The sequence below is a fragment of the Myotis yumanensis genome, unplaced genomic scaffold (assembly GCF_028538775.1).
Source record: "Myotis yumanensis isolate MYYU_CA2020_CCGP unplaced genomic scaffold, mMyoYum1.0.hap1 SCAF_4, whole genome shotgun sequence".
Taxonomy (NCBI): Eukaryota; Metazoa; Chordata; class Mammalia; order Chiroptera; family Vespertilionidae; genus Myotis; species Myotis yumanensis.
The window spans coordinates 57,228,712-57,372,890 of record NW_027223755.1 but is presented as its reverse complement, the minus strand read 5'-3'; the positions used below and the strand labels follow the sequence as shown (position 1 = coordinate 57,372,890).

The window sequence follows — 144,179 nt, the reverse complement described above, 5'->3', positions numbered from 1 at the left end:
CCAAAGCAATCTATACATTCAACGCACTTCCCATTAAAATACCAATGGCCTTCTTCACAGATCTAGAACGAACTCTCCAAAAATTCATCTGGAATAAAAAAAGACCCAGAATAGCTGCAACGATCCTGAGAAAGAACAAAGTAGGTGGGATCTCAATGCCAGATATCAAGCTGTATTACAAAGCCACTGTTCTCAAAACTGCCTGGTACTGGCACAAGAACAGGCATATAGATCAGTGGAATAGAATAGAGAGTCCAGAAATTAGCCCGAACCAATATGCTCAATTAATTTTTGACAAAGGAGGCATGAACATACAATGGAGCCAAGATAGTCTCTTCAATAAATGGTGTTGGGAAAATTGGACAGACATATGCAAGAAAATGAAACTAGACCACCAACTTACACCATACACAAGAATAAACTCAAAATGGATAAAGGACTTAAATGTACGACAGGAAACCATAAAAATTCTAGAAGAATACAAAGGCAGCAAAATCTCAGACATATGCCAAAACAATTTCTTCACTGATACAGCTCCTAGGGCAGTTGAAACTAAAGAGAAACTGAACAAATGGGACTACATCAAAATAAAAAGCTTCTGCACAGCAAAAGAAACCATCAACAAAACAACAAGAAAACCCACCTCGTGGGAAAACATATTTGCCAACGTCATATCTGATAAGGGCTTAATCTCCAAAATTTATAGGGAACTCATACAACTTAACAAAAAGAAGATAAACAATCCAATCAAAAAATGGGCAAAGGATCTAAATAGACACCTTTCAAAAGAGGACATTCAGAAAGCCAAGAGACATATGAAAACATGCTCAAAGTCACTAATCATCCGAGAGATGCAAATCAAAACAACAATGAGGTACCATCTCACACCTGTCAGAATGGCCATCATCAACAAATCAACAAACGACAAGTGCTGGAGAGGATGTGGAGAAAAAGGAACACTTGTGCACTGCTGGTGGGAATGCAGACTGGTGCAGCCACTATGGAAGGCAGTATGGAGGTTCCTCAAAAAATTGGAAATGGAACTCCCATTTGAACCTGTGATCCCACTCCTAGGAATATATCCCAAGAAACCAGAAACACCAATCAGAAAGGATATATGCACCCAGATGTTCATAGCAGCACAATTCACCATAGCTAAGATCTGGAAACAGCCTAAGTGCCCATCAGTAGATGAATGGATTAGAAAGCTGTGGTACATCTACACGATGGAATACTATGCTGCTGTTAAAAAGAAGGAACTCCTACCATTTGCAACATCATGGATGGAACTGGAGAGCATTATGCTAAGTGAAACAAGCCAGTCAATGAAGGAAAAATACCACATGATCTCACTCATTCATGGATAATAAAGACCATTACAAACTTTTGAACAATAATAGATACAGAGGCAGAGCTGCCTCAAACTGATTGTCAAACTGCAGTGGGAAGGCCAGAGAGAGTTGGGGGACAGGAGGGAGGGGAGTAAGAGATCAACCGAAGGACTTGTATGCATGCATATAAGCATAACTAATGGACATAAGACACTGGGGGGTAAGGGAGGGTAGGGGTTTGTCAAGGGGGCGGGGGGAAAGGATACTTATGTAATACCCTTTGTAATACTTTAAGAGAAAAATTAAAAAAAAAAAAAAAAAAAAAAAAAATAACACTTCTTAGATAACAGCTGAGTATGGTTGTACATTTTTTCATTTTGTTCTTTTGCTACAGAACTCTTTTTCAATGGAGAAGGGAATTACAATGACCTGAAACTCTTCTGGAATCTGTCCTGTGGCTTTGGAACCTATGATTTTTTTAATGTGGCTACAATGGTCAACCAGCCCTAGCTATTATTACTTGCATCTATATTTATGCTCAGCTGTTAAATGTCTCTTTGAATTAATAATCTGTTAAACCCAAATAATCTTATGTTAAGTTACCCAATAAATTAACAATATTTTATTATAAATTTAAAATAATTTTTACCTTTTATTCAATGAAAAATAATTCTATCTCCTTAGATATAAAATAAGTAGTGCCACAGGTTTTCCTTTAATATCTATACTAATTTCTTTTATATATATATATTATTGATTTTTCACAGAGAGTTAGAAACATTGATGAGAGAGAAACATCGATCAGCCGCCTCCTGCACATCCCCTACCGGGGATGTGCCCGCAACTCAGGTACATGCCCTTGACTGGGATCGAACCTGGGACCTTTCAGTCCGCAGGCCGACGCTCTATCCACTGAGCCAAACCGGTTTCGGCAATACTAATTTCTTTATATTAAACTAGAGACCAGGTGCACAAATTCATGCACAGGTGGGGTCCAGCTGGCCCACTTCAGTGGGTCCCATCAGGCCAGGCCAGCAGGGGGGGAGGGGCCACAGGTGATTGGTGGCCGGCCCCACCCCTAATTGGAGTGTTGGGGGCCGATCGGGGGCTTGGCCAGCCGAGCGGGGGGTGATCGGGGCCTGGGTCAGGCTGGTTGGCTGCCACAGTGCACCTCATAGCCACCGGTTGTTCTGTTTGTTCCAGTCATTCCGCCATTTTGGCTTTTATATATATAGATTTTTTTTTTAATCCTTTGGAAAAAATCCTATATCCAAAAGACCAACATTTTCTTTGCAAGTTTAGTGGAGTGAATGAGTGCTTACCAAAATAAAAAATACTTGTACAGGACATTGTAATGAATGACAAGGAACAGTCCAGTGCAACTAAATAAATGTCACTGGCCTAGGCACAAGATCTGAAAGTGGATATTTTTTTTTTTTGGAAAGTGGATATTTTCATATCAAGGATGATTTTATTTGTTGGATAAGGTCTTTTGTACTGTTATTTTTTATTTAACAACTTAATATTTACTGTTATCTCTAGATCAACCAATGATAGCACATCCGTGGTGGACATTTTTTTAAATTTTCATTTTCAACACCCTAGTATTTATTTTTTTCACTGTAGACAGATAAGTTACAAATTTAATGAAATGGATAATAATCACAGAAAAAGCAGAGATGACACAGCCAAAGCATGGGCCCCAAAGTCTCTTGGAGCACATTTCACATTCAATTAGATATATATTTGTATTTGAGACTTGACTAATAAACTCTTCATAGTAAGCTCACAGTATTCTTTAAATCGTTATTATTCTTTTCCAAAGTCAGGCCTACATGAAAAATACTGACACTATATTATATCTCTTAGTTTGAATAATAATTAATTGTGGTTTCTTTATAAAATCACATAATATTCTTCAATGCCAGTGCCTTCATCATAAAGGGACTGTGCTAAATGATACACCCTGCAAGCAGGGCATTGGTGCAATGGCTTTCTACCCTTATCAGAAAGTAATTTAAAATCTCTAGGCTGAAATGATTTCTGGGCAGAATGCTCTTGGTGGTGATATTTGGGAGTGGAGTTCAGGAATGTAACACTAACCTACTTTCTTAGAAAAGGGTATTGAAGAATAATGAAGCAATGCAAAATGTATTTTTCTTAACAAAGTTATAAGGTGAAACTTTGGAATGGAAGTCAGCCTATGAAATAAAATTTTGAATAAAAGTTTAAATTGTAAAAGCTATTTATAAATTCAAATAATGAAAATTATATTAATATTCACATAACTTTTGAATTAACATATAAAATTCAATAATATATATACAATTATTTACCCATAATTAAAATGTTTTATAATAATATATTTAGATATGAAATGATATTGAAATATGAAATTATGTTAGCTATTAATATAATAAGGATAGATCTTTGAATATTCCTTCCATTTGACAGTTTGTAAAAGTTTGCAATATGTATGTATCATTAAGGCTGTTTCTTTACACTTTAATGTGAATAGAAGATTTAGAAAGTTATGGAATTTATTTTATTACTTATCCTAATAATTTAAAACACCATTTTGCAGCAAAGACATCTTAAAGTTTTGATTAGTTGAGAATTTAGACTAACCAAATGTAGTTGTCAGATTAGCACTGTTTATTAGAAACTTGGAGAATGCCTATAAAGATCTTTTAAGTAAAAACAGAATGGTAAAACTAATTGCAATTTCATAAGATTATGTAATATCTTCTTGCATATGCATTTATCAATATTACCTTTATACAGAATGTTTATAAAATGGCTTAATTACATATAAAGCAGGAAAAGTTCTAAATTATTTTAATACCAAAATAATTTAAGCACTTTTATTTTCTTCTCTTTATCATTTAAGTACATCCAACCTCACTTGGAAATTGTAAAAATTACTCCCCAGGCCCAACTATACTAAACTACTTTTTTACCATGAATGTTTGTTTTTTTAACCTTTATTATTATTGCCGTGTAGTATTCCATTGTGTAAATGTACCATATTTTTTATCCACTCATCTGCTGATGGGCACTTAGGCTGCTTCCACATCTTAGCTATTGTTCTTCTTTCTCAAGATTGCTCGGCTACTTGGGGTCTTTTTTGGTTCCATATAAATTTTTGGAGTGTTTGTTCTAGGTCTGTGAAATATGCCATTGGCATTTAATAGGGATTGCATTGAATCTGTAAATTGTTTTGTGTAATATGGACATTTTAATGATGTTGATTTTACCAATCCATGAACATGGTATATTCCTTCACTTGTTTATATTTTCCTCTATCTCTTTTTTCAACATCCTATAGTTTTTGGCATATAGGTCTTTTACCTCCTTGGTTAAGTTTATTCCTAAGTATCTTAATTTTTTTGTTGCAGTGGACCAGCAGATCATTTTTTTAAAAAATAATAGGATTTTTTAAAAATTTTCTCTTTCTGAGAGTTCACTATTGGTGTATAAAAATGCTATAGATTTGTAGGTGTTAATTTTGTATCCTGCTACATTTCTGAATTCATTTATTAAATCTAGTAATTTTTTATGGAGTCTTTAGGGTTTTCCATGTACAGTATCATGTTATCTGTGAATTATGAGAGTTTTACTTCCTCCTTCCCAATTTGGATGCCTTTTATTTCTTCTTTTTGTCTCATCACTATGGCCAGGACTTCCAGTACTATGTTGAACAAGAATAGTGAAAGAGGGCATGCCTATCTTCTTTTTCTTAGGGGAAACGGTTTTAGTATTTTCCTATTTATTGAGTATGTTGTTGGCTATATGGTTTGTCATATATGACCTTTATTATTTTGAGGTATGATCCCTCTATCCCACTTTGCTGAGAGCTTTCATCAAAAAAGGGTGCTGGATTTTGTTGAATGCTTTTCCTAATCTCTTTGATAACCCATTCATTAATATGATTTTTGTATTGCAATCTGTTTTTGTGCTATATCACATTTATTGATTTGCGAATATTGTGCCAGCCTTGCATTTCCATGAATAAATGCCACTTGGTCATGATGTATGATCTTTTTAATACATTGCTGGATCCAATTTGCTAATATTTTGTTGAGGATTTTAACATCTATATTCATCAGGGATATTGGCCTGTAGTTCTCTTTCTTTGCCATGTCTTTTTTGGTTTTGGAATTAGAGTAATGCTGACTTCATGGAAAGAGTTTGGAAGTCTTCCTTCCACTTGAACTTTTTGGGATAGTTCAAGAAGAATGGGTGTTAGTTCTTTGAATATTTGATAAAACTCTTCTGGGAATCTGGACCAGGGCTTTGGTTTGCTGGGAAGTTTTTTTTTTTTTTAATTTTTTTTATTACTACTTCAATTTCATCAGTAGTTATTAGCCTACTCAGGTTTTCTGATTCTTTCTGATTGAGTTTTGGAAGGTTGTAGTTTTCTAAGAATATGTCCATTTGTCCAGGTTGCCCCATTTGTTGGACTAAAGTCATTCATAGTATTTTTTTAATGATTCTTTGTATTTCTGTGGGGTCAGTTGTTACTTCTTTAATTCTGATTTTATTTGGGTCCTCTCTCTTTGTTTCCTAGAAAGTCTAGCTAGAGGTTCATCAATCTTGGTTATCCTTTTGAAGAACCAGATCTTGTTTTTATTGATCTTTTGTACTGTTTTTTGTTTGTTTTTTGGTCTCTAGTCATTTATTTATTTACACTCTGATCTTTATTATTTTCTTCCTCCTACTTATTCTGGGCTTTTATTGCTGTTCTGTTTCTAATTCTTTAAGTCGTAGTGTTAGATAACTTTCTACCAGTTTTTCTTCTTTTCTGAGGTAGGCCTGTAGTGCTATGAACTTCCCTCTCAGGACTGCTCTCACTGTGTCCCATAGATTTTGGATTGTTGTGTGTTCATTTTCTTTGTTTTCCAGGATGTTTTTAATTTCTTCTTTGATCTCTTTGGTAACCCATTCATTGTTTAAAAGCACACTAGTCAGCCTCCATATATTTGGTTGTTTTTGAGCATTTTTTATTGTAGCTGATTTCTAATTTCATGCCATTGTGGACTGAGAAGATGCTTGATATGATTTCAATCTCCTTGGATTTGTAGAGACTTAGCTTGTGTCCTAACATATGATCTATCTTTGAAAATGGCCCATGTGCACTTGAGAAGAATGTATATTCTGTAGCTTTGGGTGGAATGTTCTGAAGATGTCAGTTAGTTCCATCTGTCCTAGAGTGTCATTTAGGATTGCTGTTTCCTTGTTGATTTTTTGTCTATAATATTTATCCAGTAATGTCAGTGGTGTATTACATTCCCCTACTATGATTGTATTGCAGTCAATCTCTCCCTTGATATCCTCCAGAGGTTTGTATTGGGTGCTCCTATATTGCACATATATATGCACCCAATACCAAAATCAAAAGTCAAAAAATGAAGTGTCGTTCGCTTCAGCTGAGTTTTAGTGCCCCGTGGGGGCTGGCTTAGGACCCCACTCTTCTGTCTGCCAATTCTGGGCTTTCTGTTAGGTATTTAGTTGCTAACCACTGCCAGGCACTGTCTTTTGGTTTCTAGCAACCTCCTTGAAGCTCCAAATGATCTGCTGGTCCACTGCTTTTGTCTGTCTCCATAGGCCTTGGATTCAAGCAGGAGGGGCCAATCTGCCCTCTTTACCTGTCTGCCACTGTCAGTCTTAAACACTCAAGAGTCTGTTTCTGACAGGACTTTAGATGCGGTTGGTATTGTTTCATTTTCAGGGACTATGATGGGTGTTTTTTCCTATCCCAGAACTACTCCTCTGCCAGTGGCCCAAAATGTTATTCTGCCCTTTGCTGGATGGAGGTCCTTGTATGGTCCAATGGAGTCAGATGGGACTCTGGAGTTTTTATCAGTCTGGTTCGTGGAATAGTGGGGGGTGGGGGGAGTGGTGGGGGGTGGCGAATGGCCCCCCCCTCCACACCATCACGAAGGGCTCCTTGAGACTATTCAGACCTGTAAGCTTGGCCTCCGCCTTTGTTTCCAAATTAAAGCTCAAAATGCAGGGTGTAGCAGGCTGTCTCACAGTGGGCAGGTGTTGTTTTTTATTTTCCTTTACCTGCCCTTTCGGTGTTTGGAGGAGGTAGCTTCTCTCAGGGGAAATGGCCATTTAAACCGTATGAATGACCCAACCTGGACTCCTGGCTAATACTGCTTTTTCAGGTTTCCCTGCCCTGCTTCCCTCCCCCACCTGTCCTCAGGCACCTCAAGTCCATGCCTCTCTCCCTGCAACATTGCCTGGGGTGTGTAGTTGCAAGTGGAAATTCCTGTGCTCTAGGTTTAGAGATTTTAAAAAGTGGGGAGGAGGGGTGTCAAAACTGCAGCTTTTTCCCCGACTGGCTCTGTTCTGCTGAGCCTAGACTCCGCTGCTGCCAGCAGTCTTGCTACCTTTCATAGCTGCTTGTATATATGATACTGGCGATGCGGGTAGCGCCACTGCAGGCGGGTGTGTGTGCTCCTGGCAACACCCCTCTCGTGATCTCGTCCTTCCTACTGGTCTCCAGGCGCCTTCTGTTCTTCCTAGTTATAAGTCACCTCCTCAGCTGGACCACAGTTGGAAATTCCAGATGAATGTTCTCCAATTTAGTTGTATTTCCAGTCTGCCTTTGGATTAGGTATCCAACAGCTCTGCATATTCAGCCATCATTTTCTCCTCTGCCCAACTATACTAAACTATTAACATGGTCTGAAGCTATATGTTTTTACTTAGAGGATACTATTTGTTTTTATTAAAACTCTAACAGTGATTTCAAAATTGTGTTGATTACACTAACATCTTAGAATTTCAGGGGTGTGTGAAATGCTTTTATGTGATTTGCCCTCTACTCAGAAAAAAAAAAAGGAATTGATTTTACAGTGAAATTAATGTGAACTATTTTTCAGAGAATGTATATTGAGTCTTGCAGACCCCTGGTGACCATTTGGTCACGTAATGGTGCTATTTACTAAGAGTCATTCAGGGACCTTAAAAAGTCTGCTGAATTATATATAAGTCAATAACTCTGCAATTGACTAACACATATTTGTGTTTAATTTTTTGGTAAATATAAAAACCAAAAAGAGTGCATATTTGGATGTTTTACAAGTTATAACTAATTGTCAAACAACAAAAATTTTAAAAGCTGTTCTTGAACAGCTGATTATTATTTATTTGTATACATTTTCCCTAAGAGACTATTTGCTTCTCGGTCAGTTGCTTTTCTACACCTAGAATCTCTGAACTATCTTTCTCCAATGTTCTTCATATATATATTAAATGTTACAGCAAAAGCAAGCATTTTGAACTAAATGGTACAAAATAGCAAATCCAAACTGGGCAGGGCAAAGTAGCTGCATTCAATGTTTACAACAATGCTGAAGACTAACTTTCCTCCTCCCTATTTATCTCTGTCATCGGAATCAAACACTGTCCTGTTGGTTAGAAGGGCCAGAAGAATTATCTACTGATTTATATCATCTGTACTAGTAATAAGCTGAGAAATTACACCACAAAAAGCTTAGATAAGTAAGAGAAGGCTGAATATCTCTTCTCAGTAATGAATAATCTATAAGTTCCCATCCTTCTGAATCATGAAATGCTTATCCAGCAATTCTGCTACAGACACCGTCGGGTTCAGCATTCACCAGGCTCACATAGACAGGGTCTAATTGGAGAGCCTTTAGCTAACTTCTTCCTTTGCTTCTCCACATTTCATAGACAGTGCTTGAAAACAAGCACATACCACAGAAAAACAATCATGTATGTAATCTGATCATTTTAATGTTATTCAAGCTAGAATAACCATATATTGCAGTTTACCAGTTTTTACTTTTTCTTTTCAAAATCCCATCTTGTCTATTAATTTTCATCCTAGACAAATGTAGCATGGTTTAGATATCTACCTGAAAGACAAAACAATTTTTGGAAATATTTTTATTTTCTTTGAATATATTGAATATGTGTGTAGAAAAACATACAAATATATTGAACCAAACCAAGTAGCTATTACATATCCAAATGAGGGAACCTTCAAAATTATCCTGTCCTAAAATTGCATTCATAGTGGATTTTAGGTCAAATGATGGACTAAATATATACTGAACTGTCTGTTGCTCAAAATTTGTTATGATTTTTATGTTTACAGTTTCATAAAAATTCCTAAAAAGCACTAACCATAATAATAAAAATAAGTATTATTATATGAAAATTGAAGCATTTCTCATTAACCATAGGCAACATAAGTGAGGCTGACAAGTAAACAAGTATATGAATAGCTTATCAAATGACAAGTATACTTTTTTGAAATTTTAAAATAAGATAACAAGTGTTAATAGAATATTAAGAAAGGCAAACATTTATTCACTACTAGTAATAAATAGCATAAATCAGTGTTTTAGAGATATTTCTGGATTTTCTTTTTATGAAATTAGTGTATGTTTTGAAGCTTGCCTCTAAGACACAGTCCCCAATGGGTTCATGAGGATGTTCTCAGCTTGTTTGTAGGGCAAAAGTTGGAAAAAACAGAGCCACCGTCATAAAGAAAAATATTAATAAAATGTTTTATGTCCATATACAGCAATACTATTTATTATGCTTAAACCATAAAACCGAGTTTTAAAAAATCAGAAAACTATTTAGCATTATTTGGTTCAGATAAGCAAAATTATAAATCAAACTAATATATTTTTCAAGTATATTCTTATTTAAAGGTATACATTAATATATTAATAAGATTTCTTATTTGAGGTATGGGAGAGAATAGTATTGGGGTAGAGGCAAGAAGAGGAAAATAATTAAATGTAATAATAACATTTTACGTATTTATAATAATGATATGCCATGAGCTAAAGAATTTTATGAACTCAATACTCAATATAAGGACCATAATAAACAAATTAAATATCAATAAATTAAACATTGGTGTTTAGTCTATAAGAAGATTTCCAGTATAGGGTATCCACTAAAATATGCACTCACATTCAGGGTAGAGAGAGTGAAAGAGACAAAAATAGAGAGATGTAGTATATTTTACATAGCATATGTTTAACATAGCATCTATGATATCCATATCATTTATGTTAAATAAGTGCATTTAAAGCTCAAAGATAAAAGGACATTTAAAAAGTTTTTTATAAAATAAAAACAGTTTTTTCTAAAAAACAAAATAAAAAAAACTTGTTTCTGGGAATGGGTTTAATTTCTAAAATGGCAGTGTTTGCTTTGAAATTATTAGATTAAATGTCCTCTTTCTGGGGAAAATAAAGACTTAGTAGTGATACAACTATTGTTTCAGTTATATAGAAATAAAGACTAATGTGCTACTGGAATTCAATCTGAGATATAAACTAACTTAAATAAAGGGAACTCATCTAGGTCTCAAAAGGATTATTATGCAACACATAATTTCACCACACGAAAACAACAAAAAAAGGAAACAAAACAAGAAACCCTACACATAGAGATAAGTTATCTTAAATATTGGTGATATGTAATCTATCTGATAGTTTGAATAGCTAACAGAATAGAATGTCTTAGTAAAGAAGAAATACTAACTCTAAACGAACCATTTAAGGTTATAAGTTTGGTGACTTTGGGCAAATTGGAAGAGACAGTACTTCGAGGAAACAAGACTGTGAGATCCTCTCCCAGTCATAGAGCAGACAGGATGGCTGTTATGCCCAGATTTCAGGATCCCCAAGAAACCACACCAGGGAGCCAGCCGTGTCCGATGCAAAAGCATAAGAGTCTTTATTCGAGCTAGCTCGGCTCCCCCACCTCACCGACGCAGCGGCAGGAAGCAGAGAGAGAGAACTCTGTGTGGAGAGAGGTTTTATAGGGAGGTTGGAGTAAGGGGAGGAGAAAGGTCTGTGGGCCCTGCCAATTGGCCAGGCGCAAGTCGGTGTCTTGTTACACAGGAAGTGGTCATATCTATGGCAACTTCCCTTGATTGTCATTGGTTAGTTTAAAGAAGTCCTGGGTGTGGCTAGCAGAGGCTTGGGCTTCCGGGAAGAAGCCTTGCCAGCACATGGCCAAGGTAAGATGGAGGGTGTAGCCCTTACCCTGGGGCAAGATGGAGGGCCTAGCCCTCGCCCTTTCAGGCTTGCAGAACTCAGGACCAAGAGACTGCTGAGCCATGAGATGCCCACAAAAGTAGAGCCAGTTCTGTTCCTTTCAGATCCCAGTGACACAGCACAATCAGTGTTTTTACAGTAACTATAAAGTGAAGAAGTATTCATGGCAATGTAAGTTCATTTTTCCAACCCCAAAAGAGAAAATATCTGACCACGTGGCGAAAAACTGAGAATCATAGTGGGTGTTTATACAAAAAAGCAAACCTGCATCTCCCTCTATCTTGTGGGGCTCTTGGGCAAGTAGGTGTCATGAGATATCCACCTATACTAATAAAAGCCCAGGTGGCTCAGGACCTCCTGCATGACCTCATCACAAGATGGCTGCCACCAGATGGCCACCACAAAAATGGCCGTACACACAGTGGAGGCGGGGCCTGGCGGCCACTCCATGCAGTGAGGCCTGGGGGTCCCGCAGCTCTGCGTGGCATGGAGGTGGCTGATCCTGGCATCTATGCTGCCTCATGCGGAGGAGGCGGGTCCCAGCAGAGGAGGCAGGTCGTGGCAGAGGAGGGCAGTTGGGGGCCATCAGGCTGGCAAGGGAGCGGTTAGGGGGTGATCAGGCTGGCAGGCAGAAGAGGTTAGGGGCAATCAGGCAGGCAGGCAGGCAAGCGGTTAGGAGCCAGCAGTCCCTGATTGTGAGAGGGATGTCCGACTGCTGGTTTAAGCCCTATCCCACAACTGGCAGTCGGACATCCCCCGAGGGGTCCTAGATTGGAGAGGGTGCAGGCCAAGCTGAGGGACACCCCTCCCATGCACTAATTTCATGCACCAGGCCTCTAGTATCCATATAATTTAGAAGGAGTCTGGAATAAAGAAAAGCAGTGTCTTGTATACCATGTGAAACTTGAGTAAACAAATTAAACAAAAGCAAAATGAAGAAATAAAATATTTTCTTTCTGTACACCATTAACACCACCATTTTCTTTTGACTATGAAATAGCATGAAAAAGTATCCCCAGGTATTCTGTCTCTCCAAAACTTGTGGCTAGGTGTAGGAAAGTAGGCCTGAAGAGACCTCTCCATTGGCTAAGTGTAACAGCACTGAGAGTGACTAGAGGACAAATGTGAGGACAATTCAATTGTTGGTGTGTAAGTCCCTTCCAAGCCTAGAAAAGAGAGAAAAAAATAATGAAGGGAAAATATGGAATTGACTGATTAACCACTAGAAAAGAAGAAAAAGTAGAGAAAAAGAGGGAGGCAGGAAGAGAAAGGAGAGACAGACAGAGAGAACTGGTTTGACCTCACGTTGACAATAATTTTCTAATAAAAGCAGAAATTGGGACCCAATACCTAAGTATATTTTGAAAATAAAGTTTTCCTTTGGCAGTCTGTGTTTGCAGACTATGACCTCTATACCTGCTCTTCAGGTGAAGACGCCTCAGTACATTAGTGACCATCTTACAAAGTCAGTGTCACTGTATAAAAGCAGTACTAGCACATTGCACCTAATGCTTTCAGAATATTTGAACAAGAAAAAATACTAAGAGAAATGCCTAAAAAAAGAAGAATGGGAAGAAGATAGCTCTCCATATTTTAATTTTGGAATAGGGTGACTTGCAAGGTGGTAGAGATGCCATGCATGTCTGCATGAGTAAAAGGAAAAGGGAAAAATTGTATATGATAGCCACTACCTAGACTGCAGTTATTAACCTTTTAGAAGGAGAGGGAATAAAGTAGATGATTTCTCAAAGTACAATCTAGGGCTGTCATTCTATCATACTATGGCTCTTTGATGTCAGAATGCAATCCGGAACTTTTGAAGTATATTAGAAAACCCGGTATAACTTGCTGTCTCCTGGGCCACAAGCCAACATGAGGCTTATGAAAGAAAGTGTCAGGATGGCATTCACTAAGGATGCAAAACTCACCCAAAGAAACAGATGAAGGATACATTAAGAAGGGAAGTAAATAGTGGAGATGTAAGAAACTCAGGCTGAAACAACCTGAATTAAGATGGCGTATAAGGAGTTTGCTTATCTGGTTTTATCCACTTCAGATTACCTGAATTTTGAATGTTAATAGACAAGTACTTTTCAGATACAGTATGGGAAACTATAGAATTGTGTCTAGAGGAATGTTTTAAAATAGAGTGCTATGGAGAAAAACACTTTATTAAGAATATAAATCCTGGAAATAAAGTGTGTAAGTGTGTGTGTGTGGGGGGGGGAGAATGGAAGAGAGAATGCAGACATATATGTGGGGACACTGGCATCACAAATCCTTCAAATCAATGTTTATGGGTACCTACAGTAAACTAGGCATAAGGTAAATATTCTGCAAATAAATTAGTAAACAGGAAAAATTCTTTCTTCTCCAAAAGCTTGTATACAATAGTCAATGCTGATCATATGTATCCCCTACTTTCCCCACACTCTGTATTGCAGTGGGGCTGATGCTCACGGAGAGCATTTCCCTGGCTCCCACATCACCAGGCTCCAGTCTAGGTCCTGTCTAGAGAGAAATGGGGAGAGAGAAGCTAGGATATTCCTTGCCCTCTTTCTCTACTTCTGGCCATATTTCTAATGCTGGCTGCAACTCTTCAGTGGTTCTCACTTCTTCCAGATGGTCCCTCTGCACATGATCCCATATGAGACCAAGGACTCACTACACAAACCTATGCATGTGTTTAGCTCTCATCTTGTCATCCTGGATTTGGGGCTCTCCTACACCACGTTTTCCTTTGGTTCCTCAAGAGTCCAATTGCTACTAATATCTTGGCAGCCTTACTATACTGTGTGGCTTCTCAGCATTTCAAAAACCTCTATTAAACTATGTCCTGTAGACTCCATTTTCCTGCCTTCACCCCAAATGATCCACTGCTTAATACAGTGGGATTATAGAGGATCTAGGATGATATAGACACATTTATTACTGGGGCCTATCTTATTCTTGGGTCAAAGAAATGTCTTTTAAGTCAACTGGCATTTATGTTGGCACTGATGAGTGGGCATCAGCCAGTTACAAGGAAAGGAAGATTTTAGACCTGGCAATAGCATTCTCAGAGTTACTGCACACGTGTGTGTGTGTGTGTATGTGTGTGTGTGTGTGTGTAGTGAGAGCATTTAAGTTCTACTCTCTTAACACATTTTATGTATACAATAGATAATTAAGTATAGTTGACCTATTGTACATTAGATGTCTAGAACTTATTCATCTTATAAGTTTGTACCAACATTGCCCATTTCCCCCAGCTCCTGGCAACCAACATTCTATTCTACTTTTTGTCTAAGTTCAACCTTTTCACATTCCACATATAAGTGACATGATGCAATATTTGTCTTTCTGTGTCTGGTATATTTCATTTAGAATGATATCCTACAAGTTATTTTGCATTGTCAGAAATGACAGATTTTCCTTTTTTTTTTAAAAGGCTGAATAATATTTAAATTTAGCTGTCAGGTTCCAAGAGCTGTGGAGATGTTTTGCAAGACTGGAAGAGGAATAGATACAATGCAAGGTAGGCAAGTGAGGAATTTAAATAATGAGAAGGGGGTGAGGAATGGACAGGTAAGGATCTTTGAATTTTTCCTCACTAAGAAAGTGAAGAAATGTTAATGCCTATTAATCACTATAAAATCTGTTATAATCTTTTCTAATATTCATCTTTCATTTTCTTCCTCCAGATAACTAGATGGCTCACTACATCAACTCATTCGGATATTCAAATATCACCTATTCATTTCTTCATCCTGTTTAAATCTCAAACTCCACCCAGCATGACCTATTTCTCTTCCTGGCTATTTTTCATCTTTGTTTAATTCCTATAATCAATAATAAAGCAGATTATTTTTTACTCTATGCGCTTTGCTGCTGTTTCCAAGATCATATCAGTGACATAAAAATATAGTAAAAATGTAATACATTTTTAATTCAGTTTAATTAAATTATCTTCTAATTCTTTTCTTTCTGACAGTAATTGTAATGAGCTATTACCACTAAATACTTAACCTTTGAAACAAACAAAAAACAAAACAAAGCCACAGTTAACTTTAAGTAGAATCTACAATAATTAATTCCATAGAGATATTGCTTCCCTATGAGGTGATCTATGATATGCCAACAGCTTTCCTTGTCAGCTACAGGAATAGTGTCTGTCTGTCTGTCTGTCTGTCTGCAGAGGCTACAGCTGTCTCTAACCTGAAATTCCCTACCTCTGGGCTCTTTGCCATGTTACATGAGGGCCAGAGAAAGAATTTCCCTTGTGTGAGGTTTGTACTAAAAATGGGCTCCCTTTTTATATAGGGCCTTAATATTTCCTGTGTCATCCCAATAAATATTCCTTGGAAACAATTTTGTGTAATCAGTTTGGCTTGTTCCCAAAATAGACCCAACAACAGAGATGTGTATGCAGAGATGTTCTATAACAAACTGAATTTTATTTAATATATTATGAACATTTTAATAACTTCAAATATTCTTGCGAAATACTATTTTACTGTTAGACATTATTCTATAACCCAGAGGTATCGGGCTATGTTGTTAGGGATGGTGTCTGTGAGGAACACCTGAAGCAGGATTGGGAGAGAGGAGGAAGGAATTGGGTGCAGTAGGAACAGAATCTTCAGACCTCCCCAGAGAGGATCTGAGATTAGGAGGGCCCTTCAGAGAAGTCCTGAATCGAGGCATAGGGCTGGCCACCTGTAGTCCCATATTAGTAATCTTGAGCCATGGCCACTCCCCAGGGAGGGATTCTCATATATTGGGTGACTCAACTCCTTTAGTCAAAGGCATTTCTACCAGTTGTCATCACCCAACACTCCTGGTTTCTAATGGTGCGAGTGTGACTTGGGTGCACACCCAACATCCACCACAAACTTCATACTTATTTATGGGATTAACAAAAGAAGGAAAAAAATAGAAAGAAATTAGAGGTACAAGAACAGGATTCCTTTCTCAGAGGTAAATAAAAGAATAGGTATAAAATGGAACAGATAGATCGAGAAGTTACAAATATAAGATACCATAATATCTTATTATTTTATCTAGGACATATAAATAATTAGTTAATATTTGTGTGTGATCTTAGAAAAAAGCAAAGTCCTTTTCTGTTGAAATAAGGGATTATTAGTATGATATGTTTGAAACAATTAAATATATTTTTCTTCACAGTCATTAGTGAATACTTCACTTGAACTTATTATTGCTTTATAATCATTACTAGAGGCCCGGTGCACAAAAATTTGTGCACTCGGGGGGTGGGGGGGGGGGGGGGGGGCCCAGCCCGTCCTGTGCCCTCTCGCAGTCTGGGACCCCTCAGGAGATAATGACCTGCTGGCTTAGGCCTGCTCCTGGGTGGCAGAGGGCAGGCCCAATCCTTAGGTGCAGCCCCTGGTCAGGCTCAGAGCAGGGCCGATTGGGGAGTTGGGGCGCTGCCCCCTGTCATGCACAGAGCAGGGCGGATAGGGAGGTTGCAATGCCACCCCTAGTCATGCTCAGGGTACAGCCGGTTGGGGGGTTGGGGCACCGCCCCCTGTCACACTCAAGTCAGGGTCGATAGGGAAGTTGCGGCGCCACCCCCTGTCACACACAGAGCAGGGCCGATCAGGGGGTTGAGGAGCTCCCCCCTGTCACTCACAGAGTAGGGCTGATAGGGGAGTTGGGGCACCGCCCCCTGTCACACACAGAGCAGGGTGGATCAGGGGGTTGGGGTGCTGCACCCTGTCACACTCAGGGCAGGGCCAATGGGGAGGTTATGGCTCTACCCTGTCACACACAGAGCAAGGCCCGTGGAGGGGGGAGTTGGGGCGCTGCACCCTGTCACACACAGAGCAAGGCCAATCAGGGGGTTGGTGTGCTGCACCCTGTCACACATAGAGCCGCAGGGCAATCGGGGGATTGGGGAGCTCCCCCCCTATCAGGCACAGAGCAGGGCTGATCAGGGGGTTTGGGCGCTGCCCCCTGTCACACTGATCCCGGTGCCAGGAGCCTTGCTGCTCCGCTGATCCCAGTGCCGGGAGGCATATTACCCTTTTACTATATAGAATAGAGGCCTGGTGCACGGGTAGGGGCCGGCTGGTTTGCCCTGAAGGGTGTCCTGGATCAGGGTGGGGATCCCCACTGGGGTGCCTGGCCAGGCTGGCTGAGGGGCTGAGGGCTGTTTTCCCGCTGGCAGTTGACTAAAAGCTTCCAACAGCTCCTTGTTTTCTTTTTTTTTTTTTTTTTTATTCTGGGCCAGCTTTAGCTCTGAGGCCTCGCTGCTGAAAACATGGATACAATGTTGCGGTCCGGGGCTGACTGAAAGCCGGTTTTGTTTAGCTTCTTATTTGCAACATAGTAATAGTTGCTTAGAGTTGCAGTTGAGAGGCCGGCAAGTGAGGTGGGGAACGTTGGAGTCCGCAGTCCCTGGAGGAAGCAAACCTCCCTGCTCGCTTCAGTGCATGGCTGCCGGCCGCCAACTTGGCTGACAGTTAATTTGCATAAGGATACGCTGATTAGCCAATGGGAAGGGTAGCGGTCGTACGCCAATTACCATGTTTCTCTTTTATTAGTGTAGATATTCAAAATGACAACATTTAAAAAAAAACAATAAGAAAAATAAGAACACATAACCCCACTACCCAGATGATGCTTGCTACCACTGGTTATAATTCTTTCAGAATGCTAACTAGCAGTGTCTGTCTGTCTGTTTCTCTCTCTTTTTTACAAGCACTATATATACATATATATACACATAGGACATTTACCCACACTATTTTTATCATGTCATATATTTTTTGTCATTTTATTTACTACATCATGAACATTTTAAGTACTTCAAATATTCTGATAAAATATGATTCTATTGGTTACACATCATTGTATTACATAGATGCATCTTAATTTCTATGTTCCACAAGATTATCATAATTCATTTAACTGATAAACTACTGCTTTTGATATGGACAGATAACACTATAAACCCTTTTATTTTTTTCTTAAGCCTTGGGCAGGTTTTCCTGAAACTACTGCTTTTGATATAGACAGATAACACTATAAAACCTTTTGTTTTTTTCTTAAGCCTTGGGCAACTTTTCCTGAAATCCAGTTACTGCGGAATATATGACAACATATTTTACATGACATGTTTATAATTTCTCAATATGTTTCTCAGCATGTTAGGAGGCTTTGAGGCAGTATATATCTTTGAAGGTAATTAACACATTAAAATGTTGAACCACTTAAACATGATTATTTGTATTTCATATTTGGTTGAATCCAATTTTTCATTATTAAAGAAACTCAGCAATTATTACCAAGTTCCCTAAGAGAAAATAGTACTTAAATCTTCCTTCACATAACTGAGAATTATTGGGTATAATATTCCTTTTGCTTAATTTAAATCATTCATTTAATACATGCACAATCTTTAAATATTTAATTCTGGGTAACTTGTCAGCACATGTATTGCTATTGAAGTCACCATAACAGGGGGTAATTAAATAAATTGGTGATGCATTAGATAGATTCTTAACATTCTTTTACAGTAAACTCATTTTGTGTAGTAATAAGCTTTGTCATTACAAATGAAATGCACCACCTGGCACAATTAGAGTTATGCCTCTTATTTTTTTAGTAAGTCTCAGAGCTGTAGTGCAGTGTTATAATTTGCATTGTTTAGCTCAAGCAAAATGCTAGCACATGATTCAAAAATGTCTTTCATACTGGGGTCTAGGCTCATTTAATATATCATATTCTAGTTAGGTACTATGAACATTTTAAAGATAACACAGGTTGATAAAATTATGGCCAAAGTATCATCTATCTATCTATATATCTATATCTATATCTATATCTATATCTATATCTATATCTATATCTATACTATGGCTAATTTTCAGGTTAAAGTACCTGAACCATGTAATCCTGTGAAAATTAGAATGCTATATACTATATTAAAATATAAGCTAATACAATTAATCATGTAATTTATTAAACTATCTAAAGGTAAAATTTTAATAATATTCAACCACAGCATATAAATTATCCTTCCAACATACCATGGACAGATGGGAGGAAATCTTAAAGGAATGGTCTACTCAATGGGCTTTATTAATGAACTTGAGAACAGCTCTTTGCAGGATGAGTATAGCACTGTAGCCATTAAACTTAAAACAATGATTATTCCAGTACAATTGTCAAAACTACATATAGTAAATCTCTCAACTATAAAACAGGTTACTAAGCGTATATCAATATCTATCTCCCAAATTTCATTAAAACTACTGAAAGGAATTTTAAAGATAGGACAGGCAGTTCGAGGGAATAAGGAGGGTCCATGGGGAAGGAATGCATATGAGAAGGGCACAAATAGCTCCAAGCCACCAAAATGCTTATCATACTCTCACAGAGGATTGGGAAAAGTCACAAGATACCAGGAAGAGGGAAATATTTTCACAGAGGATAGAGGAATGTTGCAAGATAAGGGAGATCGAAATAGGGGGGGGGGGCACCACAAGGGCTTTGACCTTTGAAACTGATACTATGTAGCAGAATGACCAATGAGGAAAGCACTGAGGTCCTAAATTAAGGAAGGGTCCAATTAGAAAGGGTCATGTTCAGACAAGGAGCTACAGCCTTTACTATAAACCGAAGACAAAGGGACACAAGACAGATTTTTAGATTTTTTTTTCCCATTAGAGAGAGAGAGAGAGCGTGAGCGAGCAGGTTTTTCCTATTTTGGGACCGATTCCCAGAGGGTTCCCCTTTGGGGCCTCCTCCCAGAGAGAGTTTGTATATGCTTACAATAAACTTCCACATTTTTAAAAAAATATATTTTATTGATTCTTTACAGAGAGGAAAGGAGAGGGATAAAGAGTCAGAAACATCGATGAGAGAGGAACATCGATCAGCTGCATCCTGCACACTCCCCACTGGGGATGTGCCCGCAACCAAGGCACATGCCCCTGACCGGAATCGAACCCGGGACCCTTGAGTCCGCAGGCCGACGCTCTATCCGCTGAGCCAAACCGGTCAGGGCCACATTTTTTATTTAGTATCTTTTAGTCTGAAAGTTTATTCTTCAAACTTCATAGTGATAACCAAACGGTGAGCCGAAGTGTTTTCCCGGGTTGTGTCTCACGACACTGAAGAATGAGCTCTGCAGACCAGACGATTTAAGCAAAGTGTGGAATATTTATTACAAGCAAATTCAGACTCCCAGCAAAGGGGAAGGGGGCCCAATAATGGACTGCCTGTTAAAGCCTTATAGTCCAGGGGTATATATTTGCTGCAAGCCTGCTCTATGTCTACCGGTGTCGTCACCTGATTGATTCCCTCAGTTGTTCTTGCCCAGCAATGAACCTGAACTTTCCCTGTTTCTGTGTGTTCTTTCTCTGTTCCTATGCTGAACTTTCTCTGTTTCTATGTGTTCACACAGCTCGTTGCTACAGGCCCTCCCTTCGTTTCCCATGCCTCCTGCTTTGAGTCTAGAAACATTTTATTATTTCTGCTTGGTTGGTTCCTGTGGTTACGCTGCTCAAACTGCCACGTCTGCCCCTGCCTGTGTTTCACCTGCCATTGTTTTCCACTAGACCCCTGCCCTATCTGCCTGTGTTTCAAGTTAACCTTCTCAATTTTGTCCACTCCCTCTACTCTGAGCCCTGAGGGGTTTAGCCGTGGTCAAGGGGAGAGCCAGTATGCTTATTAACAACTGCTCTTTTGTTTGCTGTAGTCTGTTAGGTCTTATGTTGCAAATCTCATGAGGCTGGAAGTTGGGAGTTTCTTCCTAAGTGGATGGCACTCAGCCTGGGGCAGGGTTAATGGCGAGAGTGTGGCTCAAATCCATTTTGATCTGAGTATTTTTTCATTCACCTGTGTGCCCCTAGGAGGAAGGAATTCAGGAGCTTAACTATATTGCTATCTTGGTTGAAACCTAAACTTTTTTTTTTAATTTGATGACAGGCATTGTGAATTTTAAATTGTTCGTTACTGAATTTTGTTGTCTGACCTTCAACAATTTTGGACTTTGTTCTAACAGACTGGTGACTTGCATAAATATCCTTTTGAGGAGAAATCAGCAAACGTTCTGTAAAAGGCCAGCCCTTATCTCTCTTAAGCTTTGCAAGCTATGTGACCTCTATGTCAACTCATCAACTTTGAGGTTGTAGCACAAAAACCCTCATGGGTAAGTAAGTGAACAAGAAGAGATGTGTTCCAACAAAACTTTATTTACTGAATCAGGCAGTAGATGAGATTCTGAACCCTGGTCTAGAGTCATCGGTTTTATAAGAGTAGTTCAGCCCAATTACTACAGCATGACTTTTCTTGTATCTCTACTAAATTCCCCATATATTTAATGATATTTCTTCAGTTTGGTTGCTGAATTTGGAAGGATTCATGACCCTGCTTGAGGTACAACAATTGTTTGGTTTACAAATACCTGGCAATTATTCCTTCCTCTGCACATTTTTTGTTTGCTCGCAGTTTCACCCTATCCACACAGATTGGTATTCCACCATAGACTCCAGAGGATCCATATGCAGATGTCCAGAGCTCATTCTCACTGCTTATCAGCTTCGATCATTCTAGTCACCTCAACACGTAATGTGGAGTGATACTCCAAACTCAACTCCTCAAACAAAGAGTGCACCACGGGTCTTTTGAGTTGGGTTTCCCTGCTCCAGGATTTAGAAATCACCAGTAAGCAAAAAGCCAGAGTGACTGAGAACATTGACCTTTTTTTGTTTCTCTTATCTAATAGTTTTGTGTTGACTGTTGTCCGGTATCCAAAAACATTTGTTTTGTCTAATTTTCTAGTTGTTTCTAGAGAGAAAGAAGACCTTATTGAGAAGCACAACCTTACTGATATGCACAAGTTTTCTACGTATTTTTTCATGAAGCTCTTTTAATAAAAAACTCTCTACCAAGACTTTTTTTTTTTCCCTGAGGAACACTTTTGGCCACTTCTGATGCAGGTGTCTTACTATGCATTTTTGGCTTTGCACATGAAAGAATTCAAATTGGAGCCAACGTAGAGTTTAAAGAGAAAGATAGTTTATTGGTGAAGCAGTGGGACTGAGAGAAGGCTGCTCCACAGACAGAGCAGCTCTTCCATAATGAGACTTACTTTTTTTTTTTTTTTTTTTGAGGCTCATTTAATCAAGGGATAGGACGTTCAATAAAGGAAAGAAATGTTCAGGGTTTTTCTCAGAAAGGGTGAATACTTCTAGGAGAGCACTTTGTGCCATTTTGTGTCCTTATATGGGCTTTTCATTTCATATCTTAGCAGTTCAGGGTGTGTTAGTTAGTCTTACAATTTGCATTTAATAAGGCTAGAGGTTACTGCAAGGTGAAATTAGTCACCATGTTGGATCAAGCTAGTCTTCTGCCATTTCTAAGCCATAAATCCATTGGGGGTTCATCTTATCTCTGTGACAGTCCTTGTAACCTTTATTGGTTATAGCCATTTTGCCAACTACTCTATTTCACTTCTATAAATAAATAAATAAATAAATAAATAAATAAATAAATTTACAGAACAGACAAATTACAATTCTTCCCTACAATCTACAGGAAGTTAAGGGGCTGGAGAGGTTTCTCAGTATTTTAAGATGGTAGAGTCCTACTTTTGAAGTTACCTTAAGAATAGTTTCTATAGTCCCAAATGTTCTTATATATTAAGTTTGTATTTTGCTTCTTTGGAGAATTAAAGACACAATTAATTAAAAAATTATTTTATGTTTAAAATTTCATTGTATATTTTGACTGATTCTCCTAGGTAGAAAGGTGCTAAGCAGGAAAACTTAAAAGAAAAGTCACATTTTAACAGTGACTTTAGGAGGTTTTTTTGTTTGTTTGTTTGTTTTTACTTATCTGTCTATTCTATACATATATGTTGTCATTTCCCACCTAAAACAGATGGTATTAATATTTTTAGTTATTTTAAATTCCTTCTTTCCTTTTCCATTTCATATTGTTGTATGTAGGGATCTCAAATATTAAATAAAGAATGGCTTTCATTGCCACTTTCTAGAAAGTGATAGCTTGTATGTAATCATAAATGTGCACTGGCAGTGCCATTATTGATATAACCTCTCCACTAAGCAAGCTCTGCTGTCCAAGCAAAAGAGTGTAAGACCCTAGATATGACCATGGAGAGATACTAACAATGTAATCATGGTTAAATTTCTAAAATATACTTTTACTTAATTTGAGTATCCAAATTTTATATGAAAGCTGTTTTTAGTCAAGGTTCTCCAGAGAAACAGATCCAATAAGATATATACTGGTATGTGTGTGTGTATATATATATATATATATATATATATATATATATATATTAGAGTCCCAGTGCATGACATTCGTGCACTGGGGGGTGTGGGGGTCCCTCAGCCCAACCTGCACCCTCTCCAATCTGGGAGCCCTCAGGGGAACTCTCTCCAATCCGGGAGTTTCTGTCTGTCTTTGTAATCATATGAGCGAATTCTCTGAGACCCCCAACCCAGTTTGGTTTGTTGCTTACAGAATAATAGAGGCATTTTTTTTTCTTTGCTTCATTGGTGGAGATTTCCTGGAAGTTTTGGGATATCTTCCTTTTAATTTTTCCTAGACACTCTGATTTTACTTATGTCTCTCATCTTTGCTTTCCCTCCATCCCCCACTGCAACAATAAGTTGCTCCAGGCTCACTTTGCTCTAGTGTCTAGGAGATCCGTCTGCCACCAGAACTACGATTCCCAGCATTCCTGGTGCTCCCCACGCTCTAGATTTTCTCTTCCCGCTCTGTCTCCATCCCACGGCCTCCCACTCTGCCATGTTCCCCCAAGCCACTGGCTCTAATGCTCTGCTCTCTGTCCAGTGGCTAGGGGGAGCAACCGAGGGAGCCATGTCCCCCCAAGCTGCCAGTTCTCCCACTTCTGCTATCCGCCCGGTCCCTGTGTATGCAAATTAACCCGCCATCTTTGTTGAGTTAATTTGCATATTCACTCCTGATTGGCTGGTGAGTGTAGCAAAAGGATGGTCAATTTACATGTTTCTCTTTTATTATATAGGAAGATAGATGAATAGATAGATAGACAGATAGATAGATAGATAGATAGATAGATAGGTACTAGAGGAGGCCTGATGCACAAAAGTCATGCAAGAGTAGACCTTCCTTCCCCTGGCTGCTGGCACCGGCTTCCCTCTAGCACCCAGGACCCAGGCTTCCTTCATAGCCCTGGCTTCATCCAGAAAGTTGTCCGGAAGGACATCTGGTCTAATTAGCATATGACACTTTTATTATTATAGATACTAATAAAAGTGTCATATGCTAAATAGGGCAGACGTCTTCCGGATGTCCATCCAGACAAAGTTATAGCAGCTACGAGGCCTGGGGCTCAGGCAGCTGTGAGGCCTGGGACTGAGGCCTTGCAGCCACCAAGGCTGGCAGTGGCAGCAGCAGCAGGGTGATGGGGGCGGCATCTTCCCTGATCAGCCAGGTCGCCTCCCTAAGCCATCAGTAGGACATCCCCTGAGGGCTCCCAGACTGTGAGAGGGGACATGCCGGGCTGAGGGACCCCCCCAATGGATGAATTTTTGTGCATCAAGCCTCTAGTATGTGTGTGTGTATACACACACACACACACACACACACACACACATCCTATCTAATAAAGAGGGAATATGCTAATTGACCCTCACGCTGTTGCAAAGATGGTGGCGCCCACAGCCAATAAGGAAGGAATATACTAATTGACCTCCCCGCCCTCAAAAATTGAGGCACCCACAGGCAATAAGGAGGGAAGATGATAATTGACTGTCCCACCCTCAAAGATAGTGGTGCTCACAGCCACAAGATGGCGGCGCCCAGACCCCTAAGCCCTGCTCGGGTGGCAGGTGCCTGCCTCCAGAGTCCCCCAGTCCCCTCAGCCCCCCAGCCACCCAGGGCCACCCAAGGCGCAGGTAACCAGAGTCTGCTGAGGCTTGCGCTGCCAGCAGTGGCAGCAGTAGAGGTGTGATGGGGCATCACCTTCCCCTGATTGCCAGGTCGCCTCCCACCTCTGAGGGCTCCTGGACTGTGAGAGGGGGCAGGCCGGGCTGAGGGACCCCCCCTCCAGTGCATGAATTTTCATGTACTGGGTCTCTAGTGTATATATACATACACACACACACACACACACACACACACACACAGTGGGGCCTTGACTTATGAGTGTCCCGACTAACGAGTTTTTCGAGATATGAGCAGTCTCTTGGCCGATTTTTTGCTTTGAGTTGTGAGCTAAAATTCGGGTTACGAGCCAGCTTCAGATACCCCACCGCTAGTTGGCGCAGCAAACATCACAGTGAACACCACAACATCAGCCCAGCATCACGTGTCTCACTCGTTCAATCTTTGATTTGACATACGAGTAATTTGAGTTACGAGCTCCATCATGGAACGAATTAAACTCGTTAAGTCAAGGCCCCACTGTATATATATGTTATAGAGAAAGCGGGAGATTATAAGGAATTGGTTCACAATTATGGAGGCTGGAAAGTTAAAAATCTGCAGTGTGGACCAGCAGGTCAAGACACAATAGCGTTCATGGTGCAGATGAAGTCCAAAGGCAGTCTTCAAAAGAATTCACTACCCACTCTGGGGAGCTGATCTTTTTGTTCTAGTTAGGCCTTCAACTGATTTGATGAAACCCACCTACATTATAGAGGGCAATCTGATTCACCCAGAACTCATCAACTTAAATGTTAATCTCATTCCCAAACACCCTATGTATTGACACCTAAAAATTAAGCATCATAATAGCATTTATATTAATCCTGTAGACCTTATTAAAATACTGACAAGAAGATAAACAACTTATAATGAATACGCTTAATAAAATAAAAAGACATGCTGATTTTATACAATGTAATGGAGTAGAGGTGTTATGAGGAGAAAGAGGTAGAGGTTGTAGAAAATGCATTTAGAATATGAAACACTTAAGAAGTTGAGATAAAGAAAAACATGGTATATATTTTTTTGCATTCTATTACTAAATGTCTAGAGTATCTATTATTGTCCCAAAGGCTTTACATACCAATGGCACATAAGGATATCTATGATGATTCATGGGTACTAATGATTTCAGATACTTAAAGGATCATATGTGAAAAACCCACAATTAGTGTGATAATTAATTAGCAGTTTTAATCACACAAGGGATAGGAGATTTTTAAACCTTAGCTTTGGTGTAAACATTACTAAAGAGAAAACAATATTATTCACAGCAATAACTAAATAACTAAACTTTGTTAAAGGAGTCCTGATTCTGCCTCCCAATCCGCAAGAATCAAATTGATTTTTGCGGGGGAAAGGGGAGCCTTTTTTTGAGCTTCTCTTACTGGTCCTAAAGCAAGAACCAAATAACTTAGTGTTTCTGACTTTTTTTGTGAAGAATTCTTGCCAGCTAACTTATTTTCTTTCTTTTTCTTCTCGCAAAATACTTAGAATATGTAAAATTACTATTCTCCCTTAATTCTTATCCCCTTCCTCAAAACTAAATGCTTTCTCCAGTGACTAGAAATATTTGGTCCAGTTATATAGTTATACTGGGTGAAATAGAGAGTAAAGAAACAGAATCTTGTGCCTTTTAGGTAAAAAACATCACTTCTCCAAGTACTCAAAGGTAATTGAGCCACCTCCATTTTCACAAGGTCTGACACTTTATTTTCAAAGTTTATCTTTAATCTATGAAAAAATAATAAAATGTTTTTTATTCTGAAAAATATTTTTTTTTAAATTAAATCTTTATTGTTCAGATTATTACATTTGTTCCTCTTTTTTCCCCCCATAACTCCCCTCCTTCCAGCTCCCACCCCACCCTCCACCCTCACTCCCCACCCACTGTCCTCATCCATAGGTGCATGATTTTTGTCCAGTCACTTCCCGCATCTCCCACACCCCTTTTTCCCCCAAGAATAGTCAGTCTATTCCCTTTCTATGTCCCTGATTCTATTATAATCACCAGTTCATTCTGTACATCAGGTTATTTATTCACTTGATTCTTAGATTCATTTGTTGATAGATGCATGTTTGTTGTTCATAATTTGTATCTTTACCTTTTTCTTCTTCTTCCTCTTCTTAAAGGATACCTTTCAGCATTTCATATAATACTGGTTTGGCGGTGATGAACTCCTTTAGCTTTTCCTTATCTGTGAAGCTCTTTATCTGACCTTCAATTCTGAATGATAGCTTTGCTGGATAAAGTAATCTTGGTTGTAGGTTCTTGGTATTCAGCACTTTGAATATTTCTTGCCATTCCCTTCTGGCCTGCAAAGTTTCTGTTGAGAAATCAGCTGACAGTCGTATGGGTATTCCCTTGTAGGTAATTGAGCCTCTTTCTCTTGCTGCTTTTAAGATTTTCTCTTTGTCTTTTGCTCTTGGCATTTTAATGATGATGTGTCTTGGTGTGGTCCTCTTTGGATTCCTTTTGTTTGGGGTTCTCTGCGCTTCTTGGACCTGTAAGTCCATTTCTTTCACCAGGTGGGGGAAGTTTTCTGCCATTATTTCTTGAAATAGGTTTTCAATATCTTGCTGTCTCTCATCTTCTGGCACTCCAATGACTCTGATATTAGACCGCTTAAAGCTGTCCCAGAGGCTCCTTACACTATCTTCACACTTTCGGATTCTTTTTTCATTTTGCTTTTCCAATTGGGTGTTTTTTGTCGAATCTTTGGTTTGATTATTGTACTCCTCTGGTCTGCTATTGGGTATAATATTCTTTATTTCAGTCCCTGTATGCTTACTTTCTAATTTCTTTATCGTAGCATCGAGGGTCTCATTAGTTTTCGTGAGGCTCTGCACAAATTATTGCAAGCCCTCAAAATTGCGATTCTTAGCTCCATATCCTCCATTTCTGTCATGTTTTTTTGTCTCCGCATCTTTTATGCTTTCTTGGTGCACCCCCTTGTGGTCTCTGTGCGCAGTCTTGTTCTAGCGAAGCCTTAATTGTTGTAGTTAACACTAGAGGGATTTGACCCCCAGGCCGACTGGCTATAGGAATCAGCTGTATGGAAAGCGTCTGCCTTCTGGGGAGGCGCTAATCCAGCCTTTGCCTGAGGCGATCGGCAAATGGCTGTGCGCAGGGCCTGGGCGGGGCGGGATCAACAGGGCGGGCGGAGGGAGCAGTTATGGCCACGCTCAGTCCCGTTCCCAGAGGCTCTGCTTCTCAGAACCCCGGCAGCCGCTGCAAACCTCGGAGAGAAAGCTGCCCTCAGGTTCCAACTGATGCCGGATAATCCCGCTTCTCCCGTTTGAGTCTGGGTCCCTAGAGACTCGCCCGGATCTGGAGCCCAGAGTCTGAGACTCACTCCCGACAGAAAACGACAACCTCGCCCTCAGCCACCAGCCCGCTTTGCGCGCGCACCTCGGTACCTTTGTATTTTCCACACTGCGCCACCTCTGAGCCTCGATTTGCTGTTCTCTTTCCTTCTAGTTGTAGAGTCTCTCTTCAGCCAGCCTTCCTGTGGTTCTGGGTGATGTCCGTTCAGTCTTTTAGTTGTATTTTTGAAATGGTTGTTTGCGGCAGCGGTCTCCGGTGTTTACCTACGCCGCCATCTTGGTCTCCTCTCCTGAAAAATATTTTTAATTCTTTCAGAATAAACTATAAAATATGTGTATAGCTCTCATAGTTTTATATTTGGGGGAAAAAACAAAGACCTATATAAACATTAGTGAGTTGATGATGCTAGTATAATATCAACTAGGTCTGTTTTCAGTAATCATCCATTCAGCTGTGCACTTTCAGGCTTTGTATAAGAATCTATCCCATGGCAATATGAAACATTTAGGTAAGTGCTGCTGAACATTATGTGCAACCGGGTGATTATTCATGGATGTTTATATGAATCTTTCATTGCCCATCCAAATAAATGCTACATTGAGCATTCAATATCTTTGGATGTAAAACCTCTCACAAAAATATTCTTTCTTCAAACCATAATGTTATACAGTGTCTTACTATGTGGCTTTTAATATATTAGAGTATCATTCTGCACATATCATCTTTGGGATTTTGTGCTGTGAGCCATGAGATGCTCCTATACAGTGGTGCCTGGATCAATGGACCTGATCTTTATTATCTCACTGCAAAGAGAAAGTCGAAGTGAGGTCCTTGCCACTTATATGACTGTCTCTTATTTTGATTGTTACAATTAGACAATAAATCTCGGTGGCATTAAAGGTGATCTGAAGGTTAAACACTGAAGGATTTCCAAAATTAACAATGAGCTGCTTTAAACCACAAGATTAACAAACAAAACAAAACTATAGAGCTTATTTATTTTTTATTTTTTATTTTCTTTTAAGTAGGAGGCAGAAGAATTAATTAAATAGCCCATTTTTTTCTAAAGCCTACAGAGATATCAAACTTACTGAAGTCAGCCTTTGTAAGAGGTGTCAGAAATATGTGTTATTTTTGCTATAAAACCCTGAGTTTCTTTAAAAAAAATAATGTAATTCTCATCAAAATGTTAAATAAAACTTTCCAACATGTTTTGCTTGACATAGCCATCATATGCATCAACATTGATGACAATACAGAATAAACTTAATAAAACTGAAGCTAACTTACTTATACTCCCAGAAACTATGGTAGAGACAGGAAGAGAGTAAGCCCCTAAAATCTGTATGCATGCAAAATCAAGGTGTGACCAACCAACACAATGTCATTCTCAATCACTTTCTATTGTGGATAATATGAGGTGCCACCCAGATTCACCGTATAGGACTAAGACGCTCATTCCCTTTTCCCCTTTTGGGAATTTCAGCAGCTGAGTTCCTCTCTAGAAATTTACTTTACCTGAGAGAACTTCTATACCCAGGTCATGTCCCAACCCAAGTGGGAACCTACCCATCATAAACACAGGAGTGTAAAGTCATGGCTCCCTTATCTCAAGGCAAGACAACTCTAAAGGGCCATCCCAACTCCAGTGCTTTCCATGAAACTATAAAAGTTTATCCCTGTGCATGCCTCAGTGGTTGAGCAACGACCTATGAACTAGGAGGTCATGGTTTGATCCCCAGTCAGGACACATGCCTGGGTTGCAGGCTAGATCCCCAGTGTGGGGCATGCAGAAGGCAGCCAATCAATGATTCTCTCTCATCGTTGATGTTTCTATCTATACCTCTCCCTTCTTCTCTGAAATCAATAAAAAATATATTTTTAAGAAGAAAAAGAGTATAATATGCAAATTACCAATAAACATAACATTGAAAACTCTCAAAGACCAGGTCACTAAAGAGGATGTATACATAAGTTCATTCCTATGGAGCTCAAGAGCAAGAGAAACTAAGCTATGGTGAGATAAATAAAGAATCGTTGAAAATTATAGATGGAGAATGACTGGAGAAAAGGAAAAAGGGTATTTCTAGGATGATGGAAATGTTCCATGCTCTGATCTGAGAACTGGTTATTGCTTATAGAGTTTACCAAACTCATCAAAGAACAGTACATTTTGTTATTGGGGAAGTTGAGGTATCCCTTTCCCCACTTAGTGTGGGGGGTGGAGTTCTCACAATATCTTGAGAAACAGAATTTTCTGATACTTGCACGGAAGAATGAATGATTTTTATTTGCGTGGAATTACATCTCTGCATTACCAAACTCCCATTTCCCTTAACCAAGTCCTGGAAGAAGAGTAGCTGGGGATTCAGTAGAGCTGAAAACAAAGCCAGTGTCCACAGTTTCCGTTCCATGTTGCAGCCAGGTCCAGTTCAGCATCAGGCTATTTACAGGTCATTAGTCCATTGTGTGTGGGAGCACACATGGCTGTGGGCCACGCCGAAGAATGCCAGGAAGCAGGAACAAGAGCCCCACAACACAGGAGTTAATGAAGAAAGCCAACTCCTTTGTTTAGGGGAGTAAACATTTCAAATTTACAACACAGGAGTTAATGAAGAAAGCCAACTCCTTTGTTTAGGGGAGTAAACATTTCAAATTTCATGCCCTTGCAGTGGCAATGACAACTCTGGCCATGATCTGTTCCAGATGTGACTGACAGACAAGTACCTTGCCTGCATCACCTCAGCTTTACTGGGCATGTGTCTATCTTCCCTGTCTAGCCCCTTCCCCCAGCGACCTGCAGGGAATAGACCGGTGGCTCCCTGGGGAGTGTAAAGCTATAACTTCCTGGTGAAGCTGTCTAAATGACATACCTATAATATTTGGACTTCCCTTTGCTCCTTTCAACTGTTATCAATAGCTAGGTTAATTACAACAGTATCATTTTCATTGAATGTAAATTATCATATTAATAAAATAAAAAGTAGTCTTATTAAAGTCTGTAGTGGATAAAGAATAAAATAGCTAAAACCACTGTTATACCTATGTGAACATCTCTAGTCTCATAACTAATTGATCCTTTGTTTAATTAAGCCATTCTGTCTTGATCAAATAAATGTTTGGTTTGATATCCCAGAGTTTTGAAGCCTATCTTTCAAATACACATTCATTTATTGAGGTGAATAATTAAGGGAAAACTTCCTCTAAGATTGATTCAGGAATATGTGTATCATGTTGGTTTTCTGGGATTACAATGAGGTAAACCCTCTACATCTTTAGAGTGGCATAGGGTAAAGGTTGCATCCTGAGAGGGAAATTTTAAAAGGGAAGAGGGGAGATACAGTGCTATATGAAGGAAACGCCATCGCTACATAGCCATGAATACAGAAATGTAACCTGACTGCATGGGTAAAAATGCTAAAGAATAAATGTGTCAATCAGGAAGGGTACAGATTAAACCAGGTACTGAAAGGAGTTAAAGCAGAATTAGGTAAACAGGCAAAGGGATGGAAGAAGGAGGAATCATGGAGCTAGCTGAAACAACAACAGCAACAAAAAATGTTTTGTAGAAAAACAGGATGGGTAGCAGAAAAACGGGGTGTTTTGAAACAAGGATTTTTTCAAGGATGTATAAAACAAAATGTTGCAAAAAGGCCAGGAGTAGCACAGATAGACAAAGAGAGGGCCTTCACCAGATAGAAGGGGAATAGCAGAATGCTTCAGGGGGACAACCTTTTTGAATTCCCTCCCAAGCAGAGATCCTGAGTTTGTTTGCAATAAACTCCTGCCTTGTTGAACTCCTCTGGTCCTTGGCTTCCTTCTTCAAGTCCGGCTTCATTCTTCAATTCCGTGAGACATGACCCCGGGAAGAATTCCTGCTTACTGGTTCCAGTATCAGTACTACAGGAAATAAATGTGAAGATACAAGTTTTGTCAGCTTCTAGTCAAGCACAGTCCTATGGAAAGAGAGCTTTGGCAATCAGCCCTTAAATACATTTAGCCCACTGGCTAAACCTTTCTTATGCTGAGATGAATAAAACAAGCTATTAGCTTCCAGCGCTGAATAACGCGTCTGCCCTCTGACACATGGAGCACTTGTAGAGTAATGATAAAATCATATATCTGAGTCAGTAAATTTGGTAGCCAGACATTGGATCATGAAAAATTTATTGTACAAGAATTGCCACTTTATACACTGGCCCGTGTGGCTCAGTGGATAGAGTGTTGGCCTGTGGACTCAAGAGTCCCGGGTTTGATTCTAGTCAAGGGCACATGCCCAGGTTGCTGGCTCGATCCCCAGTAAGGGGTGTGCAGGAGGCAGCCAATCAATGATTCTCTCTCATCATTGATGTTTCTATCTCTCTCTTCCTCTCTAAAATCAATAAAAAAATATATAAAAGAATTGCCACTTTGTGACGGTTTCAGGGATGTGGACTAGCTAACTTTTATTTTCTAACAGTACTGTTCTCATTTTTTTTTGCCTGTTTTAGTTTTCTATGATTTTTACAAAAAATATTCTTGACATTTATTCTGTCTTTAAATCTATCCTTTTGGACCCTGCAGACTTTGTTAGCATTTGGATTTCTATCCATGGCAGATACATGTCTATCAGCCCAGTGTGTATTTATCTCCTGAATATTAGTCTCTTACTCATTTATCCATTAGACCTTTTATCTTGTGTGAGGTATCAGTGCTACTTTCCAGTGGTAGACCTTATTTTTGCCGCTATTTTTTTCCCCCTAAATCTTTGCTTTCTTCTCTTCCTACTAAAAGCTTTACCCAGCCTCACTCATGGACACTTCACATGCAGAGCCCTCCTGAAGGAGGTGCTACATTCCAGTCTCATTGATTTGGGGCTTGGTCACAATACACAAATTAGCCAAAGAAATGTGAGGAATAATAATTACAGAACTATCTGAGAAGAAACTTTAGAAGGCATCAATAGTTTCTGCCAGCTCTCTTTCTGGAGGTCCCAAGTAAGGCCAGCTCTTTGAGGTTAGAATCTGGAATGAGAACACATGTGGAACAGACATAAGGAAGTTATCCCACAGCCACTGACAAGTATCAGGAATGAGAAATGCATATGTGTGTTATAAGCCACTGTGATTTTAGGGGCCTTATTTTAGTTAATAAAGCTAATGAAATTAATGTACTAGGTTAGGAAATAAAAAAAAGAAATAGCTTAATAGCAAATTTGAATTGCAAATTTACATCCACTTTAGATGATCTGTCAAATGAGTGAAACATATAATGTTTAAACAAGAGTAAAAACAAGATGAAAGTTATTTAAAGTTAATACAAAATTAAAATTTTTAAATCCAGAATTACTAAAAAACATAATTTGTCTGTCTTTTGGTTATAATGATCTAAGATTAAGTTAACTAATCTCATCACTTGATGATCACTCCTGACCATTTGAGGAGAGATCTCTCCTTCTTCAGCAAGGCTTTGCATGTGAAAGTTGATTTTTCTTGACAAGACATGTAAGTCATGGCCAGGAACAGGAACACTGTTCTTCTTGGTTCCCATTGGAGTTTATGCCATCAGTGGTTCTCCATCTGCCACCCCTCATGCTGTCATCTACAGACCACTTAATTACCTGCCAGGAATTAAAGGCCTACTCAATTCATATAATCATTACTTATTTCTCTGCATGATGTTTAGTGACTTCAAATAATCATAATCATGTAGATGATCCAAAATCCTAGTCTCTCTTCAATTGTCTTTTTTATACCTAGCAAAATTTGGTTTCACCTCAATTTAATCTTCCATTGGTTTCTAATTCCCATAGTAATTCTGTATCTTGCACCAGCATTAGGGTTTTTTCCCCCCTCTGAAATCCAAGTTGCAAGTTTCTCCCTCTCTGTGTACCTATCACCTTTCCAACTTACTTCTCTAGTAGCCACTTAAATTACTTCATTATATTGAGATTTCACCCTATTGGGTTGTAGACTTTATGCATCTGTCCTCTTCTGTTTTCACTCCCCTTTTTACTTTTTACCATCTTAGGTTAGGTGGCTCATCATTATTTGCATGATTTTTTAAGCAGTTTAAACTCTTGATTTCTCTCCCTCTCCCATACTTGTCTGGTAAAACCTCAACTCTGGTTGAATGCAAGTATACACATTCTGTGTATACAACCTGAATAACTCAACTTAACTAGAAGTACTCATGTAACCATACTGACAAATCTCTGTTTTAATTCATGAGCTCTAGCCTTAAATAGACAAGTAGCACTTCTCCGAAATAATACTACATGTCCTAAATGATTTTGATTTCCAGGCTTTGGTAAAAATAATTCAGATACTCCCTTTCAACAAATATCTTCTTATATGGCCTCATAGTTTGCTTAATTGGTTATATACAATATAATGGCTTCCATTGTGTTCTTTATTTTCTGCCATTTTTGCCTGGCCAATCATTTACTTCCTTGCATTTGCATTTGCTATCCTCTCAGTATATAATGCTCTTGTTCAGTACTGTGCATTGCTAGCTCCCTTTTATTCTGCAAGTCTCTCTTCAAATGTCACCTCCTCCAAGAGCCCTTCCCCGACCATCTTATTCAAAGAATTTCACTACCCTTAGTTACACTACCCTGTTGAGGCCTTCACAGCACTTATCACAACATGCAATTACCTCTAGGTTTTCCTTCTATTATATCTATCTACATCTAGAAATTAAACTCCTCAAGATGACATTTGCCTACTTTGTACTCTGCTGTATCTTCGATGCCAAATATAATCTCTGACAAAGAGTATGTAGTCAAGAAATATTTTTTACGAATTAATAAATTAATTAATACCATATGTAAGTCACTAGATAACACTTTTATTCATTTTTTTTTAATCTGTAGAGTGAAAAGGTGATAGTACAAGGTTTCCAAAGTGTCTTGTGGGATTCTAGTCCCATCTTTAACTTCTTGACTAAGTTGTGAATAACTGTACCATAAGATTAATTGGGTACTTCAATCAACTTGAACTTTGAAGTGTCTTTTGCACTTGTTCTACCATTGATCACCAGAGAGCTGATGATATAAGCCCAGTGTTGATGCTTTCTACAGGTGACTTCATCTTTAAAGGGATATCAGTATCCATGTGCAAGAATCATCAACTGCCCAGACACCTTTGTTCACCTTAACAGACATGACAGGTGCCTGTGATACCATGGACACACATTTAGATCATCATGGTTCTAAGTTAGTCTCCATAGGAATTCTCCTCATCTTAAAAATTATAATAATTCATTCACTTTCGAGAATTCTATGTAAATTTATTCCTCTGTCAAAAAGATTATAAGTGGCTAAATACAATCTACTTTCTTCTTCATATCTTCTTCATTTAACACATATGGTCAAAAGGTAGCTAGTTTTACATTTAGGTTCCACAAGAGAGGTTAAAATGGCCAAATTTGGATCTTCCCCAAAGGATTTTAAAATGTATTTCTTTATTTTCTAATAATAGAAACACAATTGTAACTAACATAAACTTTATAATTTGCATGAGCTGTGAATATCTGAGCATATGTTTAATCATAATACCTATCTTAACTTTAGGTATTTGCATAGTGAAGTTTTCTGGTGAACTGTAGGTAAATATGATTGTGTTTATGCAGAATACAGATCGATTATTCATATGATGAGGCACAGGTCAGATGTGAATTAGACTCATTATTTTTCCTTTATTTCCACAGGCTCCCTCCAATAAGTAACTATTTATTCATTCTCCCACAGCAGCTTTCTCCTGCTGACAGATTAGGCATCTCTGCACTTAACTTTCAAAAGTTTAGTTCATAAGGACTTAAGTTATTTGCTCAACTATTTATTTAACAAGAGCCCAGGTTATCAAATTTTCAATCCATTAAACATAAATCATGAAATCATTGTGTATAGTTTAATAGAATTATTTAATTGAAGGATTGTAATTTCATGTACATGCAGGGACCAAGTAGATAAATGAATTGGAATAAACACACATTGTGAAGCGAGATGAAACAATTGTTACTTAATGCCTCCTAATCATTACTATCAGAGTAGGTGAGTTTGGTATTAACAGATCTTATGATATTGAAAATAAAGTTGTATTACTGGCACTTAATTGTGTGTGTGTGTGTGTGTGTGTATTTAATTTGATCCATTTTGCTGGAAAACAAAAGTCTTCTAGAAGTTATATTCATCACTAGTGTACCAGCTAATAATGACCTGAATATTATTTTTCTTTAAATATTTAAGTGATAAACAATAAACCATTTAAAATGTCTGCTTCACAAAGTTCACTTTACACACAACTGTTCAATATTATAATATATACATCAAAGCAATATTTTCCGGAGATACTTATTATATACTATTATAATTATAAAAGTGATTGCATAGATATTTATTTATCTAAAAAGAGATAGACCTACACAAATAATTGTTTTAGCCTTGAAAAATGTGTAATACCATTTCCCTTTGATTCTTTTATGATGAATTGCAAATAATACAAAAAGACGGTTGGTTAAGTTAAAAAAGAAATTAAGTGGATGGTTGGATTGGGCAACATGAAAAAAGAAAGTTAATAAGAGAGCAGAAAGAAATTGGCTAACACAGATATGAGAGACTTAGAAAGTACCCTAAGATTAAAAAATTATGACCCAAAACAATATACTCTCTAGATAGTGACAGAGAGAATTGCTTTGGAAGTGACCACCATTCAATAGGAGAACAGTTTGGGGTAGGTAATATTTGGGGTAGGTAATAGTTATTCTATTTCTACCAGACAGTTCCTCCCAGTGCCACTGAGCATGGAAACACAGGGAAAGTAGAACACAGAAAATATATCACTAGGTAATAAGGTGGGACTTTGAGGACTTCCCAAAACATGTGAGGAATAGTGTATCTGTTTCTTTTCAGGGGTCTTTGCAGAGGGAATAAAACAGCAAGAGTTAGGACTATAAACCAAATGAGATAAGGTTTAAAAACAATTAAAACGTGGACTATGAGCAATTGAAGTCCCATTCCAAATTGGAGTATATTGGACTAGCAGTTGTTAAAAGATATCTCAGAGAACATTTCAAATGGATATTATAATTGAAGAATATTTGACTAACAGTGTGTAAGAACTGTCTTTTCAAAGACATTTATATTTAAATAGAGCTCAAATACTAAATGCAAACAAAACTGTAAGTGGTGGGGTTAGATAGTGGGGAAGAACTGAGAATGGCAATGATGGGATTTTCCTGTTGTTCCAGAAATTATATTTATAATTGTATATGGTACCTATAGTCAAGATCACCCCTCTGTTAATATTACATTTGCTTATTATGGATGAAAAACAAAACACAAAGTAACAGAAGGACAATGAATATACATACTGAACAAAAATCAGTGAAGCTTTATGCATATTTATATGAGCAAAATGAATTAATTTAGAATAAATTTTTTAAAACTAGATATTTTGTCCAGAAAAAAAATAAAAAAGACTGAGTTGCCTAGTGATGAACAACTAAATTTTCATGAACATGTCTCTTGTTTTTCCTGATCATTGACTCATAGGTAAAAGGCTTTCATGAATAATTCTCAGTATATTGTAAGGTCATTAACAAGAATTTCAACCAGCCCATCTGCATCTGTGATGATTTTATGTGCCAACTTGATTAGTCCATAGTACCCAAATATTTAGTTAAATGCCAGTCTAGATGTTGGTGTGAAGGTGTTTTTTTAGTACAGAGTAACTTTTAAATGCAAAATTTTTGAGTAAAGCAGTTTATCCTCCATAATCTGATGGGCCTCACCCAGTAAACTGAAGGCTTTAAGAAAATAATAGATTGAGGTTCCTAAAGAAGAGGGATGTCTGCCTCCAGATGTCCTCAGAGTTGAGCTACAATATTAACTCTTTCTTCTTCCAGCCTACCACCTTATCCTACAATTGGGAAGTGCCAACCTCCACAATTACATGATCAGTTCCTTAAAATAAATCTCTCTTCTCTGTATTTACACACATCTTATGGTTCTGTTTCTCTGGAGGTTCTGGACTAATACACCAACAATTCCATTGTTAAAATGCCATGGGTACTAACAAGAAACAACTGGAACTTGAAATTAAAATAAAACACATTTATGTTAGCACTCAAAAAATAAAATACTTAGGTGTAAATCTAACTAAACATATGCAAGAGCTGTATGATGAATACTGACAAAGTCTGATGAAATGAATCAAAGAATAACTAAATAAATGAAGAGATTATCCATGTTCATGATAGGAAGGCAATATTGTTAAGATGTCACTTTTTTTCAACTTGATCTACAGATTCAACTATTCCAAGTTATTTTGAAGATATTGACAAACTGATTTTAAAGCTTATATTGAGACAAAAGATACAAAGTAGCCTACATAATAGGGAAGGAGAACAGTTGGAGCACTGAAACTACCAGATTTTAACTCTTATTATAAAGTTAAAATAATGAAGACAATGTGATTATTTGTGAAAGAATACACAAATAAATCAGTGGAACAGATAAAGTCCCAGAAATAAACCCATCCAAGTGTATTCAACTGATCTTTGGGAAAGAACAAAGGTAGCACAATGCAGATAACATTGTCTTTTCAACAAATGGTCCATAAACAACTAGATAGCCACGCAAAAAAAAACAACAAAAAAACAAAAAAAAACAAAACACAAAAAACAAAACCTAGACATATAACTTACACTCTTCACAAAAATTAAATCAAAATACATGGTAGACATAAAATAAAATGGGAAATTATAAAACTCCCAGAAGATAACAGGTGAAAAAATCTAGATGACCTTGGGTTGACTATGACTTTTTAGATTCATCAAAGGCAAGATGAATGTAAGGATAATCAATAAACTAGAAGAGTTAATCAAATTTGAAATGTCTGCTCTGTGAAAGATGCTGTCAAAATAATGAGAAGATAAACCATGGGCTGAAAGAAAATATTTGCAAAACATATGTGATAAAGGACTTTATCCAAATATATACAAAGAACTCTTCAATTCAGCAGTAACAAAATGAAAAACCCAATTTAAATTGGGCGAAAGATCTCAATAGGCTTCTCACCAAAGAAGATACACAGATGGCAAATAAGCATATGAAAAGATGTTTCAAACCATATGTCCTCAGGAAAATGCAAATTAAAACAACAATGAGATACCACTAAACACCTATTTAATGGTCAACATTCAAAATACTGAAAATACCAAATGCTGGTGAGGATGTAGCACAACAAGAACTCTCATTCATTGCTGGTGAGATGGAAAATAGTACAGTTACTTGGAAGGCAATTCAGGTTTCTTCAAAGCTAACCATAGTCTTACCATCAATCTGACCAGCGACTATACTCATTTGGTATTTACCCAAATGAGTTGATAACTTAAGTCAACACAAAACAACTTCACATGGATGTTTATAGCAGCTTTGTGATTGCCAAAACTCAGAAGTAACCAAGAGTTCCTTCAGGCATTTGGATAAATACTGCAGTATATCCATAATATGGAATATTATTCAGCATTGAAAAAAAGTGAGCGCTTATGCCATGAAAAAAATACGGAGGGATTTTAAAAGCATATTATTAAGTAAAAGAAGCCAATATAAAAGGGTTACATACTGTATAATTACAACTATATGACTTCTGGAAAAGGCAAAACTGTGGAGTCAGTAAAAAGATCAGTGTTTGCTAAGAGTCAGTGGGGAAGGAGAGCAGAGCACAGAGGATATTTAGAACAGTGAAACTACTCTGTATAATGCTTTTAAGTTATTACACATCTAGCAAAGTCCATAGGATGAATGTAAAATACCAAGAGTGAACCCTAAAATAAGCTATGGACTGTGGGTGACAATGATGTGTCAATGTAGCTTCATTGATTTAACAAATGTACTGCTCTGATATGGGATGTTGATAGTGGGGGAAGCTGTGTATGTTGGAGGTGAGGGTAGATGGTAAGTCTCTGTACTTTCTGCTCAATATGCTGTAAATCAAAAACTGTTCTAAAAGTAGTTTATTAAGAAAAACCGTCATGGGCCATTAAAAACCCCACTATGAAACTCCAAATGTCTACCCACTTATTTCTAGCTAAAGTTGAGGGCACAGGCCGAAATTAAAACATGATTTACATTAAGTTGAAAGATAAAGCAGCATTTTAAAAGCAGCTGCCATTATTTTCATTATTTATTCATAGGGTACTGTGTAATTGCAGAATTGTGCTGAATAAAGACAAATGTGTGCTCTTTATTGAAGAACTTACAGTACAAAGATAGAATGGAAATTTAGGAACAACTTGAATTTTTCAGGATCATCAAAATAGGCATTCTAATGGAAAGACGTGAACCCAAAAGATGCTTGTGTGGATGGATATGTTTTCTTACACAACGTTTATATTTATGGTTCTTATGCCTAATTGCCTATTGAGAAGAACCAGACTGTCCTCGATTTGGACCAAGTGTTGGCCTGTATGCTTTTTATTAACTTGGCAAATACAGATGCATATTTCATGAATCTAATAATATTAGACAAATGACACTAAAATACACTCTAAACACTAAAGTGTTCAAATATGGGAAGTGGAAGCTCTTGAGTCTTACCGATCCATTATCAATCATTCAGAAGTGTTTACCTCAATCTAAAAGGTGCCATGCTTATGGAATTTAGAAATAGCAGCATTATAGAATTCAGGCATTCATTCCGGCCCCCCCCCCCCCCCCTTCTAGAAGTTTAAATAAGTTTTCTGTGTTCCTATAACTAGTACTTGGTGTGCTTTTCTTCTGCTGTTGGTGTGTTTGTTTTGTTCTGTTAGGGCCAGAGGAACAGTTTCCCCTAATTTAACTTAAAGCTTCATACAGGAATCAAACCCACTTTCCTCTGGCAGATTTTCTTGTTGCAACTCTCCCATTAGAGGAGACAGCTTGGCATTGTGGAGCTGTAGAATATTCATTCTGAAACCTTTGTCCCACTCCTCTTCCTTTCGACTTTCTATTCCCACAGGACTGAACTACTCCACAGTTCCCCAAAGCACCGGCTCTTTCCTCTGCTTGTGATGTCCTAACCTCCCTCTGTCTGGCTTACTCCTTAGCCTTGCAAACCCCAATTTATCTGTGCCCTCCCTCGGGAAGCTCACCTTCCTTGCTGCCCAAAACTGAAACACTACCTCTGCTTCTACTCAGTAGCTTTCCTAGATGCCATGTACAAGCTTCAAATGCTGCTGTTACTCATGGTGCCAGATTGCAACTTATTTGTTTTACAATCTGCCCCCACTCTGAGTGAGTGAACTTCATGTCTGGCTGGATGCTATATTTTAATCATCTGTATGTTCAGATGTCTTCCATATTGCCTGGCTTTTAGTACTTGCTCAAGATATGTTGGATAAATTTAAGTGATGCACATTACACTATCACCATCAGTGAGTGGCGTTTTATTTAAAATCCAAAATTTATTTGTTCCCTGTTTCAAAATCAAAAGTTCACCTAAGAGAATTTAGCATCCTAACCAGGCATTGCCCATGTCCTCCCCTTCTAAGTTTCCTTTTTAACTTAAATAAGCGTTTTCTTTACTGCAGTTTCTCCAAGTTAAGAAGTCAGTGTGATAGAGATGCATTAATGCAAGGGAGATTTGCCTCAACATCAATAAACTCGAAAGGCTCCCAGCAGACCACTTGTAGTGTCAATAAAGGCTCATAATTACTTGCTCCTTTGAGCATTTTAGACCCAACCCCCTAGTTCCCTAGTTTGTTCTGCTGTGAATAGAGGCTGGTTCTTAACTTCCCAAACCTTAGGCAAAGAATGTCAGACATTGGTGAGGACCTGGTTTCCTATTACGAAAAGCAGCTAGATGTTATTATTATTTTAAGCTGTCCAGGGACTGATAACTCATAACTCCTTTTCCTGCTCTCCTCCAGCATAGGATGGGTGGTGGGCCTCACCACTTCTGGTTTGCAGAGGTGTAAACCCCAGGGGCAAGGGTGGATGACTGCTACAGCTGCTGTAGGCCAGGTACAAAAGGTCACCAGGGTGGAAAGCCCCAGGTGGCTAGCAAAGGACAAAATGTAGGGTGGGACCTCACCCTGGGTGACCTTTCCTCCTCTAGCTTATTGCTGCTGGTCTTGCGGTTTGGAGCCCCTGACCTTTCCCCCTTAGAGATAACATCTAAGCCTCAGTTGTATTTCAGCTCAAGACCCAGAGAAGCAACAAAACCAGTGACTGCTGATGTGAGGACTAGCTGCATGGAATAATGACCCCCTGCCCTGGTGCCAGCCAATCAATCAGTGGAGACCACAGCCCTGAATAGACACACCTGGGAGGGTGCTGAATATTCTATTAAGATCTTTCCCTGGGACCTCCCCTAAAATCTCTACCTTTAAAACCCTTAGGATGGAGGACCCAGTGCGCTCTCCCTCCAGGGAGCTGGCCCATGCCCTCCTCTCCCCCTCTCTGCCCCAGGCACATTACCATTAGCTTCCTCACTCCCAACTTCCAAGGGCCCGTCCTTTACCTTCATAATCTGTATCCTAAGAATCACTTCTTCTACCTCTGTAATTTACTAAACAAATGTCCTCTTACAGTTTGGGTCTTGCTCTGAATTCTTTCCCAACCAGAACCCAAGTACCCAGGTTGTGAAACCTAGGTTTGGTCTGACCCCACAGGTCAGACACCTGGTACCCTTCCTGCCACCTACAAAAGAGCCATTGCTCAACCTGAAGGAACAAAAATTTCAATTGACAAGTTAGGGCTGGGGGGAGGGGGGAAGAACTTGGGATCCTTGCCTGTACATTGGTGAAAATCCTGGGCTCCAGGCACTGTCTCCTGCCAGGGGTGTGGCCCAAAGGACAGTGGAGAAACACTCAGACTGCGGACTGGAACCGAGGACTGGAAAAATGCCCCTGCATTAGAAGTAAGGAAACAGTTGGAGGGAGGAGAGGGTGAAAATCAGAGGATAAATACTTATTGAAACTTTTGAAGAAGAGCCCCTTCCTTCCTTCCTTCCTTCCTTCCTTCCTTCCTTCCTTCCTTCCTTCCTTCCTTCCTTCCTTTCTTCCTTCCTCCCTTCCCTTCCTAACTTCTTTCCTGTTTTCCTTCAAGTGTATTTTTTTTTAAGTTCTTTGGTGATTGCTTTTTCTCAGAATCCTGTTTCTCCTCAATGAAATTTAAGAGGGGTTGACGTTTCCTTGACTTAGGTGAGGAGTTTCCGAATGACAATGAAAGGGAGTCACGTAAATATCCATAACGTGCCTAATGTCATCATTTGTTTCCTACAGGATCCTGAGTGGGGGTCATCCGCCACCCCCCTGAGGGGTAATAGGCTGTTCGGTGCGTGTGTGTATTTATACTTTCCAGATTGAGCTATGCACGGTTTATAAAACGTCCTCTTTCTACTCTTTCATCCCCGACCTCCCCCCGCCCCCCCCCCCCCAAGTCACTCTATTTGAGGGGCATGCGGATGCCTAAGTGCGCGCATGTGTGTGTTTTCAAAAGCTTGGAACATGCGAACCCTTCTTGCAACACACCCCTTCTTTATCTGTACAATTTCGCCACCAGGAAGCCTCTCTAATCTGTCCGTAGCAGAAGCGCCCTCTCCACGCTCTACGGACGGGCGCCCTCAGCGCCTCCCAGTCCTGCGAGCTTCGGGGTTCTGGGGCTGCCTGCCTCGCTCTCCCCGCAGTGCAGGAGGGCTGGCTCCCGTGAGTGTGAGTGTGAGTGTGTGTGCGTGTGCATGCACGGCCAGGAGCTTGTAGGCTTCCTCTCCCCGCACAGCGCAGGCAGCGCCTGCAACGCTACTCTCCGAGCAGCCGTGGGCAACGCGAGGCGGCAGCAGCCTCCGCCTCCTCCGCTGGTGATTGGTTGGTTTTGCTCATCATTTCCCTGCTAGGAAAAGGGAAGGGCCAGTGACGCCCCCGAGCCCAGCTGCAGAAGCGGCCGTCTCCTTCAAAGCACAAGGTGTCTAGTCTTTAAAGAAATCTGAGCCCCAGGGAAGCAGCGCGGAGCGACCCGGCGGGGCTGGCGCGAACCGCGAGGGAGAGCGCAGGGCTGCGCTCCGGCACGGGGGTGAGCGTGGCCACGGTGGACCCCCGCGACCTGCGCCGGAGACCCCGGCTCCACGCTCTCCTCGCATTTTACAGATAACGCCCCCCACCTCCGGCGACTAAATCTCCCAACACGGAGCTTTTCTATCCAGAGAAGGTGCCGGAACCGGGGCAACCACTACTGTCCCAGGCACCCAAGATGCGGTCCGTTAGGAAGAGGTGGACGATCTGCACGATAAGTCTGCTCCTGATCTTTTATAAGACAAAAGAAATAGCAAGAACTGAGGAGCACCAGGAGACGCAACTCATCGGGTAAATGCAAAGCTTCATTTCAGGATATGATTATTATTATTATTATTTTTAAAAAAAGTCAAGCCAGGAATGAGATGTGGCTGTAGACAATAGAGTGAAGGCTGGGGTCCTCTGTGTGTTCCTAGGAGCGTGCGTGTGTTTAGTCTCGGGAATTAAATAACAAAGGCAGTTGCCGAGGTGTGCGTGCTTCGCTAGGCGTGTTCCCGGGAAGAGTTCAACTTGCTGTGGGGTGGCCGTGACAGTTGTGTTGGCGGCGGGGCTCGCACGCCAAAGGGGAAGTCACTGCAGAAGTGTCAACAAAGAACGTGTGCCCTTGTCCCTTTAATCCGCGGGCAGAACTCAAGGGAGACGTCTTTATTCGCCATCTGGTTGCCCTCCCTTCTGTATCTTATCACTGTGGCGATGCTAGGGAAAGCTGGCTTTCCGAAGGGCTGAAGTTACAGCCCGGAAAGCAGGAAATGTGCCTGCACTCGTTACTCTTCTTTGGCGTGGGGTAGATCTGCTTATCTCAGTTTGAATGAGAAACTCCAGTACAACCAAGGATACTTTCTTACTTGCTCTTCTGTTGATAAAACACAGGGGCGTCATGGGTACTGTAGCTTCAAACAGACTATATTTCTGCCCTTTTTTTCTTTCTTTCTTTAAGTTTGTCTAGTTGAGTTCAAAATCTTCCTCCACCCCAGTAAGTTCTCTAAATATCACACTTCCTTCCTCCTTACCCCTGGCCTCTGTCTCTTTGAAGTTTACCCAGCGGGGTAGCTGCAACTTTGTGTTGCTTTACAAGGCTTGGAAGCGTTTGCTGAGGATATGAACCTGGTTGTCAAAGGACTGTGTTCAAAGTCCTGTTTTCGGAAATCCTCCCTCCTCCGGAGGCGTCCGCTGTGGGAAACTACACACTGGCCCCTGGCAGAGATGCCCGCTTTGCCCGCTCGGTTTTTATTTCCCTCGGCATTTATTAAAACGAAGATAGAATCCTTGCCCCGCTCCCCCTGTGTGTGTGTGTGTGTGTGTGTGTGTGTGTGGCATAGGACTGCTAAAACGTGCACAGGCACGCGAACTTCATGCACTCCATTTGTTCATATTCCTTCTCCCTAAGTAAGGAGCATTTAAGTGAACAAGACTCAGGCTTACCCTGAGGGAAGTAATTACTATTTTATAGGAAACTAAGATAGCCAGAAGCACAGCCGAATGGAACTGGAAGATGATGAAAAAGCTAATAAGGAATGGCCTGGATGGTCGCAATGCATCAACAAACCTATAAGTGGGTCTGTTCTTGGGGGGAGCGGGGCCACGCTGAACTGTGTGATGAGGTCGTTTGCACATGGAGTGGGTGGGTTGCATATGAGACCGAGCTCAGTTGTCAGGAAAGGAGGACCTCGGGCGGGGGTGGTGGGCTTCCCTGGCCGACCTGCGCTTCCCAGGCAGACAAAGGGGTCTTTCGGAAGGTGGTGAACCAGCGCGTGGGGGCGAGGCGGATGCTGGGGTGTGGGGGAGGCTCTTTGTTCCCTCTGGGCCGGGCCGGTGGGCTCCGAAGACAAGCCTGAGCCCAGACAAAGCGGCCAAGCCTCGCCGGGACTCAGAGTGCGGGCCCACCGCTGGGCGACCCCGGGGAGCAGGAGTGGGCGGGGCGGGCGAGGCGCGGGGAGGCGCCACAAGCTGCCCAAACGCCCGCCCCGGGCCTCGGGCGGGAAGGAGGCGCGCACCGGGGTCGGGTCCCAATGGGGGAATAACGGACCTAGCACGGTCCTCACGTCAGGGGCGATGTCGCTCCCGGGGCCCTCCCCGGACCCCGCGGACCGGTGGGCGCTGCCCAGGACGCTGGGCGGAGGGGGCGGGCCGGCCGGGCGCGGCGGTTAGGTGCTGGGCTGGGCTCACATCGCACCCTTGGCGGGGTGCGCGGCGGTCTCTTCCCGGCTCCCCTGAGTAAGCTGGGACTGGCGCTGGAGTGGATCACTGGGAAGCGAGGTGTACACGAGGTGTCACCCCTCCTCCCCAGAGCTGGCCGCGAGGGTGGGAGAATGATGAGAAGACGGGGAAGCCTCTTGCAGGAATCCGGTCCCTTTAAAAGAGCATCACTTTTCTTGCTCCCCCGCCACCCTGCTCCTCCTCCTTAATTAAAACCCGCAATTACCGGTGTGCGGGGCGCGGTGCAGTGCCTCGCAGCCACGGGCTTCCCGGAGACCTTGGAGGTGGCGCTGCCAGCGGCAGTGCCAGGACAGCCAGGACCTGTAAGCGCTCCCCCCTTTCTCTTGAGGATAAAGTGTTCAACAGAAACGCCTGTGGTGTTAGTTCATGACTGCGTTTTCAACTCCCAGACAGTGCTTCAGGTGGAGGGCTGGACGCATCAAAAGATCACTTCCTTGATTCTCTACCCAAGCCACGTGGAGGGGCTAGTTTCCAGAGGAGTAAACTAGAGTGGTGGTTTGGCCCTCGCGCCAGGACCTGTATGCTAAAGTGGGGTAAGGGAGGCAGTGTCTGACCTTTGGGGGGCACTGCGTGCCTTCTGAGTAGGCTGAGTAGATTCAATGAAGGCCATTCCATATTCCTCATATCTTAGGGCAGCCCCCTAGATTCATAATTAGCTTACTTGCTACCATTTTTCAATAGGCAGGCAGTTTCGTTGTCTATTGGACTTCTGCGTTTCTTAACTGCAAGGCCCCTCTAGAATCAGTGCAGCGCTGCTCTCATGCACCAGGCTGAGGAGGCATTCCGCGTAGAAGGAGGGAGAACACCAGCACAACTTTCCTACCAACCATCCACATTTTCATCTGTCGACAGGAGTACTAGCAGCATGTTTTTTCTAAGGGACTGTTTGAGAATAGATCAAGTAATTATTGGGCATTTAAAACGGAAATCCCCTTCTAGGCAAACCTATTAATAAAGTGGAACTCAAAGGGCATGAAGTGGTCTGTGCTTGATGAACATTTTTTTCTTAATGGGAAAATGACACTTGCCTTGCAATTGGCCCAGGATTTCACTGACCCTGTGAGTGCTCTTTGGGTGTCATTGGAAACGTGTTACCTTACGTGTCCTACAGATAACAATGTATGTGTGTACGCTTATTGAGTGCGATAATGTATTTGAGAGTATGTCAGAAACTTTAATATCATTCAAATATTTGTTTTGATTGTTATTCTTTAAAATGTGCCACATGCCATTTTCCTGGTTGACCACAAGTGAACTTTAACTTACATTTCTTATCATCTAGAGCAGTGGTTCCCAAACTTATTTGGCCTACCGCCCCCTTTCCAGAAAAAAATATTATTCAGCGCCCCCTGGAAATTAATTTTTTAAAAATTTTAATAGCAATTAAACAGAAAGATATATGTATTAATGTTTCTACCTTTTTCGTAAAATATAGTAAAGAAAGGTGTAAATTAGAAACGTTGAAGTTTGAAATTATGAAACTATTTATTGAACTCAGAATAGAAAGGTAATACAAAAAAAGTTAAAACAAATGCACCTGTGGCCATCACCGCCCCCCCTGGATCGCTGCAGCGCCCACCAGGGGGCGGTAGCGCCCACTTTGGGAATCACTGATCTAGAGATCTTTTTAATTTGACTGTGTACCTTGTGTTGTCTTACCAGTATTAGTTCTGAAACTTTTAACTGAATTGATTGTGCAGATAAGCATTCCTACTTAGACTACGATCATTGTCAGCAAAGTTCCTTCCAGGGTGTCCTAGGGTAGGACACACTCTTGTAAATCAGGAAACTCAAGGTCTGCACGTCCCTTCACATGTCCCCTTTGGAGCTCTGCTAACAACCATCAAGCAGGGAGTTGAGGTAGGAAGTACATTTCTCATCTTTATTTTTAGTTGTTTGGCACTAAGGTAATGAAAACAGAAAACTGACTGCTGTTTGTGTTCAGGCGTACTTGGATGCAAATTCTTTTCTTTTAAATGATTTTCAAAATTTTATATTAATGAGGAGATTTAACCTAGTCCAAAGGAAACACATTCATTTCAATAAACAAATCATGAAGAATTTTTCAGTAGAGGTGAATTCAGGGTTAGTGGGATCTAATTTCATGAAACTAAATTAATATGTCTTATATTCTACAGAATTAATAAATTGTAGTGATGCCTGACAACTCATATTTCAAATGGAAAAATATTTTTAAGTATTAGTAACCTAACTATTGATTAGTTTCTGTCACTAGCATTGCATAGATGAACATCTAGGAGGGCTTCTCTTAGCTTCATACAAGCAGGAAAACTTACATATATTGCTTTATGCTACATTATTTCCTTGATGTGTCTTGTAGTTTTCCTTGTGGAGGTACATGTTGAATCTTACTGTATATAGCCCTATGCCAGTGATGGCGAACCTATGACACGCGTGTCAGAGGTGACACGCGAACTCATTTTTTTGGTTGATTTTTCTTTGTTAAATGGCATTTAAATATATAAAATAAATTTCAAAAATATAAGTCTTTGTTTTACTATGGTTGCATATATCAAAAAATTTCTATATGTGACACGGCACCAGAGTTAAATTAGGGTTTTTCAAAATGCTGACACGCGGAGCTCAAAAGGTTCGCCATCACTGCCCTATGCAAATGTTTTCAGCACAGCTGTTCAGCAATCATGTCTGATATGGAATGAGAAACTAGTAGAGGGGGTGGTAATATCCTTGCATGCACGGGAAGGAAAAGCCTTTTCTAAGATAGAATGCTACCAAGTCACAAGTAAAAAATCCCTTGGGGCCCATTTAACATTATACAAAGAAATTTGCTTCAGAGCCTCAGATTGCACTAAGTCAGGCCCTCTCACACAGGAATTTCATTGACTTCAAAAAGTTAACTAGTTGCAGCTGTTTGCATTCAATGATTAAAAACCTGAAATGTGGCTTATCACCAATTTAAATGAAAATAATTCAAATGGAATAGTAACATAGTAGCATTTCATTAATATAAATCTGATTTAAACTTTAACCACCCCCTTTTTAAAATCTGAGAGGTCCTGAAAAGGCTCCACACAGCTAGGTACATCATAACAATCATTCTGCCATGTAAAAATGTATCAATAGCAATCTTCCATAGATATTTTAAAATGTCAGCCTGTGCATATTTTTACTTCTCCCACAAAAGTTTATTGGTGAAAATAATTATCATAATCATAGCAATCTATGGTTAGAAAAAGATGATATTGACAGGCCAGTTATTAACAAGATGAAGATTGGAAAGATTCCTACCCCTGGAAATGGTAAAAGTTTGTGTCATACCCTTAAAGGCATACCTACAAAAGTGTGAAGATTAACTTCTGTGTATATCCACATTTTCATTCATATGTAGTTATTATCAGTATATATATAATGTAAAAACTGACTTCTGGGCCACTGAGTAATAAATTGTTCCCTCTGTTTTCTTGCATCCTAAATGACCTCTATGAAACCGTCACTATTAGCCATATATAGGCATGCCAATGTATCATTTTCATCAGTAAGATAGTTTAAATATTATTTTTTACAGAGTTCTAAATTTTACAGTGAGTAGTTACATGTGATGCCTTGAGTTGCTTCAAATTGGAAGTACATGTTTAAAAAAGAATGCAGACCAAAATACCAAACTATAAACCTCCAATTACAGAATTCATCCAACAGCTGTCACACAAGCAGTGTTTCCATTGATAGTAGGAGAGGATTGCCTACGTAACAAACAGATTTAGGCTTTCTGATTGAGCAAATAGTTATGCTATTTTTTAAATTATACTTTGAGAGTCTAAAAACTTAAAAGGTAATATATAAAGAAATAAATGCAGATGTTGAAAAGGTTATGCAATAACAGGTGGCTTTCAGATTCTCTAAGTCTGGCTTTACATCTATAAAGTACCAAGAAAATAGTTTAAACAATGATCTAGTCTGCTATTAATGTTCCAATGGCATAAATGTAATCAGAGATACCTGTCACCATCATCATTATTTCCAGCCCCCCTGCCACTACCATGACACATGGGATACTTGATTGACACTACTGATTGAAGGGAGTAGCAGTGTTAATTTCTTTAATGTACAAGAAAATACCAGTAATAATGACTACTCAATGAGTTTTCTCTCCACTACAGTCTCTGTCTCCCTACCACCATCAACTATCAGGAAAGTGTCTCTTGTTGAGATGACTCAAAGTAATCTTAGCAAGTAGCACGTTAATAGTGCTTTATAAATTACTTTCACATTCAGAGTCCCACATAATTCTCACAAAGTCATTGCACATTAGATAATTTTATTGCAGTTTCACAAGTTAAGATAAGGATTTAGTGGCCTAGAAAGAAAATATTGTCCAAGGTCATACAGGCTAGCAAGTGATAGAATCACCAACATATCCAGATCACCTGATATCCCAAGGTCTTCTTACTACAAAACAAAAGCTCTTTCCATTATGTGTATATGCCTTCTGTGAAAATAAAATTACAGTCTTGAGAGTCACAAGTATACAGATGCAGAGGAACTGGAAAAACATCCTGTCTCTATTGTCTAAAACAGTGGGGAAGAATGGGCTAAACTGGAACAGGGCTTTGATGAGAATTTATTTTTTTCTTTAAATATCACAAAGACCTTTACATTTAATTTTTCAGGATTCTTTTTTTTTTAATCTAGATAACATTGGCTTTTATTGGTTAACAAGGGTTCATGTTGGTATATAATATCATGTAAGTTTCAGGTGTTTAACATTATAGTTTAACATATGTGTACACTACAGCGTGCTCACTACCAAAGGTCTAATTTCCATTTGTCACCATATAATTGACCACTTTTACCCATTTCATTTTCCTACTACCCATCCATTCTGCTAACCACCAATGAGTTTGTTTTTACTTTGTTTTGTTTAAATTTTCTTCTTTCCACATATGAGTAAAATCACATGGTATTTTTCTTCCTCCATCTGACTTATTTCACTTAGCATAATACCTTCAGGATCCATTCATGTTGTCTTGAATGTCAAGATTTCATATTTTTCATGGCTAAGTAGTATTCTAGTGTGTGTGTGTGTGTGTGTGCGTGTGTGAGAGAGAGAGACAGAGAGAGAGAGAGAGAGAGAGGAGAGAGAGAAAGAGAGAGAGAGAGAGAGAGAGAGATAATATCACATCTTTATTCATCTGTGCATAGACACTTAGGCTATTTTCAAAACTTCTGTATTTTATTTTATATTATTTTATTTTAATAATTAAATCTTTATTGTTCAGATTATTACATTTTTTCCTCTTTTTTTCCCCCATAACTCCCCTCCTCCCAGTTCCCACCCCACCCTCTGCCCTCACTCCCCACCCACTGTCCTCATCCATAGGTGCATGATTTTTGTCCAGTCTCTTCCTGCATCTCCCACACCCCTTTCCCCCCCAAGAATAGTCAGTCCATTCCCTTTCTATGTTCCTGATTCTATTATAATCACCAGTTCATTCTGTTCATCAGATTATTTATTCACTTGATTCTTAGATTCACTTGTTGATAGATGCGTGTTTGTTGTTCATAATTTGTATCTTTACCTTTTTCTTCTTCTTCCTCTTCTTAAAGGATACCTTTCAGCATTTCATATAATACTGGTTTGGTGGTGATGAACTCCTTTAGCTTTTCCTTATCTGTGAAGCTCTTTATCTGACCTTTAATTCTGAATGATAGCTTTGCTGGATGAAGTACTCTTGGTTGTAGGTTCTTGGTATTCATCACTTTGAATATTTCTTGCCACTCCCTTCTGGCCTGCAAAGTTTCTGTTGAGAAATCAGCTGACAGTCGTATGGATATTCCCTTGTAGGTAACTGACTGTCTTTCTCTTGCTGCTTTTAAGATTCTCTCTTTTTCTTTTGCTCTTGGCATTTTAATTATGATGTGTCTTGGTGTGGTCCTCTTTGGATTCCTTTTGTTTGGGGTTCTCTGCGCTTCCTGGACTTGTAAGTCTATTTCTTTCACCAAGTAGGGGAAGTTTTCTGTCATTATTTCTTCAAATAGGTTTTCAATATCTTGCTCTCTATCATCTTCTGGCACCCTCACAATTCGGATGTTGCTACGCTTGAAGTTGTCCCAGAGGCTCCTTACACTATCTTCGTATTTTCGGATTCTTTTTTCATTTTGCTTTTCTGGTTGGGTGTTTTTTGCTTCTTCGCATTTCAAATCTTTGACTTGATTCTTGCGCTCTTCTGGTCTGCTGTTGGGAGTCTGTATAATATTCTTTATTTCAGTCAGTGTATGCTTAATTTCTAGTTGGTCCTTTATCACACCATCGAGGGTCTCATTAGATTTCCTGTACATCTCATCAAGTTTATCGACAGACTCTAGAGGCCTCTTGAGAGACCTCAAAAGTGTGGTTTTGAATTCTATATCCAGTAGCCTGCTTTCCTCCGGTTCTGTCCTTTGTGGCCTGTTTCTTTGTCTCAGCATTTTTTTATGCTTTGCTGTGTCGATAGAGTGGCTTTCCGTGTTAAGTGTCCCAATTACCTGAGGTAGACACTCTTGGTGCACCCCCTTGTGGTCTTTGTGCGCAGTCTTGTTGTAGTTAAGCCTTGATTGTTGTAGGTAATTACTACTTGACCTCCAGGCCAACTGGCTGTGAGAATCAGCTGTGTCTGCAGTGGGAGAACTTCTGTACTCTAGGGAGGTGCTAATCTAGCCTTTGCCTGAGGCTATCCAGCTAATGCCTCTGTGCAGAGCTTGGGCGGGGCGGGTCCCACGGGATCAACAGGGCGGAGGAGGGAGCAGTTATGGCTGCTCTCAGTCCATCCCCAGGGGCTCTGCCTCTCTGTCCCAGCAACCGCTACAAACCTCGGAGGGACCGAAGCCAGACAGTCCTGCTTTTCCCGTTTGAGTCTGGGTCCCTAGAGACTCGCCCTGATCTGGAGCTCAGAGTCTGAGGCTCCCTCCGGATTGAAACAGACAACCGTGCCCTCAGCCACCAGCCCGTGCCACGCACACTCCGCACCTTAGTATTTTACTTCAGTACTGCGCCCCCTCTGATTCTCGGTTCCTCCTAGTTGTAGAACTCCCACTCAGCCAGCCTTCTTGTGGTTCTGGATGATGTCCGTTCCGTCTTTTAGTTGTATTTTTGAAGTGGTTGTTCAAGGCAGCAAACTCCGGCATTAACCTATGCCGCCATCTTGGTTTCTCCCACTTCTGTATTTTAAATATGCTACTATAAACATAGAGGTGCATATATCTTTTAAAATTCGTATTTTAATATTCTTTGGATGAATAACTACAAATGGAATAGCTGGATCATATGCTAGTTCTATTTTTAATTTTTGAGAAATCTTCATACTGTTTTTTCATAGTGGCTACACTAATCTACAGTCCCACCAACAGTGTACAAGGGGTCCTTTTTCACAGCATCTTCTCTAACACTTATTTTATATAATAGCCATTTTTACAGGTGTGAGATGATATCTCACTGTAGTTCTGATTTTAATTTCCCTAAAAATTAGTACTGTTCAATGTTTTTTTATATGTCTGTTGGCCATCTGAATATCTTCTTTGGAAAAATGTCTATTCAGATGCTCTGCCCATTTTTTATTGGGTTGTTTATTTGTTTTTTGTTGTTGAATTGAATGAGTTCTTTATATATTTTGGATATTAACATTTATATAATTTGAAAATACCTTTTCCCATTCGGTAAGTTGCCTTTTCGTTTTGTTGATCGTTTCCTTTATTGTCAATGGCCTTTTCTCTATGAAATAGGCTCTATTTCAAAAAGAATAAGTGTAAATGATTGCCCTGAAAAAATCATATTCACTTAACCTTTATTATACTTTTTATCATGGTTATTTAACTCTTCTAACTTGTAGAAAAAGTTCTATTTACTGTTTGTCACTAGTTATCTAAATCAAATGTATTATGCTACTTAGACAAAAGCTTCTTATTTTCACCAAGCTGGCGTTTTTATTTTGTTTCAGAGATGGTGAATTGTATTTGAGTCGATCCCTTGTCAATAGTTCTGATAAAATCATTCGAAAGGCTGGCTCTTCAATCTTCCAGCACTCTGTGGAAGGTTGGAAAATCAATTCCTCTTTGGTCCTGGAGATAAGGTGAGTTTCTTTAATTAGGCATAATACATTTCACATCATGTTCTTGGATATGTTGGGATTGGCAAACTTATATTGAATATTTAATTTATGGTTTAAGTATGAATACTTTAATATAAGAGTGAACTGAACCAGTTCTACTAAATGTTACTCACTGAAGAATATGAAACCATAAAACTGAAATCATTATGCAGTCAGAAATTTAAGGATGAATATGTGAGTTTGAATATACTGTCTTTATAGTAATGGAATAAGATATTTAAGTGAGTACTAATGTTTAACATACTTTTCTTCACTCAATTACTCAGGATAGCCATATTTTTGTGAATTATCTTTAACTTCCCTGTTAAGTTTTCATACTGATTTTGAGAGTTTTCTCACACTAGATGAAAACAGAACTTATTCAATTCCTATTTTGCTGACAATTATAAATAAATCTGACATTTTATCACTGGGTATTTCTATATGAGCTTCTGTAATAAAAGTATCAGTAATTATATCTTAAATCAGAAAATAAATTTTCTGGAATACTGATTTATTCTTTGGAATATTTTAGGTGAAACAAGCTCTTGAAAACAAACTTGGTGCCTACATATATCCACTATATCTTACTTTCTTCAATTATAATCCTACTAGAGGCCTGGTGCACAAAAATTTGTGCACTTGGGAGGGTGGGGGGCCCCTCAGCCCGGCCTGTGCCCTCTCACAGTCTGGGACCCCTTAGGGGATGACCACCTGGTGGCTTAGGCCCATTCCCTGCTGGCAAGTGGACATCCTCCGAGGGCTCCCGGGTTGCCAGAGGGATGTATGATTGCCAGCTTTGGCCTAATCTCCTTGGGAGCGGGCCTAAGTCAGCAGGTAGTCATCCCCCTAGGGGTCCCAGACTGTGAGAGGGCACAGGCCGGGCTGAGGGACCCCCCCGAGTGCACAAATTTTTGTGCACTGGGCCTCTAGTCTATAATAATAAAAGCGTAATATGGTAATTAGACCGGATGTCCTTCCAGACGACCTTCTGGGTGAAGCCGGGGCTGTGAGGGAGGCCTGGGTCCCAGGTGCCAGAGGAAAGCCGGTGCTGGCACCTGGGGGAAGGAAGGCCTACTCGATGCACAAATTTCATGCATCGGGCCTCTAGTTGTAAATAATGCTACTATGAACATAGGGGTGCAAATATTCTTTCTGATTGGTGTTGTGGGATTCTTAGGATATATTCCTAGAAGTAGGATCACTGGGTCAAATGACAGTTCCATTTTAATTTATTTACTGTTAATCACTGCCTGAGGACATATTTTCACTGATTTTTAGAGTGGAAGGGAAGAAGGGAGGGAATGGGGGAGGGAGGGAGCAAGGGAGAAAGAAACATCAGTGTGAAAGAGACACATTGATTGGTCACCTCCCACAGGCAAGCTAACCAGGGCAGGGGATTGAACCTGTAACCCAGGTACATGCCTTTGACTGGGGAACTCAAGACCCTTTGGTCTGCAGGCTTATGCTCTAACCATTGAACTATACTGGCCAGGCCCATTTTTAATATTTTGAGGAAACTCCACACTGTTTTCCATAGTGGTTGTACCAGTCTACATTCTCACAAGCAGTGTGCTAGGATTCCTTTTTCTCCACATTGCCACCAGCACTTGTTGTTTATTGTTTTGTTGATGGCAGGTTGTCATTCTGAATGACCATCCTTTACATAATAAAATCATTGAATATTTCTAGTATTGACAAAATGCTAATTATTCATTTATTGGATAGTAATCCAGATTTTTTAAGTGCAGTTAGTGCACTTAAAAGGGTAAGCTGCTGATTTGTTTGGGTTTCTACCTACTCATTTCTTGGAGCATACCCACATACTGAATATTATATATTATAAGCAAATTAAAGAAATAATTTTCATACTCATCTTTAGAGAATGCATAGCAATTCATAGAATTAATGACAGCAAAGGCACTCACTTCATGTTAAAATATATTTGACAGAATGTCTGTTAATTAAAGAGATGGGTCAGGCAAATGTAGGAAATGTTAGAATACTTTGTTTTAAAGCTTTGGCAGTGACTGGAAAGGGAAACTGGAATCAACTCACAGCAATGTCAAGTGGTTTTATGTTTGGTTGATTTTAGTTTAGTGAGAACGTTATATATTTGTAGGTGGAGTACAGAAATGTGAAGATAAGTATAGTGTGGAGATAGATTATCAATTGGTGTCTTTTGGGTAGAATGTTGTCAGCAAGCAAGATTTATTTCAACCAGGTAGAAAAAAACTTAAAGCCAATATTAAAAATTAGGAGATTCCTTATAAAAGCAAAGATTTTCATTACTCTTGAAAATAAACATTGACAACTCTGGGTTCCATCTAAGCACTATTTGCCTGAGACAACATTAGGCAAATATATGCATATAAGTTCTTTGTTTAATCTCTCTAGTTTGACATTTTTACCCATGGAGCATCCTTCTCTCATGATACTTACCTAGTATCTTCCTCATTATCCCAGACCTTTATACCCACATTTGAATTTAGAAACCCTATACATGATGAGATAATTATGAGAAAAACAGCTACAGGATGTGGGACTCAAATGTGGTTGAGTTTAGAACAGAGTAAGGACTCATATTTCTTCGAGGTAGATTGGAAAGAGAGAAATATGGGTCATTATAAAAGGAAATATTTGTAGCATTATTCATGGTGGCCACAACTTGGAAACAACTAAAGTATCCCTCAATAGATGATTGGATAAAGAAGACATGGTACATATATACAGTGGAATACTACTCAGCCATAAGAAAAGATGAAATACTTGCAACAACATGGATCAATCTTTCATGCTTGTGAAATACTAAATCAGGAAATAAAAATCAAGCACATGATTTCACTCATGTGGAGTATAAAACTGAAAGCAACAAATGAACAAATAACACAAACAAACAAACAAATGAAACCTGATAGACACAGACAACAGTATGGTGGTTACCAGAGAGGAAGATGGGTAGGGGAAGGTGGGTAGTAGAGAGTAAAGGGGGTCAAATATTTGGTGGCTGATGGAAGGCAATTTGACTTTGGGTGGTAAACATGCAATGCAATAGAATTGTACACTTAAACCTATATAATTTTATTAACCAACTAGAGACCTGGTGCATTAAAATTCATGCACTGGAGCATGGGGGTCCCTCAGCCTGGCCTGCCCCCTCTCACAGTTTGGGAGCCCTCAGGGGCAGGAGGTCACCCGGCGATCAGGGGAAGGTGACGCCCCATCACACTTCTGCTGCTGTCATTGCCGGCAGCGCAAGACTCGGCTGGCCCTGGTTACCTGAGCCTTGGGTGTCCCTAGGCAGCTGGGCAGCTGCCATCCGAGGCTTAACTGCACCTTGGGCAGGCCCTGGGCGGCTGGGGGGCTGAGGGGACTGGGTGCAGTCATCTTTGAGGGTGTGGCGGTCAATTAGCATATTCCCTCCTTATTGGCTGTGGGCACCACCATCTTTGGGATGACATGAGGGTCAATTAGCATATTCCCTCTTTATTAGATAGGATATCACCCCAATACATTTAATAATAAATACATAAATAAAAAGGATATATTTGATCTGTAAGGATGTCTCCAAAGAGAATTCTAAAATGGAAAGGTTTGAAAAGAAGGGAGACAATTAGATAAGGGAAAAGTCAGGTAAAGGAAGGTAATGGAAGAAAGCAAAGTAAAATAACTAATTGGCTATAGTTCAATTAATGTAACTGGCCATGCCTTCCTAGCATCTGTAGAAAAATGAAAATGTAGTTGTGCATGAGGCTACAGTTATAGTTTGCTATTATTAAGATATTCAAACTAAATGTATTAAACATAATCTGACCCAAGCAGTTCATTATAGTAATTTTACAAATTAATGAGGGTTGTATCCAATTTTTTAGGGTAATAGTCTTCTTTTTAATTATAACACCTGATAATATGTGTAAAATATTAGTATTCTTTTCATATGTTCTTAACAGATAAAGAAATAAACAATAATACAATGAGCAAATATTAACTAATGCACAGAAAGTTGTCACATACAGTGGAATACTACTGAGTGGAATGGAATACTATTATTAGGGAATACTATTCCATACCTACAGTGGAATACTATTATTTCTTTACAAGGAAATAATAATTTCTAAAACCATTATTGCACAAAATGCAAACAATTCATTAAAATTATAATTGCCTATAGCAGTAGTGACTAGTGATTATTAATCAGAATGAAACTTGTAATAAAAAATTTAGAATACAAAAATGTCTTATTATTCACTAACCCTTTTTTTTTTTAAAGTCACACTGGAAGCTAATTTTACAGTGTTTTGAATTAAGTTTTCTATTTTCCTCCCATTATGTAGAACCATATTACTTTGTGTTTGTGAGTGGGTATGGGCATATTTCATAAGTGTTTTCAAAATTCTTTTTTCAAGTTGTTGATTAAGAAATTACAACTAATCATTTTTTTATCTTATCTGATTGAGCCATGCTTACAAACCTTTCTCATTTAAAAAAATCTCATTAAACTTAAAATGCTCTTGTGACATTTCTACTAAATTATCTATTTACATTAAAATGTAAAACAGCTACTGAAAATACATTTTCCTTACATTTTCTTTTTATTACTAATTCTTTCAACCCCATCTGTACTCTGCTACTTTCACAAACATATTAAGTATGCACTCATATATATTCATCAAACAACTCTACCTCTGGGGAGTTACAAAAGAGAGATGGTTTCCTGTATTGGTTCATTGTATTTTGAAGATTCATCATGGTTTAGGGGAGTTTATTCACCCTAAAGCTAACTTTATAATTAAAATAATTTGCTTAGTTTAAGGCTTGATTTTATTAGTACTGGTTTGTTCTTCATTACTGTAAGCTAAGAAATGGCACACTTAAGATGTGAGTAAATCTGTGAACATTGTACTGAGATATCATTTGGTCACGTCCAACACTTGTGACTTGCCTTTGCTTTTTCCATGTTTAAGTTGTTTCTTGTCTTTCTTTTTTACTTATTTTTCATATGTTGAATAGAAACCTGAAGAATTATAATGCCAAATATAGATGTACAGAAATGTATGAGCTCAGCTACTCTTCAGGACAGATTAAGCATGTCATAATTAGTCAGAAAAAAATAGTTTCAACTCTTAGTATTACCATATATCAAAGTTTCCAAACAGAAAAGGCTAGCAGAGCAACTAAACATAACTGCAAATTTATATGTGCTTATCTGTAAAAAGAATTTTCTGTTGCCTTCATCAATTTACTTTAGAAAAGAGTCCCCATATATTTTGTTCAGTAAGTGACCAGTAGAACACATCTCGGTTCTCACAGCTTCATAGTGTCAGAGTCAAGCTTCAAAACCAGGCCTAATTGGAAAACAATATTTTAGTACTAAAATGTATACTATTAAATGTATCTTTATAAAGTATACAATATTTTCTATGCTCCAAAATAATAAAATACATGTAAGATAATATGAATCCAATATTACCAAATGCTGGGTCAAATAGTAAATGGCCATCTGAGGGGTAAATTAAACCAAGAAATGCTTTTCTTTAAGCAGTTAGAGACAACTCTGCCTTTTTATTTGTTTGTTTTAGGATTTTTTTTTTATATACCATAGAGGACCTTAAGCTCAGAAGCCTGAACAAGCTATAGGTTATGTTCATTCAGAACTCTGAGGCAACGTGCTTATGGAAATAACCTTTTGAGTTAAAAACGTTTGTGTGTTCTCTCTGCTTTTCCTAGGCATAATGAAACACTTGGCACTTCTTAAATTATTATTTTTTTCTTTTTAGTAAACCATGTGAGTAACAACTGATTTAGCAATTTTTGTCTGGAGTTTAAAGTTTGTATGTGTCATAACCTTATTTGCTTCTCAACTTGTGATGCATTCCAACTGTAAGATCTGTCTCACAAGACTTGCTGATGGAGTCAACAATGTCATTTGGATTAAATTTTCGTTGCCATAGCGCATATGTTTGTTGTTGACAAGGAAGCTGCAGAGAAGAAAGAGTGGCACCTGGTGATAGGTTAGCCCTAGTTAACATTTCACAAGTGAAAACCATCTTTAGTAAACTAATTCCCTGAGATTCTGCAGCTGCTATTTGAAGTGATGGCTGTTGTTGAAAGGGAAGTTCTAGTTGAAAATTCAGTTGAAAAGTTTCTGCGTAGAATCTATTTCTGTCAGTTTAACTGTCGGTTTAAGCCAGCGTTGCCTAACAAAAATGACCTTTCTGACTAAGAGTTTAGTCTCACTGAAAGTGAAACAAGTATTTTTGGTTTTTTTCAGTTATCATTAAAACAGTTGCTGAGTTTAGGTGTGCACTTATCTAATGGGGTTTCAAAAGTTACTTTATGTTCACAAAATGGCCAAGACATAAAAAGTCTTTTTTGTTGTTCTTCTGTTAAGTCACACACAGAAATCACAACCCCCGGCTTTAAATATCTGTTAATAACTTGACTACTTATAGGAAAACTTGTACAGCAGGTCCTAGAATAACGTGGTTTCATTCAACGTCATTCCATTATACATTGATGAGAAAAATAATCAATTCCTGGTTGGGGCCACTGTTTGTGTGCAGTTTGCATGTTCTCCCCACGTCTGTGTGGGTTTTCTTTGGCTCCTTTGGTTTCCTCCCACCGCAGATACATGCATGTTAGGTGAGCTGGTATGTCTACACTTTCCCAGTCTGAGTGGGTGTGGGTATGGATGTGAGTGGCCCTGAGCGGGAAGGGTGAACTCTCCAGGGTGGGTGCCCGCCTTGCACCCTGAGCTGCTGGGATAGGCTCCAGCTGCCTGTGACCCTGAACTGGAATAAGCGTGTTGGAAAAGCATTCTCTTACTTATTTTAATTCATCTTTCTTAAATGTATATACAGTTCACATTTATTTCAGTGTTTAATATTTGAAATGTTTTGGGTTTTTATTTTGAAGTTTGATGATGTTTTTGTGACCAGAAATATCTTGTCGGAACTTCACTCATATATATCAGTTATGGCAAAATTGGTTTTGTTATATGTCTTCTCTCTCTTGAAGTCACAGTTTCAAAGAACTTATCCACTCGATTAAATGAGGACTTACTGTACTGGTTCAGCCTGCATATTAATAAGTAACTTTTGTTGGTTCATGTTTCTCTAGAGCCCAGAAGTTAAACTGAGTTTTCTTTCCATCTCTCTCATTCTGAAGTAGTTTTGTTTAACCTGATCTTTTCATTCATATCAATTATCTTCTGAACAAAATATGTCAGTTATCTTTGATGATACTTAAAGGATTGTTTCAGTTCCAAGTAAGTTCACTAGTTTTTCATGCTTCCAAGGACATTTAGTTAATTGTATTTAAGCTCTAGTTTTCTTATTTCTTTTTTACTACAGTCCAAAAAACAACTAGACTTAGCAAATCCACAGAACATTTTATAGTCTGTCACATCTAGAATCTAAAAAATGGCCCTAGCTGGTTCTTCTCAATAGAGTGTTGGCCCAAGAATTGAAGGGTTGCGGGTTCAATTCCAGTCAAGGGCATGTACCTTGATTGCAGGCTCAAGCCCTGGCTCCAGTCAGGGCTCTTGCAGGAGGCAGCCAATCCATGTCTCTCTCTCACATCAATGTTTCTCTCTGTCTCTCCCCATCCCTTCTACTCTCTCTGAAAATCAATGGAAAAATATCCTCGGGTGAGGATTAACAACAGCAACAACAAAAAGCCTATAACCTGCTAAGAAGAAAAAGAAAGAACTAACATTTCTCATTGTTTTAAAAAATAAGCATCAAAATCAAAATATTATTCGCTAAGTAATTACTTTCAGTCTTACTTGCATCCTTCATCAGGAATCTTAGCTCAGATAAAAAGACTGACTAAAAGTTTGGTTCGATATAAGAAAAAGAACAAACTAGAGACCCTCAAGGTCTTTTCCCTTCCCCTTCAGTTTTAAAAACAAATACTATACAATCATTCTGAGTTTTGCCTACAAACTCATATTTTGATTAGCCTATGTAAATTGGTGTCTTTATTCTGTCTTGGAAAATACTTTTACTATTTTTACTGCTGCCAATAAAAAAAAAACACAACTGTTGAGGCTATAACAGTATTGGAGGAACACACACAATTGTATCATCTGTACTTAATAATTATATATCTCATTAAGCATTCTTTTCTTCCAAGAGTAGGACATTATGATGTTTTTCAAAACGTTTCTGAACTCTAATAGTCCACTTTATTATACCAACTTTTCTCTGAATAAATAAATTAAACATGCCCCTTGATACTCAGGAATTTAGAAGACTTAATGCTTGAAAATATTTTTACTGCTTTTGATCACATGACAAAGGCTCTGTTATGTGAAAGTCCCTCTCACACCCTCCTGCAATCAGCTGTCAAGCATTTAGCTGTTCATTTTTTTCATGAAGAAAGGGATTTCCAGGCTCTAAAGATTCTTCCTTCAAATCTGAACCTGAAATCTATTCACTTCTACTTGCGTACTTGTGAGTAAATCTTCAGATATCTACTGCAGCCCCTTCGCATTCTGTTCAAAGGAAAATGATAATATCTCCTTTGGTGATCTGACCACATCCGTGCAGTCTTTATTTTAGAGCCATTCTTGTCGTTTTCACAGGAAATGAACATTTTTGTGTTGAAATACAAGTGTCCAAGCATTACTTTTTTTCCTTAAACAAATAAATTGTAGCTAATAAGACTGTATAAAAGTTTGTATGGATTGCAGCTCTTGGTGTTAGTTGTTAACTTTTGTTAAGAATCATTTACTTAATGAAATGAAAGACTTCTCAATTTTCTGCAATTCCTATGCCCTAGAGTTGCTAAATTCATTGGGTGTTTTCTTCTCATATAATTTGTACTTTGTTAAGATAAATTATTATAGTGTCTGATAATATTTCTATTAATTTTGAAATTTCATTGTAGTGCATTTATACAGATTTTCCTGTACAAATTCCACTCTTTATGCACCTAACATTCTAAATGTTTGAGAAAATTTTTTCAAAAAATCATTTTATTTTTCAGAGAGATGATAGACATATATATCCCTTATACAAATCTGGCAAATTAAGTTTTTAATCCCTGGTTTTCTAATTATACAACACATTAAATTGGGACTTATTTTCTTCCCTCTTTGCTAGTCATGCTTCTAGCTCTCGTATGATTTGATGAATTGCTCTTTTGGTGGGTTGATGGGAGGACACCCATATTGTGTAACAAAGTATACGGATTGTGAGGGAGTTTAAATAGTAACAGCACTAGAGGAAAAATATGTCTGTCATATCTTGAATGTTATAATAATGGCATTGTATACCAGCTGCAATAGTACACTTTAGTAAATAATATCCAATTCTCAATCTAGAAAAGAGCTTTCTCAAATTGTTTCTAGCTGGTATATGTTTGGTAGTTTAAGGATAAGCAATCCCAGACTTTGTAGACCAAGTGCATAGTGTCTTTGGTGATATAATTCCCTCAAAAATGTATTACACTCTTTGTAGTTAGTTCCTGGTATAATTAAACCCACCCCAAAGTATCTTCTGAACAGGACTCTTCAGTGTTTTGGTTCCCTCAATTTAATGGCAGCTACTCTTACCTCATTTGAATGATTACACTTAGATGGAAAGGCAATATTCCTCTTGCTGCTAGGATGGCTCTAATTTATAGTTGCATCTTTTGCTCACTGGGGTATTAGGAACATTGGGGAGGTCCCAATTACTAGATTTTCACATGGTTTAGATTGTAGGTCATTACCAGAGATTATCCTTTCAATCTCAACTTGCAATTTGGCTACATCATGCCTAACTTTGCCAATCTTTTAGTGCCTTGCTCAAAGGAACAAGCAACATATAAACACTTTTAAACCAATTCTTCAAGAATAACAGGTTTTTACGTATAGATTATGACTCCCAAATTATTGCAGATAACAGTTTTTATCAGGAGCTTTGCTGTATTCATGCCAAGGGTCACTACCTTTCTAGCCTACTGTATCTATATTTTCATTTTTCATCATCAAACTTACCATATGTATATATGTTTATGTGGCATCTCAAATCTTTTATTAATGTCTTCATTAGTTACGGGTTAGGCTAAGCTTTCTTTCAAAAAACCTTAAGATATAGTGGATTAATTAAACAAGTTGAAAATTTATTTTTCTCTCCAATAGTTATGTTCATGATTCACTCGTATACTATTTAAGAAAACAGACTACATGACCAAACCCAGCTGCACTTGGATTTGAAAACTTGGAAATGTTCTAGTTGACCATCTATGTGCTCAATTAAAACTTAGAGGATTCAAATACTAAAAGGAAGAAGGGGAGAAAGAACGCTAAGGAACAATTAGCTATCGCTGCCATGCATGAGTCCAGTGTTTTATCTATCTTTTCATCAAATGTACCCATATTACTTCCTGGATCCTTGCACTCAGAAGAAAGCTTTTATATACATATAGTGCTATAGTTTTAATTCTTCTTCAAATAATTGTAATATACACATAATTTGGGTAAATGTATATAAGTTCATTGGGGGGTTCAATTATTTTAATAGAGTTTATTAAGGTGTAATTCCAAATAATTTCATGTTATTTCTGTTCACCTTAAGGAGACAATATTAAACAAAATATATAACTATAGAACATTAATTAACACTAGTAGAATGTTAATTATGCAAAATCAAGTAATGACAATTGCATTTTATTTATTAAACTAATTTTTCTGTATATTTTGGTAGATGAGGGGCTTTGCCATTCCACAAATAGGTGCAGATACCGTGTTTATTTAGAAAATCATTGAGAAACTATGTGCAAATAATTTTTAAAACATATATTCTATTTCCTATAGAATCCATTTAACTAATAGGTTGCTTTAATTTCCAACTTACAATTTAAGATTAGTAATTTACCAATTTACATTTCATTATATGGTACTTTGTAAGTTATATCACCAGTTCTTTGATATGTTGTCATTAATAGAAAACTTTGTATTTCAAATATAGGAAGAACATTCTTCGTTTCCTAGATGCAGAACGAGATGTCTCGGTGGTCAAGAGCAGTTTTAAGCCTGGTGACGTCATCCACTATGTGCTTGACAGGCGCCGGACACTAAATATTTCTCAGGATCTTCATAGCCTGCTCCCTGAAGTGTCACCAATGAAGAACCGCAGATTTAAGACCTGTGCAGTTGTGGGAAACTCTGGCATTCTGCTGGATAGTGAATGTGGAAAGGAGATTGACAGTCACAATTTTGTAATAAGGTGAGCTTTCTTTTTTTCCTAAAGATTTTAATTTATTCAAAGAAATTTAATTTAGAAGTACAAAGCTGGCAGAAATGTTTAGACCTAACATTAATATTAAGGATTATTGAAAGCCCAAACAAATATTTATCTATGATATCTTTTTCTGTGTCACATCCAAATTTACATTTACCCTGAAATATAAAATTATTATATCATTGAAAGAAAAGATTCATACCAGCATTTTTTATCAAATGGCAATTTTATTATATTTAATACTACATAGGAAAAATTTTATTGATATTCTTCATATTTATTAAATATTAAATAATTCATGAGTATGAAAAATTAATTATATGTGTGAATGAATTAATTCACTTAGTTATATTCATAATTCTCTTTAAAGGAACTATATTATAATACTTTATTTATTTACAAACATTATGAACATTAATATGCAGTGATGTAATAGATGTAAGTTAAGTTTACTTTATACTGATAATTATTTAGCAAATTTCAAGAACATAATTTAACAAGTTTACATTTGATATATTAGGCCAAATTGTCTTCATTATTCTTTTATGTGGTATTTGTGTTTGTTAGTATATTTTAATTTTTGAGTTTTCACTCATAATTAAACACTCCTGTTGGTTTGTCATTGATGGTAAACAGATATTTGGTGAGTCATGTGCTTGGTTAACTTTTAATTAAATGAAGACAACAACAGTAGACATGGGATTGTGATGGTATCATAAATATTAGTAATTTTTAATTCCCAGTTTATATATATGAGTAGAATTTTTTTGCTTGTTTAGTTTTTTAGGAAATTTACTGAATGAATGAAATATGTATACCGAAATGTGAAACAGAGCAATATAATCCTATATAATAAAAGGCTAATATGCAAATCAACCAAATGGTGGAACAACCGGTTGCTATGACATGCACTGACCACCAGGGGGCAGACACTCAATGCAGGAGCTGTCCCCTGGTAGTCAGTGTGCTCCCAGAGGGGGAGCTCTGCTCAGCCAGAAGCCGGGCTCACGGCTGTCGAGTGCATTGGCGGTGGCACGAGCCTCTCCCGCTTCTGCGTCAGTCAGACATCCCCAGAGGACTCCTGACTGCGAGAGGGCGCAGGCCAGGCTGAGGGACTCCCCCCGTGAGTGCATGAATTTCATGCACCAGGCCGCTAGTGATAAAAAAAATGTGCTGACTTGCCATGTTGACAAATAAACTGAAGTCTTGAATGTGCCTTTATTGTGCCTTCCATTTTCCCATTCTCTATTGTTCCCATCTTCCCTTTAGCCTAGATCACTTTCTTCTAAGTGTCCTCTTTTTTCTTTTGTTTCTCAGTTCCTGCCATGCTTGACAAATTCCCTCCTAATTTCCTCTTGGTTCATATTTTTCCCCCCTAAAAATATAAGAATAGCAATGAGAGATAGTTAAAATATCCATTTAAATATATCCACATTCATATAAGTAAATCTTTGCTGCTCAAATCACAGTTCTCAACTACCAGCATCGACATCACCTGGAAGCTTGTTAGAAACACAGAATCTCTGAACTTGTACTGGAGCTACTGAGTCCGCATGAGCATTGAGCAGAGTGCTCAGGTGATTTTTATGTGCATTAAGATTTGGGTTGTACTGAACAGCTCAATATGCCTGGACAATGCTCTAGGCAAGCTGACCTCTCCAACAAATTTATTTATTTGCCCTGTGTCTTAATGATCTAGTCCCGAAATTGGTACGAGGTACAGTGGGGCCTTGACTTACGAGTTTAATTCATTCCGTGACCGAGCTCGTAACTCAAATTACTCTTATGTCAAATCAATTTTCACCATTACAATGAATTGAATGCTGGGCTGATGTTGTGGCATTCACTGTTATGTTCACTGCGCCAACTAGCGGTGGGATATCTGAAGCTGGCTCATAACCCGAATTTTAGCTCGCAACTCAAAGCAAAAAATCGGAAAACTCGAAAAACTCGTTAGTCAGGACACTCGTAAATCAAGGCCCCACTGTATATGTTATTTATTTATTAAATTAAAGAAGTAATGTACGATTTAAAAAAATTTTGATTCTTGTTCATGTATTATCTTAGATTTAACAACACTGAATTCCAAATTTAACATGTAAGTAAAGTACATTTAAACCCTTACAATGAAAAAGAAAATACAGGAATATGAAGAGTAGTTTAATAAAATGTCCTAGATATTAAGGATCAGAAAATTGGGTTCCTGACAATTACTAGAAACATAATATTGGACAAATGTCTTAAGATTCTAAACATCATTACTTCCACTCTCTAGTGGTATTAATAACAATATACCTATTATTTCAAAGTGTTTTTCTAAGATTCAGATGGAAAAATATAGTAAATAAATGCATAAACTGTAAAGTTAATAATGATTGATACTAAAGCACATCTTGTTTGAATTGAATGTTGTAGTTAAAAATTAAATTTGTCACTGCATTTCCTAATAGCAATGTCCGTGGACTAGAAATAGAAATTCTCATTGTCTTATATAAACAAAGGACAAACTTTCCCCATATTTATCAGATATGAGTATAGTTGCTGCTGAATAATATGAAATGCAGACACAGGAACACTGCTCAAACAGATAGGAGTATCTATAAAATCCAAATACATAAAATTGGAAATAGTTGTAGTGAATGTATATATTTCTTCAGGAAACTAAAGAAATAAGATACAGGTTTTACTTTATGATGATGTAGCTTCCTAAGAGAAGAGATGATAAGTTTCACAAAAGAAAAAGATGGAGGAATTGACTTGTCTTGATTGATACAATGTGGTTTTATAATTCAATCAAATTTCATTCTCCACTAGTGGATAATTTACAGCAAACTTTAAATCATCCTCTTGATCTTCTAGGAATGCCTACTCTCTTATATCAAAATAGACTCTTTTCTAGGAGAGAGAAAAAAATGCCTGCTTTTCTGTGTGTTCACAAAATGGCTTTTTCAGCCACTCTCAGAATATGTTTGTTCTTAACTCAAATGTTTTAACTGAAAACAGCTAATTTTCTGGTAGGGATCCAGGTTCAGGGAATTATAAAGATTTTTTAAAATTCGTATTGATTAGAAAAGGTAATTTATATTTTAGGGATAACAACATTGATTATGTGATATTGCTGCATATATTTTCTACCTTATTTTTACTTAATATATTATTCATATTTTTCAGTGAAATTTTAACATTTCTTAAACTAATTATCCTTGTGATATATATTAATTTTAAAATGTAGGTAGAAATCAGAATTTTTATTTTATTCTTATTATTTATGATTTAAATATTTAAGTGTGGTGATTATGGGGTGGAAGGGAATGGATGGAGGTGGTAGAGGACATAGAGGGTATAAAAAGTTATGAAAAAATATAACAAAATAAAATTTAGAAAGTCATCTTCAAACTAAATATGGAATTTCTTATTTCTTGTGATATGAGGTAAGGCTCTAACTTTTTTCTTCCAACCTTGTCACTCCTTGGATAAAGAAATTTTATTTACAGTAGATAATTTTAAAAATGGAAATGACAATGACTGATAAAGTATTTTAAGTTTTGAAACATTTTCTTAAAATGCTTATTCTTCTTTCTAAAACTAGAATATTATAAACAGATACAGTTACTCTTCTATCAGTCCAGCAAGAACTTTAAAGACCTGCATATCAGTACAAAGTTGCAGTGATATTGGAACTCCTGTAAAACACTTTAAAAATGTAAATTGATTAAACTTTTCTAAAAATCAAGTTGATAATTTCGAACAAGTCTTAAAAATAGTATGTTTCTCTACTCAGTATTTTCAGTTCCAAGAACCTATGCAAATGTGTATAACTGTTTAAGTAGAAAGGCATTTTATAGTTCCTGACAAGAAAGGACAAGTAAATCATCATAGACCTGGATGATTAGTCATTCAACACTTGGAAAAGAGGAATCTAAGGCACAGGGACCAGTAAGCACAAAGACAAATGGTTTCCGTGGTCTTTGAATAAAGCAGAGTTTGTGACCATTCTATTATCACATTCATAATGAGCAACAGTGTGAAAGGGGAAATGGCAAGGGATTGGGGCTTAAATAAAGAAGGATTATTACACCATGCTAAAGGATTTACATGGTATCCTGTAGTTCAAGAAAGAGCCTTAGAGTTTTTTGGTTTCTTGGCTTGTTTTTGTTGAGGTTTTGTTGTTGTTGCTATAAGACAGAGAGGAACGGATTTGGAGGTACAGAAGAATGAGCATATTTGCAGATGGAAGGACCATGTAATAAATCAAAGATAAGAAAGAGCAACCGATAAGGAAACTACTAGAAGAGGCAAAATATGATAAAATCCAAGTCAGATTATTTGGACAGAGTAAGATGATAAACCAAGCTTATATGGTATGATTGATATTAATGTAAAATATTATAGAGATCATCCTTTCCTGACATCAAATGAGCATTGGCAAATGGGCAATTGATCGGTCCTTCCATAGATTTCAAAGTGTGGCTTCAGTTTTGGGTTTAAGATATTTGTTATCTTTCATCTATCAAACTCATCTGTAAGTGAACATAGGCCCAAAATATGTACTCCAAAGCCAAATGCAAAGGTTCCAGTAACCATTGTTTCCAGTGATAGATAACATTGCTTTGATCTTCCTTATAATTTATTGATTAACTCCTTTGCTCTTTTATTTGCCTATTTTAGGAAGTAGAGATACAGAAATGGAGAGCAGTCTCTACATTGAGATGATCACAGTCTAGTGAAGGCGATAAAATAATGAACTAATAATGTGCAGATTGCTTTATTAGAGTTACGCAGAGAAGTAGGCACTGGTAACAAGGCACAGATGAGACATAAGGGGATGGCCAAGAATGATTTCCTGAGACAGACAGCACTTGAGTTGGGTAATGAAGGCTGAAGAGGCGAGTATAGAAAGGAAAAGAAAGAGCGTGAGACCTAATCCACACTGGATCTATGATGTGCAAAGGGACCTGGGCCTGGGGACAAGTGGCTTTCCCAGGTCCAGAAGTAGTGTCAGCATGTGGGAATAAAGGGTTGTGTGGACAAATGGAAGCAGGCTAGGTTGGAGAGGGAGGCTGGGAGACAGGTTATTCCTTCCTAAAGGGGTTGGGCTTAATTTTGCATAAGGTCTGTGAAGCCACTCAGTTTAGGAATGGTGTGACCAAATTTAAACTTCGAAAGACATCTAGGTGATAAATAAACTAGTGGAAGACAAACAAAGTAAAACTGAAGAGTTTAAAAGTAAAAATAATGAATGACAAAGTAAGACAGTGACAGTGGGGATCACTTGGAAGCAAATTAGGAAAACCAATGAATGATATATGAATAGTAAAATAAATGGAAAGTGGAAATGATAATGAATATGAGTATGCTTCACTTTAAAATGTAACACTTTGGGGGGACGACAGAAAATGAAGACTCCAAATAATATTTCATTATTTGGGTTTAAGGTATTTGTTAGTTTTCATCTATCAAACTCATCTGTATGTGAACATAGGCCCAAAATGTGTACTCCAAAGCCAAATGCAAAGGTTTCATCTGAGGTACTTAGGATTAGGTTAACAAACTGTATTTTTCCATAGGGAGTTTTAGTGACTTTCCCTAGTGTACACAATAAGTTGGAGAAAGAAGCAACAACAGAGCTTTTTTTTTCCCCTCACCTACTGTAAGTCCAACACTTTATTTTCAAATTAAGATTCAAAATACTTATCTTTTTCAGTTAGAAATAACAGTCAGTGTTATACTAGATCCATAGATTTTTAGTTTCATATTTACTCTGAAACATGAAGACCAGTGAGATATTGTCTCAATTAGGGGACATTTCAAATTTTGAGGACTTACCACGAAAGAAAGAAAAAGAATGTGTAGGCTAACAAAACCAATTGAACAACAAATAAAACCACACACACACAAATATCACAACTATCTTAGGTGATGAATGTGTTAACCTTGTTTTGGCAATCATTTCACAGTATATATCCATATACCAAAACATCATGTTGTACACTTTAAACTTACACAATATTATTTGTCAACTATATCACACTAAAACTGGGGGGAAAAAACAATTTTTAAAAAATCAAAGAAATAAAAAATAAAAAAACCAAGCTGATTTTTTAGTGTTGAACAGTTTCTCCAGTTGTGGTCTATGGACCATCTGTGAGAATTTCTTTCTTTTATCACATACTTATTGTGTGTCAAAAGAATGTCTAAGTATTCTAAAGATAGCTAAGTGTGCAGGAGACTCAAGACCTTTTCTCTCTAGGGAGCTAACACCTCAACCAATTAGGTAGATGTGATTGGAAGTTTCAGCTTTTTCATTTATATTATATTCAATCTTAAGTGATTTGTTTGCTTCTCTAAACCCCAGATTCTTCATATTTAATATGAAGAAAATAATCCCTACCTTTAATTTTAGAAATAAAATGAGATAATACATGTGAAAGGAGCTATTATAAACCCAAATATAAATTAGTTATTAAAGAAGTATAAAGTTTTCTTTTTCTGATGGCATAGGATTAATATTCATGCTAGGAAAATTGTATCTGTGACCTGGGTACACAGAAAATGTAAATATGTGCAGTTAAATGGCCATTGTTATTAAGCAGTCCGTATTCTCCCATGAAGTATAAATTAAATGATACTTATTTGAGAGTTTAGAAACCTGGATCCCCTGCTGGCATTGCTGCTAAATATAGCTGTGTGACTTTGAACAATAAGGTAAACCATTTTGGGTTTCAATTTCCAGATATGCCAAATGCAGCAGTTGAACTAGATGGAGTCATAAATTCCTTTCTGTATCTGAAACTCCATGACTCTATTTTCCTACGATTCAATAGATACCTTTGGAATAAGTCCTGTCAACTTGCATTGTTGTTTAGATTTTTTTTCCTTCTGTTTGCCATGTTTTATAAATATATTTCCTCCTCATCAGTCAACTTGTAGAAATAATATTTCCACTTCATACTGCATCATCTGATCTGGCTGTTTGTTTCCTTGGGTCCCGGAGTATTGCCTTTTCTCATCATGTTTGCAGGCAACTAGTAAGACTTAAAATCAGGAAAGTATAACTACTTAGCCAAAGAAAAATAAGGGTAATTTTTAATGATTCATACATTCATACAGATTATTGAAAGGTCAGGAACTTGGAAAGTCACAGTATGTTCAAAGTATGTAAAGAAACAGTAAATACAAGTGTTATCACAAGGATAGAGAAGTTATTTCACATCAACATCATTTACTATGTTGTTGACATTTCTCTGGAAGATAAGACCTCCCACTTCCCATATCTACTTCACTGGCAATCACTGAAATTCTTGGAACCACAGAAAATAATATTTTCAGAATATAATTTGACTCATGCCATTATTGGAAACTTTTTTTTTTAAATAATAGCAGTCAGTATGTTATTAAATATTAACAGTGATTGTTTTTTACAGGGAAACTTACAAGTGCTTTCTGTTGGAAAATTAGTTTAATTCCTGTTTTTGGTGCCGATGTTTATGTGTGTGTGTGTGTATTTTTTTATGCAGTGAACACAATGCTTTTAAATTGGGAATGATGAACAAAAATAGATACAGAGGCAGAGTAGCATCGAACAGACTGTCAAACTACAGCGGAAAGGCCGGGGAGGGTTGGGGGGCGTGTAAGAGATCAACTGAAGGACTTGTATGCATGCATATAAGCATAACCAATGGACACAAGACACTGGGGTTAGGGGAGGCCGGGGGAAGGTCAAAGGGGGGAAAAAAGGAGACATATGTAATACTCTTTGTAATACTTTAAGCAATAAAACAAAATTTTTTTAAAAACCTTAAATTTAAAAAAAAATTATAAAGTCAAAAAAATAAATTGGGAATGAAAGTAACTTTAATTTTAAAAATTATGTTAAAATCTGGAGTATGGACGAGTAGGATGCTGTACTAGGAGTTAGGAGAATTGGACTCATATTTCAACTCTGACACAACTTGAGTGATCTTAAGCGTTATATTTCTTTTTTAACAAATATAAAAATTCACCTTGTAGAGTTTTGTAGCCTGTAGTTTTGAGTATTCTCTCTTTAATGTCAGGTGTCTTGTTTATGGTGTGTGTGTGTGTGTGTGTGTGTGTATGTGTGGGGGAGAGAGAGAGAGAGAGAGAGAGAGAGAGAGAGAGAGAGAGAAAAAGAGAGAGAGAGAAAGACTCTGTATTTTGGATAATCAAAATCACTTATACCAAAATATTGTACAATAATTTTTGGATTTTTAATGTTTCAGATTTAAAGTTGGGTTCAACTCCTAGCTCTGAAGATTTGTAATCTGAAGCGTTTTTCCAACTTATTTGTAAAATATGATTACTGATACTCAATTGTATGGCTATTCTTTAGGTTTGAATAACTTAAATATGTGTAGTATTTGGCACAAGGTAGGTAGTAACTATTAGCTTTCATAATGGTTAGCAAATTATATTGGACTAAACAACACAGCCTTGAGACAAAAGCATAGTGAGCCTATAAAGAATTGGGAGTAATATTTCTGCTGAGATTCATAAATTGTTTAGGAAAGATGTTCAAAATTAGAATCCCATAATTATTTTTGAGTACTACTTTGATCTTTGACATTAAGTGTTTGTAACCTAAGTATAATTATTAAAAATAAAAAAATATTTATTTGAAGTTTAATAATGGAAGTGGTAGTTTCATTAATCTGTGGTTGCATTATTCAACAGATATTTCTTTCTTAAACAAACAATGAGCAAGCAGCCACTAAATGCCAAGTTCTGAAGGACCTCAGGAGGTTTTTGGAATACAAAGATAAATTATGTGGTCTATCTCTCTTGGAATTTTCAGTCTGCTGGAACAAACAGACATGTGTAAAGAAATAAGAAAATAGTACAATAGCAGTAATAATAAAACTAGAAACAAAGTATTGCTACCAGGGAGACAGAAGAAATCCTATCTAATAATAGACAAACATGGTAATTGACCGTACCTTCGCTACACCACCCATTGGCTAATCAGCGAGATATGCAAATTAACCGCCAACAAAGATGGCAGTTAATTTGCATATGTAGGCACGAAGCAGCGGAGCGAAAACTGGAGGTGGCTCCGGCCAGAGCAGTGAAGGCTTGAAGGCAACTCCGGCCGGAGCGAAGGCCTGAGTCCTGGGTGCCAGAGGAAAACCAGTGCCAGCAGCCAGGGAAATGGAAGGCCTATTGCACAAATCTTTTCATGCAACAGGCCTCTAGTTAATTATAAAATGAAAGAATTTAAGTTTTAATTTCCTTTTGAGGACTGTCATATTTTTATGCACATTCTTGCCTTTATTCTTTGTGCTTATCATCTTAGCAAAGTATAGTGTGGATGTGTTTTTCATGATGCTCTTTAGCCTCAATGATTGAGATCATTAATAAAAATCCTACCCAATTTCTTAACATGCCTTGCCCTTCATTTTAATTTTTAAAATTTTCCAGGCATGATCTTCTATATGTATTTAAGGAAACTATTAATATCTGAGAAGCTTAATTTTGTGCATTTTATATTAAAATATTTTTATCTATTCTTTAATTATCTAAGATATTCTTTAATTTCTAAGTCTTGGACAATTGTAATGTACAATATACTTTTAGGAATATTTCAATATTTTATGTGATGTTCAAAAAAAGGCAGAACATTTATCTGGATTTAGCTAGAACTGCAAGTTTCATTTTTACAAACCAAAAACTGAATCTGTAATCTTATCTAATAATAGAAAACATGGTAATTAACCGTACCTTCACTACCATTGCCATTGGCTGATCAGCGCGATATGAAAATTAACTGCCAACAAAGATGGCGGCTAATTTGCATACTGCAGGCAGGGCGGGACACCGGGAGCTGTCATCCAGGCCCCCGTGTGTGACCCCAGGAGCCACTGGAAAACCAGGCCACAGGCAAGGCAGCCCCCCAGGGACGCAGGAGCCGTCTTGCCTGTGGCCCGTTGATTGTGATCGTGATTGGAAAGCCAGGCTGCAGGCAAGGCGGCCCCCCAGGACCCAGGAGCCCATCGGCGAGGTCTGCAGGTGAAGCAGCGATCAAGCTATGAGGGGGAGGGTGGAGGATGGAAGGAGCTACAGGAGCAGCTCTGGCTGGAGACTGAAGACTCCGGCCGGAGCAAGGAGCAAAGACTGAAGACTCCAGCTGCAGTGAAGACTGTGTCTAGAGTGAAGATGGAAGGCAGTGGCCAGAGTGAAGGTCTAGGTCCCAGGTGCCAGAGGAAAACTGGTGTTGGCAGCCAGGGGAAAGAAGGTCTATTGCATGAATATTCGTGCAACGGGCATCTAGTACTTTAATAAAATAAAAGGAGGGAGGGACCCTAACAATTGAAGAATGCTAAACACTGTAGGTTTTTTCCCCCCACTTGCTATCCTTATCTACCATCTTTTCTTATGGGTAAATTTTGACTTTTGAGTGTTTTAAAAGATCAGGATGTTTTTTTAAAATCAGCTTTTAGAACTTCTCTAGTTTCCTAATTTGTTCTGAATGATGATGGTTCTGCTTTCAGAAAACACTAGTCACCTAAAGTAGGTATATCAGTGAAATAGTTTGTATTTCCTGTTTAATTTTAAATAATTCCAACTTGAAGGGATGATTTAAAAAATGATTTTTGGTCTATTTTAGTTAGCACCTGTGGTTAAAATGCAGCTTAACACATGTTTGTTTTCCTTAGTTCAACTCTCAAAACACACACTATATCAACTTTCTAATGGAACATCTTTAACATATTGAATAGAACTAACATTTAAAAATAAAGATTGAAGTTACTGTCCAGGGAATCAGAAGATTTAGTGTAGAGCTCACAAACTGACAGCCTGGGGGCCCATCCAGGTAGTAGATTTTGTTGTTGTTGTCTGGCATTGATCATCACTGTCCCATGAGAGGCTTCCCCCTATAAATAGGGAAACAGATAAGCGAAATTACCCATTTTCCAGAGATATGTCAATCTCTGGTCCAAGGGCCTGCATGTTTTCAGACCTGCTCTAGAGCATCAGCGGTACGCCGAGAAGACTAGAGAGATCAAATACCATTGTAAATAGTTCTCATTTCTCATACACAGAATACACAGAGAAACTGTCGTTGATATTACTATGGCTACCTCTACTAATTTCATTAACTATATCAACTCTCTACAAGCAACTAGATATGACAGAATTTAATACATAGTAGAATAACTAAGTATTTTGAACACTACAATGGAAGCAATTAACAAAGAAATCGTTGCAATAGATAATAGCCTTTGAGTTTTAACAATAGTTATGACATTTTTTTCAGATAAGAGGCTAGAGTGTCCTGAGGGAGGTCGTTTCAGGCAAATATATTATCCTATATAATAACAGCCTAATATGCTAAGTGTCCTGTTGACCTGTTGGCCGTTCAACCAATCAAAGTATAATATGCTAATGATATACTAAGGCTACTCAACTGCTTGCTATGATGTGCAATGACCACCAGGGGGCAGACGCTCCAACCAGTAGGTTAGCTTGCTGCTGGGGTCTGGCCAAACAGGACTGAGCGAGATGGGCTGGACACACCTGGAGCCCTCCTGTGGTCCCTCCCTGGCTGGCCAACCTTCTGCATCTCTCCCCACCCTGATTGTACACTAGTGGGGTCCCTTGGCCTGGCCTGTGCCCTCTTACAATCCAGGAGTCCTTGGGGGATGTCAGAGAGCTGGTTTTGGCCCCATCCTGCAGGCCAGGCCGAGGGACCGCAATGGTGCACAAATTTGTGCACTGGGCCTCTAGTCATAAATAAAGGGACACAGATAAGTATGTGGAATAGTCTGATGTCATTCATATGTAACATAAGTAATGGGGGTTGTATAGAGAAAATTCTGGAAAGTAAGGGTAGGGACAAGTTATAAAGCTGTGAACTGACATCACTGAAGATTTTTGGTTAGGACAGTAACATTATCAAATGTCCATTTTAATAAGATGATACCATCCTTGAAACAGAATGAAAATGTTGGAGTACTTGTATTAAAGAACTGGTTAGAGCAATATTTTCCAAAATGTATAATAAAGATGCATAGTAAGATTATGTGCAAGAAAATTATGTGCAAGAAATCTTTCGTTTTCTATTATAATCCATTCTGTTCTTTATCATTTATTAAAAATTGCTGATAAATGACCCCAACTTTAATTAATTCCACCTATGGGTTTAGCTAATAGTTTGAAAAATAATTAAGAAATTATTATAATGATAGTTCAAAGAAATATGGTGGTGCCTAAACTGAGAAAATATCAATAGAAATAAAGAATATATTCAGGATAAATATTCTAAGAGGAATTTTTAGCACTTTGTAATAAATCCAATATGGAATATTAAATAATTATAGATATCAAGACCTTTCAACCAAGTCCAAAATATGACTTTCTACTAAAAGATGGCATGAGAAAGATCCACTTAGAATAAATATGATGTAATGAATGTGAAGTTGCCTTGGCCTACCTTATGATAACAAAAAATAAAGCATTTATTTTATCCATGATATGATACTTTTCTGAATGCTTGATTGGTATCAGAATGCCTAAGTATTCTGGGCATTAAACTTACTGTCTTTCCAGAACCAAGTGTCAAATAAATCATATGTATTAAGTTAGAAGTCATTTCTCTACCTTAGATAGTATTTTTTTAAAAGGTAAAAAGAAATATATTTATAATTTGACAAACAAGAAAATTAAATGTCAAGGCAATGGTACTGTGTGACCTGTTTTCTGGGTAATCACTAAAAGTTAGAAAACTCAGATGTTTCCTGCAAACAATGTGATGACCCCGTTGTTCACAGGGGTCGCCTAAGACCATCCTGCATATCAGATATTTACATTACGATTCATAACAGTAGCAACATTACAGTTATGAAGTAGCAACGAAAATAATTTTATGGTTGGGTCACAACATGAGGAACTCTATTTAAAGGGCCAGACGGTTGAGAACCACTGGCCTACGACATATTTCTTAATCACTTTGACCTTAGTTTCTCATATTCAAAGTGGAGTTAATACTACTTACCTCAAAGTGTTGGAAAAAGTATTGGTTTCAAGTCAATTGGGGGCCTAATACCCTCACCTTAAGAAAGTCAGAAAGACTGATAGATTGCACGTTTCACCTTCTCCTAGCAATTTTGAGAGGGTAACCACAAAACCTTAAACACCCAGGTAACAGAGAGTGTTTAATCTCTTGGTTCTTCAAGCTCAAAAGATGAGAGTAGATAGGAACCATAAGCTTCCTCTGGGAGCAGAAAAGAGAAGAGGCTAGCTCCCTTTTCTGGTTGGTTGACAAATGTGGTTCCATTGGTAACAATGGTTTGGGCTAAGGGATTTTAATGCTAGTACAGAGAAACAGTGGAGTTGGTGTTGGTCAAAGGAACCATTAACTAGTAGTGAGGAAGAATAGAATTTATTCTGCAGTACACTCAGTTTTGTTTTCTTCTCACCTAATCTATGTTATATGCGTAAATAATTAATTAACAACCTTCAATATCACAGTGTATGCTGTTTTACCTCAGTATTGTGGATGACTAGTCCTGTAGGTAGCACAAATGTATAAGATGCACCATGGAATGATTAAAGATGTGGCTAAATCAATGAGAATTATCTTACTGATATTACTAATAATAACCAAAAATATTGTATTTTGGCCAGGTTATATCATTGTAAAAAATTACTATCAAATAGTAAGATAGCTGGAAGAGTTCTGAACATATGGTGCAGTATTTTCAGAATGAACTCTCAAGAGAACTGTTGAGCTATTGAGAGAAGAACTTCTCAGTTGCTTAGACTGCTGAACTATAACATAAGGAGAATGTAGGGAATATCAATAAATCTAAGAGATATGTCTTCCTAGGGAAATCTGTGATCTTGAGGTATTATACATGAAATAAGCATTTCTTTCCTTAAAAATTAAATGAATTAAAATTAAAAGGAACGTTAAAAATTATATAGCCTTGAAATAAACAAAAGTACCTTCAATTCTGCATAGAAGGAATGTTGAAAGGCAATCACATCTAGTGTGAGATCATAGAAGAAATTTCAGAGGTCTAAATTACAAGAGGACCTAGCTGCATTTCTTCAGGATTTTCAGCAATGATGGTAAATAAATAGAAAATTAGGCAGCTTAGAATAAACAGGGAGTTTGAATAATGTGTATATGTCTTCAGGTTTTTAATATGTCTAAAACTAGTTGGATAGTTATAATTTAATTTGGCTAAAGAAATAGAGTTTAAATATATTAAATATTCTTATGCACTTAGTACTTTTGACTCACAAAATCCATCATTTATAAGTTGTCCACTCTTCAATTTTATGAGATTAAGAATAACATCTAAAATAATGTGTTACTTCATAAATGCTTGCTACACATTCTGGGTACTTTTGAATATTGTGATCCCTAAGAAGATTTAAAGAAAGGAAGATGAAGTACATGTGATTGGAAATCTATTCATAATCTTGCTCAATCAGCAGTATTGCTACTAGTATCGCTATGTGGTTTGCAACAAGCCTACTGAATTGCTGGAGTACAACACAGCTGGCTGCTTATTCTGTCTTCCTTAATGCTTGCCCTGATTATGTAGCGTTCAGCTAAATATATGACTAAATATCTGACTCAACCACAGAGTAGTTAATTTATTGGCCACATGTGAGCATGATGTTAATCTTTCCTTCCAATGAAAAATTAGACATAGTCACCCCAAGGAAAATGAACCTGTCGAACTCCTGGAGCCAGCATAGATTGTATTTTACTATGTGTCCTTCTGTAATGCTACTTCCATCCCTCGCAAAGCTTGGTTGGGCTGTACTTAAGACATAAAAACTTTACAATAAAACTCATGTGGATTAATTACTCTTTGATCTCTTTGTTCCCTTTTGTTAGCACCACAGTCATTTAGCTTTCCTTGATTGCATCAACTATGTTGTTTTGTTTCCTGGATCACCCCTATTCTCCAGAAATGTTCTTCTTCTGTTAGTTTCCTTTGCTTCCAAGGTGGAAAGTACCTGTTTTTCAATATCCAACTTTATGGATGAATGTCTTGCTAGCTCTGAAATTATACCTGGTCTGATAATCAGGTTTCAGAAACATGCTGAGTCAGTCCTTACAAAGTGGGTGTTAGAAAACTTGGGGGTGGAATAGCTTTTAAATATGTGATAAGAAAAAGTAATGAAAAGCATAAAGTAATTAAGTGATTTTTTTTCCTGAGAAGATAATTCAGTAGAATGTTATTTTTGTTCTCTTAAACTGGGTTGGCTTGGATAATTTTTATAAGTGTAGAGAAAGTGAAGTATAGATATTGTTTTTCTATAGTGGGAATCCTCTGAAAAGAATTGCTGAGGAATTTTTGTAGCAGAAAGATATACTTGATGCTATCTTTCCTGACAGGAACATGTTAACTGTAATATTAACAAGCGTTGCCTATTTTTTATCTATGGAAGTAGAAGTGTCTGTAATAAAGATAATAAGAACACATTTCCCCCCACAGTATCTAAATTCATCTTATAATCTGCTTGCTTAGAATTTTAGATTATTTTTAAAGCTGGTATGGAGTACATTTTAGGACCTCAAAATTCACCATGTTCTCAGTCTTCCATGAGTTCCATTGTAAGATGCTCACATTGGTTTCTGCTCACATGTAGCTGTTCTTTGCCAGAGAAATCCCATCCATAATATTCTGACTGTGGTGGGAATGAATAGTGTCTAATATCAAATAGTGCATGGATCATGGATAGAGACAAAAATACCCTCTCATAATATAGTGGGTGTATTTAAATATGCATAACTTGAAAATATTATTTCTAAATAATATGATGTATCAATTTTTATTTGTTTTATCTCAGTAGCTCATCTTTGATAACAGACTTTGCTTAATCGTGTAAGATGAAAGATATTTGTTGTGATAGCTAAATGTTTTAGAGATCTAAGAAGTAATAATGCATATTAATTAAAAGAGATAAGAAAGGATACATAAGCCAGTATTTTTAATAGCAGAGCACACACTTTACTTTTTAATTAAATTTATCTCGCTTAAGAATTTAATGAATATGGCTAAATGCATAAGGAAGAGAAATGTGAGAAATTTTCATAATGCAGTCAAATCTGTAAAATGCAGAAAGAGGAAATCATTCTATTTTTCCTTCCGTTGAAAGGCTGATATGAGGAGAGAAAAAGAAAAGAAGAATAATTCTGTGTGTCTGTGTCTACGGGTGTATGTGTACACTTGTGTGTGTTTTCATGAAGGTGTACATTGAATAGATTTAAATTATTTTTTTTCCAAATTAGCAAAATCTTGTTTGCTAAAAATCTAATTTTTCACTAATCAAAGGTAATTAAAATTTACCTTTCCTAGCAAGGTAAAGTACTTTAAAATAAAAGACTATTTTCAAGTAGTCAAAGATCTATGTCACAGAATCAAAATAGCATCACAAATTGGTTGAAGGCCAAGTTCAAGGTACTTTCCTAAACTTGTAATACAAGAGTGAAATCAGCATACAAGAACAGAACCAGGCGCAGGCACTTTGCAATATCCTAGAACTTCAGATGTGAGAACAGGTCAGCCAATTCTGACCTCCCCCACAGTGGGCAAGTCTCCTGTTAACAGGGAAAACAAGCATTTTGAGTTGTCCTCAGAGAAACAGAAAGATATTTGTCTCTATAGCAGGGCTTTTTTGCATTATTTAACACCTCAAAAATGCATATTAAATATGATTACTCCATTTTTCTTACCTTTGTTTCCCATTTAGGCCCCTAGAAGGCAATTATAGACATGTTTATGAAAAATGCTATAAGGAATTACAGTTTTCCCTTAACCTTAGAATACAGAAAAGCCATCGTCACTTACTTATGTTTATAAAGTTGTTGAAATGACGTAAGCTTGAGGAGTGGTGCAGGTTGGGAGATCAGGTTTTACTTACTTATAGAACAGCATGTGGTTAGGTTTCCCACCTGCATGGCGACAGCCAAACTTACCATCATAAATTCACCTATTAGGAATTTATATTGTATGATTTTATGACAATTACAGCAAAGAGTATTCTTAGACAGCAGGTTGAATTCATGTAAGTGACAATTTGAGCCCTACCCTAGGAGTGCACATCTTTATTGCAGAAAATTCCTGATGCGTGGTGATTTATTGCAAATGTAATGTTACCAGATTATTTTTTTTACTACCTGGTTAAAATAAAAACTATGCTCGTTTCTCATTCTTCTTTTCATGCATATCATTTTAGAAGTAAATGTTTCATATTTATTTCTCACTTTTCCATTAATTTTTTCCTCTTCAGGTGTAATCTAGCCCCTGTGGTGGAGTTTGCTGCAGATGTGGGAACTAAATCAGATTTTATTACCATGAATCCATCAGTTGTGCAAAGAGCATTTGGAGGCTTTCGGAATGAGAGTGACAGAGAAAAATTTGTGCACAGACTTTCCATGCTGAATGACAGTGTCCTTTGGATCCCTGCTTTCATGGTCAAAGGAGGAGAGAAGCACGTGGAGTGGGTTAATGCATTAATCCTTAAGAATAAACTGAAAGTGCGAACTGCCTATCCATCATTGAGACTTATTCATGCTGTCAGAGGGTAAGTGTCTGGAAAGGACCAGTCTGTCCTTGGCACAATGGAACACATAACTAAACCTTTTCCCTCGGCAGGGCGGAGCCTCCATAAACTCTCCCAGGGGGTATATGTTTTCATTATTGATAATGGCTACTCTATTCACCAACTTGAGTTTTATTTATGTGCTATAATATTTTAGTTTATTCTTTTTCTTGAAAAGGCAAATATTTGAACTTGGCACTTACATATGTCTGCTTCATGAACAGACTACTGATTTTTATACTTTTCTGTGTTAAAGAGTAGTGAGCATTCTTGGTAAAATTGATAAAATTTGGGTAATAAAACAATGGAAGTGCTAAGTGGCTAGTGGTGATATTGTTGAAGCATACATGTTTAATGTATTTAAGGAGCAGTTAAGACCCATCTGTAGCTAGGAGGCCTACTGGAGATAGAGAAGCTGGCTGAAATAATATTCCTTAATGTTTCCCCCCAAAGTTACAGATTCTATTTTTATGAATTAAGTCAACATTTCCCTTTTATTTATTAACTCAAATGCAGAAGGAAAACCTAAGAAATAGACTCTTGTTTAAAAGTGGCAAATCACCAAAAGGCCAAATTCAGTCTTGTATATGTGTGTTTGTGTAATATATATAACACAAAGATACGCAATAATGTGTATTTATTGAACTTTTACTGAGTGTCAGGTGCTGTAGATACAAAAATAAAACAGAACTTACCATTGCTTTAAAGGAACACATAGGCTTATGGTGGAATCAGAGGCATGCACAGTTGACTAGGACATAAATGTTAAGGAGGTATGTTGTTAAGAGTGTAAAATTTGTCCCTCAGATTAACAAAGAAGTCTTAAAAGTCGGACATTTGAACTAGACCTTAAAAATAGAATAACAATTGTCGGAAGAGAGAAAGAGACAACCAAACAAAGAAATGCTATGGCATCGTTAGAGCAAACTGAGGCAGGAAATGATTAAGTACACAGTACACTTGTGGAGTATTGTGGAGCATTGTACTACAGAGTTGGAAAAATTACTTGTGTTCTGGTTGGGAAGAGAATCAATTTTATCCTGCATTAAGCACAGTTAGCTGTGTGCATTTAGGAGAGCAAATCTTGTAACTGCAGACTCTGCATTGGCAAGAAGAGGTGCTAGAGGAATGAAAACCAATTAGGCTTTTTGACTAATTGACTCATAAATTGATAAAAATGTAGGGTAGAATCAGTGGAAATGGAAAGGAAGGACAAGTTCAGGGGACCAATTGAATACAGTGGATAGAAGTCCTAAAAGAAAGTGGTTAACAACACCAGAGTTAAAAATAGTTTTCTTCATCTACTATCATTGGGCCTGGGCTAGTATTTTCCTTTTGTTTTGTTACTGAGATACTCCCCTCAGAGATTTACCATTTCCTTGTTCTGTCTAAAGATAGTTTCTTGGATTGTATTATTCTGTGAACAATTGCATTTCTTATATTGGATCATGTTTATTCAACATTTTCTCTTGGTGTTTGACACAAAGTTTCAACAAAATGAGATAAAAATATGCCCATTTGGAGGAAAAGTATTTTTTACGTTACAAAGATTTCTGTTAATTACAATTTGAAAAAACAATGTTCTTTTTATATAATGTGTTCTTAACAGAATCACTTAATAATGCATTGTGCTAAGACTATATACTATTCTTTGAGATGTCAATGTCGAGTATCATTTGATTCAGAGAAAAACTTAAAAAGATGCTGCTTTACGCATGCACACGCTCTGACACATACTGTCACCACTCACTAAGATTCAAAAACAAATGTTTTGAAGTACTTCCTGAGTATATGAAACTAATTTGAAAATCCATTACTCTGAATTAGTACTTTTTTAATAAACTATTTTTACAGCATTTTTAGGTTCACAGCAAAAGCAAGAGAAAGTTACAAAGATTTCCCATATACTCCGTGCCTCCCCAAACACACATAGCTTCCCTCATTATCAACATCTTTCACAGTTATACGTTTGTTAAAATTGATGAATTTTCATTGAAAGTTATTATCACCCAAAGTCCATAGTTCACACTGCAGTTCACTCCTAGTTTGCACATTCTGTGGGCTTTGGCAGATGTATACATGTAGCCATCAATAGAGTATTATTAAACAGTAGTTTAACTGCCCTAAAATCCTCTCTGCTCAGCCTATTCACCCTTCCTTCCCCATTAATACATGGCAAGCACTGATCTTTTTATTGCCTCCATAGTTTAACCTTTTCTGGAATGTTATATATTGGAATAAGATAGTATGTTGCCCTTTAATATTGGCTTCTTTTACTTAAAATATGCTTTAAAGATTTCTCCTTGTCTTTGCATGGCTTGATAGCTCATTTCCTTTAAGTGGGGAATAATATTCCATTGTTTGAATGTACCAATTTATATATTCACTCATCTGTTGATTCCAAGTTTTGGCCATCATGAATAAAGCTTCTGTAAGCATCTGTGTGCAGATTTTTGGGTAGACATAGTTTTCTAGTCATTTGGATAAATGGCAAGGTATGATTGCTGGATCTTATAATAAAAGTATGTTTAGTTTTGTAAGAAATTTCCAAACTGTCTTCCAAAGTGTCTGTACCATTTTTATATTCCCATCAATAATGAATGTGAATTCCTATAGCTCAACATCCTCACCAGTATTTTGTTTTCCCAATGTTCTGGATTTTGGCTATTCTAATAGGAATGTAGTGATATTTTGTAGTTATTTTAATTTGCATTTCTCTGATGACATATGATATCCAGTGTCTTTTAATGTGCTTATTTGCCATCTATATCTTTTCTTTAGTGAGATGTCTATTAAGGTCTTTGACCCATTTCTTAGTCAAGTTGTTAGTTTTCTTGTTGAGTTGTATATATTTAGGATAACTGTTCTTTATCAGATATATATTTTGGACATATTTTCCCCCAGTCTGTGACTTGTCTTATTCTCATGACATTGCCTTTTGTAGAATATTATTTATTATTTTTAATGAAATCCAGGTTATCATTTATTTCTTTTATAGATCATGACTTTTGGTATTATATCTGAAAAGTCCTTGCCAAACACAAAGTTATGTAGATTTTCTTCTGAGTTATCTTCTAAGAGTTTTATAATTTTGCATTTTACATTTATATCTGTAGTCTATTTTCAGTTAAATTTTGTGAAAGATGTAAGGTCTGTGTGTAGATTCATTGTTTTGTATGACGAGGTCCTGTAGTTCCAGCTCCATTTTGTTGAAAATAGTGTTTTTACTCCATTATATTATCTTTGCTTCTTTGTCAAACATTAATTGACTATATTTGTGTGGGTCTGTTTCTGGGCTCTTTACCTATTTTGTTGATCTGTTTGTCTATTTTTCACCAATACCTAGTAGTCCCGATTACTGTAGCTTTATAGTAATTCTTGAAGTCAGGTAGTGTCTGCTGACTTTTTCTTATTCATCAATATCCTGTTGACTATTATGGGCTTTTTGCCTTTCTGTATAATCTTTGGGATTAGTAACTTTGTTCTTTAGATTTTGGTTTATATTTCTCAGTTTACCACCAGTAACAAAACACAAAATAAGAAGCACGGTTCAAATAGGGCATTTTCAATTAATTAGAGTCCAGGTAGGATTATGTATTATTAACAACAATGAATTCATATGGGCTTTTTACAGATATATTAAACATAGAAATTGCACAACTTTTAATAATTAGTTCATCAGACTCTCCTTTTACGTTTTGTACACGTTTCTTCCTTATCTTTATAAGTATAAACTACCTCACTAAGTTCTAAACATTTTATTTCAAAGAGCAAGACCAAACTTCTGACTGCTGGTGGTGATGTTAATGGTATGCTTTCTTTTTATTACTGTGCTTTAGGTGTTTGTGACAAGACTTATCTTGAATTCTCCAGAAACAACTTATCTTGCTACTTTCCTGGTCATGTATCTAATTACACATTCCCCCTGAAATGTCAAGTGATTGAGTTCTAAACTGTAGCCCAGGATATAAAAAGTAGCTGTAGAGATGCCTTTCACATTTCAAATATTTTGGAAATGCATACACATGGTGTATGTGAAAGGTAATTTCACTTGTAGAATTAATAACACATTAGTGCATGTAATGTTGCATTTTGTCGTAATGTTTGTAGTCTGTGCAGCTACTAAAACGCTGAAAGAAAATAAGGAAGTGATGAAACAAGAGTCACAGGATAACAAAACAATAGCAAAATTCCCAAAGTTCTGTTCTTTATGTATCTGTTTTACATCTCTCTGAAATGGCGTGGTTAATACAATGCAGTAAAATAGTTGAGAGAGTTTCATATCCTCTGCTGATCACTGGAGTTTGTTGTCTCTCATGAAAGATTTAGAGAACTCTACATACATTTTAGGGTGCATATAATCACCATGTTAAAAAGGCCTTTCCATGTACTGCAGCTACAAGTAGAAAGTTTAAGCTATTTGGAAAGCAAAGTTTCTTGTACAGAATGGGAATCATTTAAGTAGTTTTCATTTTGTCAAGCTACATTATTTAAACTTTTTCTTCTCTGAAAATTATGATGGCTTACTAATTTTAAACATCCATTCATTTGCAGGGTTTTTTTTGAAAAGCTCTAAAAATATAACTATCAACCTTAAAACTCAAAGAGATTCTTACATGATATTTTAATATATGGTCATTCTTCCCAAGCCATATTAAGTGAAGCTGGAGGAAAAAATATAGATATAGTCTAAGTTTTAAAACAGTCAACATAAGGAAAGGGTAATTTAGTAGGGACAAATAAAAGATATAATTTCAGCTCTAGCTGGTTTGGCTCAGTGGATAGAGCATCGGCTTGTGGACTGAAGGGTCCCAGGTTCGATTCCAGTCAAGGGCACATGCCTGGGTTGTGGGCTCGATCCCCAGTAAGGGGGCATTCAGGAGGCAGCCAATCAATGATTCTCTCTCATCATTGATGTTTCTCTCTCTCCCACTTCCTTCCTCTCTGAAATCAATAAAAATATATTTTAAAAAGATATAATTACAAATTTAAATGTATCAACTGGTTTGGGATTGCAAGCTTCTCATTGGTATTCTTCAGAAGCCCTACATGTCTACTTATTTTATTTTTTAAAAAATATTTCTTGTAAAGAATGGAATAATTTTCATAATATTTTAAGAGTGAGGAAGGGATTTTGAAACTATAAACTGACTTATTGAAACTTTAAAAATATTATTATAATATATAAAAATTATCTAACCCATAATATAATATACAATTTTAAATTATTATGTAAAACATTCAAAAATATTTTATAAAATATCATGTTAAGCAAAAAAATATCTATTTTTATAATTAATATCATTTGATTCATAATAACTAGGTACTGTTGTTTTTTTTTTTAGGGATGGTCATATTTAATTTCCTAACTTTTAACAACGTAGCAAAAACAAAACAAGCACAAAAAACACGAATAGTTTAAAAAATAGATCCTCAGTTCCACTATCAATTGCTATAGATAATTACTTAAGAATTCTCCCAGGAACTAGCCTGGCCAATGTGGCTCAGTGGTTTAGCGACAACCTATGAACCAGGAGGTAATGGTTTGATTCTTGGTCAGGGCCTATGCCTGGGTTGTGGGCTTGATCCCCAGTAGAGGGTGTGCAGAAGGCAGGTGATTCTCATCATTGATGTTTTTATCTCTCTTCCTCTCCCTTCCTCTCTCTGAGATCAATAAAAAGCATATTTAAATTTAAAAATTCTTCCATGGGATAAATAAATGAGTATATTTTTAAATTATATTTTACATAACTAAATATTTGTAAATTCTTAGTTGTATATTAGAATCATATGCACACTTTTGCAAATTTTTTTGAAGTTTGCACTTTAGGGAGTTTGCTCTTATTGTTCTCATCTTCATTCCTCTATTTCTTATTATACTGCTCTTATCTCTATTCAGATATTTATTTTTAAGAGCTTAATTGATTTAAACTTTATATTTGTATACCATCAGTCCTGGAAAAAATATCCGAACATTTATATTTGGATCCTTTGCCCTCTGGCAGTTATGACTATTATTAAACTATTTAAAATAAATCAATTATTTTTAATGTATATGACCCATTAGTTTTATTATTTTAATTCTACTGTAACAAAAATAATGTATGTGTCCTATTTTGTCACCACATTCTAACTAACAATTTGTTTTAATATAATTGACTCTACTCATCAAATTAATAAGCTTATACTTTGTATTAATCAAGACAAACATGATTGAAAATTCACAGGTGATTATTGAGTTTGGTAAAAGTAGATATGTTCTGTGATGTCACTATTATAGTCATTCTAAAGTTATCCAACAATTTTATACGCTAATATCTTCAACAAAATGAATTTTAAGGACAAAATAAATTGAGTGAATATAGATTTTTTAAATTTTGGTACAAGTTCTACTTGTGACATTTGTTCTTTATCTTTTAGTGGAGAATACATATGTTATCCTTTTTTAAATATTTGACAAATATTCCAGATTTTTTTTATTTGAAGGATAATTTGACAGTTATAATAAATGTGCAAGTGTGAGATAAATTGACCACATAACTGCTTTAAATTTTCTTGGAATTAAGAATTTTCATTTGAAATGCTTGATATGCCCCTCATGACCTACAGCAGTGTTTCTCAAATTAGTTTGCAGATATATATTGCAGAGTGTGAGGAAATGTTCTTATTCTCTTTAAAACATGTTTTTACACTGATCCAAACTGAGAATATTTGCTTACAGAATGTTCAATAATCTTTTAGGTTGATTTCCAAGGATGGTAAACAAACAAAAAAAAACAACAAAAAACACCTCTCCTATTCTGACTGTACACAAGACTATTTTCAATCTTGAGTCTCAAATATGTATCTTTTAAAATGTGGATATTGACATAAATAATCATTTGGATTCCTTTGGGCTTCCAGTTTTACTGGTTCTGTCCTTTGTTCTTACTAAAGTGCATATTCAAACCACCACAATAAACATTTGTACTTGATTTTCATAAACATTTTCAAAAATGTCTTCTCTATAACCTAGAGAAAGTTCATTTAACTTTTGATCATCACAGTAATAGAGATAGCTCACTAAAATATTCCTACTTTCAAGTAATATCTCTTGGAATTTAAATATTCTTAATATTTTTAATACCATAATTTAACTAACCCACCCTCATCTGAATGTTTACTGTTGATAGTAAAAGATACACACACAACCAAATGTATATAAGTAGATATAGAAAATATAGGCACATATGTTTGTTATGATGCTACATAATCTATTGAATTTATTCTTTCTTTGGATTTCTGCAATTATTAAACTTTAAAAAATCATAACTCTGTTTATAAATGGAAATTATGGAAAACTATTTCTCAACTAGTATATATTACATATATGAAAAATAAAAATAGCATATGTATATACACATAATGTATACCTAATATTTAATGTACTATTAATATTTCATATATACTCACAAAGTACATAATATAATGTTATATATATTTATAGAAAATATAAAATATGAATAGTGTGTATATATTTCATACAAGTTGTTTTGTTAGACCTTTTGCACATTAGACACAGTATCAATAATACATTGACTTTCCTTATAATTATGATATATTGTTGATTTATATTCAATTTGTTATCACGGGATTTTCAAAAGTTGATTTTGTTGTACTTAATATGTAGCAAAAGTCTCATATTTTATACTTATGTTGTTGGTATTTGTTGTGCTATCTTGAACTTATTCCTAGTAATTTCATTTTGTGTTGGGAGGATAAGCATTTTTTTACACTATTACTGTGACTACATAATTTTTTAGTTATTTCATTTTATTTAGAATATAAGATAAGATTCTAATTAATCTGCATATTTCACAAATAGTATACTTATTTCTTCATTTTTGCCATTAAATAAAATTATGTTGAATAATGGGCTATCACTTAATATACCCTCCTAAATTTCCCAGGGTTTTGCTGGGTTATTGATGTTTTCTTATGGCATGCAGCCAGTAAACTGGCTGATTCACAATTAATGATCAAGGTCATAATTCCTAGCTTGTTGGTATAAATGTAAGCAGAAATAACAAGCCTTGGAGAAATCAAAGTAACATTTCTAGCTCACCTCTTATTTATGTAGCTGTCACTCTGTTGTAAAATATTTCTTTGGACTAGTATATCTATTAAAAGATGCATACATTAGTTGCTAAAGTATGTTTTTTATGTGGCTCTTAACAAATAAACAAATTGTATTTTTACACATCTTCCAGGATCAACGCCCCCCCCCCCCCCCAGTTTTAAGATTACAAAATAAATACTATTTCTCAGACTTTAATTACTGCATTTATTTTTCAGATGTGAACATTTGTCCATTTTAAATGAGTATACAAAAAAGGCTATATAAAATTAGGGTGATCCTCTGCAGACTACCAGTAAATTCATGTGAATGTCATGTGCTTGCCCAATAATTTGAATCAGACCAGGCTCCAAAAAGAGTCCCCACTAAAAGTGTAGGCTGAAATAGACCATTAGCAGACTTCAGGAAACTTAAGTTCATCACTGTTGTTCAAATGGATTGTGTTAGAATATTGAATCTACTCAGTCACGTAAGTAAAAGCAATTTAATAAAACAACTTTGAAAATGGATACATTCTCTCCAAACGCCTTCTGGAAATGTCTTATTTGTTCTAAATTTGATCTTATGCCAAACACATTTTCATATGGTTTCTATTCTGACCAATGAGCAACACAGCTGTAATATTTCTTTATAAAACGTGTATCCTTCTTTAATGCCTTTGAGCAGTTAGATACTGCATTTTGGGTGTTCTAAGCCTCATAATTTTTCATAATGGAGTATTTCTTCCCTTACTGGGGACTCTGATATCCACCCTTCTGGCATTGCCCCATTTCCTGATATCTTAAATCTTTTTACTCTCGTGTCACAATACTATTTCCTAGCAGTTCCCATTATTCATATTTCATCCTGGAATGTGAAAATATTCATAGCTTATATCTGAGAAGTCACTCACAGGTGTATGGCTTAAACAGGAACCTGTGAGAATCAGAGCTGCCAGGCTGCCCTTGGCCAGCATGTTCTCTCATTGAGACTAAAAAGGCTCTGCAAATATCTAGAATGTCTTTTGACAAGTGGGGAAGCATTTGTGGCACTCAGTGACATAGGCATATCCTGGTTTTTCTCCTGGGTATACATTTTCTCTCTTCTCCACTTGGATAACTTCTACTCCTTCTTCAAGTCTCCATTGAAAGGTAAGTTCCAATAGGGCACAATTCCTCACTCTTGTGTCTTTTCTCTGTATTTTATTCACAAGTAATGAATGTCTCTAATAAAACATTCATCAAGATGTATGATTATTATTCATTTTGTTCTCTGTTTATGTTGTAAATTATATGAGAGCAAAGATTTATTTATTTATCTCTTTATCTTTGAAGTGTGAAAACCTCATACTCCTTATGGTGAGGGCTGAGGCACAGGTGCAGAGGGGTGGAGAATAGAGTCATGAAAAAGAACAAAGTTGTGTTGAACTTTGGTTTAGGCTTACTTCTTTAGAGCAATCAAAGAAGCAGGGTAGCAAGTAGAATGGAAGAAAAACATTTTTAATCATTCTGGCTACCACCAGAAATCATATTAGCTTATGTTGAAGCAGAGGGAAACCATGCCAGTAAGGAAGGTTTGAATCTCAAATAATGAGAATAGAACCTGGATAGCTTGTCTTCCCAGCAATTTGTTAATTAATCAACTCGTACATATTAAGAACCAACTTGTGCCCAGTATCCACAAAACCCACAAAATTGTGATATCAATGCTTACTAAATTTTACCTGCCTAAGGTGTTGTTAGAATGAAAATATAAGATTAACTTCTGATTAACAAATAAGTGGATCATAATAATGAAGTGTGAAACTTGGAAATATCTATCCTGGCCACCTGAGAAAGTTACCATAGTTTCATAATTTAAAACTTAATGTTATCTCCTGAATATTATCTTTCAAATTCTGATATATATGTTAGAGAGAGAGAGAGAGAGAGAGAGAGAGAGAGAGAGAAAGAGAGGGAAGAGGAGAGAGAGAGAGAGAGAGAAAGAGGAGATGATAGAGGGAAATCTATGAATATTTTATAAAGAATTTACTATTCTGCTCTTGAGAAGAAAAATTATTATTTTAAACACTTTAGCCAGGGAAAGAAATGTTTTTTCATTATTTTTTTAAGTTCCAAGACTATATTCAGAATAAAGGTTTATACTGCTATATTTAAGAGCTACAGGAAAAATTCATGCATTTATTTTTATATGTTATATTTGTTACATGCATTTGGGTTGTTTTTGGTTGTGTTTTGTTTTGTTTTTTGTTTGTTTTTTGCCTTTTTGCTTTTAAGACCCAATCTTGTAATGACTGGTGGTAGAAAATACATGCATAATCTTAGAAATTCCCCTGTTTCTCTGACCTTTCAGGAAAAAAGAGGAACACTGATCAATATGCAAAAAATGTATTGAATTAATCTGCATAAAGCTATTCTAACTTAAGTCCAAGTGACTGGGCAATTACTACATTCAGAGATTTCTTATAAACATTAAAATAATTAGTTGTGAATTTAAAATAAAAAGCAAACCTAATGGATTTTTAAGAAGTGAATATCTCTAGATATTGAGTTTGCTGGGAAGGTTATTGAATCAAGTGTCCCATAAATCTTTAAAATTTACAATTTCTTATCTTCTTGGAATAATTTAGCTCTGGTTTAGCTTGAAGGCAATAGTTTAGATTAGGTGTTTTCAAATGATTGATTATAGGCAATCAGTTAACTCTAGCTTCTAATATGGTTGATCAGATTATCATAGCCTCAGGCTACAACTTCCAAATTATGGCTATAGGTATTTGAAATGCCAACTCAAGATAACATATTAGGAGAGAGTAAAACAAAAAACTTGGTGTTTGCCCACTAGACTTTTCATGTAGGAGAGAAGTCCCTGATAGAGACTTTGGCATATTCATAAGTCTATGTACCAGACCTCATTACCTAAGCAATGATATTACTATATTTAGTTATATTCCTTGATTAAATTTTCCTGGAGAAAATATGACTGTAATGCTAGCATATTAAGAACTCAGTCACATTCAATTCTACCCTGTTCCACTTTTGTCTTCCAAACCATCACCTAATGACCGTGTTTGGTGGTCAAATGGAATGTGTAGCAGGGAAGATTGGGGTGGCAGTTGTTATTTTACTATTAGTCTCTTATCAGGAATAAACTAATTTTGTTTCAGGCAGTATACATTTTTATTGTCAACACCCAATTGTTTTCAAAACAAAAGTATGGTCCATAGTGCTTGTCTCATTCTCTAATTCCTCATTTAAAGTACACTCTTGAAGAAAAAATTGTCATTTGATGTATCTCTAGAGATGGTCAAATCAGTGAAAAAAATCCATTTAATCCTCTGTAAAAAATAAACAAAGTTTTATACAATAATTGGGAAATCTTAGGTACTTAGTTTGTATAGATTCCACTGATGATTATATGAACTATGTTTTCTTAGCCTTTATAACAATTTCAGAGAAATTTTCCAAAATTAATTAGGCTGTAGCACCAAACAACTGAGTTCAGAATGATAGCTTCATTGTTTCAGATATCCAACAATACTTATGCTAGTTAAATTTTAGATGCAATTAAAAGGCTAAAACAATCATGTAACGCCTAAAATGCAAAGAATTCTATATTATACTATTAATATTTTTGATAATTTAGTCTAATAAGAACCAACATTTTTTTTTCCTTTGCTCCAGTGGGTTTTACTTAAAATTATCACCTGCAGCTAAAGTAATCATTTTGGATTTTATTCCATTGATGATCTTATTTCTCTCAGTAGAATTCTGTAAACTTTCTTTTTTATTTATATTTATTTTTATGTCTTTTGTAGAATGAAAATAGCAATTTATTTTAATTCTTCAAATGCAGTTAATAACAAAATAGCAATTAATATCTCAATAAATTATCCTGACATATATTAGGTGTTTTACCTGTGTAAATTAATCTGACTTGTATTACCAATACAGGTGTTGTTTTTTAAATTTAAATTCTTTATTGTTTCAAGTATTTCATAAATTTCCTTTCCCCCCCATGGATCTCTCCCCCATCACTCCCGCCCCCAGCACATGCCCTCATCCCCCTACTGTCTGTGTCCATTGCTTATGCTCATATGCATGCATACAAGTCATTTGATTGATCTCTTACACACACACACACACACACACACACACGCATACACCCTGCCTTCTATCTTAGGTTGGATGGTCTGATGCTTCTATCTCTGGATCTATTTTTGTTCATCAGTTTATGTTGTTCATTATATTCCACAAATGAGTGAGATCATGTGATATTTATCTTTCTCTGGCTGGCTTATTTTGCTTAGCATAATGCTCTTCAGGTCAATCCATGCTGTTGCAAATGGTAAGAGTTCCTTCTTTTTCACAGCAGCGTAGAATTCCATTATATAGATGTACCACAGTTTTCTAATCCACTCATCTGCTGATCGGCACTTGGGCTGCTTCCAAATCTTAGATATTGTAAATTGTGCTGCTATGAACATAGGGATGCATATATCCTTTCTGGTTGGTGTTTCTGTTTTCTTGGGATATATTCCTAGAAGTAAAAACACTGGGTCAAGTGAGAGTTTCATTTTTAATTTATTGAGGAAACTCCATACTGTTTTTCACAGTGGCTGCACCAATCTGCATTCCCACCAGCAGTGCAGAAGGGTTCCTTTTTCTCTGCATCCTTGCCATCACTTGTCATTTGTTGATTTGTTGTTGATGATAGCCATTCTGAGAGGTATGAGATGGTACCTCATTGCTGTTTTGCTTTGTATCTCTCGGATAATTAGTGACTTTGAGCATGTTTTCATATGTCTCTTGGCCTTCTGTATGTCCTCTTTCGAAAAGTGTTTTTTTAGGTCTTCTCCCCATTTTTTGATTGGATTGTTTATCTTCCTTTTGTTAAGCTGTATGAGTTCCCTGTAAATGTTGGAGATTAAACCCTTATTGGAGATAACATTGGCAAATATCTTTTCCCATGCAGTGGGCTTTCTTGTTGTTTTGTTGATAGTTTCTTTGCTGTGCAGAAGCTTTTTATTTTGATGTAGTCCCATTTGTATATTTTCTCCTTAGTTTCCATTGTCCTAGGAGCTGTATTGGTGAAGATATTGCTACAACATATGTCTGATATTTTGCTGCCTATGGGTTCTTCTAAGATTTTTATGGTTTCCCTTCTTATGTTCAAGTCCTTTACCCATTTTGAGTTTATTTTTGTGTATGGTGTAAGTTGGTGGTCTAGTTTCATTTTTTGTGCATGTATCTTTCCAATTTTCCCAACATCACTTATTGAAGAGACTGTCTTGACTCCATTGTATGCTCTTGCCTCCTTTGTCAAATATGAATTCTGTAAACTTTCTACAGAAATTTATTTTATAGCTGTATATGAACTTTTCACAATATTACAGACTGACTTACATTAAAATACCTGTTTCTCAGTATTGCTGTAGAAAAGTATATAGTCATTATAAATGTTTGACAGTAGCTATTTTAAAATAATCAAAATTAGAGAAGCAGTGTTTGGATGGGATTGAGCACTTTCCTAAAACTCTCATCTGTGTTTTGCTTGTTACTAGGCATTATTTAAAAAAAAGAAAAGAACTTGATACTTTGTAGAATCCATATGTGTTAAGGTCAAATAATCCATCAGCAGGAAGAATCAGTGCTGCTAAGTGCATTTTGTAGTTTACTCAGCTGGCAAATATGTTCTCTTTCTTTTTTCCCCTAGAACAGATGCCTACAACAGAATTGCTGTTAGTTTCAAAATCAGTAAGCTGATTATTTTATGGAAAATAATTAACACAGTATATGTTCATACACATATTTTAGTAATGCACGAAGGATGGCATTCCTCTCAGACTGGGTAAATAATAAAAGAATTTTTCATTTAAAAAGTTTATTCTAAAGCAGCAAAGTACTTTAAATCACATAATTCCACAGTTGGAAAATATGAGTAGATGAATTTCTTCACAATCATCTCTTCAACAACCTTAATAGAGTGCAGTCTGTGCCAAGAATTGGGGTAGGTCTGAAGTTGCAAACAGATAACAAAAGGATGGGCTTCCTCAAGGATGGGAATTCCCACCAGAGATTTGCATAAAATAAGGACAAAGTAATTTGAGAATGCAGGCCCAGGGGATTTGGCAAATGCTTGGAATCCCTCTGGTGGGATGTATAAGCAGCGTCACTGAATAGACATAAACAGAAGAGTTTCCAAGCAGGATTAAAGGTCAGCTAAATGTACAGACCAAAATTTACAGTAGTGCCTGTTCATAGCTATATACTGCATAATAGTCCTCTTTTCAGAGAACTAAGTGTAATAACTCCAAATCTTTATTATTTGATTTAAAAAAAGAAAGAATCCCTAACCAGTTTGGTTCAGTGGATAGAGCATCGGCCTGTGGACTGAAAGGTCCCAGGTTCGATTCCAGTCAAGGGCATGTACCTTGGTTGCAGGCACATCCCCAGTAGGAGGTGTGCAGGAGGCAGCTGATCAATGTTTCTCTCTCATCGATGTTTCCAACTCTCTATCCCTCTCCCTTCCTCTCTGTAAAAAAAAAATCAATAAAATATATTCAAAAAAATAAAAATAAAAAAGAAAGAAAATAATATTAGTCAGAGTCCTAACTTACAAAAATCTTCAGGATCCAAACAATGACAATGCTAAAATTTATTCTAGAAAGGTATGGAAGGTGATAAGAGGGAGCATTTATATAACTGCTGAAATGAGTTAGCCATTTAGCACTAACACAAGGTGACAGGACAAATTATGTTCAAATAGGTTTAGGAAGCTCTCTTCTTTTTCCACCATGATATATGGTGAATTTGACATTTCCCTTATTCTGGTTTTCTCTTTTAACTTAGTGTGTACAGGAACTAAGTCTTTCTCTTACTCACTGCCTGTGGGACACTGAATATGAGAGTGAGGAGGTACTCTGACTTCCAGTAGATTAGAAGGAGGGCAGGTACTTACTGGAGAAAAGAAAAAGGTGACACACTAGACAAACCATCTGCATTTTCTTGGTTCTTTTGCATCCATGTAAATGGTTTTTGGAGATCAGTTTTCTTATATCCTTAAGGAACCAGAGACAGGCATGTGACAAGAGCATGTGTAGGCTAACTGGAAAAAAGACTAAAGGCAAACTGAGCACTGTTCAAATGGGGTGCTGCCCCTACTGGCCAGGCGATGACAGAGGCATGTGACCTTCTTTCTGGAAGTTAGTATGTTAGGAAATGACTGCATTGCATAAGAATTGTGACTCATGATGCAATGAACCCTTTGGGGAATTTGACATTCCCCCCCCCCCCTCCATCTTCTGGACCTTTTAACACATAAGTTTGGGGACTTTCTAACCAAGCTGATGGTTGACAATATTAGGGAACATTTTTTCATAGCTTGTTCTTTATTTCATGATAGTAATGCACTGAAAATAGCTTGTATAGTTTCTGAAAATCCCCAACCTTTCACCTTAAAGGAAACTCTAATGTATTCTATATGTTCGTCAAACAACTGCATTTTCTGCTTTGAATTTCTTTAAAAATAGCACTATAATTCTCCCTGAAATATGTGAAAAATTTTGGAAAAAGTAAGGAAATTGATAACTGATTAGAAAAATCCAAAGTCATTTGAAAAACAATGAAGATTCTCATTTCGTACATCAAACAATTTTGCTTTGTCTCACTGATAAACATAGATTTATATAGCACAAGACTTCAGGATCAAGAATAGTTAAAAAAGATTTTAGATATAGTGAAAAAATTAAAATGATATAATTATCATAACTATATAAATATATGATGCATAGCTAATTTATGTATATCAGAGAGACTTTAGTGACCCTTTGACGACATATCTAGTTAAACCCCTCATTTTGCAGAGCAGGATATTGAGGCCCAGAGTTTCATCTAAGACTAGACACTCAGTGGCAGAGCCAAACTTGCTGATCCCAGGATCGGCTCACTTTCCACCAATATCTCTATAGAAGATGTAGCTTTATATCAGTATGACAATATTTGTGTCATTTCATCATTCCCTTTTCATGTTTATTTTCCAATATAATAAAACCTATTAATTTATATAGCTTTGCATTCTTTTCCAAATGGTATTCAGAAAGTGAATGCATTCCTGTTTACGTGTCTTCACAGATCTTGAACTCTTTCTAGCTTATGTTTCCTACCCAGAGAGAAAAAGAAGATTATTTTCCAGAGACAAGAAGAGGAAACAACTAAATAAACTGTCTATATAGTTAAGGACTATACTCCAAACTTCAGACACAGTTAGCTGTTATATAATTCTAAAATAGAATTCCTTTTTTTTTTTTTCATTCAACTCTAAAAGAGAGAACAAAAGTCCTAGAGCTAGGTTCTGAAGCATTCCATTAAATTCATGTTCTTTTATCTACTCAGGCTTTCAGCCAACATCTGTAGAGCAAAAGCAGGATCTCTTCTAGAGAATTGATTCTGTGCCATATTATTTGTAAAGCTCAAGCCATGTCAATTTGAAATATTTTATTTTAAATTAAATTTGAAACATAATACAGAACTTTAAGGTATATATTTAGCTAGAGAAGACATCCAATTTGTATCATAATAAAATATCAATTCTTACACATTCTAAGTTGATGAAAGCTTATAGAAATAAAAAAATATGTTTTTAGTTCAAGCTTTGTCAACACGATTCAAATAAGTTTGCTGAGAACTTTAATGTGGATGACACAATAATAGAATCAAAATGTCACTGTTTCATAATATGCAGAAATTACCTAGTGACAATTTTGTTTTCTATTGCACACATTTATTATTCTATAGAAAGCAAATACTGTTGAGGGTATACCTGAGAAAGGTGGGAATAATTGGGAATCTATTTTAAATAAAAATAATATTGATGACTTGCACTTGAGTCACTTCACTCAGGTCTTTATTTCAAATTTGGATTAAAATAGTAATTGCACTCTTATAGATAAATAAGCAAATGACTTGTAGTAGTGTGACTTTTATATTTAATTTAACAAGTTGTTTTCCCTTCTAGTGTTCCCTGAAGTGTTTCAAACATAATAATTTACTAATATTTGGACTAGAATGAGAAAAACATGTAATTTAGATATTGTTTTTACTCAAGACAGACTTATAAAATACGTTGTTTTCAGTATCTATTTGGCACTTATCTGATAGCAGTATAAGTAATATCATGTTGGTCTTCATTAAAATCCCTGGCTTCTTTCGTTTCTCCTGTAGAAACACCCTATTGCCTTTTCTGTTCCTCTTCCTGGTTGTAGAATAGGGGTAGCAAACTCATGAGTAACAATTTGATGCCAGTTTACAGACCTGTTTAACCACACAGATATTTAAATATAAAATTTGTGCCCAACATATAAAAACCATGAATTTTCACATTATATCTCAATTTTTGTTGATTCTTTAGAAAATCAGAAGATCTGGCAATGCTGGAACTTTATCTCTTCTTGATAACTGTAAGCTAGACCTGATTTTTTTTTTCTATAGTGTAAGAATTGTTATTCAGTTTGTCACAACCCACATACTTCCTTTGTCTTTTCCATCCTGACACTCAGCCAGATTCGTTTATTTCTGACCACTAGATTTTAGCCATTCTTTTTATTATTCTACCTTTTAGAAGGAGAATGAGGTATAAACATATGGTAATTGATTTAGACAGTCTGAGAACTGGAGAAGACTATACATCATCTAATCAAAGGACTCAATATCTCTATTATAAATGCCTGAAAGCATTTTACATGAGTAAAAATGTTCCATTTTAATCTAGAAACTTGATAATTTTGACATTGATTCTCACACTTACATAATTGGAAAAATATGATTTCTTTAACTACTTAACCTAAAAACCAAGATGATATGAGTAAAATAACTTATCTGAGAAAATAAAATTCTATTGTCATTTCCTTTAGTCATAACTAAATATTTAAAAATAAAAATAATTTTTGGTAAGTTTTTATACAGAAAACAAGTAAATTTTAATATTTGATAATACATGATTAAAATATTATAACAAATATATATACATGTTTTATATATGTGCATATGTGTGAATTCCAGTTAATGTGCACCCAATTCTGTATCTCATTCCAGAACTCTTAATGCATTATTTTAGTGAACTAATTGATCTAATTGTTAATACATAGTAAGATTTATTTCCAAATAGAAAAAAAAATGACATATATATGCAAAGTAGTTCAGATTTTCAGAAAAAAAAAGCTATTTCATCTGCAATGTTTTATGTTAACTCAGTTATCTATTTTATAGGTGTTTTAAACTAAGAAACTGAAATATTTTTTTCTTCTTCATTCCATAATGAAAGGCATCTCATCAGAAGAAGGAATTAGAGCCAAATAATTTACAATAGTACTTGAGATCATACATAGTTCATCATTACTCTATTTCCTAGCAGTTTTTTTTTTTAAAAAATATGTCTTTATTGATTTCAGAGAGGAAGGGAGAAGGAGAGATAGAAACATCAATGATGAGAGAGAATCATTGATTGGTTGCCTCCTGCACACCCCCCACTGGAGAATGAGCCGACAACCCAGGCATGTGCCCTTGGCCAGAATCGAACCTGGGACCCCTCAGTCTGCAGGCCAACACTCCATCCACTGAACCAAGCTGGCTAGGGCTTTTTTTAAAAAAAATATATTTTATTGATTTTTTTTTTTTTTTTTTTTTTACAGAGAGGAAGGGAGAGGGATAGAGTTAGAAACATCAATGAGAGAGAAACATCAATCAGCTGCCTCCTGCACACTCCCTACTGGGGATGTGCCCACAACCAAGGTACATGCCCTTGACTGGAATCGAACCTGGGACCCTTGAGTCCGCAGGCCGATTCTCTATCTACTGAGCCAAACCAGTTAGGGCTATTTCCTAGCAGTTTTAATCTTCTATTTGAAGAGAATGATTTTGTCATCTAAAAGCTCTTATATTCATCCTCAAGGTTGAACACAGTTCCATCCTAACCACTGCATCTAAAATATTTCACCCCTCTTACATGAAAATGACTTGCCCAGTGCCACAGGATTATTAAATACTAGAGGCCCAGTTGGTACACGACATTCGTGCACTGGGGGCAGGGGATCCCTCAGCCCCACCAGCACCCGCTCGTAGTCCGGGACCCCTTGGGGGATGTCTGCCTTCTGCAGGGAGTGGGCCTAAGCCGGCAGTCGGACATCCCCCGTACGGATCCTTAGCGCTGCATTGGAAGCGGGAGCCCCGCTGTGTTCACCAGCCATGAGCCCGGCTTCTGGCTGAGCTGTGCTCCCTGACCACCAGGTGGCAGCTCCTGTGTTGAGTATCTGCCCCCTAGTGGTCAGTGCGCATCATAGTGACCAGTCGTTCTGCCATTTGGTCGATTTGCATCTTATATAGGATTACAGATGGTGAATCTGCACCATTTGTTTTCATTAATTTTTTGTGGGGGCAAAAGAAACAATAGGAAAATAGGCAAATGCAACTTTTTTTAATATATATTTTATTGATTTTTTACAGAGAGGAAGGGAGGGGGATAGAAAGTTAGAAACATTGATGAGAGAGAAACATTGATCAGCTGCCTCCTGCATACTGTGCCCGCAACCAAGGTACATGCCCTTGACTGGAATTGAGCCTGGGACCCTTGAGTCCATAGGCCGACACTCTATCCATTGAGCCAAACTGGTCAGGGCCAAATGCAACATTTGATTTAGAAGAGCAAAAAAAGATAAGATATCTAGATGAACATTTAAAAACTAGTAAAAGGTAGCTGTTGGTGCTCACAGGACTCATATGCCCCATTTATTTTATTTTGTCTGTGAAAAGACTGGCAAAATGTGTGTGTGTTTGTGTGTGTGTGTGTGAGAGAGAGAGAGAGAGAGAGAGAGAGAGAGAGAGAGAGAGAGAGAGAGAATGTTGTGCTGGAAGAATCACTTGGAATAATTGTTGAATTCTATCCTCTGTTATTTATAGTTCTTCACTCATAACATAAAGGAAATTATTTCTGTCACTCATTGGATTGGAGACAATTAGGACTTTGAGTTTGGGGTGAGTAGTATATAAAAGAAATGTAAAATAGGCTATCTTCTAGGATTTGAGAATTACCCTTTAGACAGAATTTGGGGGTAGAAAGGGTGCATAAAACTAAGGTATAAACTGGCTTATTATTTTGCTTGCTGTGTTTTCACCATATTTTGAGAAAGAGTGTGGTATGGAAAATAAGACTGCAGGAATCTATCTATCTATCCATCTATCTATCATCTACCTACCTACCTACCTACCTATCATCTATCTATCTTTTTCTTTCTTTCTTTTTTTTTGTAAGCCAATTCAACACTGGTTCCCCAAGCACCTTTTACACTTATGATGACTCTGGTTTTGCAAGTGGAAAGTAGAGCTAATAATCTGAATGGTCTCTTATTTCCCTCAAGTATTGTGAGATGTGTGTGTGTGTGTGTGTGTGTGTGTATGTGTGTGTGTGTGTGTGATTTAGCATTAATGAGAAAACTCCCTAGACTTCCTTTAGAGCTCCTATGAATAGTCAATAGTGATCATAACTGTCATGGGAATATTACTACCCGGAAATTAGATAGCATTTCTCCAAAGTACTCCATTTTAATGTCAGCATGGAATAGTAGCATTTTTTCTGATAGATTTTATTCTTTTCCAAGTAACAGTATTATTTCTACCAACTGTAAGTAAACACAGAATCTGGAGATGATAAAATACTTTTCTAATTATATATAGTTCAAGTTGATTGTTTTAAATTATTTTTCAGTTTGAAAATATAATTATCTCCCTCAATGAAATGGAATAACTTTGATTTGACAGGTTGAAGAAGTCAACATGGGATTTAACATTTGCCATAGAAAAATAAAAGTTTTTAAATTCCAGGTTACACTTAGTAAGGAGGACCATATATTAAACTGGGGGAGAAAAGCATGTTAACCTTCTTTTGTACAGTAGATTTTAGAAGCGTTTTTACTTCTCTGTGTTTTCTTTTAGCAGTTAATACAACACACCTAATGATTAGAATTATACCCAAGAAAGTTATAAAATAAAGTATTGGGCCCTCAGTCATATTTTACATTTTGGTAATTTAATTATTGATTCTGAAATTAATGTAATGCCAACTAAAATGACATGGCAAATTAATTGCACTACTAAGATTCCACTTAATGTTTAGGACATTTACCTTGGAGAGAGATTTTTTTTTAATTCCAAGTTTCACAGCTTATCAACGTTAGGACTTTGGTCCAGTTCTTTATTCTCATCGTGCTTTAGTGTTCTGAATTGTAAAACAAAGTTAAGAGTTTCTACTTCACAGGGTTGCTGAGAGAATCATTTGAGTTGTATGTAAACCATATAGATCAGTGCCTGGTACATTTTAAGTGAAAGAGCTTAATGCCATATGCCATATGGAAAGCAAGACCCTGGCCACCTGTATTTCTGACCGACTGGCTGTAAATCAAAGGTTTGCACAACCTCTTTCTGGAGTTCGGTGATTTGCTAGAACAAGTCACATAACTCAGGACAGCAATTTATTTACTATTACTGGCTTATTATAAGGATTGTAACTCAGAAGCTGCCAAAGGGAAGAGATACATATGGCAAAGATGTGTTGGGGGAAGAGGGATAAGGGAGATGGCTACGAGTTTTCAGCACCTTGGTGTGTATACTAACTGGGAAGCTCTGTGGATCTCCTTGTACAAGAGTTTTTATAACCAAGTTTCCAGTCCCCTCCCCTTTCTGGGGGCAGGGGTGGGGCTGAAAGTTCTCACCCACTTACTGGTTGGCCTTTCTTATCACCAGCCCCAGGCCTGAGGTATCTAGGGGCCCCACCTGTGTCACCCCCTCAATATAAACTCCAGGGTAATGGAAAGTGACCTTTGATGAATAGCAAAGACACTGCTATCACTCGGGGTCTACCAAGGGCCTTAGGGTCTCTGTGCCAGGAAGTAGTGACGAAGACCAAAAGGACCATTTGTTAATAGGTCTGAACTTGTGAGTTTCTTTAGAATTTGTGATTGAGAACTTCGTGTGCAAGTTGAAAAGTTAGTATGACTGGGATGCAAAGTTCAATAGCTATACATATAAGAATATAAATTGGAAGATTTCCATTTCTTCCTTGTTTTATAGCTTTTAAAAAATTAATGCAACCAGGGTGGGTCAATTTCATCAAGAGTGACAACTTGAGAATGAGGAAAAAATATTAAATGTAAAACAAATACTTTTTAAGCATTTGGAAATTCAAAACTATCAAATTAAAATACATCACGCAATAATTCCTGGCAGCAATTATGTCTTAATGTCGCCATTAGATGCCAAATTACAGGTGTTTTCACAAATAAGGACTTTTTTTCTGCGTGTGAGATAGATAACCATAAGGTGTCTGTATTTAATATCTAAGTGAGGTTTTAAGAAATGCTAAATCCTACTCTCTTTTCATTCCCCACAAACTAACAATTGCTCCTTTTGTCATTATATGATTTCATGTTTTATTTTATTCTACTTTTCTGTCACTTTTTACTTCTATTTCTATTAAAAATATACCTCATTGTTATATGCATATATTTTAATTGCATTTTATAGTAATCTTATTTGTTATTGTGTTTATACTCATTTGATTAAGAGAATTTCCTAAACTTCAATTTTCTTCAATAACGTCATCTAGGATTCACCTTAAATCAAACATCAGCTGTGTGCCAGGTACTCTGTAGATCTGGGGTGCAAATTTGTATTAAATAGACTTAGTTCTCGCCTTCACCTGGATGATTATATCAGTATAACAAGTGCTGTGATTGGGGAGGAAAGGACAGTGTGGGATAGTCACTTCTAAAAGAAATAAAAATGGGAGCTTGATTAAAAGAAGAAGACCTGCTGGAGAAATTGATATTCTAGTTAATTTAGGAGTAGGGGGACTGTTTAAGGCAAAGAAAATGACATGTGTCAAGACAGACGACTTTTTGCAAATGTTTCACTGTTTAATTTTAGCTAACACTCATGTAACTCTTCCTATGTGCCAGCCTTTTTACAAGTTGTTTTCATACTATGTAAACAACCCTGTAAGCTAGTTCTGCTATTACTTTCATTTTTCACGTGAGGAAACTGACAGAGGAACTAGTGATGCAACTTGCCAAGTTTATACAACCAGTGAAAAGCAAAGCCCGAGTCCAAGACAAGCAGCTTGAGTCTGTACTCTTCCATAGTGCCTTTCACAATGGAAATGCATCAAAGTAAAAATTTAATTAGTTACACTAGGCATTCATTTTGGAGCCCAATAAAACCAGTAAAATTATTTTGGAGACCAGCTCACAGTAGCTGAAATCATAAAAATCACCAAAAAGCCAGAGTGCCATTTATAATGAATCATAGTCCACAACAGACTAGGAACTCACTTCACTTCAACAAAGATTTATTGTCTCTCTCTCTCTCTACATGCATCGTTCCCTGCTAGGACCCACGGACATAAACAACAATTAGTTTAAGCTCGGAGGTTCTCAATTTTGTCTGTGAGGTGATGCACCAACCAATAAGAATGCAACAATCTATACTAATAAAAGGGTGATATGCTAATTAGATCGGACATCTTTCGGACATCCTTTTGGACGTCCTTCTGGACAAAGCCACGGTGGCAGAGGCTGAGGCAGAGGTGGTTAGGGGCTATCAAGCCAGCAGGGAGAGCAGTTAGGAATGACCAGGCTGGCAGGAAAGCAGTTAGGTGGTGATCGGGCTGGTAGAGGAGCAGTTAGGGGGCGATCAGGCTGGCAGGCAGAGGCAGTTAGGGGCAATCAGGGCGGCAGGCAGGCGAGTGGTTAGGAGTCAGCAGTCCCGGTTTGTGAGGGGGATGTCCTAGGAATCAGGCCTAAACTGGCAGTCAGACATCCCTCGAGGGGTCCGGGATTGGAGAGGGTGCAGGCCGGGCTGAGGGACCCCCCACCCCGTGCACGAATTTTGTGCACCAGGCCTCTAGTGTGCTAAAAAGGGAAAAGTTGCTTTCATCAGTGTAAATCATGAAATATTTCATTAAAATAGGCATTTGGAGCCCTGAAGAGTGAATTGGATTTCCCTAATGGAAGATTATAGAGTAGCAGGATAAATGAATCTTGTTTAATATATAAAGGATGAACAAAAGCATTACATTAGATAAATACATAACCGAGTAAGAACAGAAATAATTACTAAAGAGTTTGGCTAGTGTAAGATTCCAAAAAAGCCTTGAAGGATGCACAAGGAACCTTATTCTTTCAAAAGTAGAGAATCCTTAGAGTTTTGTGAGCAAGAAGTGGCAAGATCAGAGTTGAACTGTCATAAAATTAGTCTTATATTGGGTAACTGGAGCCTATAATAATGTTTTAGAGGCTAATTTGTTAAAGTGTGTTCAAATTAACAATGGTCTGAAGCAGGCCAATAAAAACAAGAAGATAAAGAAACAGAAAGATGTGGATGTTAGCTAAGCATATACTGAATTTATAGAATGCTGCAATAGGTTTTAATGCTCTAACCTACACTAACTGAAAGAGAGAGGCACACTTCAAAAATAAGAACAATTCCTTCACTTCATTGATGGAAATAGCAAATCTTTATTTATACTATTATAGTTGCTGTGGTCCAAAGCATGCTTGAAAATGAAATATCTATGATACCAAAATATCTTCAATAATGAAACATCTGTGATACTGAAATATCCTCAATATGTTTTAAGCATTGGGAAGGCTTCCCTCAGGCGTATGTCCCAGATATACAGTATTACATTTTAGGTCTAATTGCAAAAACTGTGGTGCCCTGACAGAGTCCCCAGAGAAAAAACTAATCCGTGGGGAGTTAAATTTTTATTTTAAAGGATAAAACTGTGGACTGATTTTATTAAAGTCCTTTCTCTAAGTATAAATGAATAGAACACATTTAATTTCTCCAGTTATGAAGTCTCTGTTATTGATATTCAGTATGTATTTAGACAAAGTTAAATAGTGTGATGTTCAAATAAAACTAGATTCTGTTGAGAATTCAGAGATGAATTCTAAGTCTTTTCCAGAATCAATATTTTAAACAAAGTTATGATTCCAGTTTCTGAGACCATACTCCAATACAGTTCACTTTCATGTATAGATTACTGTCATGTCTCAATTCATATGTCACCCATCTATCAAAAAAAAAAACAAAAAACACACACACACACAAACACACACACACTGTAAAATGTTAGATCAAGAGTCAGATGAGGCGGATTTAAAAAAATAAAATTATTTCTTTGGGGCTCCTTCAGAGATAATCAGGTCAAACTATTTAGGAATATGTCGTCTGGCAAAGAACTGGACTTGAACTCCAAGGAAAGGTTAAAGTAGTGGAGCAGAAGTAGTGGAGAATGAAGGAAAAATGAATATGATAACACAGGATGGGGAAGAGATGATTTACTAGAGAAGAGTTGTATAAGACTTTTTATCTCTATCTTCTTTAATTGTACTTTAGAAAACTGAGTTTTACTCAAAGAACACTATATCACTAGCTAGAAACATTGTGGTAATTCTATATGTTGAAGCATTTCAGAGCTTAAGGACACAAGTCATTTATTATGTCCATTTTCTGTTCACCTTATGACTTTCCTTTCCCTATTATAGATCTATCACTGTCTATACCCTTTATATTTCAACCTTTTCTTTATTACTCTAAAGTAGAATTCAGGCAAAAAAAAACAAAAAACTTTAAGTAAATGAAAAGATGTATCGAAGCATCGGGGCAGTAATTGGGAGGAGTCAAGGGAAATGGATCAGAGGAATGTACGCCTATTTTTAAAAATTTCTAATCTGTGTTTGGGAAAAAGCACAAGGGGGTGGACATCAGGCCTAAAGATGATTGTGCTCTGAGCGGGAGAGAGACAGTGCTGGGAGAGTCCCTGGTTCACAGCTCCCAGACCTCACAGGCTCCCTTGTTTCCTGGGATGAGAAGGCAGAGCAGGGCTATAGGGTGAGTGTGAGCGCATACACTGCTCTTCCTACCTGCAGGATATTCACAGTTCATAGGTAATGATTTGTGTTTGGGGCACAGACTCTGCATCAGAATTCATTGGCATTTCATAGTAAGTCAACTGGCACTGCTTTTTCTTTTCCTGACTGTAATCATTTAGCTAATGAAAATCCCTCTCGGTCTCAGGCTTGCTAGGAACATTTCATAGAAAGTTGGGCCTTGGAGAAAACTGAACTCTTCCCTTGCTCAATTAGGGAGTAGTATTAAGTGAGGAAGGTCTTTACCTCTGACTGGAATGGATACCTGTGGACTAAGGATCTCCCACACCCCATGCAAACTGCTGATCCTCCCCTTAGAGTTCTGGAGCTCTCCACTTAGCTTTTCAACAGGCAAACTGCGGGTTTAATCATGAAACACGGCCCTAGATGTCTCTGGTGTCCCACAAGTGAGAAAATCTAGGGCACAATCTAGGTTTTTGGCCTGAAAGAAGTTTTGTTTTTGGGTTTTTTTTTTGTTTTTTTTTTGGCAAAGATGTGTTTCATCTAACAAAAATTTTTTTATTCCATTACAAGCAGCTTTCAGTTAGGTTTTCAGAAAGGCATTTATTGCTTTTTGAGGTCTTGGGGGCGAGGGGGAAGTGGAGCTTTCTGCTTGCAAAAGATGTAGCAGGGAGTTGTTCTCTCTGGGGAATGCCCTGGAAAGCTGCTTGCCTGGCCCAAGCAAGGGACTCTGAACGGCTGAGGGAAACACTCCTCATGCCAGCCCCTGTGAACGTACCATCCGTCAGCTCATTCGGGTTTTGCACAGGGGTTGGTTTGTGCAGGCCACAGTTGGTAATGAACTTGAGAAGTAAAAACTCACCCCTGGAGGAAGCAAGGACTCACCTAGGAGAAGTAATCCACTTTCCAGTGAATGGAAGTAGACTCATGTTTTGTTGTTACAATCACACATTTGCTCTAATTGGTGAGATGTCCCAGAACTGCAAATTCAATGTTTTATTTTTACTTCAGTTTATGCATCTACATATTCTTAGGTACATGGATGTAGATATAGATTTCAGTTTGAAACTTGAATCACTTAACCAGTGTCCACCAAGTGTACACGGTGCTGATGCTGCAGATGGCATCTGGGAAAAGTGCTACCATGGGCCCGGGAAATCTGTGCTCTTACAAGGCACTTTGCAGTGTCCTAATAGAAGCACAGAAACTGCTGCCGTGGATGTCACTGCTATTTAGGGAGTGACAGAGGTACATCTTGGACTTCTTAGAGTGGCCTGCAGCCACACGTGCAGCTTGTCTCTGAAGCCAAGGAGGTCTGATTAAATTCAGCCCACCCACTGTGAGAAAGCTCTCTGGCATCCCAGCTGCCATTCAGAATGTGAAATCCAGGATATGACCTGTCAAGATGAGCCACTTCAGCATATTGTGGCAATGCAGCTGTCACTGAGATCCATCAGCCTCCAGAGGAAGGCATTCAAACTGTTTCCATGGTGGGGTGAATACAAATACACAGCGCCCAGTCACATTTGAATGTGATTTCTTTTCAGCAGGATGGTCTACACTAAATATGCACATTAGTGGAAGTGATCCCATACCTCTTCTCATCTTTGATTGCTGAGCATTTTCTGGCAGCAAACTGGTTCAATATTTCTCTTGATCTGTAGTTGAGAGGGGCATGGAATATTTGGATGCCATACAAATTTACAATATGCATTTTCCCCCTTCTCTTTCTTCAATAAAAACAAAATTGCTATAGATCCCCAAAGGTATTTCAGTGGAAGCCAGACAGCTCCACAATCCAGGTTTAAAAGATGGATTTCATTTTCATTCCTCGATACTGAACTTATTCTAGACAACATTTTTATCTATGCCACTAACACCAAAACTTATACTAGAATTTGAAAATTTCTAACTTGTGACATGAATGTCAAGAGAAGATCGGTGAATAAGATTAGTGGTTATATAAGCATTTTCCTAATGGGGAATTAACATGTATGACCTCTCAGCTGTGTCCACATAGGTGGCAGTAAATCAATTTTAGAGTAAATTTATTTTTAAGTTCCTATTAAACGTTTCTGAAAAATAGGAAACATGTTTGAATTTGGTACATTCTTGATAAAACTGGCGGAAATATGTCTCATAACAAAAATGCCTCATCATAGGCAGAGTTTTGTCAGGAATTATACCAATCTGCATTGTCAACCAACTGACTTCCTTTTAATAGCATAAAGGAAATGAGAGAAACTTTGATTCAGCTAACATTAGAGTTTTAAAAAGTCTTGCTATCCCCAATATTTTTTTATTTTAAAGCAATATTATCAACTATATATTCTGAGATTTAGATAATTATTATATACCTATGAGATATTTGTTTGTATATATATATTTGCATAGCAAACTAGAGGTATATATTTACATATGCATTACATATGTGTAATTACATATGTAAACATAATATGTGACATATAACTATGTATATTATATAGCCAGACTTGATAGTATACTTATATATTCACTTTATTAGTTAGAATGAAATGTCCTTTTTCTCATAACATAATAATTTGTTTCACTTGTTTATCTTTTGATTCCAATAATCATTAATTTGGCAATTATGTTCATGCTTACTATGTAAAATTGTTTAGTAGGTATATGTTTCTAGTTTGTGTGCATATTAATTCAGAACTTGTCTATCCCAAAATACCTGAAAGCCACCACTGAACTTTGAAATAACCTTGAGGCTTTCACACATGTCATTTCTTCACTGCACTGTGACAAATATTTTTCCCCAAACACCTATCATATTCCTCAGATGGCTTAGCAGTCATCACTGGCAGAGTGTGAATAATGTTTTAGGTTGAACAGATGTAAGCAATTTGTAATTTTTCCCCTTTCTGAACCAGCTTTGTTTTGATGAATAAACTGGAAATGGAAACTTACATAGAACTTGTGTTTGAAAAGGAGCAGTGTTTTCCCACATTGGAATACGTGTATGTAATCAGCTCTGAAATGTGGTAAGAGTCAGGGAACAGGGAAACTGGCCAGACTGTGTGAGAATAAAAACAGGAAGATCATTACTTAGCATTGCAATGTAGTTCCCAGTTTCTTTAGTCTATAGAACCACATCTAGAAATAGTTGTAGGTCTTTCCAAAGCAACCAGACCTCAATCACATTTTGAAAAGAGGGTTTTTTTTTACTAGTGTGTATATCACATTGCCCATGTTTCTTTTTCTCTGGTCAGAATACTCTTCGAAGAAATAGAGTACTAGAAATGCAGAAAGTGCTGATGAAGTGTTGAGAGAAGGAAATCACCTATTCTTCTGGCAAGGATTTGTTTATTCTGCCAAGTTAATTTTATATAAATTATATTTTTGACCTTAATATAGTCAACTTAAATTGAACCTTACTAGCAATTCAGTTTCAGGGAAAGCTCTCTCAAACTATAAATTAAATATGCTTTTCTTTTAAAAAAATGATTTTAAAAGTCTACCTAAGACAAATTGAATTCCATGGTTATAGAAAGCACATTTATTTATGCATGGATATTCCATTTGTATTCAATATAATTTATTTTCCTTATCATAACCAGTGGCCAGGCCTAAAAGGCCACTTAATGTCCAGAGTTCAATCACTCCCTGCACTTCCAGAACCTGTCTCTGCACTGATAATTTCGCTGTTGGAAGAACAATCATAGTGAGTATTTGTAGTTTTCCTTAAATTAAGGCCTATAAGACCAAACTAATTGACAATTGGTCTAGTTAGATAACTCTGAATTATTCGAACACTTAAGAATTTGGGAACTTTATATTCTACAGACAGAATTTAATAACCCAAACGTGAACTATCAAAGACAGCCTTCAGTGCACTTCCTATCCCTGCTCATTACTACATTTCAACACCATTGACAAAGAGGGTTTAATGTTAATATTGTAAAATGAAACATTATAGGTAGCATTTATAGACCATTCTCACAAAATTTTTTAAACCTGCTCTATTTGAAAATCACAAAATTTCATACACTTCCTTTGAAATGTCAAAATAAATTAAATAGTTCGACTTAAATCTCATCAAAACAATTAGAATATTTATTATGCTGCTTCTACTGGCGCTCCACTTCAGAAAGCCACCTGTTTTACCTTCTTCAGTGAATAATCACTGGTCCTGATAAGGTGGTTAGGGATCTGATTTGCCATAGTCATGTAGCAGCCACTTTGAGGAACTTAATAGATATATCTTCTTATTTACTTACGGAGCTCTACAGAATGGCCTACATTGGTGGTTTTTTGTCTCTTAGATTCTCTAAGTTAACATTCTGCAGATATATAACTCAGTTCCTGAGTTGCTGCTTTTGCTTTCATACACTATTGCTAGGCCATGGGCGAAAGTCTTGTTTTCATGCCAATACAAAATGAAGGACCCCCAGGACAGTTCTTTCAGGACGCCCATGAATTGTAATGATTTGTAGCCTTTTTGGTGCTGCATTTCATTTCTTCTCTTTATTTGAAAGGATGTATATTAAGATAGCAACTGAGACAAGACCCTGTGAGAGTCAGTATGAAATTTCTTAATATTTTAACCTAATTATTCTTATTCCAAAATTTAACTGTAATTTATTCTTCAGTAGTGTGTACTCCTTTTCTCAACCTGTATATTCCCAAAATTCATCTCTTGCTCTCTCCTCTGTAGGGATGTTTTGTGCATTCAGGAAGTTTACAAATGAAATTTGAGTCAGCATACAAAACAATAGTACATGAGTGTACTAACACAAGCAATACAGATGGTCAAGAATACCATACACATGCTTTGAAAGCCAGCTCCCACAGATTGCCTGTTTTCAGATATTTTCCCCCCAAGTAGAATCAATCATTAAACCAGTGATTTGAGAAGCTTTATTATGAAAATATTCCTCTTGAACAACACCAAAAAGCCATTTCAATTTCTTTTCATTTTAAAGAAAGTTGTGTTTCACCCTCTTGGTAAGTTTGTTATGAAATCTGAGCTAATTATCTCCATCAACTTACATTCTTATTCAAAGTGTCTGGAAAAAAAGTGTTGTTACTCTCATTCCTGAATTTCTGTTATATCAGTACAGCTAAAAGAAAACAAATAGTACAAAATAAATGGCTGTCCTAGACCAACTGCCTCTAAATTTATGTGAATTTCATTATTGCTATATTCAGTTGAATTGTATAGTTCACATTCTAGATGGAAACCTAATGGTTATTTCTCTCTGCCTATTAAAATGTAACAAGTTTAAAAGAAGTAACTATAGGTTTTTTGATTGTTTGTTTTGCTTTGTTTTCCTAGGTGATATTTAAGCCCTAGTACTATAATGCAGGCAATACTTCATCAAGTTCTTTAAAAAAACAAGAACTAAACTAAACTGAACTCGAATTCACTAGTTGACTGTTATGTAGCCATGTGCATAGGTAATGTGACTGGCCATTGCTAATATGATTACATCCACATAATATATTAAATTTCATATGTATATAAATTCACAGTGAACTCGAAAAAAGGCAGGGGATGAGGGTTTGATCAGATATCAGAGGTGGTCAGATATAAAAAGTAGGGTAATTCCTCCTAAATTAATTTGGCAGGATTCTTGCTAAAACTGGACTCAGCCAGGATAGACACAGAAGGCCGAAGTAGTGGCCTAGTTGACGAGAGGTATACAGAGGAGTCTAAATAAAGTTTGGTCCAGGAGAGAATATTATACCTAGGAGTACAATTGCTGCGTCATAAGGTAATTATAGGTCTAACCTTTTGAGAAATGTCCAGACCTTGTTCCAAAGGGGCTACATCATTTTACTCTCATACACCAGCACCAGCAAAATATGAAGGTTTCGGTTGCATCACATTCTCACAAACACTTAATATTATTTATCATTTTTTATTATAATCATTCTTATTGGTATGAAAAAGCATCTCATTGTGAATTTGACTCACATTTCCTTGATGGCTAATAATGTTGACCATTTTTTTCATGTTCATGTTGGCAATTTATATCTTCTTTGGAAAAATATCTATTCCTTTGCTCATTTTTAAATTAAGTATTTTGGTGTATTTATTATTGAACTATAAAATTTATGTATTTTAGATGCAAATCAGTTATGTGATTTGGAAATATTTTCACCTATTCTGTGGTGGGTTTTTTCCCCCTCTTTCATTTTTATGGTATTCTTTGAAACACAAACATTTTTAATTTTGATGAAGTTCAATTTATTTTTCTTTTATCAATTGTGCTTTTGGTGTCATATTTAAGGAGGCTTTGGCTAAGGTCATGTTACATTATTCCTCTATTTCTAAGAGTTTTACCTCTTAACTAAATGAGTCTATGATTCATTTTGAGTTATTTTTTGCAATGGGTATGATGAAGGGGTCCAACTTCATTCTTTCAACATTGCATTTTAACTGAATATTATGATAAACATCATAATAGGGGCAAATTTCAGGCAAGGGACAGTTTTTTAAACAATAGTCTGGTTGTGTAGTACTGTTTCACTTTTATATTTTCCCATTGTAAAGAATATTATATTACATAATGTAATTGTCTTTACAGCTATATTTCTGATTGTTTTATTTCTTCAGAAGTACAAGAGCATTCTTTTAAAAAATATCTACTAATGGTCTTCCATTCAGCAACTACTTTATAAATGTGCTTTATATATTAAGTGATTCTGCTTAAAAATATGTTGAAGGGATCAGCATTAGTTATGCTAAAAAAGAGAAAAGGGAGGAAAATTGCATTCATTACATTATATTGGACTTGCATCGAATAAAGATTGACATCTGGAGGGGGAAAATAAGTATTTATTGACATTTAACTCGATGAAAAGTATTATATATCACCTTATAGCCCTTCAAACTTTACATAAAATTTAAATTTACCCCTTGATTAATCATGTGGAGCAGTTGTATTTCTAGTGATAGGTAACTTTGGAGTATTACGCAGATTCCACAGCCTGCATCCCTGGTTCACCTCAACAATACCCCTGTTTTTGTTGTTGTTTGTTTGTTTGTTTGTTTTTAAGCTAGAATCCCCATTCTATGCTTAAAGAATGTCCTTTACTGAGTGATATATTATGCCAAAGACAAGGCAAGTGTTTGAATGTCAAGTCACTTCAGCATCACATCCTCTATGGCAGGAATAAAAAGAGAATACTTACCTAAATTTGACTAACCTCCCCACATGCTATTATTTTGATACTTGCTGGGAAAGCTTTAAAAAACACTTTGAACTTGCTTATGACTATTTTTTATTTCATTACTTCACTGGGCTTTGAGAACTCTGATCTTTGGCTGATATTTGTACACTTTGCTAGCAAGCATTCTACACTACTGAATGGATTAGAGATAACATTTTAGGTCCTTATTCCTTCTGAAATAGATTTTAGTACAATTCCTATCAGGAAGGTTAATGTAACCTGACTTATTAATGTAAACTAAACATATACACTTGAAAATAGCCCAAATCAAGCATAAATAAGATCATCAGACCATTAGAAGAGTTGTTTACATTTTGTTATTATAGTAAAACGGACTTTTATTGGGAAACTGTTCTTACGTTGGCTGGGGATGTGGAAATGTAATCTCTAACTGCTTCCTTGGACTAAATGTTTATGTAAAGGAAACATTTGCATGGGTAAAATACCACTATCATTTTCATCTTCCAATATATGACCCGTTTTGTTTTTTTTTGCCAGGTTTTGGGATTATTTACCCTAGTTGATTTTAATTCTTCTTTCTTTTTCTGTAGGACTCCATGTCTTATGATAAATGATTTTACTGCTTCCTTTTAATTTTAATAAGAAAAATGTAAGATTTTTCATAATTACTGATTTTCAAAAAGCAATCTAACCTCATTAGAAAGATAATACAAAAGGATTAACCTCATTTAACTCCTTCATCATGCTTCAAAACCATCCTCCTCCTATGTTGCTTATATTTCACCATTTGAATGTCACCACTTCCTCATTCTGACAGTTTACATTATCAATTTCAGTTATCTTTCAGAATTTAATTTGGTTAAAAGAGAAGCTTATTAAAACCTGTGGCTTTACATCCACTTTATCTTTTTGCCATAACCTCCATGTACCAGTTCAAGTTTTTAAGCTTTATCTTTAAGAAGTCTCAAAGTGGTTAGAATTCATTTATGTACTATAATTATTTTTAAATTCCCCTTCACCAAAATCTAACTAACATGATGTTCTTTTGGTGTAGTCCTTTTAAATTTATTCAGGTTTCTGACATGATAAAGTCTAAAGAATTCCTCTGTTCATTTTTGTTTAATTGTTTTCATGTCTCAACAAAATCCCATTTTCCTATATGGTATCATTCTCTCCCATTAGTTTTATATTTGAAATTATAGTGAATAGTTTTACAATTTTTAGAGAATCAAAAATCAATTTATTATGAATTTGTAAGTCAATTTTAGTATTATAGAAAATTAGAAATGATGTTAAACTGTTCAGCAGGGGTGATTTTATCAAACAGCTCTATAATGTTATTGAAGGGAAATGCTGCATGTTATTTCAGATCACATATCATAAAAGTATTAGTAGTTAATAACTACAAGCAAAACATAAAGTTTAGACTACCAATACAACTGGATGAACTTTCATGTTCCTCAATCCAAATTCAGATTACTGTGACCTTTTATAAATGACAGTTTTATATGTGGTAGAAACCATATTAAGAATCTCATTTTATTGGTTAATAAAGGGGTTTGCCCAAGATCACATAGTTAGCTAAAGGTACAGCCAAGCCAAGTCTGCCACTTTTTTAGGGCTTTCCCACTATTAAATATTGTCACTCAGAGATTTCCAAGCCATGAGGGTGCTCCACTTTTTTAACACTACAAATCTCCAAAATGCCAGCAAGAAGAAATTAAATAAATAGTCATTAGTACTTATTTTGTATCCAGCACTGTGATTAAATACCATGAGATGAAACAGATTTATCTTTCTATTTTATTACATAACTAGAGGCCTGGTGCAGGAAATTAATGCATTGGGGAAGCAGGGGGTTCCTCAGCCTGGCCTGTGCCCTCTTGTAGTCCAAGATCCCTCACTCCTTACCACCCACCTGCTCACTGCTCGTTACCGCTCTGCTTGCTGCTCCTTAGCACTGCCACGGAGGCAGAAGAGGCTCCTGCAACTCGCCAGCCGTGAGCCCTGCTGCACTTGCCAGCCATGAGCCCCGCTTCTGGCTGAGTGTCACGCCCCCTGTGGGAGCACACTGACCACCAGGAGCAGCTCCTGCGTTGAGTGTCTGCCCCCTGGTGGTCAGTGTGCATCATAGCGACCAGTTGTTCTGGTCATTCCACTGTAACAGTTGCTTAGGCTTTTATTATATAGACTAGAGACCCGGTGCACAAAAATTCATACACTGAGGGCGGGGGGGGGGGGCTGTCCCTCAGCCCAGCCTGCCCCCTCTCACAGTCCAAGAGTCCTCAGAAGATGTCCTACTGACAGCTTAGGCCCATTACCCCTGGGGGGAGCGGGCCTAAGCTGCAGTCTGGCCTCCCTCTGCGGGAGGCCACCGGGGTGATCAGGGGAAGGTGCCACCACCATCACCCCACTGCTGCTGCCACTGACACTGCTGGCCGCTGCAACTGCCAGCCCTCGGCCCTTGCAGCCGCCAAGGTGTTTTCATCAACATAGACTCCAGTCCCTCCACCACAAAAAAATGACAACTTTCATTAGGCATCTTCAAGATGTCTCTTTCATAGGATATGACCTACCTTCCTTCCTTCCTTCCTTCCTTCCTTCCTTCCTTCCTTCCTTCCTTCCTTCCTTTCTTTCATTCTTTTTATCCTCCCTGAGGATATCCTCACTGTGGCTGCTGATCAGGCCCTGCCTCTCTCTCCAGGCCTCGCAGCAGCCATAGTCCCCACACACCCAAGTTTGCTGTGCACGCAGCCTGCTGATTGGTCATTACTGTGATGAGGTGCCAGACAATTTGCATATTCCTCTATTATTAGTATAGATAAATAATGTTAAACTTCTGTATAAGTATGTAATGAAGCTATCTTTACAGATATGCAAGTCATTCCCCTAACTTCTCTCTTTCCAAACAGGGCAAAAATAAACAACTACCTGGAAATTTCTCAAAGGCACTTTTTCTAACTTTGAATTTTCTTGTACAAATCTTATGGAGCTACGGGTCAGGAGGAATATTTTCTATGTCTTTTCTGCAATCAGTGGTGTACTGGAGCTGGCTTGCAAGAACTGATTATGTCATCTCTTTCCATCTCAGTTTTCACTGATGTCAGGTTAGAAGCCTGAAATTAGCTGTGATGGGAATATTTACACCACGGAAATTGGCCATTGCTGCAGATCTGTAACTGTCTCCCCTAATCAGTGTCTGCTATTAAACATTTACCAACATACCCATGTACAATGCACTGGTTGAGCAAAATTGGGCAAGTTATTTTACTTCTTAAGCTATTAACTGTTCCTTCTGTGAAGTAGGAATGCAAATATATACTATATCATATAAAACAGGATTTTATAAGTCCACGTGAAAGTACTTTGAAACTGAGTTTCAAGTAGAATAACTATTGCAGTAATTAGAGTTATATGTTCACTGATAAAATATGAGACACTTGGCAAAACCAATATAGTTTAGGTAGATCAAAAATTTCTTAACACTGCATCTTCACATGAACTGACTATGGACCTGGCTAAATAAAAAGGAAAAAGAATGAAATTCAGAGCTAAGGTCAAAGTCTGGATTTCTATAGAGGACATCAAATAACATTAACAGGTACCAAAAAGAATATAGAGATTATTGGGCCTAAGGTATTATTCCTATTCTTTTCCCCATGCCATAATTCCTCTGTGCCTCTGATGAATTAGGTTTAGGAATGTGGATAAATATTTTCTGTTTGTAGATTGCGAAGGCCTCTGCAGAAAGAATTTTCTGTTTTCTTTTTATCACCTACATAATACAGACCTCTGTATACGAAAGGCTCACAGATAAGAAATATTGACAGATTGACCTCTTGAGGTTATACATTCCTGCTTTCATTTTCATGACACTTGAAAATACTTTTTAAATCTGAATGGAAATCCCTACCCTTTGATACAGTGTCACTGCCTTTGGCATTTGCAATGTGGTTAAGTAAGTTATATATTGAAACTACAAAATCCTCTTCTGATTTAAAGACTTTTGAGAATGTACTTTGGAAAAGCGGGTCCTGAATATTGGTCAGCTCTTACTTACCTTTGAATAAAACAAAAAAACCCAAAAACCTTTGCGTGTAAAACATCACTAACAGCTGACTGTTAATCACCAAAACATGATACAGTTCACATGATACATGTGAACTCAGTGTGGAAACTATTCCCCGGGACTTGCTATTTCAAGCTGAATGATCTTGAAAACTAAAGAAATCAATTCCTTTTTGTTAAAATTGAAAATATTATAGTCAGATAGATGTGGGCTTAAATCTTGGTTCCATCACCTACAATTTCCATGATCTTAAACTGGTTATATAACCTTCCCAAGCCTGGTTTCCTCATATGTGAAATAATACCAATTCATAGGTTTGTGGTGAGTATTAAGTGAAGAAAAAAACAACAGCATACATAAAGCTCCTAACACTATCTCTGGCCCATTGTGGATACTCAGTAAATTATTATTCTCTTTGCAACTTTTCAATAGATTGCTTGTGTTTTTTACTCTTGGGTTTACTCCTAGCTTGCCAAATCACATAAAATATGCCTGTCTTTTTGTTTCCTCACACAAAAAGAAGATATAAGATCACTGTTTGCTTCCCTGGAATAATATAAGGATTAATTAATTCATGGTGGACTGAATTATTCTCAGGATGTACAGTACTGGAAGTTCTATTTTTTTAAAGAAATAATCACCAACCTTACTTTTGTGGCAAGACAAATCATTTCATAATCTTTAAAAAGAAATATTAACTTTACCAAAAGTTTTCAAACAAAATTAAGTTATATGCACTTTAAAAAATGAATTCACATTATGTTGCATACTACAGACTGGGGATACATGAAAGGACTATTTGAACAGTTGAAAGAAAATACAAGAGATGTTCTAGTTTGGCATGCCCAGGGTGACTGCTTTAAGTTTTATTTTATATAGCCCCTACACATAGATTACTCCAAAGAATGAACCAGCATATTGACAAATATGCAGAACAGAATCCCTGAAAATTCTTATAAATTATTCAGGTATTATAAAAGAATAAACTTTTCGGAGGTGGGGTGTAGATTTGGGGCAATGAATTATAGAAAGCTAATTCTTTTATAATGTCTCATATGTTCATACCTGTTTTAGAACGAGAAGCCATATTATACCCTTAACAGAATCTTCCTATGGAACTGAGCACAAAGCTTAGTTGTGGAAAGATTAAACATAGGAGGAGAAATAAAGAAGACTCTTCTGAACTAAGAGTGCACCATGCTATGTGCTTCATCTCACATTCCAGACAAAAGAATTCCTGGGCTCATAAATGGAAATTTTGCAAGTAATATAATACCAAGTTAAAAACTGTTGGCACAGTAAGATTCCATACTTTTTATTCAGATTCATCTAGAAATTTTTATGTTCAGTTGTTGGAGGTTAATAATATTTTATGAAGGAGAATATTTTATTACTTCTAAACATTTAGACTTATTTGTTTAAATAAAAATTATTTGCCAACATGTTGAGTGTGAACTGTCTCCAGTATATTACTTCTAAAATGTTGGTTGTTTGAAATAATCATATAATTTGGCTCATCAAGTGGTCATTATCTAATTTCATTATGACATAAAATCTAACATATTGCTGGCTTTAACATCAAGCATTTTTTGAGTAACTTTTTTGCTTTGCAATATATTAAAACCTAAAAAAAGGTAAAGAGAGCAGAATAAGGAAGAGGAAGCAGAACAAGACTAAAAGTGTCAGGGCATGTTCAGTTTCATGGGGAGAGAAAATTTGAAACAGCAACTAGAGAAAAGCCTAAAGCCATACAATCAAATGTTTTTGTTTCTCAGCTAAGGAAACATGCCCACTGAGGTTAAATTACAGACCTCCAATTGTCCAGCCAATATGTAGTTACAGAAGGTGCCAAGAGAGAAGTGGGATATGTGAGTAGGATTGAAGAATGGGTTGTTATGGGATCTGATGAAATTCAACGAATACTACATACTATTTGTCAAATTTTATGCTATGTTCTTCCACACTTACTATCTCTTTTACATGATCATAACAGGCTGGTATGTTCAATATTATTAACCAATGTCCAAGGAAATAAAGTAGTTGTCCCAAGGACTTAAAAGCAATATATCACAGATTCACACCCATGGTGTGTTGTGACCATAAACATGGCCTTCTATAGCACACTGATTTGTGGGTAAAGGCATCCTACTAGTAAGTGTTGAGTTCCTCTGAAATAATGGGACTGATATGTTGGAGGAACAGTACATAAGGCACCTTGCTTAGCAAGAACAGAGCTTCCATACTGGGAAGTAATGAGATGATTGAATCTATTTAAAAAAGAAGAAATATTCCATTTACACATAAAAGTGAGTTGGTTTCATATAGACAGAGTATTACAATATTGAAATAAAGCAGAAAGTAAGGAAGAGAGGGAGTTAATAGTATCTGAAATAAAACAGCCTAGCTGATAAAAATTATCCCATGTGTATCTATGAATGATTGTAATACATTTTAATATCCAAAACTGTCAGAGAAACAAAAGGGTGCCTCACATTAAAGCAGCTATTATCGCTATGTGATGTATTAGAAGTAATATTCTTCTTTTTCATTCATTTCTTTTTTCTTCAAGTTTTCTATATGAAGCCTGCACTCTATAAATTAAAAAATAATCTACACTAATAAAAGAGAAACATGGTAATTGGCGTACGACCGCTACCCTTCCCATTGGCTAATCAGCATATCCTTATGCAAATTAACTGTCAGCCAAGATGGCGGCCGGCAGCCAGGCAGCTGGAAGCGAACATGAGGCTTGCTTGCGCCAGTGACTGCAGATTCCAACGTTTCCCGCCTGCCTTGTAGGCCTCTGAGCTGGCAGTTTGAAACATTCTAACAAATATAGCCGGCTGGGATCTCAGAGCTGAAGTTATACATTGTTTCGATTATAGAACGGCAAACAAACCAGCAGAGGAAGCCTCAGAGCTAGAGCAGAGCTAAAGCTGGCCCAGAAGAAAAAAAAAAAAAGAAAAAAAGGAGCGGTTGGAAGCTTCAGTCAGCCTGAAAGCAGCCCTCAGCCCCTCACCCAGATTGGCCAGGCACCCCAGTGGGGACCCCCACCCTGAAGGGTGTGTGACCAGCTGCAAACAGCCATCATCCCCTCATCCAGGCTGGCCAGACACCCCAGTGGGGACCCCCATCCTGATCCAGGACACCCTTCAGGGCAAACCAGCCGGCCCCCAGGCCTCTATCCTATATAGTAAAAGGGTAATATGCCTCCCAGCACCAGGATCAGCGGAGCCAAGAGGTCTCCTGGCACCAGATCAGCGTGACAGGGTGCAGCGCCCAAACCCCCTGATCGCCCTGCGGCTCTGTGTGTGGCAGGGTGTGGCATCCCAACCCCCTAATCGGCTCTGCTCTGTGTGTGACAGGGGGGTGGCGCCCCAACAACACCCCCCCCCCCCCACGGGCCCTGCTCTGTCTGTGACGGGGTAGAGCCATAACCTCCCCATCGAACCTGCCCTGAGTGTGACAGTGGTGGCGCCCCAACCCCCTGATCCGCCCTGCTCTGTGTGTGACAGGGGGCGGTGCCCTAACTCCCCTATCGGCCCTACTCTGTGCGTGACGGGGGAGCTCCCCAACCCCCTGATGGGCCCTGCTCTGTGCGTGACAGAGGGGGGGGGCAGTGCCCCAACCCCCTGATTGGCCCTGCTCTGTGAGTGACAGGGGGCAGCGCCCCAACCCCCTGATTGGCCCTGCTCTGTGCATCACAGAGGGTGGTGCCGCAACCTCCCCATTGACCCTGCCTTGAGTGTGATAGGGGGCGGTGCCCCAACCCCCCAATTAGCCCTACCCTGAGCATGACTGAGGGTGGCATCACAACCTCCCAATCCGCCCTCCTCTGTGCATGACAGGGGGCGGCGCCCCAACTCCCCAATCAACCCTGCTCTGAGCCCGACCAGGGGCTGCACCTAGGGATTGGGCCTGCCCTGTGCCACCCAGGAGCAGGCCTAAGCCAGCAGGTCGTTATCTCCCGAGGGGTCCCAGACTGCGAGAGGGCACAGGCCGGGCTGAGGGACACCCCCTTCCCTCCTGAGTGCACAAATTTTTGTGCACCGGGCCTCTAGTTTATTTATAAAAATAAATACATACATGGAAACTAGATGATTTCCTGATTTGAAAACATTGATAAATTTTAAGCTACAACAGATAAGATTTTGAGATAAAACTTAGAATAGCTTGTACTGAATTAGAATGTGAATAGTACATTATTTTATCAATGCAGCTTTTTAGTCAATTTTGTCCTAAATAAGATTAAAAACTTAATATTCTATCTTTTTTACAAACTCCTCACAACAAACTTATAGTTTTTAAATGTCAGCTTGTAAATAAGCAGATACTTTCAAATATGGTTTTTAAAATTGTTCTCTGGGCTTTGGATTATAAACTTGACCAAAATTATCTGATAATGCTAATAGAATTTTAAAAGAATATTATTTTTGTTATTTTCACATGTGAAATTTGTTTCTGGACAAATGCTGAATCCTGATCATTTAGGTTGGCCTATACAATTTCAAGCCCAAGGTTAGATTTATCATAAGCACATAGTAGACTCTTACTGTATTTGATAGCTGTTACTTTTTTTAATTTCACAAAATGTTATTACCTATGACTTTAGTTCTTGACCTGCTTTAAGGATTTTTTGTTTTTTTATCTGTTGCATGTTGATATCATTTATTAAGGTCTGTTTTCTTGTGTGTGTTTTTTGTTTGTTTTAGAATTCAATAGGATAAGTGCATTTATTTTGTGTGTGTGTGTGTGTGTGTTTTTAATGTCCTGAAAAATGAGTAATTTATATTTCTTTGGATTATTCAAATTGTTACAAGCCAAACATTACAAAGCTTAATTTCTCCTTCTGTTAGCATTTCTAAAGGAAAGTTTATTAATACCAGTATTTTAATGGCATAGATGAGAATACAGGAAGTTTCTAAAGTATCTCTACCCATTATTTTCAAACTAGAGGCCCAGTGCACACATTCATGCACTGGTGGGGTCCCTAGGCCTGGCCCTCGGGCATCAGGCCTAAACCGGCTCTCCAACATCCCCCGAGGGGTCCCGGATTGTGAGAGGGTGTTTTTTGAGTGACACACCCCAGAATCAGGCTCCCTCCTGTCTGGTTCTGGTGTGTCACCCAAGAACTGCAGCTGCCAAGTCACCACAGCTCGGCAGCTCCTGTGTTGAGCATCTACCCCCTGGTGGTCAATGCACATCATGGCTCCTGGTCAGCCTGTCGCTTAGGCTTTTATATATATATATATATATATATATATATATATAGACTAGAGGCCTGGTGCACCAAATTCAGGCACTCGGGGGGGTGGGGGGTGGTCCCTCAGCCCAACCTGTGCCCTCTCATAGTCCGGGACTGCTTGGGGGATGTCCGCCTACCGGAGGGATGGGGCCTAAGCTGGCAGGAGGACATCCCTCTTGCAACCTGGGATCTCTTACTCCTTACTGCCCACGTGCTCACTCCTTACCACTTGGCTTGATGCTTCTTAGCAGCAGGCTCCTTACTCCTTGGCTTACTGCTCCTCAGCACTGCCGTGAACCCGGCTTTTGGCTGAGTGGTGCTCCCCCTGTGGGAGTGCACTGACCACCAGGAGGCATCTCCCACATTGAGAGTCTGCCCCCTATGGTCAGTGTGCATCATAGCAACCGGTCGTTCTGGTCGTTCCACTGTAATGGTCGCTTAGGCATTTATTATATAGGTAAGATGCTTTGTGATCAGAATTTAGTTTTCAAAACACAATTTTTATTAATATTAATTAATTAATATTCTAGGTATATTCTACCTATTAAAAAGTTAAAACATTAATTTGCTCCATAAAATCCTCACTGAAGTCACAGTGAATTGACGATTATCTCAAGAATTATATTTTTCTATTATGTTTTTCTGGATGTGCTGACCTTCCATAATGCTCATTTGTCTGCTCTGCATTTAGATGTCAGGTACTTGAGGGTAAGAGGACAACCTCACTAACTGTCTGTGCTATCTTATAAGGTGCCTGGATCTAAAAATGTTGAGTGATTGTTCACCTCTGACATTATTTTGAAATAGGCCAATAATTTTGCCTTCAGCATTTCTAACATTAGATTTGCTTATTTGTATTACATATAGGAGTTGCTTTGGTATTTTGTCTATGACCAACCATATTTAAGTGGATTCCTGCATATCTCACCAGAATTAAGGAATGAAAAGCATCTATTTATAATGTACCCATGGAGTCATATTTAATGTGATCTTTCATTCCTATACAAATAATCTGACATTATATTATTGCCTGGTAGTTATTTTTTTCTCTTCTTAGAATAAGATTAAAACACATAATTTAGCATGACCTTCATACTGCCAAATTATTCCAAATCATTGGCACTCCCTGATGGAAATAATCAAATTTTTTAAGTGTACAGTTCAACGTTTTTTTTTTGTTTTTTTTTTATATTTTATTGATTTTTTACAGAGAGGAAGGGAGAGGGAGAGAGAGATAGAAACATCAATGATGAGAGAGAAACATTGATCAGCTGCCTCCTGCACGTCCCCCACTGGGGATGTGCCCGCAACCAAGGTACATGCCCTTGACTGGAATCGAACCCGGGACCCTTGAGTCTGCAGGCCGATGCTCCATCCACTGAGCCAAACCGGTTCTGGCTCAACGTTTTTTTTTAATGTATTCAACTATACATACAACCACCAACTGCAGGCTGAACCAGCTTCTTCAATGTATTCAAGCTGTAGGCATGGAATCAACGGCTGGGTTCCCTCATGATGTTACCAATATGCATTGTGTAGTTTTTGCTCATTCAGCTCCTTTGGGTTGTGAAACAATGTTTAGATGTTCTTCTCTGTAAATTCCTTATGAACCTTCTTTATTGAAGGATAAGCTTTCTTAAAACACTTGTAATAACAAAAGGTCAGTGATGCATTTCACATTGCTTAACACATTCAGCATGTGGCTTTCACCCCAAGAAAAATAAAAATGTAAAAGGTCACTTCTGGTTTAAAGAGGGGTACAAAGAATAAAAAAGGAATGATGATGGCAAAGTGTATTTCCTTTTCCTGTTTGAGATGTTGGAGTGAGGTTTGAAAATCCAGTATGTATCTATCAAATAAAGTAAAATAAAATTTTGTGGTTTTTTTCATATTCAATAGTCTAAATCTATTTGCTCTTCCCTGAAAAGCTTCATGAATTATTTTTTAAATGGAAATAATAATATATAAATTCTAAGCCAAGTATTTAAATACAACTGTGACCAAAATCTAATAATTTTCCCCCTTACATTTGGATGGCAGAAATATATTTCCTCAAATAGGAGATATTAATTATTATTGGACAACTTTGAAAGTAGGGGAACATCTATACCCTTACTCTTTCAGCAGGTTCCACGTAAGATAATGAATATCTCAAGAACTATTGGAAACCCCCTTCCATACCAGAGGTGCTGATTAACTTCTGAGTTTGTATGCTTTTCAAAGGAACCAAGTGTGGCAACAATGATGGGTCATAACATTTTGGAGTATTTTAGTGCCTTTTAAAATGAATAGTATAAAATTCTTATTAGCACTGACATATATTTTACTAATTTTACAAAATGTTAAACTGCATAAATGGTGAATTAGTTGCAAATATATGTTTTATGTTGTTCTTCTGTGGGTTGAGGCAATGTTTTTAATTAGCCTTGATAATATATGACTTGGACCATTGAAGTTGAAGAAGTAAATTAGTATAATGCAGGTAAAGCATTTATTTGTTTGGGTTTTGAAAAACTATAAGCATAGTTTCAAATTCTCTTTATCCAGGAGATTACTTAGTCACTGCCCACTTACTATACCTTTCTCCACATATTTAACACTTTCTGAGAAGATTCCAGTCTGTATATAAATGTTTGCTACTAATTTATTTTAATACGAGATCACACAACAATATTTACCTGCATTTCAGGTACCCTGGCTAACTATGTGACCTCAAAAATTAGCAATATAATAAAATAAATATATTAGTATTCTAAATGCTTATAAATATATTTCTTCAGTAATCTTTTGTGTATTATTTATAAAGATACTTTTCAAATTTCATTTACTTTAATTCTTCATAGTATATTTGATATAGTCTATGTTGGATGTATCTCTAAATTATCTTTTCTCTGTGTGTGTGTGTGCTGTTGTTTTTTCCAGTTACTGGCTGACAAACAAAGTTCCCATCAAAAGACCCAGTACAGGTCTCCTCATGTATACACTTGCCACAAGATTCTGTGATGAAATTCACCTGTATGGATTCTGGCCTTTCCCTAAGGATTTGAATGGAAAAGCGGTCAAATATCATTACTATGATGACTTAAAATATAGGTACTTTTCTAATGCAAGTCCTCACAGAATGCCATTAGAATTCAAAACCTTAAATGTGCTACACAATAGAGGCGCTCTGAAACTGACAACAGGGAAGTGTGTAAAGCAATAAAGCACATTTGAAAACAGACAAACTGAATATGCACTTCTTTTCTGAAGATGCTTCCTAAGATCTGAAAATAGGATCCAAAACACGACTGGGTTTCAGCATCCACCAATTACCTGAAAGGTGATCAAGGACATTCATGAGAAATCCACTACCAGCTGATGAAATACCTGCGAAGTGCTCTAAAATTTAAATATGTTGACTTCAAGGGTCCTAGTAAGTGCCACTTCCACGAAGAACACAGTTTGAATGTATAATCAGTAGTGTTTACAAGATCCAACGATGCACTTGTCCTTAGTTACTGAAACAAAGATGTTCATCACTGTCGGGCTGCCTCTGCGATGCCAAGCACATGAGAAGAGGAACAGCGGGAACATAACTCAGCCCTTGGGGAAATTAACCATCCTTGTCAGCAGATATGAAGATGGAAACTGAGCAGCGAAATACACAAGATTAAACAACTCAAGTAAATGCCTTCAGTCAGGACTCTGAGTCTGATCATGAATTTTATGTTTCTGTTTTTTGTCTGGAATCTCTTTTGGTTTGGGGTGTTTAGAAATCCTTTCTAAGACAAATATGAATGAGATAAATAACCTCCATGTGGTCATTTTTAAACTTCTTAAATTTTTAAAGAGCAGTCACACAATGACTTTGTAAAAAAGTTTTATTTTGCACAACTCTAAACCTCCAGATGTTTTTCCAGTGGTATAGAAGGTACCAGCTAAACTGTACCATTAAGTAATCTTGAACCATTCTAAAGAAAAGATGTTCTATGTCACCTGAGGTGGTAATATTAGCTGAAAAAAATGTACTTTTGGTACCAAAGATTATACTGATGTTTCTACACAACAAACCATTTTCCTTTCATGAAAATAATATATTACTGTGTTATTCTATTAATGTGAAAGTTCTCTCTAGATATTTTCAATTTTCAAAACTCAAACTTTATTTTTATTTGAAGGAAGACTTCCATGGTGTTTACATTTCATAATAATTTTGTGGAAACACTTTGCCCTTTAAGAATAAATGTTTGCCTGATAGGGATGAAATGTGACTTCCAGTTATCTGATATCCCCCTTATTCAAATAGAAAGATTGGCCTGCTCTTTATAGAATAAATTTTCTCAGTGCAGAAATAACTAATGAGTGTTGCTTCCATTACAGAGATGATTCATTTTAATAGGTTGAACAATGAAACTGTATGTCAGTATTTTGCACTTTGAATGAATTAAATTGACCAACATTTTTTTCTGTGGTTAAATTTATTCAACGTTATCATATTAATATGTTTTCAAAGAAGCACATGAAGTTATTAATAAAGTGAGTTAGGATGTGTTAGCATGTAACAGAATTGACCAGTAGGCCTGTTTACTGGTAACTTGTGCTACACTGGTAGGTGATTCTGATGGTAACTTGTTTCTTTTGAAAGCAGAAGTGCTCTGTTTCCACTTCTACTCTTGGTCTGAAACAACTCAGTTGACTTCTTGTTTTTTAGGCAAGGCAGTCTGAAGAAAGAAGAATAGCACGCAGAGTATGTATGCTTTGTTTTTTAGAGAAGACACTCTGGAAAAAAAAAGAATAAATAGCATGGGGAATGTATATGAAATCACAAAAAAAGATATTCTCAGTACAGTTCTTAATATATTAATGATATATGTTATTATTTTCAAAAATATGTTAGAACTGTGTGATATGGGAGACTATATTTTCTGAGAATTCATGTCTCTAAGAAAACAAAATAGAGTAAAGGAGATGCTTAGCTACAAATGGATAGAACATACGTACTTTTGTCATTAATCTCTTATCTTTTGGAAATTTAAAAAAAATTAGGCACATGTTATGAATGTAAAGTTAAAAATCTGATGGACTTAATAAATCAAAAATAGGTAGGTGATTTATAGAATCTTAATTTCCACCATTTGTGAATAAGTTGTTTGAGTAGTCTTTAATTGAATTCTATAGAAATTTTGAAGTCAAAATTTGTATGTAAAATTAATCTCAGAACTTATTTAAAGTATGTCCTAAAAAGCATCAGCAAAGTACCTTGCCATTTTTACTGCATTTTAGACAAATGTATTTAAACAATTTTAAGGCCACAGCAAAAGCGTCCCAGCCATTCACTGTTCTGTGCATTGAAGTTTATTTCATAGATGCATTGAGTAGTGCCTTTTTAGCTTCACCTTGTTTTGTTGCCCTGTGCTTTCTGTTCTCTAAATACGTTGCCCAGTTCTGACAATGTTTGGCATATAAAAAAGGGCTTCAGTATCAACTGAGACTACTTTTGTTCATCTCAGGGAGCTTTCAATACTCAAGAATGAATTCAATTAAGGCATCAAGTGTTCAAAGCATACAAACTGTACATGATCATTCATTCCCTATCGTAAACCTTTCCATCCATGCCTCCCGCTTCAAGATCTACTGTGGCCTTAGTGGGGCAAGGAGATGACCGAGAGCTGACAGCAAGAATAAGAAAATAACTGAGATTTAACCAATAAGGGGGCAAAAGGGATCATGATAAAATCTAATTATACATGCATACTTGAAATACCTGCTTTTTTTTCTTTTGTACTATTATATGTTCACGGCTTTCGTTTTTTATTTCTTTGTTATGATTTAACCCAGTACCTGGCAATGCTCAGGCAGCTGATTGTAAAAGAAACGTTCCTGTCCTTCAGAGAACATGGTTGTTACTGTGCTGTTGACATGTGTAGGCCATGGAAACCTGTTCATCATTATCACCCAGCTTGTTCTATTATTAATATTAAGTTGCTGGAATAAAAAAAAGAATCAGTAACAGATTTTCTGGGCAATTCTAATTAATTATTCAGCCCACAGGACTGCTGAAATTATTGTGGAAGTTTTTCTATCTGAAGGTGCTGGGCATTCAAATGTATTTATGTATTGTGTATCATATGAAGTGTGTATCAATTGCTAACGGGAATTTCTACATATATGCTTATAGAAGCAATTTATTTCAATGACGCTATGCTTGTATTGGTGGTATAGTGGTGAGCATAGCTGCCTTCTATACATTATGGGTAGTGTACATACCAACTAGTTATTAAGCTACTACACAGGAAAAGGGTGAACAAAATAATTTATTTCTGATTGAGCGAGTCAGTCACAATGCACACAATGTGGTATTTGGTTCATAAGAGAGTTGTTTTCACGTGGTTATTGTTGGAAGTAGCTATAATTGTGGAAGGGGTATAGGAAGAGTTAAATAGAATTAGTTACCTCTACAGGTGTGAAATTCCCCCAACAGACATTATCCATATACCAATGTTTTAAAGATTGAGTGAGGGGAGGATATTGCTTATACTAGTATTTAATGAAAGAAAATCCAAATAAAGACCATCTAGAAATAGATATTTTATTATATATGTGCTATAGATATATCTATATAGTACAAATAGACATGTGTGATGCATATATACAATGCTATATATGTGTGTTTGTGTGTATACACACTGAGTCTGAAATATACACACACTAGACTTGTGTTATGCTAACATCTTCAGGGGCCGCACTGGGAAGCACCCTGGAGATGAGACCACTTTAGAATAAAGAAGTCCTTCTGAGACTTCAGTTACTAACCTGCTTTAAGCGGTATCTACTTTATAACTGAATTGTGTGTTGCTCATACCTAGAGTTACAATAAGGGTCTAGTCTGTCGGAATCTTAAATAAAAAGAAAACTTTAAAATTAAAAAAAAAGTCTTCATGCTGGCAATGTATTTGAATTGCAGTTTTCAGCTTGTGGCTTCAGGCCCTGTGTCTCCCATTTAAGTAGCACCTTTTACTAGACATGGTTTCTTTGTGTAGGCGAAAGCACAAGTGGTTCAAATGTATATAGCAGGAAAAAAAGTTTACAAAGATAGCATTGTTGCACAGAATAATTGCTACTGAATATTTCTTATATAATTTGTGGAAAGGAAAGCTGAGGTTTATTCTGTCAAATTCATTCTGTTCAACACTGTTTTCCTATTGTTTATGTAGAGCAATTGGGTGTTACTGTTTTATCATTTGTAATATTGTAAAATAAATTAAATCCTTTTTTTTTCAATTTTTCTCTTATTTCTTATATCCAAGCCCTGGTTTTACTTTATACTTCAATATAAGGTCATAGTTTAGCTAATGCCTTTGTCTTCCCTGCCTCTCACCTGCAGCCATTGGGAATTTGGCATCTATTTTAAAGAGTATGCATAAGACTGAACAAAATCAAAAGCCCATGAACATCAGGAAATTCTTGACAATTTTAAGTGGGTGCATTGTGTTTGTAGTTGAAGGAATAGAATGTTACACAAGTTACAGTCATTTCTATTCAGTTTATAGTCCTGCTAACTGCTGTCAGCTAGTCACTACAGCTTTACGGCTAGAGAGGTCAATGGTTTCTTACACTCCGCACATTCTTAAGGCTTCCCTTTGATCTGTGATTTCAAATTTTCTAGTTTGCAGTTCACTTCCAGGAGATGATTCTGGAAAACTACATGTTTAAATCCTCTCATCTTTGTTTTCAGACTCTGCACTATTTTCTCCAGAAATTATTATATACGGTCACTTTTAGCATTCTGTAATTTTGAAACATTTGCTAGAGACCAACAGTGAATCATGAATCATTAACAATGGTTAATGAATATTGATCTTATTTATATCTGTGTCATTACCTTTTAATTCCAAAGATCCATACACTCTGGGGTCATTCCTCTCTATTCTGGGGATGTAATCAAATCTTATCATAAACCTATGAGATAGATATTGCAAATATCCCAGTAATACAGATTAGATTAAATGAGAGGTTGGATGTTTTGAAGGTCACATGGTTCAGAAGTGAGAGAATCAGTATTTGAACCCAAGTGGTCAGTCTGACTTCAGTGTCCACTGTCTTAACCATCACATTTTTTATTGTTGAAAGTATCACAGATATTCCCTTTTTCCCCCCAGTCACCCCCTCCACCCCTTCCCCCTGACTCTCCATCCCAGAGGCCATGCTGCCTCTTAAACTGGCAAGAAGTGCCCTAGAAAACTTAAGTTTGCAAATTATTTTTTGTAATGAGCACAGCTCAAAAGTATAGGTGTGTACATAGAAGGGATATGTAATATAGGCTTTAGGATCATGTAATAAATGGCCCCTGCCCTACATAGAAGTATTATCTCTAATGACAACATGTGTGCCTTCTAGTTCAGAGGTTTCCCCCTGGATAGTGCTGCATAAACAATGCCAACTTTTGCTCCAAATTTTTATATATTTTTTTCATACAAGGTGGATTACACTTATGTTAGAATCTGACTTTATGTATTACAAATTGTATGATAGCTATTTTAAAGTCTAATTGTGAGGTTTCTCCATAAACATTTTGATTGAATTTGAGTGTTTGATTTATCTCTATTAGCAACTATTTCCAGAAATATCTTAAGTTTGAACTTGTAAAGATAGCTAAGTTCATCCGTTTTATATTAATTAAAAGTAAAACCTAGTTTCCTTCTCTGGCTTGAAATGAAAGTAACTTCATCTCCAAATTAAGGGGATTGCTTAATGATTCCCCCTATATACTAACTTCATTGTGCACAAGCCCATGAAAGTTAAAAAAAAAATTTCAGATATAGGAATAAAGTTATTGTTCCATCCATTTAAAAAAGATTTTGGTCACTTCATTGCTTAAGTTCTGAAATCTCAATAAACAAATGTGAAAGAATTGAATGCCAATATAAATATCTCCTCTTTTTTTGCTTTTAGATTGCTGATTTCTAATTCAGTCGCCCAAGTAAAATCTCTCAAGTAGACATGATCTACAAAAATGCCTCAGTGAGTGACAATTCTGTAATATCTCTCCCTTGGAGATTCAGAAAATGCACTAACATAAAAAAAATCTGAGAAATTTTATAATAAAGATTTTTTTATTGTTTAAAAAGTCATAGATTATACATCATTCTGTAGAGTATGAAATTATGTTCTACAGACCATACTTGGGCTAGCACTTGCAGATAACAATACAAGATAACAGGTAAGAGCTGCAGTTTTAGAAAGGCTGATGCTGACTTTATTCAGTGTTATCTTTTCCCATAGACCAAAAAATATTGTCTTAATAATATTTTCAAATATAAAAATAATTCAAACTGGCATTTATTCTCTAAACTTTTTATATTAATTTTTACATTAATAATTACTCTCTCTAAACTATTAATCATATCATGGCTAAATTCCTAAGAGCAGTCCCAAAGGTAAACTTTATTGCTCATTATAAGTAATGCACACAAATTAGTTAGCATTAAGACACTAATAGCACAGGAAGGGGAACAAAATGCAATGAGGTGCTAATTTGCATTTCTAGAGCAACTCAGTATATTACCGTAAGCTCTCTCCCTGCTGTCCGTCCAGCCCAGCTTCCTCCAACCTCCCATCACCACACAGATGGGCTGTCTCTGAGCACATCTGCCAGTGCTGCCACAGTGTAAACACACTCAGCTGGTAGCAGATGTTTTCCAGGAGAGATTGCTACCACTGGAGTTGTTCCGCTTTGGATTCTATGTTAGTTGATCTCCATGATTGAGCAGAAGGTTATTGTGTTCAAATAGATCATTTGTCTATCAGGTACAGAACAATAGCAGGGTAGTTGCAGGCTCAACTGTTTGACATTACCATGTACATATATGTAGAAATGCTCTGAAGGCTCCCCTAATAAGTCAAAATTTTTCTTTTTTTAAATATGAGCCTTTATAAGACTTTTTTGCTGAGTTCTTCAAAGTTAAAAGAAAAATAAGTAGAGTCTCTGATTTTCTATGGTAATTGTTGCAATGGTTAGTGTTCTTGTGGGTTGTTATGATAAGTGTGTGTATTCATGGTTCTCAGTTTATATCAATAAACTAGGCATTCATTAATGGAGTAATTTTATTTAATTCTATAGACACTGATAGCATGTTTTTCTTATGTAAGTTTATCATTTCACTTAGTATGGATATATTTGAAAATTTATTGATGATATGTAAAATCTACAAATACTTCATCTTTTAAATGGTTACATTTGTTGGCTTTTATAAAGTAATACTACCTACTAGGCACTCAAATAAACATGAGGAATACCTTTCTACATGGTATGTCTTCAAAATTTAAATAGAAAAGACATACAAGAAATAATCATATTCTTTGGCGACAAGTATTCTATTCCCAGAGTGCCAGAGAGTTAGGGGAGCATAGAGGAGGCCAAGCAGAGGGCACAGGCTGCATTGAGCAGGGTTTTCCGTCAGGTGGTATATACTCCACTAAGACAGAAGACCCAACGAACAATTTCTTTAGTAATCTAATCAGCAGGGTTTGAAAAACCATTGTTCTAAAAAACACTTTTTACCCCTGCTCCTGACCAAACTTCCCCCGAATCACTGTTGAATTACAAGTTTAAATAAAACTGAAGTCCACCCTAAACCAAGCACTTACCGCCAAAACCAAGTAACTGCAAACCTATTGAATGATCTATTGTACAAGACTCTCCACTTCCAAATATCTGTCTTAACGTTTACTTTGTGCTTCCAGCTGAATGAAAGCGCCATAAAAGAAAATGTCTTGTACTTGTTTCCAAGTGATGACTTTAAAAACTGATTTATTTCTGCTACTTCAATACATGTTCCCAAATTATCATAACTTTTAAGTTTCATTTTGGGATGACCCCAGAATTTTAAAATCCACCTGCCCAAACTTTCTAAGATATCAGAATATGAGCCTTCTATTATTCTCATTCAGTGTCCACAGCTTCTCTCTCTTCTGCCAGCTCCTTCTTTTATGATACCTACAATGTGTTTCTGTAGGACTTTCTCTAGTCTTTTATCTCCACAATTCTAGAGATCTTATCTATTCTAATGCTTTGTAAACTGGCAGAGGTATGGATAAGCAGAGATAACAATAAAATTAAGGACTTTATTCATAGAAGAACATGCATATTCACCTCACTGATATAGTTTAGATTCCCTTAAAAACATAGCTAACGGCTTTTTAATGCAATTAGTCTACTGGGCAAATGGTTGCAGGAAGAAAAAGGAAAGAACCAGGAAACCATAGACTGAATGTCTGTGTCCCTCCAAAATTCATATGTTGAAATCTGATTCCTAATGTGATGGTATTTGGAGGTAGGGCCTTTTGGGAGCTAATTAGGTCCTGAGAATGGAGCCCTCCTGAACAGGATTAATGCATTTGTAGAAGAACCTTGGATTGCTGCCTCACCCTCTACTACACCATGTGAGTCCACAGCAGGAAGATGGCTGAAGTTGAACTAAGAAGCAGGCTCTCACCAGACACCAAATCTGCAGGTGCTTTGATTTGGGACTTCACAGCCTCCAGAAGTTATCAGCCACCTAGTCTATTATGCTTTGTTATAGCAGATTCAATGGACTAAGACTCAGGGAAAGTGTAACAGGAAAGGAGAGAAAGCTTATATAAAGATATGTTTTCAAATTGACTGCTTCTATGGATACTGGGTGCTCAATCCCACTTGGACTATTTGAGGAAATGTATACTAAGGCTCTTACGATTCAAGAGATATAAAGAGGAAGCAGTTATCCATCAGACACTCTCTCTCACTGAGAATTTTCCTATGAGTCATAAATTTCCAGAACTTCTGAGTTACACATGTGAATACTAAACTAGCTTACGCAGCTATCCCAGATCATATGCCAGAGACGCAACTGGCAGTATGCAAGAGAGTCAATGCAGCTTGACATGAGGAACTGTCTGTACAGTATCGTTTGCTGAGTCAGTGAGTGGAATTAGAGGTGAGGCAGAGAAAAAATGAGGTAGTGCACAAGGTGTTTAATATGTAATTCTAGTGCACCATTTGCATAGGTTAGTGTCCTCTGTTAATTCCAATCTATAACAAACTCTCCAAATTGTTAGATTGCTATACATTTTACAAAAGAATTTGTATATGAGGGTTATTTTGCAACTGTCGTTCCCTCAATTGTGAATAATTGTGAGTCATAAATTGTTATTCATCATCTCCATTCTTAGAGCCGCCTCACTTCAGCTAGTGTGGATTTCTTGCTTATGAGTGACCCTAATCCTCAACGAGTCTGAGCACTTAGTTGTCTTGTCTATGGTGGACCTTGATTGCTGAAATTGTTCACTCAGATTTATTTCTGGGCACTGAAGCACCAAGAGATACTCAATGAATGTTCTGCGTTTCAGAATTACTCTTCCCTTTCTTCATCGTATATCACCAACTCTAACTCAATTACCCCTCACAGTATGATAACTCCTGTCCTTGCCTATTGGCTCACTGGCATGAGCAGCCCAATTTGATAAGGTAGGAATCTTAGCTTCAAGTTCAGTGAGATTTTATTGTGTCCCCTTGAAAAAACATTCTATCAGGATTTATAATCTAACAGAGTTTAAATTGTAAGTATAGGAAACAAATTTCCAAAATGGGTTTACAGAAAAAATGGGAGAGAAGCCAATAGTTCTTTTATTACCTGGTTATGAGACTAGTATTCTAGATATTAGGAACACAGCATCATGTATTGACTATTATTTTTATGCACATTGCACATCTTAAAGGACAGAATACCAAACCTGCATTGTGCCTTGGCTCTGAGCTGTAATTTTACTGAGTAGTTAAGAAGTTACTTCTTTATCATATTACGTTAGCACTTTGTGGTGATCAGGTGTGCAGTGAGACAAGTAGATTCATTCTATGGTAATGGTAATGCATCCATTGCCTCACCTTGTTTGCCATAAAATTGATTTGTTAGACTGAGGAAGTTTGCAAGAGCCAGTTCCAGTGAATTAGGGATTTAGTAAGAGCCTGATGGTAAGGTCGGCAGAAGTATTACGTATAGGAAATCAAATCCATATCCAGAACTATGTCAGTTCTGATAAGGTTAAATTATTGCCTCCTCCAAGGTTGAAAGGATATAATTCTAAAAGGTCCAGGAATTTCACCTTGTATCATTTCAATGTGCTTCCACATTGTTCAACTTGAATCCATACCATACTGAGGGCCCACATTGGTTGCTGTCATCGACAGGTTGTACATTCAGCCTTGGCAATACCTAATCAAGCCTTAGGGAGAGGGAACCCACACTGTTGGGCCCATAGATAGTTCCATCTTGGCTTCCATGGACAACCTGTTTTGGAGCCTGCTGTACAAACATGGTGCTGGCTGAGAAATGAGCTGACTGGCATCAGTAGGAAGGGCCATCTTGTCCCCCTAAGTGTTTGAAATTCTCTTCTATAATGGAGGCTTTTTGTCTCTGTCAGACCTTAATGTGAGGCACAATAATCCATAGACTTTGTGCCTTCTCCCAAATCAGTTTGCATGTAATACTCCAGATTTCCTTTTTTTCTAGTTCCCAGTCTTTACCTGTGTAGGCCCAATTCAACTAGTCAAATCACTTGCCACTTTGATACAAAGTGAATGACCAAAGAGACTACTCTCCATTCTGCTCACTGGAAAGATTTGCTCTCACCAAGGTCCTGTAGGATCACACCTGGATGGGGCTGAAGTACAGCAGGTGAACATTTTCAGCTTACATCAACTTATTAAGTTGACCCATTTGAGAACCAGACCTGAATTAGCCCACACTGTCACTTGTTGCTATGGAACCCGCTACAAGGACATAGATGGGAACTGAGGGATAAACAGTGGTCCAATAGAAGTCATTGGCATGGAATTTGGGCCATGTGTTTGTGTAACTTATGTATGCATCCCAGAATGACATAGTCCCAGTGTCACCCAGTGAATTCAGATGGTATACTGGTGCCATATAACAGGTATAGGAGAAGTAGCAATTTTAAGAACAATTGATTTGAATGGCTATTGTTAAGCACCATAAATGATGCCTTAGAAAAATATAATAAATAGCTATTGCTAACTAACAGGCAATTGGAAAGCAATATGATACAGAGAACAAACTGATGCTTGTCAGATGGGAGGGAGCTGTGGGGATGGGTGAAAAGGTAAAGAGATTAAGAAGTACAAATTGGCAGCTACAAAATAGTCATGGGGATGTAAAGTGCAGGATAGGGAATAGAGTCAATATTATTGTAATAACTAGGTATGGTGTCAAGTGGGTACCAGACTTACCAGTGGATCACTTCATAAGTTATATAAATGCCTAACACTATGCTATACTCCTGAAGCTAATATAATACTGAATGCCAATTGTAATTTTTTTTAATTTAAATTACAAAAGGAAAAGTAATATCAAAGATAAAGGAAAAAAACCTCCTTGGAAGCTCTCCCAGACACATTCTTCCTCTGAAATGGGAAGGCAGAGCAGGCTAAGGACCAATCCCAATACATAATCATCTGAATAGTCCAGCTTCAAAGAAGGTGAAACTGTAAACCAAGAAAGCTTAATTTATCAAAATCAGGGCCTTGTTGGGAAAAAAAAATCAGGTACACATAGGTTGACAGCTCCCAAAATATTGAATTCCTAGATTGTCTTAAACTACTTGTAAAGTGTTCAATAGCAACATAAAGCTAATGACTATTGACTTGGGCAATGCAGCTCAAGACATTCCTCCTTTGATAGATTATGGGAAGACATTTACAGTCAATAATCAGATTATGTCTATTCAGGAAGGAGCCCAGGGCTATAGACAAAAAGGCTTGGTCTAGTATTGGCTCCCTCACTTATTTGCTGTGAAATCTCTGATTTTCAAATTATCTGTTAGAGCCTGACATTTAGATTGCTAAGATGTGATCGTTGATAGAAACTAATTTTAATGGTGAGAAGAATTTGTGATGTACTGTGGACTGAGGATATTACAAAAGTTGCAAAAGAACCAGTTTCTCATTACAAATAAATTATAGAAAACTTAACATATATTCCTAACTAACTAGAATATAGAATCCTTGATTTTCCATGATAATTTCATCATAAGTTTATATAACTAAATACTATTTAGTTTATTATGCATGGTTTAAGCTCAATAAAAAAAGAGTCATAATCTATGTATCATTTTAACACTGGATTTTCCTCTTAGTATATGTATGGCCTATATCAGGGGTGGGCAACCTTTTTGTGAGTGCATGCCAAAACCAGCAAAATCTCTGACTCAAAATTCTTCTGTGTGCCAACCCTAATTTTTTGAGAACATGTTATGCCTACTTGATATCTCTTAAGGTGTACATATGTGAAGAACCTTGAAGAAATAATAAAATTCATTCGAGCGACAAAAACACAGTATATGAAGATGAAAAATACATTTATTTTTAATGTATACATGTACACTGATAGTCCGACAGAAAACTTTATGACTCCGCTTGATATTATCAGTGGGACTTTTGCTGCTGCATCACTGATGACAGAGTTTTTACATCAGGTTTATATTCATGACCTTCAGAGATATGCACGAGCTACTACTTTCATCCGTCAGGCTACTCCTATTATGAGACTTAACAAAATTCATCACTGAGAACAAAGATTCACAAGCGTATGTGGATGAAACCAAAACACTGGTTGGATCTAGGAAAGCAGGGAGAGTTAAGGCAGAGGCATAGAAATTGCTCTTCCCCTCTCTCTTCAATCCATGTCTACGGTCTTTAAGATAACTTGTTATGTAAAATTATTTATTTATCTAAGATGCATCTACACTGAATTTATCTGAAAAACAAAAAAAGTCGATATTAAGAAAAAAATTGTAAATGGAAGATTATAAGAGAGGGTTTCACGTGCCAGCAAAAGTTACTGGCGTGCCATGTTTGGCACGTGTGCCAAGGGTTGCCCACCCCTGGCCTATATTGATGTTGATGTATGTAGCACTACTTGATTTGTTGCCCCTACAATTTAGGTTTTTGTTGTATAAATGTAAATTTTTTAAATAATGTCTGTTAGAATACTCAGATGAAATAATGATTTCAGACAACATCCGGCCTCCAGCATTCCAGATGCAAAGTCGAAGGCCCTCTGCATGTGTCAAGATGTACTCCAAGGGCAGACCTGTATCTTAAGTCAAAAAGTTCTGTTAATTACAGATTGATCATTCAGGTAGACATTTTCCTTCCCACAGCATTTAATTCTATTCACTGCAAAAGAAACAGGTTATCTCAAGAATAAGATGCACTCTGAGTGACTAGACCCTGACTGTACTAAATGATAGCTATTATAGATCTAAATGTAGTTTTTCATTACTTTTTCTTATCAACCCTCATCAGCAACTTGTATCTTTTTGTCTCTCTAATTGCATTTATTGGCAGTTAAACTTTATGGGCCAAACAGTATGTTCTGGCCATGTTAAAGTTTTTCAGAAACACTATTTCTTTTCCCTCTGGTCTAATCCTTTTAGCTAGAACACCTTTCCTGATGCTATCTGGCTAGCATCTATTTATCAGTTGGGTTTCAACTTACTAGTAAACATCAATCTATATTTTCCATATCAAAGCACTGTGCAACTTTCTTTATTAAGGTATGTACTTGAAACATCAATGTGAGGAAGACACATCTCCCCAACCAGGGATCAAACCTGCAACCCAGGTACAAGCCCTTGACTTGAATTTTTATCTACTTTGAAAAACTGGTTAAAATTTAAGGACAGAGTTCATATGTATTAGTTCTATCTGTTATGACTACAGTGCCTCTTAAAGTACCTAGTACCTAGTAGATCAATGATACTTTTAGTTGAATGTATTATTTAATTTTATGATATCTCATTGATCCAAAGGTACACATATTTTAATATTCTAACATCTCTAAAGTCAGAGTGCTGTTTAAAATTTGTGGTGCTTATAGATTGTTTGGTTTTAATTTTATCAAAATAATTGAGCCTTATAACTGAGGATGCATTTGATTTTATAAAAACATGGCAATTTATGATGAAAATGCTTGAAGTTTCAAATTATCTCCGCACTGTAGAGTTTGACATTTAATGAATAGTAAATATACTATCAACATGAACATGAATTAATTATTAGCTATCAATTAATGTTGACTAGATATTTTCTGTCACATTTGTAGTCTTAAGAGAAGTTTCTGAACTATTTCTTTCATGCAGCATTAGCTTGTTCTCATACACAAATTGCTGCAACCCAAAATTTGATCAGCAGGATCCTTAAAATACATTGTTGATAAGTATTATATGATATATCATTATGCTATCCACAACGAACATCTATTCAGCTTGAAAGAGGGACATAGGTTAACTCTAGTGAGTTAGGAAGTAAATTTCTTATAGAACTTAACCCTAAAAATTTAGTGTCCTTCCATATAGAAAAAAATAAAAAGTAAGAAGAACTATCCTGTAGCAAAATAATTGTAAGAAGTAAAATAAGTCTCCAAAGTCAGTTTATATATTTTTTCTGTCTAATTTATTTCACTTAGCATAATATTCTCAAGATCCATTCTTAAAAAAAAAAACAAAAAAAACTGCGACTCCATCAGGCTGTCTGTCTTCCTATTGAGTAATCTAGCATCGGCCACACCCACAAACACTGTGTCCTTTCTGTGTGGAAAGACAGAACACATTTCATCATGTATTTCAATCTAAGCTCCTGTATTTGCAATTATGAGTAAAAAAATAGAAACTATCTGCCAATGATGCAGAATGGGTAGCATTTCATCTGAAGAAGAGGTGCTTTGGGCTCATTTGGAAGAGAATAGTGATTCCATATGGACCTCATAGTTGTGCAAAGACACAAGGGCCCACG

General features: G+C 37.0%; 1 protein-coding gene across 2 annotated transcripts; it reads left to right on the top strand.

Annotated features, from left to right (window-relative positions):
- The first annotated feature begins 44,576 nt into the window (after positions 1–44,576).
- On the top strand, positions 44,577–133,612 carry ST8SIA4 (ST8 alpha-N-acetyl-neuraminide alpha-2,8-sialyltransferase 4). Of its 2 annotated transcripts, XM_070412387.1 has the most exons (6): positions 44,577–44,993; positions 54,872–55,003; positions 65,980–66,237; positions 83,524–83,817; positions 101,336–101,384; positions 129,272–129,450. In XM_070412387.1, the coding sequence occupies exons 1-6, from the start codon at positions 44,881–44,883 to the stop codon at positions 129,350–129,352; spliced, it is 927 nt and encodes a 308-aa protein (XP_070268488.1). In that variant the 5' UTR covers positions 44,577–44,880; the 3' UTR covers positions 129,353–129,450. The 2 variants fall into 2 exon arrangements, with proteins under 2 accessions (XP_070268488.1, XP_070268487.1); XM_070412386.1 differs by lacking the exon at positions 101,336–101,384 and having other exon boundaries at positions 129,272–133,612.
- The last annotated feature ends 10,567 nt before the right edge of the window (positions 133,613–144,179 follow it).

Excerpts from the sequence above, each read along its gene's own strand:
- ST8SIA4 (XM_070412386.1), top strand. The coding sequence starts at position 44,881 with ATGCGGTCCGTTAGGAAGAGGTGGACGATCTGCACGATAAGTCTGCTC. Across the intron at positions 44,994-54,871 it reads CAGGAGACGCAACTCATCGG|AGATGGTGAATTGTATTTGA; the intron begins GTAAATGCAAAG and ends ATTTTGTTTCAG. Across the intron at positions 83,818-129,271 it reads CTTATTCATGCTGTCAGAGG|TTACTGGCTGACAAACAAAG; the intron begins GTAAGTGTCTGG and ends TGTTTTTTCCAG.